Source organism: Dasypus novemcinctus, chromosome 18 (genome assembly GCF_030445035.2).
Source record: "Dasypus novemcinctus isolate mDasNov1 chromosome 18, mDasNov1.1.hap2, whole genome shotgun sequence".
Classification (NCBI taxonomy): Eukaryota; Metazoa; Chordata; class Mammalia; order Cingulata; family Dasypodidae; genus Dasypus; species Dasypus novemcinctus.
In genome coordinates, this window is record NC_080690.1 from 56,917,971 (window position 1) to 57,052,037 (window position 134,067).

The 134,067-nt window shown below is 39.6% G+C and overlaps 1 protein-coding gene and 1 non-coding gene across 10 annotated transcripts; one reads left to right on the plus strand and one right to left on the minus strand.

The window, feature by feature from the left end:
• Nucleotides 1-29,726: 29,726 nt before the first annotated feature.
• Nucleotides 29,727-112,942, minus strand: ZNF569 (zinc finger protein 569). 9 transcript variants are annotated; one of them, XM_071209553.1, is made up of 6 exons: nt 111,963-112,476; nt 110,510-110,678; nt 55,276-55,333; nt 41,094-41,178; nt 40,742-40,837; nt 29,727-32,986 (listed from the first exon to the last, which is right to left on the minus strand). In XM_071209553.1, exons 3-6 carry the CDS (start codon nt 55,288-55,290, stop codon nt 31,170-31,172), a joined length of 2,013 nt encoding a protein of 670 aa, XP_071065654.1. In that variant the 5' UTR covers nt 55,291-55,333; nt 110,510-110,678; nt 111,963-112,476; the 3' UTR covers nt 29,727-31,169. The 9 variants fall into 9 exon arrangements, with proteins under 9 accessions (XP_071065654.1, XP_071065651.1, XP_071065652.1 ...); XM_071209550.1 differs by having other exon boundaries at nt 41,094-41,220; XM_071209551.1 differs by having other exon boundaries at nt 41,094-41,220; nt 112,068-112,208.
• A 5,608-nt stretch (nt 112,943-118,550) lies between these two features.
• On the plus strand, nt 118,551-118,685 carry LOC111764221 (small nucleolar RNA SNORA70). The gene has a single exon (XR_002796888.1). It is a non-coding gene; the product is annotated as a small nucleolar RNA SNORA70 (small nucleolar RNA).
• The last annotated feature ends 15,382 nt before the right edge of the window (nt 118,686-134,067 follow it).

The window sequence follows — 134,067 nt, forward strand, 5'->3', positions numbered from 1 at the left end:
CACGCATAGTTATTGTCACATTGTCCACCAAAAGACTTTCACCAACAGTTTTCACATTCACCAATAATGGTAAGTGTGCCATTTTATGCCCTACATATTATTGTGTCAAGTTTTAAAATCTTTTCCAATCTGTTTGATGAAAAAGGTTATCTTGTTTTGATTTATGTTCCTTTAAATTTAAGATCGAGACCACTTACATTTGTTTTTTGGTAAACTGTCTCATCATACACTGTCAATTTTGCAAGGGAAGGAGGGAATTATTGTTTCAAAATTAAGTTTTAGTAATTAAAACTTTAAAAGGATTGACAGGGAAGTGGACTTGGCCCAGTGGTTAGGACATCCGTCTACCACATGGGAGGTCCACGGTTCAAACCCCGGGCCTCCTTGACCCATGTGGAACTGGCCCACCCACAGTGCTGATGCACACAAGGAGTGCCGTGCCACGCAGGAGTGTCCCCACGTAGGGGAGCCCCACGCACAAGGAGTGCGCCCCGTAAGGAGAGCCGCCCAGCACGAAAGAAAGTGCAGCCTGCCCAAGAATGGCGCCGCACACACACTGAGAGCTGACGCAGCAAGATGACGCAACAAAAAGAAACATGGCTTCCTGTACCGGCTTCCTGTACCACTGACAACAACAGAAGTGGACAAAGAAGAACATGCAGCAAATAGACACAGAGAACAGACAACTGGGGTGGGAGGGGGGAAAGGGGAAATAAATAAATAAATAAATCTTTAAAAAAAATAAAAGGATTAACAATTTCGGGATGTAATATTAATTGGAGATCAGAAGCAGGTAAACAGCTTCACATTCTGTTACATAGTTACATACATAAAATGATTATGGTTCATATTATTTTTTCTACTTCCTTATCTTTATAATATAATTCCCTTTGTAGTCATTTTGATTTCCTTCATTTAATTCATTTCCTTATATCCTGTACCTCTGTATAAACTTACTCATTCTCTTGTTCTTGATTTTTCTTTTTAGATTTCAGTCATATTTGATAACTTTCTAGGACATATACTTATCATGGATTTTAGTTTCTGCTTAACTTATTTCCATAATAGAAATTCCTTTCTTCCACATTAGAAAGAAAAATATGTGCTTTCTTTTCTTTTCAGATTATGTGTTCAAATACAGGATCAAGGAGTTATCCTCAAAACAGAGCATGTATAAAGAAGAATCATCCAATGAAAAACAAAAGATTTGAAAGCCATAGTCTTGAGTGCTTACATTTCAGAGAACTTTGGGAAAGCAGAGATCATTTTGAGAGACAACAGGAAAATCAGGAGGTGAACAATTTAAGAAAGCTAAATATAAACCAAATATAAACCAAAAAGAAATCCCCACCACAGAAAGAGGCCATGAATATGACAAAAATGTGGAGAACTTTCACTTGAAATTAAAAAAACAAACATTATGCAATCACGAATTCTCTCAGAAGAGAAAGCACATGAAAATTACACAAATGGTAGTGTAGTAGTCTGATGATGTTCTTTCATAATCTGTAATAAATATTCCACAACAATGGAAGGTGTTGGTGGAGGGGTGATGTATGGGAATTCTGCACATCATGCATGATTGTTTGGTAAGCTCACAACTTCTTTAATAAAAATATATATTAAAATTTTAAGAAAATTATACAGATGAGAAAAGTATGAAAAATTCAGTTGTAATAAAATTCAAGAAGGTATAGGAAAAATGGAAACCTTTGAAATGTAACACCTGTGGAAAAGCTTTTCATCAGCCCTTATTCTGTTTTTCATCAGAAATTTTACACAGGGAAGAAAACTTTATGAGTGTAATTATTGTGGATTAATCTGTAATTATCACTCATCAAAGCATCAAAGAATTCATACTGGAGTAAAGTTCCATAAATGAAATGAATGTGGGAAGGCCTTTAGACATGTCTCATTCCATAGTGTTAAAGAATTCACACAGAAGAAAGTCTTATAAATGTAACGAGTGAGAAAACCTTTACATACCCTGCAAACCTTGTTTGTCATTACCTAGTTCATATAGGAGAGAAACCTTATGAACATAATGAATAGAGTAAAGCTTTCAGCAAAGGGAAATCCTTATTGAACACCAGATCACTCAGACTGAAAAGAAACCCCATGAATATAATAAATGCAGGAAAGTCTTCAGCCAGAGGGGAAACCTTATGAAACATCAGATAATTCATACTGGAGTTAAATCTCATAAATGTAATGAATGTGAAAGGGACTTTTTCCACCATTTATTGCTTGTTAAACATCAGAGAACCCATGCTGAAGAAAAGCCCTATGAACGTAAGGAATGTAATAAGGCTTTCATCCAGAGTACACAACTTTCTGGCCATCAGGGAATTCATTATGAAGAGAAACCCTATGAATGTAGAAAACCTTTCAGCTACCACTCATCCTATATTAAATATCAGAAATTCATTAAGGAGAAAACCCATATAAATGCAAGGAATGTAGCAAAGCCTTTACTCTGAGTAAACATCTTGCTAGACATAAAAAAATTCATACTGGAGAGAGAAACCCTGTGAATGTAATGAAAGTAGAAAAGCCTTTCTTCATCATTCATCTCATTAAGCATCAGAAAATTAATCCTGGAGAGAGTAGCTAAGAATGTAATGAAGGTAAAGTATTCAGTCATCATTCATGTTTTATTGAATATTGGGGAGTTCATATGATAAAAAGACCATATGAATATCAACTATGTAGCAAAGTCTTCCTTCAGCACAGATATCTTATTAGACATCAGAAAAATTCATGGTGGAGATAAAAATATCGATCATATTGAATGTGGAAAGTCAGGCATCATCAACAGAAAACTCAATGAAAAACTCAATGAATGTTTGTTGTTCACCACTATATACCCAATGTTTTGGAACACTGCCTGTCACACATAGCAATCACTTAAAATATTCGTTGAAGAATGAATTCATTAGCCTTGAAACCATGAGCCAATAAATTATTGGTATTAAGCTAAAACCAGCTATGGTATTTGTGATAGCAGCTCTGGCAAACTAAGATAACTTAAAGCCACTGGACTGTACTCCTTTAAAAAAGCTCAATTTTCCTAGCCCACATGCAGTGCTGATACACAAAAGGAGTGCTGTACCACGCAGGGGTGTCCCCTACGTAGGGGAGCCCCACGCACAAGGAGCGCACCCCATAAGGAGAGCCACCCAGCATGAGAAAGTGCAGCCTGCCCAGGAGTGGTGCCGCACACATGGAGAGCTGATGCAGCAAGATGATGCAACAAAAAGAGACACAGATTCCTGGTGTCGCTGACAAGAATACGAGCAATTTTTTCAAGTCAACATTCTTTATCTAAGTTCTTTATCTAACTTTATCCAAGTTCTTTATCTATCCTTTAAACTCATCGCTATATGCCATTCCCTAGTAAGGGACCATGACATTATATTGGGCTTCAAATTTCGGGGAGTTCTGGATCACAGAGTGTTTCAACAATGGCAATGGAGGGATACTGGTATGGGATACCAATGACAGGTGATATATGACTGACAGGGAGCTGTACAGAACATATGTCCATGGTGCATGGTAATGTTTGGATATACTCATAGTGGCAACAATTAAAAACCACAGTAGGGGGGGTACTGGGTTCCTGGCCAGTGGTGCTCTGTCGTGGTCCCTAGGGGAGCAGCGACAGTCTCCCAGGTACAGTGGTGGGGACCGGGAGGGAGTGAGGGTTCAACAGTGAGCCCCAGATGCTAATGACTATGCTTGTAAGCTGATAAACCCAAAATAAGAACAAGGCCTAGAGCAACTTTGTGCCTGGGAATTTCCTTCTGTCAGCCTTCATGTTACTCAAATGTGGCCAGTCTCGAAGCCAAACTCAGCATGTAAATGCAATGCCTTCCCCCCAGCGTGGGACATGACACCCGGGGATGAGCCTCCCTGGCAACGAGGGACCACTATCAACTACCAACTGATGATGCAACTGGAAAATGACCTTATATGGAAGGTTCAATGCGGATCAGCAGAATATCCATGTCTACATAAAATACCATGACTTTAAAATGCTGTTTGACCTAAAGTAAGGGGGAAATGGAAAGGAGAAATGAGTTTATATGGCTACGAGTTTCTAAAAAAGAGTCTGGAGGCTGGCAGAAGGTTTGCCCTCATGCACAACTGAGCAGAGTCAGAGAGACAGATAAAGCAGATACAACCCCCAGATATTGGTTCCTTTGAGGGCTAAAGAGACCCATGGGAGTTATGGTCATGGCCGATGGGGTTAACTACCAGGGCAGATGGCCCCTCTTTGGAAATGGTGTTTATGTGTGATGAATCTGGACTCAGATGGGATCTCCCTTCATAAGACTTTCATGCTAATGTGCTGGAGGTGCAGTTAATGTTGGGGTTTAAGATATATTTAGGGGATTTGAATCTCTGGACTGACAATGTGATAGCCAGATCCTGAGCCTCAACAGACTCCAGCAACTACAATCTGATTTATTGGACTTACCACACTCAGCTAAGATGGAGTTGAAGAAGGACAACCACCACAGCATGGAGCCTAGAGTGATTACAACTGAAAATGGGAGGATTGCATCCAGCATCCAGGTGGAATCTGAGCCTCCTCTTGACATAGAGGTGCAATGGACACAACCAATCCAATGTCCACATAGAAGAGGTGGCATTGGATTGGGAAAAGTGGACATAATGGACAAAGGGTATGGGGAAAGGCAGGAAGAGATGAGAGGTGGAGGCGTCTTCGGGACATGGAGCTGCCCTGGATGGTGCTTCAGAGGTAATCACCGGACATTGTAAATCCTCACAGGGCCCACTTGATGGAATAGAGGAGAGTATGGGCCATGATGTGAACCAATGTATATGAGGTGCAGAGGTGCCCAAAGATGTACTTACCAAATCCAATGGATGTGTCATGATGATGGGAACGAGTGTTGTTGGGGGGGGGGAGAGGGGGGGTGGGGGGGTGGGGTTGAATGGGACCTCACATATATATTTTTAATGTAATATTATTACAAAGTCAATAAAAAATAAAAAAATTAAAAAAAAAAAAAGAATACGAGCAGACACAGAAGAGCACACAGTGAATGGACACAGAGCAGACAACTGGAGGGGGGGTAGGGAATGGAAATAAATAAATAAATAAATATTTTAAAAAAGTATTAAACTCAATTTTATGCTATATGATTATGTCAATAAATCTGTTTTTTTTTTTAATGAATGAATTAACTTAAAGAATGTGAGAATGCTTTACATCAGAGACTTGTCGGGGAGATAAACCCTAAATGTGAGTAGGCCTTCATTTGGTGTTCATTCCTTTCACCACATGAAAGAATTCATATTAGAGAGAAACCCCATGATATAAGGTATTTAATATAGGTTTGAGAGTACAATTGTTGAAAAGCTGATATGAGGGAAAGAAAACTTTTTATAAAAACATTTTTATTAAATAGATTGCTTTGTTCATAATAGAAGTTGCTCTTTGAAGATCTAACATATGTCACTTATTTATAAGCTTAAGCTAGAAGACTTAATTATATTAGGGAATACCCAGACCCAGGTCTTTTTTATAAAAGTAACAGATTTAGAGGTGATTAGATGAGTCAGTGTTATAAGAACACTTTTGATTGGGATTATTCACATGCTACTTTGATGTTTAAAATATTGTAAAAAGATAAAAGAAAAACAATCAGTGTCATTTACAAGTTGCAACAAATCAAAATTCAAATGACAGTGACTTCACCAAGCAAGGGATTTACTTTTCTTTTGTAACAAATTTGGGAATAAATTAATAAAATAAATCTTTAAAAAAACAAATAAACATTTTCAAAACAAATGTTGTAGCAGAACTGTTGAAATCTTTTATCCACTATTTTCGCCTTTGTCCATGTGAGTTGATTCCTTTATTTCATTTTTATGTGATTTAAGGAGAAAGGAAATAGAACAGTGGTGGGTCCACTATTTTTAACCAGAAGTCCTGAAAATACCATTCTTAAAATCCTAACTCTATTGTAAACCAAAAGACTACACCCACAACAAAAAAACTGGAGCTATCAGCACTGGCGAGAAGGGGGGAGGCATGGAAATGAAATGAGAAGAAAATCTCTGAATACTGTATAGTCAAGAAGAATAAAAAGTGGGAGATAACTAAAAACAAAGCAGAGACTAAAACTGAGGGAAAGAATTATCCTTCATTAGACTTCAGTTCTTTATTTGTAAAAGGAATAATTCTAACCTCAGAGTGTATTTTTGAGAAGATTAAAATGCAGATGTGATGCAAAACCCCAGGAAGAACTGAAAGTAGTTGTTGTTACAGATACTATTATAATTGCCAAATTTTCTTTATTGAGAATGTAGCACTTAGAGTGAAAAGAAAACAGTATTAAAAGCATGTTTATATACCCATTTATACAAACAATTGTAGATAAGGAATTCCTGGTAAAAAAGTGAGTCACTCTTCAGAGTAAACTCATTTAGCTAAATTAGAAGGTTAGCAGATTACTTACATTTATATGTGTATTCAGGATAACATGCAGATGGAGCGGACTTGGCCCAGGGATAAGACATCCGTCTACCACATGGGAGGTCTGTGGTTCAAACCCCAGGCCTCCTTGACCCATGTGGAGCTGGCCCACACACAGTGCTGATGCATGCAAGGAGTGCCCTGCCATGCAGGGGTGTCCCCCGTGTTGGGGAGACCCACACACAAGGAGTGCACCCAGTAAGGAGAGCCGCCCAGCGTGAAAGAAAGTGCAGCCTGCCCAGAAATGGCACCACACACATGGAGAGCTGACACAAGATGATGCAACAAAAAGAGACACAGATTCCCATGCCACTAACAACAACAGAAGCAGACAAAAGAACATGCAGCAAATGGACACAGAGAACAGACAACTGGGGGAGGAAGGGGAGAGAAAAAATAAATATTTTTTAAAAAAGATAACATGCAGAGGGAGGAGTTTCATCATCACATGGGGATAATAATGATAACTCTAAGGGCTAGAGTGAAGATTTAATCAGAAGGAGCTTTATAAAATCTAAAGCATCAATTCAAAGTATTCATGAATATGAAAGAAGCTGAAAGCATTTGTAGTCTGATTAAGAATGAGTTTTTCTTGTTCAGAAGTCAAATAAGGGCAGTGGACTTGGCCCAGTGGTTAGGGCATCCGTCTACCACATGGGAGGTCCGCAGTTCAAACCCAGGGCCTCCCTGACCCATGTGGAGCTGGCCCATGCGCAGTGCTGATGTGTGCAAGGAGTGCCCTGCCACGCAGGGGTGTCTCCCGCATAGGGGAGCCCCACACACAAGGAGTGCACTCCGTAAGGAGAGCTGCCCGGCATGAAAGAAAGCACAGCCTGCCCAGGAATGGTGCCGCACACATGGAGAGCTGACACAGCAAGATGATGCAACAAAAAGAACCACAGATTCCCGTGTCGCTGACAACAACAGAAGCGGACAAAGAAGATGCAACAAATAGACACAGAGAACAGACAACGGGGGGGGGGGGGGGGGGGAAGGGGAGAGGAGAGAAATAAATAAATAAATAAATAAATAAATCTTTATTTAAAAAAAAAAGTCAAATAAACGAAAATTATTTTACAAATAACTTTTAAGGGAAATGAGGGTCTACCCAAGCAATAGAACATGCCTCCTGCTTCCTTCTTGTCTACACAGCTAACATTGTTTTATCAGTCCACCTAAGTGTGAGAAAATAAGACTTGCCCGGAAATAATCCTCAGGGTCATTCCCAGGTGACTCTTCTATGTTTTCAGTGCACATCATCCATTTACATCATCCACTCCAAGCTGATCTCAGCAGCTTTGTCATTACTGCCCTTCTGAATATATGTTAAGTCCCTAGGCTTAGCTCAGTCACTTAGAAGTCTGATTTACTAAGTACATGTGTTCATGGTGGGTGGAGAGAAGGGCAGAAGACTGACCTGTCCCTGAAGGTCTGTGAAATGAGAGATCTACAAACTAGCTCCCTGGAAGGACAGAGCAGGTAGTTTCAGAAACAAAACACACACACACACACACACACACACACACACACATGCTTTCAAGTCCTCAAAACAAAACAGAATTTCAGGAGGAGAGAGTCTCTTGGACTGTGACTGTTAGCAACACATGAGCCATTCTTAATTCCTGGCTCCTTTTCTAGAGAAGTATATGCTTAATGAAAGGAGAGCTAGAGCAAGAGAAATCCAGCCTGGCCTTGTACCAAAAATCCCCATCTTAGAAACCTCCGTGGAAACCCCATTCACTTTACATATAAAGAGGGAGACCAACAAATCTTGGGGAAGATACACTCTCTCATAGGATCACAGAAAATGCCAGAGTCACCACAGACTGTGGTTTACCTCCATTACAATGTCCTAGGTTATGTCAAGAGACATGAACCACTTGGTCTACAGGTCATCTCAGTTACAATATTTAACAATATTTAGTTATGGCAATAGTTGTTGTGGCCATTTTGTTCTTAATACATTACTTACCCTCACAATTCTGCGAGGTTTCTTTAGTTATTCTCACTTTACAAATGAGGAAACTGAGGCTGAGAGGTGAAATTATCTGTGGAAGCTGACACATTTAATACTAATGGATTTGGTATTTGAACTCATGTCTATCTGCCTCTAAAACCCTTATTTTTTCCAGTAGAGCAAGATGTATCTTTGAGAATAAAGACATTGTCTTAGTCTCCAAATGTGCTTTTCCAAGGTACACATGAATGTGATGGGAAAGGCCTCCACGGTGAGCATGGACATGTATACTTTTTGCCCCCTTGCCTGCAATGGTCTTTCCCAGATATTTGCCTGGCAGGTTTTCTCACTATCTTCAGGTGTCCCAAAATGTCACCTCAGAGGCTTTCCCTGACCACTCTCTCTAAATACCAGGCCCCATCAGTTTCCCCTATGCACTCCCCCCACCACACACACAGTTAAGTAGTTGTTTGTTGACAGTGGGCTGGAAAGGGTGGTGGAGTTAGTATATACAGACATCACCACACACCAATGTCATGAAGGAGGCAAGAGTGTTAGGAAAGAGCAGCCAGAAGCCCCAGATGAGGCCCCTCCTCAAGAGTGAATGTGGGAGGAACTGGGGCTTTGGAGTGTTAAGAGGGCAGCCTTAGAACACCTCCTCTTAGTAGGAATGGTTAGAGATGAAGAAGGACTCAGTGGCTGTGGCCCCAGCCTGACTGCTTGGGGTGTACTTTCCTTCGCAAGCAAGGCTGTCTGACCAGGGCTTATTTGACCTATTCTTCCTGGGCAACTTTCAGGTTCTCCTTCTTTCCACCCAGGCCTTTCTGGCAGAGTTCTGCAGAATTCAGCCATAGGAGGTCAGAGCTCATGACTTCAGCAGGGGGAATGTTAATGGAAATGAGGTTGATGGATGCCTCCTCCTCACTCAAGTTTCCAGAAAGAAGGTGAGTCCAGGGACAGCAGATAGCACTGTGTGGTATAGCACTGTGACTGTTGCCATGGCTTAACTTTCAGTTCAATGGAATCATTGTGTTCCCTGGTGGAAGCACTCCTCCTATTGGAACTAAGATCCGTAGACCAACAGAGCTTAATGTTGCAGGGACAGGAAGCAAAAATATTACTAGTGGATCACTAGAGGAAATAGTGAGTGGTGCCTCTCCCATTTCCACCCCTTGCTTCTGGATCCAGGAATGTTGGCTATGGGAAAACAGCACCATAGATTGGATGCTGATTTAGAGCATACACAGCCTCCTGGAGAACACTGCCCCAGCCCTGCAATGTATTGCTATGGGAAAAAGTTTAACTTTGTCCTTACTATAAATGTTGCACCTGTTCTATTGTTGTGGATGTGTGATGTGATGTTGTAGTTCTTCCCTATTATCGTAGATGATGGTGCAGTTCAGATAGCCAACAGCTGCTCAGTAGTTTCTAATAAATACGATGTGGAAACTAGGGTTGAGGCTCTCAGTTCCAGAATCTGTGAGTCTCCTGGTCCCAGCTTTATCTCCTCTCTTGTGTCATTCTCTCTGTCCTTTATTTTGTAAAGTTCTGTGTTGCCTTCCCTTTGAGCAAACCTATTGTGAACTGATCTCAGCAACTAGTGCCCAATGTGGGACATGAAGGAAGAAGGCTCACAGCAACTGGCAGCCCAGACAGGGACCCGCAGGCAAGAAGGATCACCTCAAGCAAAACTAACATTGGTGTAATGGCCCAGAGCGCTGAGTGGTTCGGAAAGCCTTCAAAGTCCTCGAGGGTTTGCTTGTATTTCCCCAGGAGACAGAGAACATCCTGTGTGGGTACCAGCTCATCAGATAAAGCCACACCATGAGTGCCAATAGAAGAAAAAAGTTCCTGTGGAACCCAGAACCTCCAGTCATGCAGATGGAGAGACAAACACTGAAAACTGCATAGCTGGATCTCATTCTGAAGACTAGAATGGCTTTACATCAAAGTATTTAAACTACAGAACTTGTTCAAGCATGGCGTCATAAAGCAAGTATGACTGGGGGACAGAAAGAGATTAAGAAGGAAATTGAGAGGAGGAAAACTGGAAGAGAAATGTTAATTATAAAAAGAAGCAATGAAGAAATTCTAGATTAATAGATTTTGAACTGCTTTTGTGTTTGTTCAATGTCAGCATGTGTGTTGTATTTGTTTCAGCGTGTGTGATTGTTCAAAAACAGAAAAATAGAAAAATGAAGAAAAATGAGAAAAAGGAAGGAAAAAGAGAAAGAAAGAGAAAAAGGAAGGAAAAAAAGAGCTAGAAAGGAAAAAGAAAGAAAACAGAAGGAAAAAGAAAAAGAAAGGGGAAAAAGAAAAAAGAAAGAAAGGAAAAGAGAAGTGAAAAAGAGAAAGAAAAAAGGGAGAAAGGGAAAAGATAGATGGAAAGGGGAAGAAAAAAGAAAGAAAAAAGAAAAAGGAAGAAAAAGATAAAGGAAGGATAAAATGAAAGATGTAAAAGTTAAGCAAATATTGAAAAAGGTAAAAAGTTTGTGGGAATGCTAACTGAAATTTAATAAGGTGTATTTTGCCCTAAAATCAAATGATTAGTTTTATAAAATCAGAAATGGAGATAGGTGGGACAGATCTAGTATGCATATAGCGAGTTGTAAAAATATTGTGGTAGCATTCAGTGAGATAATGTGTTTTGTAGAAGTAAAAAAAGCCTGAATGAATACAAAAAGAGCAAAAACTATGTGAAAAGGTCAGCAGTGGACTTTTGCAGTTTTTCTTCAAGGCTTTCTGCCCTGACCTGATGGCAATGAATCTGGCTGCATAAAAGAAACCTGTGGCAGTGACCCTACTAAAAAATATCAGAGACAATGGTATTTTAAGGGCCTGGAAAAGGCAAACAATTAGGACAAGCTGTAAGGTTCCTGTTGCTCAATCAAATTCTTAAATGTTTGGGTAAGACAAAACTATATTCTCTCTTGTACTTGATAAATACAATGTTTTCTCATGTTAATGGAGTTTGAATTGGATGTGGCCAGCATTAATATCGAGTAGTGGCCTATATAGCCTTGTTGGTTGGAAATATTAAGCCCATGAGAAATGAAAGTCTATTTATTAAATGTCTGCTAGTTGGAAGTCTTATTGTTTGTTGTTGCAGTTATGGATTATGTATAAAATGCTTGAATACTAATCAGAACATTAATAATGAAACATATTGCATACTTAAGTGATTTGATGAACTGTAAGTGACATATAAATGTACCTTGTTGAATGTATATATAAATCTCGTTTTAAGTTTGAACAACGCTAGGACCAAATGTATTGAGAAAAAATTTAATGAGTATTGTTCAAACCTAAAAGTGAAAATATAATGTAAAACGTCATTGCGTAGACTTAGCAAAAACAAAAAGGGGGAACTGTGGGAAAAAGAGTTTAACTTTGTCCTTATTAGTAAATGATGCACCTGTTCTATTGTTGTGGCTGTTGCAGTTGTTCCCTATTATTGTAGATGATGTTGCTGTTCAGATAGCCAACAGCTGCTCGGTAGTTTCTAATAAATATGATGTGGAAACTAGGGTCGAGGCTCTCAGTTCCAGAAGCTGTGAGTCCCCTGGTCCCAGCTTTATCTCCTCTCATGTCTTTCTCTCTGTCCTTTATTTTGTAAAGTTCTGTGTCGCCTTCCCTTTGAGCAAACCTATTGTAAGCTGATTGCAGCATACTGCCACCTAGTTGGTGCCATAAATTAGTCTTCAAAAGGCCTTTCTGGGAAGCAGATTTGGCTCAAGTGATATAGAATCCACCTACCATATGGGAGGTCCAGGGTTCAAACCCAGAACCTCCTGTCCCATGTGGTAACCTGGTCCATGCACAGTGCTGATGCAGACAAGGAATGCTGTGCCATGCAGGGCGTCACCTGTGCAAGAAGTGCTACCCATAAGGAGAGCTGCCCCATGCAAAAAAAACACAGCCTGCCCAGGAGTGGCACTGCACACACAGAAAGCTGATGCAGCAAAATGATGCAACAAAAAGAGACACAGATTCACGGTGCCACTGACAAGAATGCAAGTGGACACAGAAGAACACACAGTGAATGGACACAGGAAGCAGACAATGGCGGGGGGTAGAGAAGAGAAATAAATAAATAAATCTTTAAAAAAAAAGAACAGGATTTTCTGGGGTCAGGTCTGCAAAAGCTTTACGCTGTCAGATTAAAAAAAAAAAAAAAGGGCATTCAATCATACTATCAATCCAGCTGCTTCAGAATGATGGGGAACATGGTAAGATCAGTAAATTCCATGGGCATGTGCCCATTTCTGTACATCTCATGCTGTGAAATGTGTTCCTTGTTCAGAAATAATGCTGTGTGGAATGCCATGGTGGTAGATAAGACATTCAATAACTCCACAGATGGTAGTTTTGGAAGAAGTATTGTGTGCAGGAAATGCAAACCCATATCCTGAGTATGTGTCTATTCCAGTTAAAACAAATTGCTGCCCCTTCCATGGTCGAAGTGGTCAAATGTAATCAATCTGCCACCAGATAGCAGGCTGATCACCTCAAGGAATGGTGCCATATCAGGGGCTGAGTGTGGGTCTCAGCTGCTGGCAGATTGAGAATTCAGCAGTGGCTGTAGCCATGCCAGCCTTGGTAAGAGGAAGTCCATGTTGCTGAGCCTATGCATAACCTCCGCCCCCTACTTCAATGGCCACTTTATTCATGAGCCCATTGGACAATGAGAGCAGTGGCTGGGGAAAGAGGCTGAGCATTAGCTACAGAGTTGGTCATCCTATCCTCTTGATGATTAAAATCTTCCTCTGCTGAAGTCACCCTCTGGTGAGCATTCACATGGGACACAGATATTTTCATGCTTTTGGCCCACTCTGAAAGGTCTATCCAAATACCTCTTCCCCAGATTTCTTTGACACCAATTTTCCAATCACGTTCCTTCCAAGTCCCTGATCATCCAGCTAAACTATTGGCAACAGCACCTCTGACCATTTCTTCTTCCAAGCAAAGTGAACAACCAGGTAAAATGCTTGAAGTTCTGCCCACTGGGAGGATTTGCCCTCACTACTGTCCTTCATGGATGTCCCAGAAAAGGGCTGCAGTGCTGCAGCTGTCCACTTTTGGGTGGTACCTGCATATTGTACAGAACCATCTGTAAACCAGGCCTGAGTTTTTTCTTCCTCAGCCAACTGATTATAAGAGACTCACCAAGAGGACAAAGCTGTGAGCTGGGAAAGAGAAGGTAACATGGCAGAGGTGGTGACCATGGGAATTTGGGCTACTTCCTCACGTAACTTACTTGTGCCTTCAGGACCTGCTCGAGCCCTATCTCATATATACCACTACCACTTTATTATGGAGTGCTGCTGTGCATGCCCAACTTTATGGTTTGGTGGGTCAGCAATACCCAGCTCATCATAGGCAGCTCAGGTCTCATGGTAACTTGATGGCCCATGGTTAAGCATTTGGTTTCTACTAAGGCCCAGTAGCAGGCCAAAAGTTATTTCTCAAAAGAAGAGTAGTTATCTGCAGAGGATGGCAGGGCTTTGCTCCAAAATCCTAAGAGTCTGCATTGTGATTCCCCTATAGGGGCCTGCCAAAGGCTCCAGCCAGCATCTCTATTTGCCACTGAAACTTCCAGCACCATTGGATCTGCTGTATCATATATTTGACTTTTACTGGACTGAGATCTGATGAACCCCATAATGGTTAAGGATTCTAATTCCATTACAGCCCTCCCTACAATAATATCTGTACTACAGAGAAGAGCAATCACAGAGCTCTTCAGGGGAGATGGAGTTAGTCTTACAAATTTATTCCTCACAGTCCTGGTTAAAGGTGTGTCCTCTGGATATTACTGGGGTTGGTGGGCAGGTCTCAAATGGTAAATCCATTCTAGCATTCCAGTCTCTCTAAGCCTTGGAATTCCCTCTTCTACTGTATACCAGGGCAAATCAGGCATCTCAATCTCATACATACTAGGCCATCTTTTGGTCCATGTTTCAGCCAGCCACCCAAACAAACTGTTAGAGCCCTTTCTAACCCCTCAAGATACAGTATTGAATCCAGAATTTCTGCTTATTGGGTCCATATCAATAAATTCATCCTGATCCAATTATATATTCCTTCCATCGTTACCTCATACCCTTAGTATCCATTCCCAAACATTATTCCCCTGATTTCCATCTGTATAAGTTGGAACACTCCTGTAGTTCTTTCAGAGTATATTGTACTTCCTCTCAAGTCACACTTTGCATTTCACCTTCAGGGGCTTGTGATTTTAGTCTAGTAATAGGTCTCAAAGATGAGAGGGTTGGTGGGAGTGGGTAAGGAGAAGGATTAGAAATGCCCTGCAAGCTACAGACCTCAGGGCATTCCCTTGTATTTGCTTCAGCTGAGATGGATTAATCTCTTCAGGCAGGGGTTGGAAGGCAGATTCCTCAAAGTAGATTGGAGGCTTAGCAGTGCATGCTTGAGTTTGGCTGGTACCTGCCTCCAGGCTGGAAGGTGGTTGGGACTCCCTGGGGAAGGCTGGAGGTTGGGTGATACAAAATTGACAAGGTGTGGTCTCCACCGGGCAGGCCATTGTTGGCTTATCTGGTAAAGTCTCAGCACAGTTTAGGGCTCCAGTGTCCCCACCAATATTATCATCATCCCACTTGTCTCCATCCCAAACCTCTGGCTTCCACTCCTTTCCAATCAATGCCTTCACTTTAACTGCAGGAACCCTGTGGAGTTGAGATTTTAGCTTCCTTTGTAACTCCACTATGTACAATGAGAGTCTGAGTTTTCTTTCAAATTTTAAGATTTTAACCCATCTCTTCCTTTTGTAACTGTATCCAGTATCTAGGAAGAGCCAGCCAACATCATTATGTTACCTGATTTCATTTAGATTCTTTGACTATGTTGCAGAAATGAATTTCAAGAGCACATCAGATGGGTTAGGCCAATAATTTATTCAGGTAGGGAGGGAAGAGGAATGGGAGAAAATAACAGAGAAGGGGTCCCTGGTAGAGAGGAAGGGGCTGAAAATTGATAAAAAGGGTTTTGATTTACAGGCTACAATTTCCTATCATAGGTTATAAATGCCCAGGTTTTACTTGCATGGTGATCCAAGTGGGGGGAAAGGCAGATGAAGTCTGGGTTCAGAGTCAAGAGAGAGAAGGCAAAAGAGGCCTGGTGCCACTTTTTGAACTGTTAATTATCCCATCCCTTTGATAATGGCAGGGGAGGAGTTCTAGCTGTTCACCATTTTGATTGCTTATTTCTCCCATTAATCTCCCAGGAGGGCCTATGATAAAGTCCTTAGGGAATATCTGGGACTTCTCCTGGCTTCTGGAGGAAGTCTTCTTCTGAGTGGCAGAATCTTGGGGAGGGCCTTCCAGCAGCCATCTTCAGGTTATTAATGTCCACATGGACTTCTTGCCAGGTTTCAGATCCATCTATTGATTCCATATCTTACTAGCCTGCTTCAATTATACCCTTTGATTTCATAAACTCTGTAATCTCATTCAGGTCCTTGTTTCTTATAAGCATGGAAGTGGAGGAATCCAGTGATGATATTTTGTGTATCTCTATTGCCAACTCACACCATGGACTGTTAGTAGCCTTTTCATTATTCAAAGGGAGTCTAATTGAGTCCAATTAGAGAGCCAATTGCAAAACTCTCTGAACCATTTCAGACATCCCATGTTTAAGATTCTGTTCCTCAAGAACCACCCCTGGTACCAAGCTGTATTAGGGTTCTCTAGGGAAACAGAATCAACAGGAAATGTCTATAAATAGTATGATATTTTATAAACTTCTCTCACATGACTATGGGGATGTACTGTATGTTGTGGAATTTAAGAGAAGTTCTGTCTGCCCATTTTAGTACAAGTCCAGATTCTGCAGGCAGGCTCCAAACCAGGGCCTCTAATGAAAGTCCAGTGAAGGTCCTTGATGGTTCCCAGGAGATGATGGCTGTCCAAAGATGAGCTGGGAAATTCTCTTTGAATGCTGAAATCACTTCCCCTTTTAAGGCATTCAAATGATTGGATAAAATGTCACTCATTGCTGATGGCAATCTACCTGGTTAATTGTAGATGTAATCAGCCATCTATGCAGTAAACTCACTGGTGACTGAAGTCCATAAATGTCCTTGTATTATAATTATAGTGGTTGCTTGACCAAACAACTGGGCACAATTACCTGGCCAAGTTGACACATTAGCCTAGCCATCACACAGGGTTTCACTCGATCATCAGCAGTCAGCAGTAACTTGGGGTAGAAAAGTCAGGTCCTCCTCAGTCAGCAGTAACTTGTAGAAGAATAATTTCCTTCTCAGTGTTCTCAGTGCCAATGGACAGCAGCCACTTGGCAATGCTTCCTGTGGACTCATCTGCAGCCAAGATGCCCTTGCCCAGAGCCACAATGTGGTAAACAATGTCAGGTAGCTTCTGCTTCTGCTTGGGGGTCACTGCTGGGTATGGGTAGTGACAAGTTCCTGGCACAGGAGAGGAGTGGGTTTGTGGGGTGCAGTAGTGGCAAGCAGCAGGCTGGCAGGCAGACTGAGTGAGTCAACATGGAAGGCACCTGGTTCTGCAATGCATTCCAATAGAAATGCAGCCTCTTCAGTTCCCAAAGGAACTGCATGCAGGGTAGGCCTCCCTTATGCACTTTTATTGTGCATATTTTTCATAGCTATCACTAGCAATCATAATATGTGTTTATCAATTTAGTGTCACCTGTGTCTCAGTACTAGACTATGAAGGCTGAGGGTTGGTTTTGCTCCCAGGACTTAGAATTGCATCTGGCACGTGGTAGGCAGGCAATATTTATTTATTCAATATTTATTGAAGAATTATTTGTCCATGGGCAATTAACTTGATCTCTTAATGCCTCAGCTTTTTCACAGGTAAAGTGGGGCTAAAAACAATATCACTTGGCACTAGTGTAAATTAAATGAAAGTGAAGTAGCTGCCTGTAATACTCCCCCTCCACCCCACCCCCCCACAGTCCTTTCTCTCAATCTCACAACTACTCATGTGTCCAGAGAAGAACAGAAATCTTTTTTCTTTTTACATCTTTGGCTAGAGTAGACACAAAAGAGGCTGCTATCCTTTAGCTCAGTGGTGCTGTGATCTGTACTGCATCTCAGGCATGATGATGATAATGATAATATTTATTAAGCTCCTGAAGGAACTTTTAACAGTAACTAGGTGTCAAATCTGGATATCTAATTGATTTCCAACCTATGTTCTTAACCTCATTAATATGTAGATGAGGAAGGGCTTTAAGGGGGATGAAACTAAATTCTCAGACCCATTGACCAAAAGGGTGGCAGGCAATAGATAATGCTCTCCTCTGGAGCATTTGACATGACAGATGATTGCTCTCAGGGGAACTGGAAGGGAAAGCCAAGCCTGGATGATGGAGATTTTGGCCCAGGCCAGGAACTCAAGGAGTTTTTCCAACCCCAACTCCAAAGACTTCAAGATGCATCAGTGAAGTAGCACTTTTCTATGTTATCCTGGTGAGACAGAGTCTTCATTCCTTTTTACTTCTGAGCTGTCTGTCTTTAATACAGGGCTTTTCCTCTCACTGAATCCAGGGTACAGGATGCCTCCTAAGTCCTTCCCTCCCCAAGCAGAAGACTATCCTTGATGGCTCTTCTCTGTCATTTTCTTGCTTTGGAAATTTGATGGTTTGGAACCAAAAGGATTCCTATGGTAGACTAAAGATGGTCACAGATTTTTTGGCATTCATCCTATTGGGAGCAGATGTCTAATTTCTCTCCTCTTGAATCTCAGATGATCCTAGTGATTTGTTTGACCAATAGAATGTGGCAGAAGAAATTTTCCTTTTTTGTTTTTGTTTTTTTTCCCCTTCTGCCTGTTCTTGGAACACTCACTCTTGAGATGCTCCATCTTGGATCTCAACCACCACACCAAAGACAGGGGCTCCTGTCAACAGTGTCAGCTGAGCTCCTAGCCAACATCAGCTGCTAGCCATATGAGTAAGACATCTTGGATATTCCAGTCTAGTGAGCCTTGAGAAAACTGTAGCCCCAGCTAATAGCTGACTATAACCTTATAAGATATCCAAGTAAGAATATCCAGTCAAGCAGCTGAACCAGTGATAAAAATAAATTGTTTTTAAGTCACTAAGATTCATATAACTTTTTAAAACTTTTAATTTTGAAATATGTTCAAACTTACAGAACAGTTACAAAATAATGCAAACCCCATGTAAAGAACTCCAAATACTCCTATCCCCCCAGATACAAAGATACACCAATTTTAACATTTTGCCGCATTTGCCATATTATTCTTTCTATTTACCTATCTATCTGTCTATCCACAAAGTAGAATTATATACACCTTGAATACTTAAAACTACCATGTACATTTCCTAAGAACAAGGATATTCACTTATGTAACCATCTTAAGTGTATATCAAGTTCAAGAAATTTAACATTAATATAAAGCTTATAAAGTTTATATTCCAATTTTTTCATATGCCCCAATAATATCCCAATAGAGCTTTTTCTTCTCCCTTGATAGATCCTATCCAGGATAATGTAATACATTTAATTGTCATTGTCTCCTTAGTTGCTCTTCCTTATCTTTTTATTTAATTGTTTGATCATGTATACAACATAAACTTTCCCATCTCAACCACTTCCAAGCATACCATTCAATGAGATTAATCACATTCATAATATTGTAGTACACTCACCACCTTCCCTTAATAAAACTTACCCATCTACCCAAACAGAAAACCTTCATCCGTTATGCATTAAATCCCCACTGCCCCTGTCCCCTGCCCCTGTCAACCAGTACTCTAATTTTTGTCTTTTTGTACTTGCATATTCTTTGATATTTTCTTTGTAGTTTCTATGGGCTTAAACTTAGCATCCTAAACCTCATTTACTTTGATATCAACTTAAATTCAATAGTATGCAGAAATTATATTCCTATATCCCTCCATCCCCCCACCTTTATGTAGTACTTAGTCACAAATTACGTTTATACATTATGAGTCCCAAACCACTGATTTACCATTACATTTCATGCATTTGCCTTTAAGATCCTATAGGAAAAAAAAAGTGGAGTTTCAAACCAATAATTCGATAGTACAGGCATTTTTTAAAACTCATGTCATTATCCTCACCAGAGATCTTTATTTTTTCATGTGACTTCAGTCTACTATTTTCCTTTCCTTTCAACCATCAGAACTCTCTTTAGCCTCTCTTATAAGACCAGTCTGGTGGTGATCGTCTCCAGCTTTTGTTTATGGTGACAGTACACTTCAGCTTTTGTTTATCTGGGAATATAGAGAGATTGAGAGGTGATGAGTTTTATTATTATTATTATTGAAATAATGAAAGTGCTCTAAGAATGAAGTGATGAATGCACAAAGAGATGATTACACTGAATACCACTGATTGTACACTTTGGATGGATTTATGCTTTATTAATATATATCAATAAAAATGATTTGTTAAAAAAATTATTTAGATGCACAATTGAGAGGGATTAGTCACCAAATGGAAATGGAGAGGACAGTAAAACAATTATTTCCAGAAAGTCTTGTTCCCCAAAAATTCATTCTTAGATCCTTTCTTGCTAAAATCCACTGCCTTAACTTCAACTATTTTCAGTATCTTAATAATCTCCAAATTTTCAAGCCAGATCTCCTGGAGAAGAAACTTAATTTGGTTTGAGGCAAATTGAGTTTGAGATGCCTGAAGGAAAATTCAGGTAGAGATGTTTATTGACATTACTTTCTCCCCTGAAAGTAAGGGAGAGGTGGTAGTGGAAGCCATATACATGAAAGAGATCATTCAAGGAAAATGTGATGAATAAGAAGGCTGACACAAAACCCTGAGACATACCAAAAGAAAAAACTGAGAGGGGGAGGTTAAACATGTAAGAGAAGTACCAAGAAAGCCCAAAGAGAAATTTCATATTAAGCAGCATCAAATGCTCAGAGGACTTGAGCAGACTGAAGATTGAAAAATGAAATTGAATATGGCCATGAGTACACTTGGTATACTTCGCCAGAAAAGATCCAGTGGAATGGAGTGAGAGAGGGAACTGAAGACAGATTGCAGTGGCAGAAGAGGAAGCCAGGAAAGTGGCTATTCTTTCATTATTATTAATAGAAGATGGTTGACAAGTGTTGAAATTGAGAGGAAGAGGTGAAAGATACAGGAAAGAAAGGGAAAATTCAGAATTACTTTACAAGGAAACAGAAGGGATAAAAATAGGAGTACAGGTGATAAATATTACCTGGAGGCAAGTGGGAAAGCAAGATATAAAATGTTATTTTTGTAATTCTAATTTGGTATGTTGATCTACACTTATCAGATAGAGTAAATCTCCGTAATACTACATCTCATGACATTGTGAATTCAGATTAATACTATTGGTGATTGGCTTCTGTCCTTCGTTCAGACCCTGTTCAAAAATGACAGTGGGCTAATCTTATCTTGGGGTGAAGCTGGATTTAGAGGGGAAGGAAATCGAGGCCTGGCAGAGAAATGGAACAGCGCCATAAAGAATAGATTCTAGCATCCCTAGGTCTAGTCTCTGGAAATGCCAGTCAGCCACAAAACCTAGAATCATCTTCATTAATATTTAAGCCAGGGAGGTAAACTTCACCACAGGTGGCACCAATCCAAGAGGGCCAGATTTGAGTACTACATACAGACTGCCCTCTGGCTATCTGTTTAGGCAGACACCAGCATTTATTTAAACATCCCTGTAGTGCCACCCTTCATTTTATGCAACTTGTCTTTGAGCCCCACGTACTGTGTTATGAAGGAGGTATACTGTATGCATTCATTCAGGATTGTAAAGACATTAAGTCAAAGTAATTGGTGCATCATGTGTTTCATTTTCTTTAAACTACTCTATTTTACATATTTTAAAACAATTATTGGTGCTTTACTAATTAGAAAGAAAACAATAATATGGGCATAATTTGTAAGATGTAGAAGGGGGAGTCTTCCTTTCTGAGTTGGGGAGAAGTTGCAAGTTGGCAGATATAGAACATAAGGGCAAAAGTGACTGAGTCTGAGGTAATGGTAATGCTGTCCAGTTAGAAATCTTTTGTAGTCTGCTGGAGATGAGACTGCAGATCATGGAAAAAATTACATAAAAAGAAAGTTCAGAGTTACCAGATCTAAGTGACAGAGAAAAAAAGGACTTAGACCTGATAAAATTCACATTTATATGTTAAGAACAAAGGAGGATTCAGAAAGAACAGAGGGAAAAGGTAAGATGAAAGGTAGAAAGAGAACTACAATGTTTATACCAATGGAAACCATGGTGGTTTGAAGCTGTATGTACCCCAGAAAAAAACCTGTTCTTAAATCAAACCCATTCCTGTGGGTGTAAACTCATTGTAAGTAGGATCTTTTGATGAGGCTACTTCAGTTAAGATTTGACTCACCTCATACAGGGTGGAATTTAATCCTCTTAGTGGAATCCTTTATAATGGAATGAATACAAAGAAAAAAAGTCACAGAAGCAAGAAGCTGAAAGCAGTGAAACCTGGATAAGAAGGGAGAGGCTAGCAGACACTGTCATATGCCTTGCCATGTGACAGAGGAACCAAGGATCACCAGATGGTCTTTTTTTTTTTTAAAGATTTATTTTTTATTTATTTCTCTCCCCTCCCCCCCCCCCCCCCCCCCGAGTTGTCTTTTCTCTGTCTCCATTCACTGTGTGTTCTTTTGTGACTGCTTCTATCCTTATCAGAGGCACTGGGAATCTGTGTTTCTTTTTGCTGCATCATCTTGCTGTGTCAGCTCTCCATGTGTGTGGCACCATTCTTGGGCAGGCTGCCCTTTCTTTTGCTCTGGGCAGCTCTCCTTATGGGGCACACTCCTTGTGTGTGTGGCTCCCCTACATGGGGGACACCCCTGCGTGGAACAGCACTCCTTGCATGTATCAGCACTGCACATGGGCCAGTTCCATGTGGGAGGCCTGGGGTTTGAACCATGGACCTCCCATGTGGTAGGCAGACACCCTATCCAATAGGCCAAGTCCGCTTCCCCAGATCATCTTTAAGAAGAAAGTATTGCCTTAATTTGGATATTTTCATGACCTCAAAACTACAAGCTAATAAATTCCCACTGGTTAAGCCAACCCATTTCATGGTATCTGCTTTGAGCAGCCTAGGAAACTGAAACAGAAATCAAGAAAGAGAAAATGTAAATGAAAGGGGAGTATTAACAGAATCAAATAATGGAATGAAGATGGAAAAAGAGTCCCTAGTTGGTCAAGGAGCAAAAGAAATCTCTGAAGTAGATTCTGTAGAAAAGGTAAGAAGTCATATTACAAGGGATTCAGAAGTCAAAAGGATGATAGCAAGCAGAGCAAGAAGAAGAAAAAGTGAGCAGGATGAGTGAAAACTAGAGTAGACATGGAAAAAGCAGAAGGAAGGTATATGTGGTAGAGATTGTGATGGATGGTAAGTGTGAAATTCCTTAGCAGTCAGAAAAGTATTAACTGAGAATATGACTTAAGGAAACAGGTAGAAATGAAATTCAGAGAACTTGTAATATTTAAGGTTGGTGTAGCATTTATGTATGGCTTTGTGATTTTTCCCACAACCCTTTCAGTTCTTTCTCCTCTTAGTTAGCACTTCATTTCTTAATAGTTACACAGCAAGCCTTGAGCTATAACTGTTTGTAAGCCTGGGCATTTTCAAGTATGCTTAGACTTCTCCCCCAAGAAATGGAATAATCTGATCTGTGAACTGCTTGACTACTTTTCTATCAATAGATCCCTTGTGTAATTACTGTGACAGTGTAACATCTGCCCTGCTGGGAAACACTGAGTGTCTGGTCCTTGATTATGTCCTGAGCACTGTACTTTTTAATCATGACCCTCCCTCTCCCCCACCTCCCCATCTGCACATAGACATGTAGTATAAAAGACCCCTCTTGCTTTGTGCCAAGCAAGGACTAGAAAGCACCACACTCTCTGCCCACCACCAAAGAGAGGATTTAGGTCATGCCAGGCTTGGATCTACCACTGTGTGAAGAACTTCCCCACATAAGCCCCCTATTAAACACTCTTTTGCTCACCAAGCTGGACTTGGCTGAGTCTTTCTTTGGTCCGACACATCCCCTCAGTTTGGTGGGAAGTTATCATTTTACATGGTTCCCTGCTATGCTCAAAATAGTTAAGGATGGCCAGAAGAGAAAATTCAGAGGCCAAGAGAATCTAGAGTGCTATTAAGACATTTAAGTAGGCGTTAAAAAGAACTTTAATAATATTTTAGAACTTGAGAGTTGATTGTAAATTCACGTGAAATAAACATACTAGCAATAAAAGCTAGAATGTTTGGAGGGGGAAAAAGGGTAATGAAGTAGTACTAGCCCTAACAAATCCTAAAAAAAAAAAACAAAACAAACAAAAAAACCATTCACTGGAATCATTTAATGTGTGCTATTAGTCACTCAATAAGCCAATGCATGCAGGAATTTAATTTTTTTTAATGTATCATTTTCACTCAGTAGGAAAGAATGGAAAATTTGGTAAATGGTATTGGGACAACACTAAGTTAAATTCTTACCTTACATCTTATACCTAAATGAATTCTGATTGGATAAAAGATTTATTTTTTATAATAAAATCGTAATATTGATATTATTGTAACAAAAAGGATAAAAATCCATGAACCCATTCAGACAAAAATAAATAAATGAATAAACAACTGGGGGAGAAGGACAATTCTTCAATTTGCTTTTTCAGTATATCCTTTTGTTCCTTTTGAATTTTGCATCATATAGATGTTTTAACCATTTAAAAATGTAATTAAAATAATAAAAAGCAAATGTTTTAAAATCAAGGCTGAGAAAGGAAGTATCACCTTTCACTGACTTAGAAACAGCCCAGTCCAAATAAGTGAGTCTCCCCTCTCTGATGATTTTTCCCTTGTATTTCCCCCTCTTATTACACTTAGAGTGTTGTTTTGTTTGTAAATTTTTAAGAAAAATTATAAGTATACAAAGTATTTCATAATCATCAGGGATTTCTTTTTTTACTCCATTTTTTACTCCAGAAATGAATGATAAAATGAGTCAAAATTTCAACTTTGTTAGTTGTTATAAGGTTTCCACTCTTGCCTTTAAAAAGTCTGAATTTTTAGTGCCTACATTTCAAGTTTTATACCTAGACTTGAAGTTATAAAGAACTGGGTAGGAAAGTCTCAAGCAACAAGTAACATATTAGAATTCAGGAGTACATCTGAGCACTCCACAGATTCTTTATCATTGTGGCACTCGCAGAAGTTTCTGGGAAAGCAAAGGAAGAGAACAGAAAAAAACACCAGGGTTTCACTACTGTCTGTGGGCAATGGCCACTCGAAGATGGGTCTAGTTAAAAAGTGCCTTTCCTCCTTGGCTGTCCCAAGGCTGAGCTGCTACTAAGCAATAAGACAGCATTCCTATTAAAGTCTAAAAGATAAGGATAATTATGATATAAAACAAAGATAAATATCTACAAGAAAAAGCGAAGTAATGAAAATTTATTATGAAATTAAAAGGATCAGTTCTAGATCAAGGAAAACCCAAATACCTGGGCGGCGGACTTGGCCCAGTGGTTAGGGCGTCAGCACTGCACGTGGGCCAGCTCCACACAGGTCAAGGAGGCCCGGGGTTTGAACCACGGACCTCCCATGTGGTAGATGGATGCCCTAAACACTGGGCCAAGTCCGCATCCCTCAACATACAATTTTCAACACTGCATAGAACATCTCAAAGAGGAAATGGAAGACATAAACAACACTATAAACCAATGACTCTAACATACATATAGAGAACATTTCACCCGATAATAGTAGAGTACATTCTTTTTTCTGTGCACATGTATCATTCTCCAGGATAGACCATATGTTTGGGCATATGAGAAGATGTCAATCAAGTTCAAATATTGAAATCTTATCAAGTAATGTCTCTAACCACAATGGAATGAAGCTAGAAATTAATAACAGAATGAAAACTGGAAAATTTACAAATCTGTGGAAATTAAACAGCAGACTATTAAGCAACCAATGTATTAAAGAAGATAATACCAGGAAGTGGATGTGGCTCAAGCAATTGGGCTCCTGTCTACCATATGGAAATCCAGGGTTCAATTCCCAGGGCTTCCTGGTAAAGGCAAGCTGGTCCGTGCTGCAAGCTGGCCTGAGCAGAGAGCTGGTCCATGCAGAGTGCCGGCCTGTGTCAGCAAGCTGGCCTGAGCAGGAGTGCTGGCCCACACAGGAGTGCTGGGCTGTGTGGCAAGCTAGCCTGAGTGGAGAGCTGGCAGAGCAAGATGATGCAACAAAAAGAGACACAATAAGAGATGCAGTAGACCAGGGAGCTGAAGTGGCACATGAGATTGAGCACCTCTCTCCCATTCTGGATGGTCCCAGGATCAGTTGCCAGTGCTGCCTAAAGAGAAGACAAGCAGACACAGAAGAATGCACAGTGAATGGACACAGAGAGCAGATGAGAGGGGCAGGAATAAATAAATAAATCTTTTTTTAAAGACGGAAAATTAGAAAATATGTAGAGATGGATGAAAATAAACATGCAAACCAAAACTTACAGGAGGCTGTGAAGGTAGTGCTCAGAGAGAAATATATAGTTATGAATATTTATGTTAAAAAATAAGAAATATCTCAAATAAACAGAAGAGAATTATAAGAGAATATTATGAATAATTGTATGACATCAAATTAGATAATTAGATGAAATAGAAAAATTCTTAGAAACAAATGTTACCTAAATTGGCTCAAGAGGAAATAAAAGAGGGAAGTGGATATAGTTCAAGAGGTTGAGTGCCTGCTTCCCATGTAGGAGGTCCTGGGTTCAATTCCTGGTACCTCCAAAATGAAAACAAAAACAAATGAAAAAAACAACTCTCACTGGGGAGTGGATGTAGCTCAGTTGCTAAGTGCCTGCTTCCCATGTTTATGAGGTCCTGGGTTTAATCCCCAGTACCTCCTAAAAAATAAAAAAAAAAAAGAAGAAATAGAAGATCTCAATAGGTCAATAATAAATAGAGTTGAATCAATATAAAAAAACTAAACAAAAGTCCAGGACCAGAAGGGCTTCACTGCTAAATTCTATCAAATATTTAAAAAAGAATATCAATCCTTCTCAAGTTCATCCAAAGAATTTAAGAGGAGGGAACACTTCCAAATTTATTCTATGAGGCCAGTATTACTCTGATACCAAAGTCAGACAAAGACATAACAAGAAAGTTACAGACCAATTTCCCTTATGATTATATATGCAATAATCCTTAACAAAATATTAGCAAACTGAATCCAACAACATATTAAAAAGTTTGTTCAAGTCATCATGTGGGATTTACTCCAGGAATTCAAGTGTAGTTCTTTTTAAATTTTTTTTATTTTTTAATTAATTAATTAATTAATTTCTCTCCCCTTCCCCTACCCCCTGCTCCAGTTGTCTGTTCTCTGTGTCCATTTGCTGCATGTTCTTCTTTGTCCGCTTCTGTTGTTGTCAGCGGCACAGGAATCTGTTTCTTTTTGTTGCGTCGTCTTGTTGTGTTAGCTCTCTATGTGTGCGGCACCATTCCTGGGCAGGCTGAACTTTCTTTCACGCTGGGTGGCTCTCCTTACAGGGTGCACTTCTTGCACGTGGGGCTCCCCTATGCGGGACACCCCTGTGTGGCACAGCACTCCTTGCACGCATCAGCACTGCGCGTGGGCCAGCTCCACACGGGTCAAGGAGGCCCAGGTTTGAACCACAGACCTCCCATGTGGTAGATGGATGCCCTAACCACTGGGCTAAGTCTGCTTCCCTCGAGTGTAGTTCAATATAAGAAAATCATTAATATAATGCACCATATAATTAGAACAAAGGAAAAAAAACTACTTTCTCATTTCAGTAGATGTAGAAAAGGCATTTGACTAAAACCCAGCATCCTTTCCTGATAAAAAAATACTCAGGAAACTATGAATAGAATCTCAACATGCAAAGTCATTTATGAAAAACACTCAACTAACATCATACTCAGTAGTGAAAACTTAAAGCCTTCCCCTTAACATCAGGGACAGACAAGGACGGTTTCACTACTATTATTCAATGTTGTACTAGAAGTTCTAGCCAGAGCATTTAAGGAAGAAAAAAATAAAACATATCCAACTTGGAAAGGAAGAAGTAAAGTTAACTCTATTTGCAGATAGTACCATCTTATATGTAGAAAATCCAAGGGAATTCACAAGAAAACTACCAGGGCTATTGAAGGATTTCAGCAAAATGTCAGTGTATGAGATCAACATACAAAAATTAATTGTGATCAGTAGCAATGAACAATCTTAAAAGGAAATTAAGAAAACAATTCCATTTGCAATAGCATCTCAACATCTATTTTCCATTAAAAACTCTTCATAAACTAGGGATAGATACTCATTTAACTTGGGAAAAAGCATAGTACAACCCAAACAACAGCATTATGCTTCATAGGAAAAGCCTACACAAGCATTCACATTAAAGTCAGGAATAAACCACTATTACTGCAGTCTGTTTTCTCTCTGCTCATATTGGATAATTTCTCTTGTTCTATCTTCAAGTTCACTGTTACTTTTTCCTCTCCATTCTTCTTGAGCACATGTTGTCTTTTAATTTGATTATATTTTTTTCTGTTAAAAAATTCCATTTTGTTCTTTATATCTTCTATTTCATTTGCTTCAGGTGTGTTTATGATTGTTCATGAATACATTTTTTTTTAAAGGAGGTTCTGGGGATTGAATCTGGGATGTTGTACATGCAAAGCAGGCATTCAACCACTGAGCTACACATGCTCTGCATCAGTGATACATTTTTATGATGACTATTTTAAATTCCTTGTCAGATAATTCCAACATTTGTGTCACTCAGTATTGATGTCTCATATTTTCTCATTCATTATGAGAGTTCTTGGTTCTTAGTATGAAGAAAGATTTTTTATTCTATTCTGGATACACACATGTCTTGTAAAAGTGGAGAAATGTGGTAAGGTCTGTAGAATGCACCAATGTCAAATTTTATATTGTACTATTTTAAAGATGTTAGTTACTATAGGGGAAAAATAAGTGCAGGGAATACAGATCTCTGTGTCCTATTTCTGCAACGTCCTATGAACCTATAATTATTTCTAAAGAAAGATTTTTGAATTGTCAGTAAGAAAAAAAGGACAAAATATATGAATGGACTATTACAGGAAAGGCTATTTGAGTTAACATAAACATTTTAAAAAAATATTTTATTTATTTATCTCCCCCATTGTCTGCTCTGTGTCCATTCGCTGTGTTCTCCTGCATCCACTTGCATTATCAGGTGGCACTGGGAAACTGTCTTTTTGTGTGTGTGTCATCTTGCTACATCAGCTCTCCGTGTGTGTAGTGCCTCTCCTGGGTGGACTGCGCTTTTTTCACACAGAGTAGATTTCCTTGCAGAGCACACACCTTGTGTGTGGGGTGTCCCTGTGTGGCACGGCACTCCTTGCACACGGCAGCACTGGGCATGAGCCAGCTTACCACAAGGGTGAGGAGGCCCTGGGGATTGAACCCTGGACCTTCCATATGGTAGACAGATGCTCTATCAGTTGAGCCAACTCCGCTTCCCACCATAAACATTTGAAAGCCCTGTATATAAAATAATTTTAGTGTAGGAAGAAGTGAACTTTTCACATTCATAGGGCACAAATAAAATTGCCATCGTCTGCAAACCCACTAAAGGATGCAAAAGCCAAATAAAGATGTGTTTAGATATACTGAACTGCCCCTGCTCTGAGGCTGGTAATTATACTTGGGTTGATATATTAGAATATTGATCAAATTTTAGAGTAGGTCTGCATGGTCTCAATTTGAAACCAACTCAAAATGCTGCAGGTTCGATGCTTTTATTCTTTTCCAAATGGAGATTTAATTTTCCCACCATAAAATAACTCTTTTGTTTCCTCATTGCTTTCAATTAGGGGAAGTACTTAAGTTTGAAACAAAATTATTAAATATTTAAAACTGACCTCAAACAATGCTATATTCAGCTGATTTTCATTATTCCAATTAACATTATGAGGCAAGAGTATACAAAATATTATCTTAAATCAGGCTTGGTTTGGGTATTATTAAAGACAGTTTTCTATAAGTGTTAGTATCTGACCAAGAATACATTTTAAAATTATTTCTATAAGCCTAGATTTCCCCCACCCACTTGTATGTTATTTTAAAGAAATTCAAAAAATACAGAGGCAAGAAAGAATATAAAAAACCCAAAATTTTGGCAACAGAATAGTTACCACTGTTATATTTGCTTCATTCTTTTATTAAAGAAATATTACAGATAAATATAACAATTCTCTCCAAACCTTTTCCACTAAAAAGCAAACAATGTTATATTTGGATCCATAATCAATACATGGTAAAGTTCTTTCCACTGCTTAAAATTATTAAATTTATACAAATGTTACAGCATGCTTCATTGTGCATTTTGATTTTTTCTCTATATAATATATATTGTGATTTATCCCCATAACTGTGTGAATTTTGTACCATCTTACTAAATACCATAGTCTATAACACAGATAATCACATTGTACTGACTTATCCCTCTGTTGATAAGAGATTTATGTTATATCCAATTTGTGCAAATACAAACCATGATGCAGTGAATATAGTGATATATATCTCATTGTGTACATATATGGGTTCCTCTGACGCAATACACAAATATAATTGATTTTTCCATGTTTGCATTTTTAAAGAAATTCTGTTACTCTAAGGTAATAAATATGTTTCATTTTATGTTCATCAAAGTTTTAGAATTTTGCCTTTTATATTCTGGTCTTCAATCCATTTGGATTTTATTTTTGGATATATAGACCTAAATCTTTTTGCTTATATGAATTTCCTATCATTGAATGATTTTGATAGCACTATCATACATAAAATTCTCATATCTCCTTGGACTTTTGTATGGCTCCTCTATTTGCTTCCACTGATATATTTATTAATGCATCATTGGCACATCATTTAAATGACTCCAGCTTTAAAGAATGTGATATCTAGTAGAGTGGGTTTTCTATATATGTTTTATTTTTTCAATTTTTTTCAAATTTGTTTCAACTGTTTGTGCTCCTTTACCTATATTTCAATTAAAATTTTGAATCAACTTTTGAAGTTCCTTAAAAAATACTAACTAGTGAAAACTTTAAGTGGAAGTACACTAAACCTGGATATTTGGGGGAGAATTCATATTTTTATACCACACCTTTTCAGATGTCTTTTGTGCCATTCAATATGTTTTATGACTTTATAATTAATAATCAACTTGTAATGAGTTGTATTTATTTAGGTATTTTATATCAACATATTTTCTATTGAATATCCCTCATATATTAATAAAGGGTTATTGTTTTCCAATTATCTTTTTTTTTTAATATATTGGCTAAGAAGTTGAGTATTATGTTGATAAGTAATGCTGATAACAGATAACCTGTCCCAGATTTTAATGAGAATGCTGATTGAATATTATAAGTAAGATGTATGAAACAGGCTTTAATGACCAACTTTTTCATTCCACTAACATTGTGTCAGGCTTGGTATGAATTCTCTAATTTTGCATAAATTTGTGGCTTCTCCAGAAGACTTTCTTGCATTCATAATTTTCTATTCTAAAACCAATTAGATTATGTACTATAAGGTGTTAATTCCTTCTGAATGTTTCCCACATTCACAATATTCATCGGCTTTCTAATACATATGAATTCTCTGGTGTCTAACAAGATGTGACTTTTGGCTGAAAGCCTTGCCACATTCACTACAATGATAAGGCTTCTCACCTGTATGTTTTCTCATGTGTAGAGTAAGAGATGAAATTTGAGAGAAGGCTTTTCCACATTTACTACAGTCAAATGGTTTCTCACCTGTATGACCTCGTATATGTATAGTAAGAGATGAACTTTGGGAGAAGGCCTTTCCACACTTATTACATTCATAGGGTTTTTCACCTGTATGACCTCTCATATGGACAATAAGGGAAGTTCTTTGAGAGAATGCTTTCCCACATTCATTACATACATAGGGTTTTTCACCTGTATGACTTCTCATATGTAAATTAAGCAATGAGCACTGAGAGAAGGCTTTCCCACATTTATCACATTCATAAGGTTTTTCCCCTGTGTGACTTCTCAGATGAAGAGTAAGGGAAGCAATTTGAGAGAAGGCTTTTCCACATTCATTACAATCATATGGTTTCTCTCCAGTGTGAACTTTCTGATGTGTAATAAAGTTTTGCTTTTGGCTGAAGGCTTTACCACATTCATTACATTCATAGGGTTTCTCTCCAGAATGAATTTTCTCATGAGCAATGAGATTTGATTTCTGGCTAAAGGCTTTACCACATTCCTTACATATATAGGGTTTTTCTCCAGTATGAATTCTCTGGTGTCTAACAAGATTTGACATCTGAATGAAAGCTTTCCCACATTCATTACATTCATAAGGTTTTTCTCTAGTATGAATTTTCTGGTGTGTAATGAAGTTTTTCTTGTGGCTGAAGGCTTTCCTACATTCCTTACATTCATAGGGTTTCTCACCAGTATGACTTCTCATATGTACAGTAAGGGCTGAGCTTTGAGAGAAGGCTTTTCCACATTCATTACATTCATAAGGTTTCTCACCTGTATGAATTCTCACATGTATAATAAGCATTGAAAACTGAGAGAAGGCTTTTCCACATTTATCACATTTATAAGGTTTTTCTCCTGTATGGCTTCTCATATGAAGAGCAAGGGATGCAATTCGAGGGAAAGCTTTACCACATTCATTACATGCATAAGGTTTCTCCCCAGTATGAACTTTCTGATGTGCAATGAGGCTTTGCTTCTGACTGAATGCTTTCCCACAATCATTACATTCGTAAGGTTTCTCTCCAGTATGAATTTTCTCATGATCAATAAGATTTGATTTCTGGCTGAAGGATTTCTCACATTCCTTACATGCATAGGGTTTCTCCCCAGTATGAATTCTCTGATGTCTAATGAGATTTGACATTTTAATGAAAACTTTCCCACACTCATTACATTCATAAGACTGCTCCCTACTATGAATTTTATGATGTTTAATGAGTTTTTCCTTGTGGCTAAAAGCTATTCTACATTTATTACATTCATAGGATTTCTCTCCAGTATGAATTTGTAGGTGTCTGATAAGGTCCAGTGTCTGACTGAAGCCTTTCCCACAATGATTACACTTAAATGGAGTTAGTACAAGATGGGATGAACTACTGCAAAATGATTTCCCAGGATCATTATATTCACAATGTTGCTTTCTTATATAGCTTCTTTCATTATAATAACAGTCTAAATTATATTCTGGACACTTTCCAAATAAGTCATATTCACAGAGATTGTGTCTGGAAGGAACAGAGTTCAGAGGAAATGTATTTACAAATTTCTTACGACATTCTTTGACTTTTTCCTCAGTGAGTGTTTTCTTGAATTTATCTTCAATTTGCCTCAAAAGTCTTTTCTGGTTTTTCTGGTGCTCATCATTTCCCCATACTTCTCCTAAAACAGATTGCAAATAAATAACACTTGTGAATTTTTCCAATATAATAATATCAAGAAAAAAATTTTAAATATACTATGGGATGGATTCTTGATTTTTGGTCCTACTTTCCCATCATTTAACAAATTCCACATGCATATAATTCTTATCTCCTAGGCTTTGAGAACAACATTCCAGGAAAGGAAATATGCATACAGGCAGATATTTATGAATACAAAAAGCATTCATAGCATTTAAATGGGGTCTGAAAGAAAGCAAATAAATGTTAATCAAATAAAATAGAGACTGAAGAAAGCATAAAAAGAGTAAGAAGAACTAGTAATAGAAAACAAAAACAAAAACAGAGTTTTTAAAAGATTTAAAAGAGACCATTTTGCAAGATTTTCTTGAAATATGTCTTTATAAACAGACATGCATAATTTTCTGGAAAACATAAATACCAAGACTGAGTCTACAAAATGTAGCAATTCTATACAGATCAATTTCCATGAAAGAGAAAAATATGAAAGCAACACCCTAAAAACAAAATGAAAAGAAAACCACTAGGCCAAGAGAGATTCATAAGGAATTATAACATTTAAGAGACAACTCCAGGCTCTGCAAAATGTTACAAAGGGAAATAAGAGAATTTCCATTTTTTTCCCCTGTGAAACAAACATAATATTAATACCAAAATCTGACCAAGATGACAGACTATATACCAATTTCATTTAGGAATACCAATGAAAAATTCTATATAAATATCAAAATAACCAAGAAGCATATTAAATATAAAACATATCATATCTGAGTAGACATTTTCCAGGAATACAAGTATGCCGATTCAATATTAGAATATCTATTACTGTTAGTAAATATATTAAGTCAAAAGTGAAAAATCAAGTTATCATTTCCTTAGATATTGAAAAGGTGTCCGATAAAATTCAACATCTACTTTCCATTAATTTTTTTTCCTATAAAATAGAATTAGATGGCTGCTTATTTAATTTGAGAAAAAGTTCAGTACAACCAAAATATCAGTATTACACTTAATGGGAAAAAGCTAGCATTCACATTAAAGTCAGGAATAAGAAAAAGATGAATACTGTAGCAGTTTGGCATTATTTATGAATTCCAAAAATAGATATTGGATTATGTTTGTAATCTGACCTGTTCACATATTAGATTGTATAGGAGTCAAAGATTTTACTTTTACTTGACTGAGTTATGATTAGGGCTTTTATTGATCCATGTCAGTGGGACTTTTAGTCTCCATGGAGACTCATGGAGAAAAGACATAGCAGAGGACAGAGTTTTGAGTTTTGAACTGGAGCCCAGGAAGCGAACACACAGGAAAAGAAAACAGAGGAACAGAGACAGCTCCTTAGACAGCAGAAACCCTGGAGAGAGAGAAAGAACCATTTGCCTGATAGTCTACAATTGGCCTTGTGGAGAGAGCGCAGCAGTTGAGCCTGGAAAGAAATGGAGCCCTGGGAACACAGGAATCCAAGAAGCCTGAACTCTTGGCAGATATTGCCAGCCATCTTGCCCCAACACGTGGCAATAGACTTTGTTGAGGGAAGTAACTTATGCTGTATGGCAGATAACTGTAAGCTTCTATCTCAAATAAATACCCTTTATAAAAGCCAACAGATTTCTGGTATTTGCATCAACACTCCTTTGGCTAACTAATGCAAATACTATTGCCATTATTATTGGAGTACTGGGTAGTGTAAGCATATAAGAGAAGAAAACCAAAGGTATAAAAATTTTGAAAGGAAAGTTAAAATTAATGTTATCTGTCAACAATAAAATTGTTTACCTGCAAAATCAAGAGTAACCTGAAAAATTCAGTAGATCCACCACATGCAAATTAATACACAGCTTTGATAACCTTCCTTTATACAAATGACAACTATGTAGAAAATATAATAGAAGACTATATTTACAATGGCAACACAAATATGAAAAATCTGGGAATAAATTTAATAAGAAATAACTAAAAGTGTAAAAAGAAAACTCTAAAATACTCAGGCATACCTATGCAGATTTTAGCAGGGGAAAGGCATATCACATTCTTGGAAAGGAAAATTCAACAACATAAAGGTGACAGTTATCCACAAGCTAATCTATCAATTTAAAGTTGTTGCAAGAAAAATGTTTGAAAGTGCAAGTAATAACTCAAAGGAAAATGATAATAGAGATTGCTGCCAGAGATGGGAAATGGGTAAGGGAAGAATTACTTTCCAACATATACCCTCTTTTGTACTTAAAAAAAATTGTATTATGAGCATGACTTATGTATTTTAAAAAGCAAGTAACATTTACAATAAATAAAATTGTTCTGAATACTGCAGGAATCAATAAAATGAGCAAAAACAGCGGGGAAGTAAAACTGGATGAAAGGATGGAACATAAAACTGGAAAAGCCTGCCTAGGATGACTGTAAAGTTAGTAAGGAAAAAAAGACAGTGAGGATTTGAGGCTGAATATGGTATGATAAACACATATTTATATCTTATCCCACCCCAAAACTACCCTAATATGAGATAAAGTAATAAAAAAGTATAATTGAACAAAGAATACAAGAGAAAAAAATGATTATAAAGTTATTTTTATCAGTGGGAAAGTAAATGGAAGAACTATAACCTGACAGCAGAATTGAGAAAGCTGAAACTTAAGTGCCTGCAGAGGATGCCAAAGAGCAACAACTTAAATTATACTACATAACAAAAGAAAGGCTCAGGAATGAGAGAAATCATGTCTCATGAAAAGTGGGAATGACTGAAGGGGCTAAAAACAAGAGGTTTGATGGAATGTCTATATCACAAGGAGTTAGATATCTGCATGGTGCAATGAGGTACCTACTCCTTCATTACCCTATAAGAGATGGGAAATTATTCTCTGGACAAATGGAACAAGAGAGGCTCTAAGGTCAGAATCACCAGACAGAGGAATACAGGGGAAAGGAACTGGCTCAAACATAGGAAAAATCAATGAAAGTCTACATATTGAAGGGAAGACATTCAGTCCCCTGTTGCTGCTTGGCTCCAAAATGGGAAAAGAGATTTTTTTCTCTCTGCCAGACTGAGAATGAAGCAAGGAAAAAATTCCTGTGAAGCTTTCCTGTATGCAGATAAAATTAGAGACTTAGTTGCAGGTTATAAATGTAGAAAAGAAAGTATAATGTTAAGCTCTTGGGTCACCTCAGTTACAGAAACAGGGAAAAAGAGAAATGCAATGAAAGAAAAGATGCTGAGGAGGAAGGTAAGATCACATATCAAGGTATTATACAAGAAGAAATGAAAAAATTACAAAGGCAAGATCAAAATATCAAATGTAACAGGAAAGATTTCATGTTTTAAGATAGTGGAATAAAAAGTGTCTTTTCTTCTCTACGAACTAAAAAAATAAAGTCATTCTTTATTCAGTGATCATAGGAGGTAACTGTAATCCTAATTATAATAAATAAATCAGTGTTTACAAACATGGTGAAGAATGGAACAGGAGACGAAGGATTCCAAGAGAAATGCTGATCTAGGGTAGAGCAAGCAGTTGATAGTGTCAAGATAGATATCACACTTTAAGGAGTTAACTCATTGTTACAACAAAAAAATTGGGGAGTATAGACAGGAGATTTGACAGGTACCAATATGTCAGAGAAGCCAAGACTGAGCAAGGAAAAACTCTAATACCTTATCTTTTTAGGAAAAAGTCTGCTGGGGCAAGGGCGAGAGATTCTGAGTTATAAGAAGACTTGCAGTTGCAATTTTTTTTTTGGATAGGAAGAAATAAATCCTAAACATAGTCATATCTAAACAAATGTGTAAAATAAATGGCTTCAATATGAACTAGAGAGCTTTTTCCACAGGTTGTCAAACTTCTTCTCAAAGGACCAGGTAATAAATATCTTAGGCTTTGCAGACTATACAGACTCTGCTGGAACTACTCAACTATGCCACTTTAATATGAAAGTGGCCATAGCCAATAAGTAAATGAATGGGCATGCCTGCATTCCATGATTTGCTAACCCCTATTTTAGATCACAGCACTTCTTTTTCCTCCCAAACAGTATCCTTCTATAAACAGTAAGCCAAAGAATAACATTAAAAAATGAGTAATAAAGAAGGCACTGGAATCAGATCTACAAAAAATTATCATAAAAAAATGAAAAAAGAAATATGACATAAGGAAAGCAGACCAAAAATTACAAGCTAGAAAAATGGACACAGTAGATGAAAATCTTGACCAAACGAATTGCCATCAATTCAAAGCACTTAATAAAAAAAAAATCTATAAATCAGGAGCTCAAAAGAGAAAATTAATGTGTGAGGAAGAAACAATGATAAAACAAAAAGCAATTTAAAAAATGAACTGGCAGAACCAAGGAAGAGAAAACCACTCAGATAAAGAACACTATGAAAGTAGCAATAAATGAGTCCAGAAAGGAAGTCACTTTAAAAATTATAGTAAGGTAATTTCACATTGAAAAGCAATGATATAATGGATAAAATAGAAGCTTTGATGTACCACAGGGCTCTCAGGAATTTGGAGAAATCTCCAAGAATACCCAAGTATTTTCTATCCATCTACCTCCCAACCTCTCCATTTCCCCCAAATGAACAGATAAAAGGCAAACAACTGATAGCTAAAACCAGACCTTGGAGAGAGAATTAGTAAGCAAGATAGAGGAGTGCCCATGTAAACAAAAACCCTGCTAACTGAAGTACAAGCCCCAGCCAGCATTAAGGAACAGGAGCTCAATGAGGCTCCTACAAAAAGTCAGACCTTTGCTTGGTAGTGCACCTCCAGAATCACATGCAAATCATCTTCAGAAGAAAGCAACCCTAATTTAGGACAACAAGATTATCACAAATTAGGGAAAAAAATGAATTCACACTCAGCAATCACCAAGCATATGAGGAAGCAAGTATGATAAGTGAGCGCCAGCAAAAACAGAAATAATAAATTTACACCTAAGGACTTAAAATATTGGAACTGTCAGATACAGAATACGGAAGAATGATATATAGTATATTTTAGAAACAAAGGACTGAAACAAAAAGCGGAAAAAGCCACAAAAAATTATTGAGAATGACCAGAAAGATTTGAAAACAAAAAACAAATACAGAAAAAGAAATTTCTAGAAATACAACTACTGATTTTTTTTTAAGTGAGATAAACATGAATAAACACAATTCCAGAGAGAACTAGTACACTGGAAGGTGTATCTAAAGTAACTACTCAGAAGGAAGCACAGAGATACAGGTTAAAAATAGCTAAAGAAATGAAAGCAATATAGAGGGGGGAAATGAGAAGGTTTTGCTATCTAATAGGAATCCCAGAAGGAGAATGTAGATAGGGTGGAAAAGAGGCAATATTTGATGAGATACTGGTTGAGAATTTTACAGGACTAATGGTAGATATAAACAAGAAGAGAATACTATGAACAATTTTATACCAACAGATCTGAAAACACAAATGAAACAAACTGTTAAATATTTCAGAGGACTGTGGAACATCAATATGTGGTAAATTTTTACAGACACAGAGAAAATTTAAATATTTATGGAAATAATTTTGTTCAAATTAATTTGAAAAGCTTGATTAAATGGGATAATTTTCTGAAAAATACAACCTATTATTGAAAATGAATGACAAAAGAGACAAAAGCATCTGAATAAAACAATTATAAAAGGAACAATGAGAAATGGATATGGCTCAAGCAGTTGGGTGCCTGCTTCCCACAAGAGAGGTCCCAGGTTCAGTCCTGGGTGCCTTCTAAAAACAAAAAACAAACAACAAACTAATGAAAAAAAACAAGTCAGGGGAGCCAATGTGGCTCAGTGATTGAGTGCTGGCTTCCCACATAGGAGGTCCTTGGTTCAATCCCCAGCCCCAGTACCTAAGAAAAAAAAAAAAAAAAGGGACAATGAAAATAGTTGTCAAAGAAGCTTCCCTCAAAAATACTACCAAATCATCACGGCTATGAAAATGTTCTTGAATATGAAGAAAAGCTTCCGAATGTCTGCTTTTGACATCAAAGGCAGAAAAAGTTGAAACACTCATTTAGGTTCATAGTAGAAATGTGAGGATGAGTCATTGTTGTTGTTATCTTTAAAGATTTATTTTATTTATTTCTCTCCCCTTCCCCCATGTTGTCTGCTCTCTGCACATTCACTGTGTGTTCGTCTGTGTCCGCTTGCATTATCTGGCAGCACTGGGAAACTGTGTCTCTTTTTTGTTATGTCATCTTGCTATGTCAGCTCTCTGTGTGAGCGGTGCCATTCCTGGGTAGGCTGTGCTTTTTTCACACAGGGTGGCTCTCCTTAGGGGGTGCACTCCTTGCACATGGGGCACCCCTACACAGGGGCACCCCTGTGTGGCATGGCACTCCTTGTGTGTGGCAGCACTGTGTGTGGGCCAGCTTACCACACGGGTCAGGAGGTCCTGGGATCAAACCCTGGACCCTCCATATGGTAGGCATGGTAGGCGGATGCTCTATCAGTTGAGCCAATGTCCGCTTCCCTGAGTCATTGTTAAGGAATATATAAACATAATTTCACTCATATACATAAAAGGAAAAAAACCATATAATCTCCATATAAGTACATATTGTTATTCTCAGTACATGAACATTAAGGAAAGTCAAGGTGGCAAAAAGTACTTCAAAGAGGAATGACTAATTGGGAAAGAAAAAATAATGGAAAAACATATGACAGATAAAGGGCTAATCACCTCCATATGAATTAAAAACTCAACAAAATAAAAGGGCAAAAAAAGAATTCAACAACCAAAAAGAAATATAGATTTTAAAGATATGAAAAGATACTTGTCCTCAATCCCAATGAAGGAAATGTAAATTCAAACTACAATTACCAATATTCACTTATTGACTTGGCAAAAAAAAATTAAATAGTAATAGTCTATGTAAGCAGAAATTGTTAATAGAAATATAAATTCTTACAATCACCTTAGAAGGCAAAAACGACTTGATAATATCTATCAAATTAGAACTATACCATGATGTGGGAGGAGTGGGGAGGTGTGGTGTGGGGTATGTGGGAACTTTTTATATTTTTTTAACGTAACATTTTTTGTGATCTATGTATCTTCAAAAAAAATACAATAAAAAAATTAAAAATTAAAACTATACCTATCCTTTGATTTGAATTGAAATGGGAGCCATTCCAATTCTATATCTACTAACTACATATGAAATATATGTATATATGTAACATGTGTTTTTATGCATGTATGTGTGTATATGTATGTGTCTATACATGTCTCACATACAAACATATACATGAAAAATGCAGAAGAAAATGGGAGCTAACAGAAAAGCAGCACTGACATTCAAACTTTTATTGAAGTAGAGTGGTGACCATTACTGAAGCATGAGAGTAAAACCTAAAAATACAGTGGGAAGTGTTACTAAGGGTATAACATACAATACTAAGGTATTTACAAGGAAGGAAGAAGAGAAAATAAAAAGTAAAGGTCTACAAATGTTAGCAGGCTTATTTGAACAATTAAAATTCATGAATGTCTGAATGCAAAATGAAATGATCTTTGTAAGCAAAGAGACTGAAAATGCTAATAATAGTTAGAATGAATATCAAAGTCAGGATGGAAATGAACTAAGTAAAGTTGGTACCTAGCATACAGGTAAGAATCTCAACCAGTGTAAGTTCTGAGGAAGGAAGTTAGCAACAGTATTTAGAAATAACATCTTAGGTTTATAAAGTTGTCACTAATGGCTCCCTCTTACTGACCTGGACAGTGTCTCCTTAACGCTTTTTCTTCCACCACCCATGGTTCTTCTTCTTGCTCCAACTTGAAAATTACATCAGGTTTGGTGAATGGACAGCCTGTCAAAGGGAAGTGACTTAAAATTTGGGGATAAATACTGGGAACAAAGAACCACCTGACAATTGAGTCTGGCCCTGGGAAATCAGGCTTTCAGGAGGATGAGAAAAGTGTGGCTTCTGGGGATGCTGCCCTCTGAAACATAACAAGGATGGCCCTCTGTGCGCAAAGGCATCTTAAGGCTAACCTTACTCTAATATTTACAGGTTCCACACATTTCAGAAATAATGGAAAAGTTACCTGAGAAAGTGTACTTACCCACTATGATTAAGTTGTTATAGTTTTCTAGCATCACATTCCGGTACAGGTTCCTTTGAGCAGGATCCAATCGCTGCCACTCCTCCTGAGTGAAGTCAATAGCCACATCTTTGAATGTCACTGTTCCCTGTAACAACATACTACTACTCAATCTGAAGCCATCCATCTCATGTAATATGGACAAAACATACTGAACCTTCTTCTGAAATACTCAGAAGTAAAAAACTACCTAGTTTTATTTTCTGAGAAAAAACATAGTAGCAGTAGTTTAAGTTCATTCATTTACTTAGTAGTCATATATCATTAATCACTACCTTGATTAAAAAGGAGATCTTGGGCACAATTTATACTGAATGAAAAAAATAAAAAAATTAAATTTATTCAAGTCAAGTGGTTAGAGATGTAACTAGATGCCTGTGATAGAGGCAAGGAAAAATGAAAGCAGGATTTGGATGGAAGCAAAAGCAAGGAGAGAATATGTAAAATTTGAATTAGAGTAGGCTATCCAGCTAGAGATACCCATTGATTTTGAATTTGGACATAATGTTCACAAGGACAGGAGAAACCTAGAATGGCAGTGAGGATTTCTTGATCACCAGCCTATAGTTGGTATCTGCAACCAAGAAAACAGAATCCAACTGCTGAAAGAACTTGTATATATTGAAAAGAGGACCACAAACAGAATTCTATAGCCACAAACAAAGAAGCAAATATTCCCTGATAAATATTTTTTAATAGTGAGAACCAGAAGTAGAACCAGAACTATGAGAAAACATAGCAAGATGGAGATGGCTGAGTAAGATGTTCCTGGGATCTGAACCCCTACCAAATTTTTAACAAGCAAACACTGGTCAACTATCCTTGCCAAGAGCTCAGGAAAAGAGTCTAAGGGTTGCAGTAAAGAGTGAATACTGAATCAAGAGAAAAGCAATATTAACACAGTAGGAAAAGCTTCTGGTGCCTTTGCTGGCCCTTCCCCTACCCTTTTCCCAGTTTGGTGCAGAGCCAACCCATACTTCCAGTGAGGGTCCTTGATCCTGGTTCTGAAGGGAGCAGAATAACACTTATGTGCATATCTGGGTACATGCATGTCTATCATTCTATCTGGTGGCAACCTGAAGAACTCACCCTGGATACTTATGCTGTCTTGCAGGTCCTAAAACATCCTCTGGACATAAAAGCAGCTTGCAGAGCAGTTAAAATGCTGTAAGAAAACAAACTGTAGCTGCCTGGAGCAGTTTACTGACTTTAAGGCAGGGGTTCTCAACTAGGAGTCCATAAGCTTGAATTGAAATTCAAAAAACATTATTCTTTTGGGGCACATTGATGCAGGTAATATATTTATTAAATAATACACAGAATAGTGTGAATTTAGTAAGGGGTCTGTGATTTTCACCTGACTGGCAAAGGGGTCAATGGAACAAAAAAGGTTAAAAACCCCTGCTTTAAGGCATATAATATAGTACCTGGGACCAGGAGTAAAGACTGAATTTCCTGTGGAAATGATGTTTGGAGGGTTCATGTAAATAGGGGAATTCACGAGGCCATACGTAAATGCCCAGGAGAAGACACATGCTCAGAAAAGACCAGAAAGGGCCTGAAGCTTTCTCCTCAGGTCATTCTTTAGGTCCACTGTAAAGTTAAGTGCTATAGGAATGTACATGCAAATGGCTAATCTGCAAAGACTGGAAAAAGTGAGTTTTTGGTTAGCACCTGTCATCCAAGGACATCTCTGTCATATTACTAGCTGGATACAGCTTAAGAACAGGCACTTCAATGAGTAAATCCCAGTGTAACATATTAAAATATTAAAATGTCCACATTGCAGCAAAATATCATGAGGCAAACAAACAGGAAACAATGACCTATATTCAAGGGAACAAAACAAAATAAGACATTATCAATAAGGAAGTCCCAAATTTCAACATACTAGAGAAACTTAAAAAAAAAAAACCATCATAAACTTGCTGAAGGAGCTAACAGAAAACACAAAGAACTCAAGGAAATTAAGAAAAAGATACAGAAACAAAATGAGAATTTCAATAAAGAGATAATATAAAAGGAATACTAGAGTGAAAACCACAATAATTAAAATTAAAACATGCTTAAAGGTGTTCAATAACAGATTAGATTTGACAGAAGCATCAACGGCTTGAAGATAGAACAAATAAAATTGTCCAGTCTGAGGCACAGAAAGAAAAAAGAATAAAGAAAAGTGAGCAGAGCTTAACACACCTGTAGGATACCATTAAGAATACCATTATATAAATTACAGGAGTACAGAAGGAAAAGAAAGACAGAAATGAGTATAAAGAATATTTGAAGAAATAATGGAGGAAAATTTCCCAAATTTAATGAAAGACATGACTATAAATATGAAAGAAGCTCAACAAAGTCCAAACAGGTAAACTCAAAGAGATCCACACTGAGACATGTTATAATCTACTGTCAAATGGAAAAGACAATGAAAGAACCCTGGAAATAGCAAGAGAGAAGCAAATAATCACATAAAAGGGAGCCTCAATAAGATTAATTGCTGATTTCTCAACAGAAACAATGGAGGAGAGAATGCAGTGAGATGACATGTCTAAAGAGCTGACAGAAAAAAAATTTCCAACCAAGAATTCTATATCTGGCAAAACTGTCCTTCAAAAATGAGTAAGAGGGGAAGCAGCTGTGGCTCAATCAGTTGGGCTCCTGTCTACCATATGGGAGGCTCTGGGTTTGTGTCCTGGGGCCTCCTTGTAAAAGCAGGCTTGCCCGCACACTGTGGAGAGCCACTGGCCCGAGCACCATGGAGTGCCACCCAACCTACAAGCACCACCTGGCCCACAAGCATCGTGGAGTGCCACCCGGCCCACAAGCACCATGGAGAGCCAACTCACCAAGGTGACACAACAAATGTGGAGACAAGCCAAAACACAAAAGAAAAAACCACTAAAGTGCAAGCAGCGAATGGACACAGAGCAGATGGCAAACAAACCGTGGGCGGGGGGAAATAAATAAAAAAATAAATACAGACACAGAAGAATGCACAGCAAATGGACACAGAGAGCAGACAGCATGCAAAAAGTCACAAGGAGGGGGGATTAAAAAAATGAGAAAGCAGATGTGGCTCAAGCAATTGAGCTCCTGCCTACCACACAGGAGGTCCCAGGTTCAGTTCCTGGTGCCTCCTAGAGAAGATATGCATGACAGCCAGCTGGCAAAACAAGCTGGCATGATGGGCTGATGCAACAAGATGATGCGGCAAGGAGACATAATAAGGAAACACAATGAGAGACACAATGAAGGAGGGCGTGGAGGTGATTCAAGTGATTGAGTGCCTCTCTCCCACATGGGAGGTCCCAAGTTCGGGTCCCAGTGTCTCCTAAAGAGAAGATGAGCAGACGCAGAGAGCACACAGTGAATGGACACAGAGAGCACACAGTGAGCACCAACAAGGGGGGGGGGGCATAAGTAAATAAAAATAAATCTTTAAAAAATGAGAGATTAAGATATTCCTAGATAAACAAAAACTGAAGGAGTTAATTACCACTAATCTGCCATATAAGATATGTTAAAGGGAGTTCTTCAGGTTGAAAGGAAAGGACACTACACAAGGAGATCAGTCATAAGAAGAAATTAAAATCTCTAGTAAAGATGACTACATGGGTAAATATAAATCTCAGTACTACTGTATTTTTGGTTTGTGACTCCACTTTTTACTTTGTAAAGGGTATAAAATGTAAATGCATAAAAGTGATAATAAATCTACGGTTTTGAACATACAATGTATAAAGGTGAAACCTGTTCAAGTACAACATGAAGGAAAGGGGATGGAGGGATATAAAATTATAGTGTGTATTGTATTGAAGTTAAGTTGTTATCAAATGAAATGAGACTTAGGATGTTAAATTTAAATCCCATGGTAACACAAAGAAAATATCTGAAAAATATGCATAGAATTAAATGAGAAGGGAATGTAAACAGTTCAGTACAAAAGCAAATAAATACAAAATAAGGCCAGAATGTGGTTAAAAATCCAAACAGCATAATGGCAGTAGTTCTGTATTATCAGTAGTTACTTTTTAAAAAGTAAGCAATATGATTTTTCAATTACTTTGGAAATAACACTCCCCAAATAAAGTCTGAACCCAAAAGGTAAATAAAAATGGCCAAAAAAATATTTTAAAATAATATTTTTTAAAGCTCAGTTGTAGTTTTCCCCCTCATACCAACCGTGCTTTCTGTTGGAATTTAGTTGAAATCCATACTGAATCATGTTAAGGCAGATCATCAATTTGTGGCTGCATTTGTAACTACTCCTAGGAAAATAATCTTGTTGGAGTTGAGTGTTCCTCTCAGTTGTTTGGTCAGTTGGCCCAGAAGAGGCAGTCTTGGCATTGGTGGGCAGGGGAGTAGTTACTTTTTATATACTATTTGTAAGAGACTCACCTTAAATCCAAAGACAAATTGGTTGAAAGTAAAAGAATGGAAAAGAATATTCCATGCAGATTGAACAAAAGAGAACTGGATTAGCTATACTAACATCAGACAAAAATATACTTTAAGTCAAAACCATAGCAAGAGACAATATGACAAAATTCTGGAAAATAAGATGAACATAGGAGTATTATATGCAATGACTGGTAAGTTTGCTTAAAGGGATGCCGTATATCCTTTCTCTCCTGCTCCTCTTTTCTGTAGACTGGAAAGTAAATGTGATGGTTAGGAAATATTTGGGACAATGAGGTAGAAGCCAACTTTTGAGAATGATAGAGTGATGAAATAGAAGGTGCCTAGCTCCCAGCCTCTTGGAGCTACAGCTCACTTGAACTTCTATATAAGGGAGAAATAACTTTATGTCCTATTTAAGTAACTGTTATCTGGAATTTCTATCACAGGTGGTCAATTATAATCTTAGATAAAAATGTTTATGTCAGAAAGAAAGCATTTTAAATTACTAATTTTGTGGAAGCAATGGAAGTGGGTTGCTCAGATCCCCTTCAAGAGATCCTCCTATGGGAAGCATAGTTATTGAAGAGCCTACAGGTGCTCCAACTTTTCTCTAGTATTGTGTACCTGCTGAGGTCATGCTATCCTCTGGTTGCTCCCAGCTGAAGACTGAGCACAGTGAATGTATTAAAGTCTGTACCATTTCTAACTGATGTAGGACTCACAAGCTTTGCTCAGCAACTCCATATTGACCTGGTTGTGACTTTTCTCAGAGCTGCATGATAGTTTGAGTTGGCAGAAGAAAGAATCAGCAAATAAAGATAGATTAATAGAATTTATAAAGTCTGAAGAAGAGAAAGAAAAAAGAATGAAGAAAAATGAACATAGCATCAGAGAAATGTGGGACAGCAATAAGTGCACTAATATATGTATAATGTGAGTGCCAAAAGGAGAGGAGAGAAAAGGATGGAAAAAACATACAAAGAAATAATGGCTGAAAATTTCATAAATTTTATGAAAATCACCAATATACTTAACCAAGAAGCTCAAAAAATTTCACAAGGATAAATGCAAAGAGATCCACACCTAGATACATCATACTCAAAATGTTGAAAGTCAAATAAACAGAGAAAACCTTGAAAACAACAAGAGAAAACAATTATTATCTACAAGAAAGTGCATAAAAATTAACAGCTGATAACAATAGAGGACAAACAGTAATGGGACAGCATATTCAAAGTGCTGAAAGAAAAACTGTCAACCAAGAATATTATACCTAGCAAAGCTATCTTTCAAAAATGAAGGTGGGGAGAGGATGTGGCTCAAGCATTTGAGTACCCACCTCCCACATGGAAGGTCCTGGGTTCAGTTCCTGGTGCCTCCTAAAGAAGACAAACAGCAAGCAGACAATGAACAGACATCAAGCAAAAATAACGAGCAGACAATGAGCAAAAACTAAGAGCAAACAATGAGCAAAAAAACCAAATGAGCAGGAAGCAAGTGTGGATCAAGCAGTTGAGTGCCTGCCTCCCACAAGGGCAGTCCCAGATTTGGTACCCAGTGCCTCCTAAAGAAAAAACAAACAGAAAAAGAGCAGACAATGAGCAAAAAACAAGCAAAAACAACAAGCAGACAGATGAGAGAGCCATTAGGGCGGGGGTGGTGGTGGTTAAGGTGAATATGTTAAGTGAAAAAAGTTGAACAGAAAAAGTCACATATTGGATGATTCCATATTTATGAATTACCTAGAATAGGTAAATTCATAGAGACAGAGTGCAGATTGGTAGTTGCCAGAGGCTGGAAGGAGGGGGGAATGGGAGAAATTGCTTAAGGGGTTTTATTTTGGGGGTGGTGAAAATGTTTTGGAATCACTAGTGGTGGTTGTACAATGTTGTGATTGTCCCACGTCACTGAATTGCTCAATTTAAAATAGTAAATTTAGTTATATTAATTTCACCTCCAACAAACAAATAAAAGATGAAATTTACTTCCAGAAAAAATAAAACACATTTCCAGATAAATAAAAACCAAGAATTCATTGCTAGCAGACTGGCCTCAGAAGAATTAATAAAGGAAGTTCTTCATACTAAAAGGAAGCGACATTAAATACTAAATCAAATCCACAAGAAAAAAAATAATTCCAAGAAAGCATTAAGCAGAATGCAGAACATATAGAAGGGTCCATTTGAATTAATTTCATGTTCTTAGGTACTCTGTTCTGTTTTTGGTGAAGAAAGCCTTTTATGTGCAGATGAAGACTAAGTATGTCAACAAAAGAACAAATGGACGTGACAGTCTTCCTCCAGGAGTTAATTTTCTTACTTCTGGATGGATGCACTTTGTCATCAAGAATATCTCAAGACCTTCCATGGCTTTATTTTACACAACTTCAGTTTTCTCACTGGCATTCACAGATACCAAACACATGTAACCAGTATACTAGTTTGGTATCCAATGTTTGTTTAGATTTACAAAAAGTTCCAAGGTTTGTTTCTTTATGCCCTTTACACTTTCTCCATGTCAGCTTTACTGTAATAGGAAAGGCAGAGGAAAAGACAGCAAGGAAAACTCTCTCCTTCCCCTTGGAGGTCTGGGAAAGAGAAGAAAGAGCATGAAGATAGGGAAGTAGGCAGTTAAAATGTGTGCTCAGAACTCCCTGCAATCTAGGATGTTAATGTGGAGTTATGGAGGCAGTGAGTTAAGAGGGAAGACTATCATGTTCAAGTTGAACTTCTAGGGAGCATTCAGTTCCCATGTAGCAAAAACCCTGAGTAGGGAGCAATAGGACCATTTCAGGAGTAAGATGACCCCACAGGCTGAGAGTACATGGAAACCAGGAGCCATTTGGAGGATTTGACAGACTCAGACTCAGCAAGAGCCACGAGGTGGCCAGTTGATAAGGAGAGGTCCTTGGACTACAAGTGAGCTATAAAGTATACACCAAATTCATCAGCCACAGAATGCCCAGAAAAAAAGAGCCAGCTTTGGCAGACACCAGCCAGCATATAACCAAGGAGAATCACAGGGCACCCTTTCCTCCCAAAGCTTTATAGATCTTCCTCCATATATTAGACACCATCTTAACTGTGTACAGGGTTATAGGAGGAATCTGAATAATTTACTCAAAGGAACAACTGACTGGACTAAGGTTTGAACCAGATTGCATTAAAACTAGCATTTTTTCATTCCATCAATCAAATAGAACTCACAAAGGATATCAGAATAAATTTATAAAATAAAGAAACTATATTTTTATATACATTTCAATATAGTATTTGTTACCCTGATGTATATGAAATCATTGAATAAAGTATGATATGCATATGATATAACTGTGAGGAAGTAAATGACTTTCAGACAATGTTGAAATTCTCTATAGAAGTTATAATCACAACATTTACTTTAAGGAAAAGTACTGGCCTTGTACAAAATTCATCTTCAAGGTTTTGGACATCCTGAGCAGAGCCCCAGAGACAGATAAAGTAGATACAACCCCAGGTATTGGTTCTTCTGAGGGCTACAGAGACCCACAGGTTTTATGGTCATGGCAGATGGAGTTCTGTGCCATGTCAGTTGCCCCTTCTTTGGAGTTGGTGTTTCTGTGAGATGGAGCTGGACTCAGATGTGACCTCTTTTCACAAGCCTTTCCTGTTACTTTACCAGAATTGTAGTTGGTGCTGAGGTTTAATATATACCCAGGGGATCTGAATCTCTGGACTGACCATATGATAGCCAGGCCCTGAGCCTCAACAGACTTCAGCTCCTATACTCTGGTTTATTGGACTTACCCCACTAAGCTAACATGGAGTTGAAGAATGTCAACCACCACACCATGGAGCCAAGAGTGCCTACAACTGAAAGCAGGAGGATTGCATCCAGCATCCATGTGGAATCTAAGCTCCCTCTTGACATAGATGTGGAATGGACACAACCAATCCAAGGTCCACAGGATGGAGGAATAGAATATGGATTAGAGTGGACTTACTGATATTCTATTCATGAACTACTGTGATTAGTAATCAAAGAAAATGTGGCATTGGTGTGGAGAAAGTGGCCATGGTGGCTGCTGGGTGTGGGGAATGGGAGGAAGAGATGAGATGTGGAGGCATTTTCAGGACTTGGAGTTGTCCTGGGTGGTGCTGCAAGGACAATTACTGGATAATGTAGGTCCTCCCATGGCCCACTGGATGGAGCATGGGAGAGTGTGGGATATGATGTGGACCACTGACTATGAGGTGCAGCAATGCTCAGAGATGTATTCACCAAATGCAATGAATGTCTCATGATGATGGAGGAGAATGTTGCTATGGGGGGAGTAGTGGGATGAGGGGGGTATATGGGGACCTCATATTTTTTTAATGTAATATTAAAAAAATGAAGACAAAAAAATTAACAAAACAAAACAAAAAAAGGTTTTGGATGTCCTGTCAAAAACATCATTCAATGAGTACTTGTACTAGGCACTGTAGATACTCTACTAAATAAAACATGCTTGCAAGGCACTTACATCTTGGTCTTACCTTACCTTGCAATGCTAGAAGTCTACTCTGGTGGTTTGGAGCTGTGTGTACCCCCAGAAAAATATGTTCTTAAATTTAATCCATTCCTGTGATTGTGAAACCATTGTTAAATAGGACCTTTTGATGAGGTTACTTTAGTTAAGGTGTGGCCCACTTCAATTAGGATGGGCCTTAATCCTATTACTAGAGTCCTTTATAAGCAGAAACTTTTTTTTTTTTAAAGATTTATTTATTTATTTAATTTCCTCCCCTCCCCTGATTGTCTGTTCTTGGTGTCTATTTGTTGCGTCTTGTTTCTTTGTCCACTTCTGTTGTCGTCAGCGGCACGGGAAGTGTGGGCGGCTCCATTCCTGGGCAGGCTGCACTTTCTTTTCACGCTGGGCGGCTTTCCTCAGGGGTGTACTCCTTGCGTGTGGGGCTCCCCCACGCGGGGGACACCCTTGCGTGGCACGGCACTCCTTGCGCGCATCAGCACTGCGCATAGCCAGCTCCACACGGGTCAAGGAGGCCCGGGGTTTGAACCGCGGACCTCCCATATGGTAGACGGACGCCCTAACCACTGGGCCAAAGTCCGTTTCCCGTATAAGCAGAAACTTATAAAAACTCAAACAAGGATAGAGAAAGCCACAAGGAGCAGCCAGAAACTGAAATTCAACAGAACCCAGAAAATAATGGAGAGGCTGCCATATGCATTGCCATATGACAGAGGAGCCCAGGACCATGGATCACTGGCAGCCAGCCCCAGAACACCAGTCTTTGGGAAGAAAGCATTACCTTGATGACTCTTTGATTTGGACTTTCTTTTAGCTGTGAGTTAATACATTTCCATTGTTTAACCCAACCCATTTTGTGGTACTTGCTTGAGCAGCCAAGGAAACTTAAAACATCTACCTACGAAAATCTTCTTTCAAGAAGGTTCTAGTATCTGTCATACATACCTTAATGTATATTAAATCAATATGTTAACTATCCAGAGGGAAAAAAGTACCCAAGTAAGTTCCTCACAACTCAGGATTATCCAGCAATTCCTGCTACTAACTTTACGATTTTGGTTAAAGGAAACACTAGCTACTTTTTTTCCCCAAAAAAATGGGACTGTGGCAATAAGTTTTGATTCCTACCTCTTTCTCAACACCTAGGTATGATATATCAATAAGTTCTTTTGATTCAGTCTCAGCAAAACCTCCTAAATCTCATCTTTTCTACTTCTGCAACATGTTCTACTAGTGAAACAGTAGATTTACAGCGTAGAGGCTACTTTAGTGTCTTGTGACTATTATGACTATTAATTGCCACTGAAGAATGTGAGAATATAATTTTTATTTAAGCTCTGGGGTTATGTTTTCCTAAATAAATTTATTTTGAAAGAATTTCAAACTTATAGGATAGCTGCAAAAATAATAATAAAAATCCTATACAGAGAATTCCTACATACCTCCCCACCCAGATAACTGGATCTACCAAATTTTAACATTTTGCCCCATCTGCCATATCATTCTGTATTTGTCTATTTATTCATTTATATTCTAAACATTTTGACAGTAGGTTGTATACATTATGCTCCTTGAAAACTTAATACTTCCATGTACTTTTCCTAAGTACTTTTCCTAAGAATGCAACCACCTTAAGTAGAGTTATTAAGTTCAGGGAATTTATCATTTTATAAAGTTAACAGTCTACATTTGAATTTTTCTATATAATTCAATAATGTCCTTTTGGGCATTTTCTCCTCCATTATTATTAGATCTAGTCCAGGATCATATATTGTTTCATTGTTATTCTCTTTAGATTCACTCTCTCTCTCTCTCTTAAATTGCGGAAACATAATACAACATGAACTTTCCATCTCAACCATTCCCAAGCACATAATTCAGAGGGATTAATTGCATTAACAATGCTGTGCCACACTCACCACCATTTGTAGTTATGTTTCTTTATTCACTAATAAGTTACTGGGTACTAGATATGCCCAGCACTGATTTTTATCCTAAGAATATAGTCGTTAGTAAGATAAAGTTCTGGTTCTCTTGGAGCTTACATTCTACTTCAGGGAAACAGAAATGAAAATGAACAAGTGAATAAGCAAGATAAAATAGAATAATGATAAATGCTATTAAGAAAATACAGTAAGGGAATGGCTCAGAGTGACCAAGAAGATCCACTTTGAATTTGGTAATCAAAGAAGACTTTGAAGAAGGTGACATTTCATCTGAGACCTGAATGAGAAGGAGCCAGTCTTATCAATATCTAGGGTAAGAGCATTTAATAGCACATTCAAAGTTCCTGAGACAGGGATAAACTTGATCTGTTCACAAAGAGGGGGAAAGCTAGTGTGGCTAAAACATAGTGAATCAGAGAGTGTAGCACAAGACAATGGCAAAGATGTAGGCAGAAAGTCTGTCATGAAGGGTTTTGGAAAGGATAGTAAGGAAGGTGAATTTTACTCCATTAGATGGTTTTAACAGGGAATTTAATGCCTTCAATTTTAAATTATCAATTTGGCTACTGTATGGAGAATAGATTATAGATGGTCAAGAATTGATGCAGGTAGATTAGTAGGCAGTTAGTAAGAGATGATGTGTCCTGGGTGAAAATAAGATCCATGGAAATGTTGACAAGTATCAGATTCAAGATTTGGTTAATTGTTTTTAAAGTAGACCAATGTGATGGCAAAAGAACATAATAATTTATTTCATTTACATCTCATCAATCCTAAGTAGACTGAGGTCATATAGGACAATAGATAAGATCACAGGATCCAGAGCCATACTGCCTGGATTGAATCCTGGCTCTACTACATCCTTTATGTGTGAGATTGAGCAGATTTCTTAATATTTCTCAATTTTCTCAAGCAGTATTAAAAAAAAAAGAGAGGAATAATAAAAGTATCTACTTCTTAGACTCCTTATAAGGTAATATATGTAAATCTCTAATCAATATTAGATATTAATTTTATTTTTTATTTTCATTGGCCATTTGTTCTTTTTAAAAATTTTTCAATTGTAAATTGCTGCCAGGTTTTGAACATTTATTTATGGTGACTGTATCAAAAAGAAAGACTTAATTTTTATGTACTCAAATTAAGTACATCTTCTCTTTTATCATCCATGAGTTTAATATTATTCTAAAAAAGCAAGTGAGTATATAAAATACCCTCAAGAAGGCCATCTGGAGCCACTGGGAATTCTCATATACTCTTTTTTTTTGTCTTTATTTATTTTTTTAATGTTAAATTCAAAAAATGAGGTCCCCATATACCCCCCACCACCCTCACCCCACTCCTCCCCCCATAACAACAACCTCTCTCATATACTCTTAAGAGTATAATTTTAGACAATCATGTTAGAAAACTCTTTGGTAGTAACATTAAAAGTTAAACTTAGGCATAAGTTTTCACACAGCAATTTTACTTTTGGTATATATCTAGAAAGAATGTGAAAACATTTGCAACAAAAGACATCTGCTAGAAAGTTAATAGCAGCAATATTTATAATTGCCCCAATATAAAACTACCTGCCAGCCCATTAACAGCATAACAGTGTGATCTGAACTACAATTATATCCAACAATTCAACATGGATGAATTGTACAAGTATAATGTTAAGAGAACCTAGACACAGAGTACATGGATAATATAAGGTTTAAAAATAGGCAGAAATAATCTGTAGAGATAGAAGTGAACAGCAGTTACCCATGCAGTGGGAATAGTGACTTGAAAAGTTTCAGAAGGGACTTCTGGGGTACTAGGTTAATAATCAATTTTTTTTTTTAATCTGTTTTTTATGCTGGTTTACCAAGTGTGTTTACCTTGAAATTTACTAAGTTTGTCTGAGGAAGAAGCCAGAGAAGTTGCTAGATAGGGACACGTGGTCAAAGCTCAGTATGATAAAGCTTTGATCTGGGAGCAAAAAGGTAGTAAAGCAAGATATGTTTAATAACTAAGAGTGTAGGATAAACCTGAATGAGGAAGATTTCAAAGGACTTGTGAAAAGCATTATGTTCTGTGGAAAAGGAATTACCATTGAAGAAGAAGCAGAACATCACTTTTCCTAAGACTAGAAGTAAAAATAAGGAACTGTGGAATTAGTTAATTAAAACCAAAAATATCCACAAAACACCACGTATATCAGCCATTGGTCCAGGGACTGGAGATAAAGCAGTAAACAAAATAAAACATACTTATTCCTTCACATTCTAGTGAGCTAGAACTCTATGATTTTACTAGTAATTATTACTTTAGATTGTGACTCAATCTGTAACCATACACTGAAAGACAGCATCATCTGAAAGACACACATTCTATCCATTTCTTCAGATATTCCAGTTTTTCTTTTAACTTAAGGTATGACATGCATAGTAATGTGCTAAAATGCACTAATCTTAAGAGTACAACTTCATTAATGTTCTACATTTATATACCTGTGTAACTGCCATTCAGATACAACTACAGAACATTTTCAGTACTCTAGACTCTTTCCTTATACCCCTTCCCAATTAATAACCCCCTTGCTTAGAGGTAACCACTATTCTTTTTTTTTTTAACAATAGATTAGTTTTGCTAGTTCTTGAACTTCATACTTATGGACCCATATAATATACACCCGTTTCTGGCTTCTTTCTCTCCCCATGTATGTGAGATTTATCCATGTTGTTGCAGCAGTAATCTGTTTATCTGTTTTTGTTTTGTGTGTGTGTGTTTTGTTTTGTTTTTACTGTTTTCCTTATTCCATTACATGAAATACTATAATTTATTCTGTTTTCTGTTGATGTTCATTTGTTTTCTTTGCAATGTTGAGCTATTTTGACAGATATTCTTCATTTTATCCTTGATTAAAACAGACCATCAAAAAAATTGGGTTTATACACTGTAAGAAGTCACAATATAACATTTTTATTGAAATAGGTACCCAGAAAAGCTTATTCTTACTAGGAAATGTTTATTTTCATCCTTACATCAAATACAGATTATGTTATGAATTTCTTTCTGCTTTGCTGTACCTACAATGAGATTCAAATTTGAAGCCCAATTTTAATCACTCCAAATGAACCCATTCTATATAACCATGTTTTAACTCTTCCCTGGTTTTACTCTTACAACTCTATTTTCTCTGAAAATTATATATATATAATTCTATATATATGATGGTCCAATTTACTGTATGGATTACTGCAATCCCCTTAAAGTGCATTGTAAAATAAGGAAGGGAACAAATACACTAATTTACCTGGGAATCAGTCATTTCCTCTTCTTTCTGGGAAGCAGAAGTACCTGAGAAGGCAGAGCTGGGGAAATGAATAAAAGCTATTAAACCAGACTTGCTCTGTGGTTTCAGAAACCTCCACCCACAAGGTATATTAAAGGCCACTTTAGGAGAATAATACTTGGATTCATCAGAAAGGGCAAGAATGTTCATACCAAAGAGGTGTTATTTTATAAGGATGACTAGTATGATCATATGAAGCTCAGGCTTAAGGTGACTAGGGTGCATATGTGGGAGGTGTCCCATGAAATTATCATCTGCTCTAAATCAGAGAATAAACAGGTCACAGTGGAGCAGAAAGACATATAGCTTCATGAAAGCATATATCCAAAAAAATTATGAAGCTGACAAAAACACCTGAAGTATTTTAATGAATTAAGCAATTTAAAAAAGAAATAATTGAATAGCAATTAAGTGGGAATTTAACAAAAATCATGCTATAATTATATTTTGACAAAAGAGTGAGGGGTAGAGGTGTGTGTGTGTGTGTGTGTGTGTTAGACAACTTGGTGGTAATAAGAGAATTAAATCCTTACTTTCCACAGTAAAAAAAAAAAAAATCAAAACTGAAAATGTTAACAGTGGGACAGGCATGTGATTTAGAAAAATGGAGTACATACAAGTCAAAGTTAAGAACTGAAAGTGGCCCCCCCTCTGTGAACAGGAATTAGGAATGGGGAGAAATGGTCTAAAATTTCCTAGATACCACACATAAGTAAGACACAGATGTCCTCCCCCCATGGACAGTCAATTCTCCAGATTTAATTTGGTTCAGAATATACTAGTTACTGGTCTGCTCTTCTTATTGGTATCAATTGATTCTTATCATTTATTTACTCAAAGTTTTTTCCTAAAGGATCTTTTAAAAGAAAGAGGCCAGGTGAATTATAGTGGAAAAGAGCTGTGACCTGGGAGCAAAGAGATTTGCTTTTTTTTAAAAATTTTTTATTTTTTATTGAAGATATCATTCATACATGAACACACATAAACAATAAGTATATAGTAAAGATTATGAACTTACAAAATAAACACACATAACACCACACAGGGGTCTCATACATCACCCCTCCACCAACTCTTTGCATTGTTGTGAAACATTTGTTACAAACTATGCAAGAGCATCATCAAAATATTACTACCAACTACAGTTCTTATCTTACATTTGGTGTATTTTTCCCCCAACCCATACTATTTTTTAAAAATATATTTTTGTTACAGATATTGTGAACTTGCAAAACAATCGTTTTGAGATGTGTAGATTTCCCATACAGCTCCACACCCTAGTGGAATATTTGTTAGATTATGAGACAATATCATCAGACTATTACCACCAATTATGGTCCATAGCATACATTTGGCACACTTTTCCCATACACCTCCATTATCAGCACAGTACAGCTTTGGCATTGATGCAAGAATATTATAGTATTGCTGTTAACCACAATCTATAGGTCAAACACAAATTGTAGTTTTCCCATGCTTCTCCATATTCCCGTCACCCTGCAATAGTGATGTACATTTGCTCTAGCTCATAGAAGGACTCTCTTGCATTTGTACCCTTAACTACAATTCTCAACTGCCTCTGGGTTCACTGTGTTATTCAACTCCTAGATTATTCTTTAGCTTTCTATCAACATTTACTTTCCCAGACTACCTTTTTCAGCCACAATCCCATTTATAAACCAGTTGCTACTCACTATAATTTGTTATTATCAACTCTATCCATCACCACACTTTTACAGTCAAGTTAATGAAAATTTAAACATCCACAGTTCTTCTCAACCCTCCTCTTATCTCCTAATAACCTATACTCTAGGTTTTAATTCCATGTGTTTATTATTTGAATTTAATTCATATTAATGAGACCATGTAATATTTGTCCTTTTGAGTCTGGCTTACTTCACTTAGTATAATGTCTTCAAGACTCATCCATGTTATCGCATATGTCTCAATTTCATTTTTTCTTACTGCAGCATAGTATTCCATCATATGTATATATTACATTTTGTTTATCCATTTATTGGTGGATACACTTCGGTTGTTTCCATCTTTGGTAATTGTAAACAATGCCACTATGAACATGGGTGTGCAGATGTCTGTTCGTGTCATAGTTTTTAGTTCTGTATATATTCCTAGTAGAGGAATTGCTGGATCATATGGCAGTTCTATATTTAGCTTCCTGAAGAACTGCCAAACTGTCTTCCACAGAGGTTGCACCATTTTACACTCCTACCAACAGTGAAGGAGCGTTCCTATTTCTCCATATACTCTCCAGCACTTATTGTTGTTTGTTTTTTAAAAATGGCCATTCTATGTGGTGTTAGATGATATCTCATTGTTGTTTTAATTTGTTTTTCCATAATAGGTAGTGATATGGAGCACTTTTTCATGTGCTTTTTGGCCATTTGTATTTCTTTTTTTGTATTTGGAGAAATGTCTATTTAAATCTTTTGCTTATTTTTAAATTGGATTGTTTGCTCTCTTATTGTTGAGTTGTATGATCTCTTTATAAGAAATGGGAATCAAACACTTATCACATAAGTGGTTTCCAAATATTTTCTCCCATCAACTGGGCTGCCTTTTCACCTTCTAGATGAAGTCCTTTGAATCACAGAAATGTTTAAGTTTGAGGAGGTCCCATTTATTCATGTTTTCTTTTGTTGCTCATGCCTTTGGTGTAAGGTTTAAGAACCCACCACCTACCACCAGGTCTTGAAGATGTTTCCCTACATTTTCTTCTAGGAGCTTTATTGTACTTCCTTTTATATTTAGGTATTTGATTCATTTTGAGTTAATTTTTGTATAAGGTATGAGATAGGGGTCTTTTTTCTTTCTTTTGGCTATGGATATCCAGTTCTCCCAACACCATTTGTTGAATAAACTGTTCTGCCCCAATCGGGAGGGCTTGACAGGCTTGTAAAAAGTCAGTGGGTCACAGATGTGAGGGTCTGTTTCTGAACCATCAATTCAGTTCCATTGGTCTATGTGTCTATCTTTATGCCAATAAGGTGCTGTTTTTACCACTGTAGCTAGGTAATATGATTTAAAGTCTGGAAGTGAGAGTCCTTCAACTTCACTTTTCCTTTTTAAGATGTTTCTGGCTATACAGGGCCTCTTACCCTTCCAGATAAATTTGATAACTGTGTTTTCCATTTCCTTAAAAAATGCTGGTGGAATTTTTATTGGGATTGCATTGAATCTGTATATCAATTTGGGTAGAATTTATATCTTAATGATATTTAATCTTCCAATTCCATGAGCATGGAATGTTCTTCCAATTCTTTAGGTCTTTTAAAAATTTCTTTTAACAATGCATTATAGTTTTCTGAATACAAATGTTTTGCATCCTTGGTTAAGTTTGTTTCTAAATATTTGATTCTTTTAGTTGCTATTATAAATGGAATTTTTTCCCCTGACTTTTCTCCTCAGATTGTGCATTAGTGTATAGAAACACCACTGATTTTTGCATATTGATCTTGTATCCTGACACTCTGCTGAAATCATTTATTAGGTCTAGAAGCTTTGTTGTAGATTTTTTGGGACTTTCTACATATAAAATCATATCATCTGTGAACAGTGAAAATTTTAATTCTTCCTTTCCAATTTGGATGCCTTTTATGTCTTTTTCTTGCCTGATTTCTCTAGCTAGGACCTCTCGCACTATATTGAACAACAGTGATGACAGTGGGCATCCTTGTCTTGTCCCTGATCTCAATGGGAAAGCTTTTAGTCTTTCACCATTGAGAACAATGTTAGCTGTGGGTTTTCATATATGGCCTTTATGACGTTGAGAAATTTTCCTTCAATTCCTATTTTTTGTAGTATTTTTATCAAGAAAGGATACTGTATTTTGTCAAATGCCTTTTTTGCATCAATTGATAAGATCATGTGATTTTTCTTCTCTGATTTATTAATGTGGTGTATTTTGCTGATTGATTTTCTTTTGTTGAACCAGCCTTGCATGCCTGGTATAAAATCCACTAGATCATGATGAATAATTCTTTTAATGTGCTGTTGGATTCGATTAGCAAGTATTTTATTGAGGATTTTTGCACCTGTATTCATTAGAGAAATGGATTTGTAATTTTCTTTTTTGGTAATAGCTTTATCTGGCTTTGGTATTAGGGTGATATTGGCTCCATAGAATGAGTTTGGTATGTTCCTTTTTGCTTAGTTTTTTTGGAAGAGCTTGAGTAAGATTGGTATTAAATCTTCCTTGAATGTTTGGTAGAACTCACCTGTGAAACCATCTGGTCCTGGGCTATTCATTTTGGGGAGCTGTTTGATGACTGTTTCAATCTCTTCACTTGTGATTGGTTTGCTGAGGTCTATTTCTTCTAGTGTCAGTGTAGATTGTTTGTACATTTCTAGGAATTTTTCCATTTCATCTACATTGTCTAGATTTTTAGCATGAAGTTGTTCATAGTATCCTCTTATGACCTCTCATTTCTGTGGGGTCAGTAGTAAGGTTCCCCTTTTCATTTTTTATTTCATTTATTTGCATCTTCTCTCTTTTTTCTTAAGTCAGTCTAGCTAAGGATTTGTCAATTTTGTTAATCTTCTTAAAGAACCAACTTTTGGTTTTGTTAATTTTTTCTATTTTTTTTTTTGTTGTTGTTGTACTCAATTTCATTTATTTCTGCTCTGATCTTTGTTATTTCATACCTTCTATTTACTTTGGGCTTAGCTTGCCATTCTCTTTCTTGTTCTTCCAGCTAGAGGTCATTGATTTTAGCTCTTTCTTCTTTTTTTAATGTAAGCATAGAGGGCTATAGATTTTCCTCTCAACACTGCCTCTGCAGCATCCCATAGGTTCTGATATGTTGTATTCTCATTGTCATTCACCTCGAGATATTTATTGATTTCTCTTGAAATTTTTCTTTGACCCACTGATAATTTAAGAGTGTGTTGTTTAATCTTCATATATATGTGAATTTTCCTTTTATTTGCTGCTTGTTGATTTCCAACTTTATTCCATTATGATCTAAGAAAGTGCTTTATATAATTTCAATTTTGTGAAATTTATTGAGATCTGCTTTGTGATCCAACATGTGGTCTATCCTGGAGAAAGATCCATGAGCAGTTGAAAAGAATGTATATCCTGCTGTTTTGGGATGTAATGTTCTATATATGTCTGTTAGGTTTAGTCTATTCATCATATTATTCCAGCTGTTTCTTTATTGATCTTCTGCCCAGATGTTCTATTCACTGCGACAGTGGTGAATTTAAGTCTCCAACTATTATTGTAGAGATGTCTATTTCTCCCTTCAGTTTTGCCAGTGTTTGCCTCATGTATCTTGGGGCATCCTGATTAGGTGCATATATATTTATGATTGCTATTTCTTTCTGGTGAATCATCCCTTTTATTACTATGTAATGTTCTTCCTTGTCTCCAATAACAGTTTTGATTTTAAAGTCTGTATCATCCGATATAAGTACAGCTACCCCAGGTTTTGTTTTTTTTGTTTTTCTTTTTTTTGTTACTGCATGCATGGAATATCTTTTTCCAACCTTTCACTTTCAATTTATTGGTATCCTTGTGTCTAAGGTGAGTCTCTTGCAGACAACATATAGGTGGCTTATATTTTCTTATTCATTCTGCCAGTCTGTGTCTTTTGATTGGGGAGTTTAATCCATTAACATTCAATGTTGTTACTGTAAAGGTAGTTCTTATTTCATCCATTTTGATCTTTGCATTTTATGTGTCATTTAATATTTGGCACTTTTAGTTACTGTTACTGATACAGTTGCCATTTCTAGACTCTCTTCTAGGCCTCTCTCTCCTGTCTTTTCTTTTCATGCTGTAACACTCCCTTTAGTATTTCCTGCAAAGCTGGTCTTTTTGTTATAAATTCTCTCACATAGTTTCTGTTTATCTCACCCTCATTTTTAAAAGATAATCTTGCTGCGTATAAAATTCTTGGCTGACAGTTTTTCTCCTGTAGTATCTTAAATATATCATACCACTGCCTTCTTGCCTCCATGATTTCTGATGAGAAATTGGCACTTAATCTTATTGGGTATCCCTTATATGTTATGCCTTGCTTTTCTCTTGCTGCTCTCAGAATTCTCTTTGTCTCTCACATTTGACATTCTGATTAGTATGTGTTTCAGAGTTGGGTCTATTTGGATTCATTTGGATGGGAGTATATTGTGCTTCTTGGACACAGATATCCATATCCTTCAATAGGGTGGGGAAATTTTCCACCATTATTTCTTCAGATATTCCTTCTGCCCCTTTTCCCTTTTCTTCTCCTTCTGGACACCCATGACATGTACGTTTGCACATCTCTTGCTGTCATTTAATTCCATGAGACCCTGTTCAATTTTTTCCATTCTTTTCTTCATCTGTTCTTTCGTTTGTTCACTTTCAGAGGTCATGTCTTCGAGCTCGCTGATCCTTTTTTCTGTTTCCTCAAATCTGCTGATATAGGCTTCCAGTGTATTTTTAATTTCATTTATTGCACCTTTCATTCCCATAAGTTCTGCTATTTTTCTATGTATGATTTCAAATTCTTCTTTGTGCTCATCCAATGTCTTCTTAATATCCTTAATCTCTTTAGCTGTCTCATTGAACTTATTCAGGAGATTTGTTTGAACATCTAAGATTAGTTGTCTCAACTCCTTTATGTCATCTGCAGGCTTATCTTGTTCCTTTAATTGGGCATCTCTTCCTGTTTCTTGGTATGGTTTGTAATTTTTTGGTTGGCGTTTCCGCATCTGGCTTGCTAGATGTATTCATTCTAGGTGCAGAGTTTCTCTCTTTAGTTCAGGGATTTCTTATCTTTTCTCCCTTGCTGGAGCAAAGGATGTAGTTGGTGCTGTAAGCAATGCAGGCTGAAGCTGCCCACATTGCCCCAGGAAGTGATGAAGCTTCTCCCACCTTTCTCCTCCATCAGAAGTAGGGATAGAGCTGCAGCCATGTATAATAATCCAAGTTGGGCACAAGACTGTCTGTTGTCACCCAGAGACACTGATGAAGTTTCACACCCCTTCTTTCCCTACCTTAGGCAAGGATGGAGCTATAGTTTTGGTCAGCAATCTATGCTGTGTGGGTCCAAAATGACCACAGTTGCCCAGATAAACTGATGTAGCACCAGATCCTCTCCCTGTCAGGGGTGGGAATGGACCTTCTGGAGTGCCCAACAATCTAATCTATGTGGGCCAACTATGCCTGCAGTTGCCCTGAGAGGCTGAGGGAGTACTGTCCCTTCTGTCCTTTAGGGGGTGGGAACAGAACCACAAATGCTCAACAGTTCATTCCTGTAGGCTGAAAGTACCCACCATTGCCCAGAGAAGCTGAGGAAGCACCAGCCCCCTCCTATCATATTGGGTGGTAGGGCTGGTTCTATGGGTGCTCAACTGTTCAGTCCTTTTAGGCCAAGAATACCTGCCATTGCCTGGAGAGGCTGCGGAAACACAAGCCCCCTTCTATCCTCTTAAGGCATGGGGTTGGATCCACAAACACCCAACAGTTCAGTCTCTGTGGGCTGAAAGTACCTACTATTGTCCAAAGAGGCTGTGGAGATACCAGACCCCTCCTATCCTATTGGGGGTGGGGGTGGATTCATAGGCAACCCAATAGTCCAGTCCATGTAGGCTTGAAGGTCTGCCATTGCCCAAAAAGGCTGTGGAAAGACCAGCCCCCTTCTTTCCTATTGGGGGTGAGAATGAGTCCACAAAGACCCACCAGACCAGGTTGTGTGGGCCAAAAGCACTTACAGTTCCCCAGAGAGGCTGGGCAAACCCAGTCTGTCTCTTGTCCTATTGGAGATGGAGGTGGAGCCACAGGTGCCCAACAGTCAGGCTTGTGCAGCCCAAACTGTCTGAAATTGCCCTGAGGGGTTGAGGTGCAGGGATGCAGTCCCATGTGTCCAACTATTCAGCCTGCACCAGGGGAGAGCACTTGCAGTTGCCTGGAAAGCCTGGTGCAGGTCCTGCCAACTACCTCTGTGCTGGAGGTGGGGCTGGAGCTTAGGCTAGGGCTGCAGTCCGATCTTGGCGGAAAGAAGCCAGTCCCTAACTTCACTGGATTTCAGTTAGCCAGGCCTCCCCTCATGCCAGGGGGCAAAGTCAAAATGGCAGCTACTGGACTCTTTCCCGCTTGGACGCACTCAGACCCTAGCTGTCTCTAAGGTTATACTTTAGCCAGCCAAGTCCACTAATTAGTACCGAGGTCAGTGGACAACTGTCTCTTCCTCCTCTGATTATGGGAAATGGAGCTTCCAACTCCAGCCATGGGATAGCTCCTGAGGCAGCTTATGCCCCTAAAGTAGGATGGGCACCAGCCTCTGTGGTATGACTTGCAGCTTCCCAGAGAGGTGATGCAGGTCCCCCCCAGCTTCCTCCCTGCTGGAGATGGGACTGGGGTTTAGGCTAGACCTGCAATCTAACCTGGATGGAAAGAAGCTGGTCCTTACAAGCACTATGATTTTCAATCAGCGCCACTTCCCCTTGTGCCTGGAGCAGAGCCAAAATGGTGGCCACCAGCTTCCCTCTGACCTGGACAGGCTCAAAGTTTAGTTGTTCCTAGGATTCTACTTCAGCCCGCCAGATCCACTAATCAGTAGCTGAAGTTGGTGCCACACCATGTTTTCCTCTCATTTTTTAAATTATCTTTTTTAAAGTTAATAGATCATATAAAACATTACATTAAAAAACATGAGGTTCCCATATACCCCACCCCCACCCCATCAATTTAATTGTAATTTTTGAAGATACATAGATCACCAAAAATGTTACATTCAAAAAGTATAAGAGGTTCCCATGTACCCCCCACTCCCTCCTCACCCCACTCCTCCCACATCAACAACCTCCTTCATCATTGTGGCACATTCACCGCATTTGGAAATACATTTTGGAGCTCTGCTGCACCACATGGATCATAGTTTACATTGTAGTTTACACTCTCCCCCAGTACATTCAGTGAGTTATGGTAGGATATATAATGTCCAGCATCTGTCCCTCCAATATCATTTAGGACAACTCCAAGTCCCAAAAATGCCCCCACATCTCATCTCTTTTTCCCTCTCCCTGCCCTCAGCAACTACCATGTCCACTTTCTCCATATCAATGTTACAATTTCTTCCATTACTAGTCACAATAGTACCATAGTAGAATATTAGTAAGTCCACTCTAATCCATATTTTAATGGAAATTCCAACTCCAAGCATGGAATAGTTCCCAAGGCAACTTGCACACCATGGGCACCAACCTCTGCAGTATGGAGTGCTCTACTCATGATTCCTCTGTGCAGATGGGTAGTCTCTTCCTTCCACACTCTCAAGGATGTTACAGGATACTCATCTTGTCTCCTGGGTCCTCCAAACAGGTGCTTTAGGTAGCTCTAGGTGATCATCAACTGCCCTGTGTCATGAGCTGACTCCTGGAGCTCCTTACTCTGCCACCATCTTGGCCTCCACTGAGATTTGCTTTTTAGTCCTTTCTCTGCCACTACTAAGCATTGTGAGCCTAGGAATCCCACTTTCTTAGAACCATTATAATCAACCTTTAAAAGGAGAGAATAAGATGGCCCCCAACATCAGCATTGTGAAATTCTATAAGGGGAATTTGTCACTTTGCTAAGGATGGAGAATCAGCATATTACTAGAAGCTGGATATGGCAGACACTGTTACTGCCTAAAAGAAGTCACCATCCCCACCTTATTCTTTGAAAATTGACCCCCAGTATTATCACAGTGACAGTGAGCCTTATCCCAGGGAATAAATCATGATTGATCTATGTCAATGAGGGTAATTCCATTCCTCTTTGTCAGCATCCTTTGCACCTAAAAGTTACCATGAGACATAGTATTGGCTATTATGACTTAAGATGTCTACTGGAGGATAAGGGTGTTATGGGAAAACGTCTGTTTTCTGGTTAAAAAAAAGGGGGGGGACATACATTAGAATAAAGACCAACCCCATCTTTCAGACTTGGACATGGATTTAGATGCCTGGAAATGTGGCAACTGATTGTAACCCTCAGGTGACAAGCATGAGAACAAAAAGTGATCAGTTGAAGATGATGGAACCAAAGACTGAAAGACCCTAGGGGTGATAACATAAGTGAGACACTGAAATGATCTGGAATCTACCTATAGTCCTCCTGATGAATGAAATAATAAATGATTCCATTGATTAAGCCACTATTAGATTCAGCCAAATAATAATTTCTAAGCAAAACAACAAGATGGTGGTAAAAATGATATAGGACTCAAAATAGGGAGAAATAAAAAAGTGGGATGATGTGTGCATGTTTGAGACTCCATAAATGGATATTCTCAGGTGTAGCTATTGATTCTTTACTACCTTCTAGTGCTATGTCCTTTCAGCTCCCTCCCCTCATCATTTCTCTCCCTCTACCTCACTCATCTCTGGGCAAACTCACTTCTCTTCCCTAAAACTGGGGTCACATCCTCTGTGACCATGTGAGATTATTTTTGTGAATCCCAAAAAGAGAAAGATTACGTTTGTAAACTAATCTACTCCCCTGGGTGTGACACCCTTTGATTGCATTAGATTCAGCTAAGATATCTTTGATTAAATTACCTGTTAAGATTAGGGCTTTGATTAGACCACATCAGTAAGGTGTGGCTCAGGTTGAGTCCCTGCCCCCTTGGTGGGTGGATATAAATGGACATTCACTCCAAAAGACAGAGGGAAGAGAAAGAGCACTGTCATTTTTCATCCTGGGGTCTTGGGGAGAGGTGAGATATTTCCTGATAGTTTGCAGGTGACTTTGGGAAGAGAACAGGACAGCTGAGACTGATAAAGCCCAGAAAGAGAAAAGGCCTATGCCAGGAGGGAGAGGAAACCATGAGAGACAAGCCCTATGCCAGCCTACAGCTGAGAGAGAGGGAGCCCAGAGGGAAAGGCTGAACTCTCACAGAGCTCAGCAACCATCTTGCTTCAACATGTGGCAACAGACTTGGTGAGAAAGCAACGTTGGATATGACTCTTCAGGGACTTGTAACTCTTAAGTTTTTACACCAAATAAATACCTTTATAAAAGCCAAAAGATTTCTGGTACTTTGCATTGGCGGTAAAAACATATATATATATTTCTGAATCTACCTATCTGTATACAAATTAAAATTAAAATGAATTCAAACTATTATCTCCAACTCCAATCCAGCACAAGAGGGTTCATTCTAGCATTCTTCCTTTGCTTATTTGTAACTTCTTTCTTCAACAGCAAGAAACCTGGTTCTCAACATTTATATTTACTTGTTCAACCTAGTACACAAATGAAGTAGGTTCAAAATTCCTAACCATCCTCCCTGTGAGAAAAATTAAAGTACAGTTTATATAGTTATTTTTGTTTTTAGCTTTATAGTATCTAGTTAAAACACTGTTTTACAAAATTACTTAGGTCAGCTCCTTTCCTTCCCACCACCTTCATTGAAGTTATGCCATATATTCTCAACCCAGCTAGATTCAAGTGTCACATTCTGCATTCTATTTTGGGTTCTACCACTATCCTTGTTGAATGTTTAAAAAACTACCTATACGAGAATAGATGTACCTCAACTGGTTGAGCACCTGCTTCCCATGTATGAGGTCCTGGGTTCAATCCCTGCTATCTCCTAAAAATAAACCAAAAAACCAACTCTCACTGGGGAGCTGATATAGCTCTGTGGTTGAACACCTGCTTCCCATGTACAAAGTCCTGAGTTCAATCCCCAGTACTTCCTTAAGAAAAATTTACCTACAGTAAAATTCATTCTTTGTTCTGCACAGAATGGTTTTGACAAATACAATGTTATACAGCCACCACCACAATACCATACAGAATAGTTTCATCATCCCAAAATTTCAAGGGTCCTTTGTAGTCAATTACAGTTGTACCCAATCACTGGCAATCACTGATTTGTTTTCTGTCCTTTCAGTTTTACATTTTCCAGGATGTCATTTAAATGGAACCATACAATATGTAGGCTTTTACGGTTGGTTTCTTTCACTTAGTAAAATATTGTATGAATCAATAGTTCATACATTTTTACTGCTGAGTAGTACTCCATTCTATGAATGTACAAGAGTTTATCTATTCACCCACTGAATGACAATTGGTTGTTCTTTTAAAATAAAGATATCTTTGTGTGTGAACATATGTTCTCAATTCACTTGAGTAAATATGCAGAATTAGGATTGCTGGGTCATATATAATTAATATACAATATACATAAAAGTAAGTAATTTTCACTCTATGAGAAACTACTAAACTGTTTTCCAAAGTGGTTGTACCATTTTTCATTCTTACTAGAAAAGTATAGCCCCACCACTACTTAGTATTTTCAGTTTATTAAGCAGAATTCTCAAGATATCCTCCCAATATTCCCATCTCCTGACTATTAAATCAAACACTTACATAGATACTGCTGTGAAAGAACTCTGCAGGTGTAATTTATGTAAAGAGCCTTAAAAGAGGGAGTGTCCTGGATTATCCAGGTGGGCCCAATTTAATCACAGGAGTCCTTAAAAGCAGAGAACCTTTCCTAGCTGAAGTCAGAAGAGTCAGGGGAGATGCAGCAGAAGGAAAAATGAAAGTTTTAAAAATTGACAGGGACTCAACTTGACATTGTCAGTTTTGAAGATTAAAATGTCCATGAGCCAGAGAATGTAGGCAGCTTCCAAATACTGAAAATGATGCCTGGCTGACAGTCATCGAGGAAAGAGAGACCTCAGTTTTACAGCCACTTGGAAATTAAATCAAATAACCTAAATAAGTATGGAAATAGATTATACCCCAGAGCTTCCAGAATGAAATGCAGCCCTGTTGACACCTTGATTTGGGGCTTTTGAGACTCTCAGCAGAGAACCAACAAAGCCACACTGTGCCCAGACTTCTGATCCAGGGAAATTGTGAGATAATAAATGATGTTTTTAAGTCACTGTAGGGGGAGCTAGAGCATAATAGTAAAATGGCCTAAGCATCCTGGCTACTCCTTGGCCTTGTCTGGGAAAGAATGATCGAGCATAACTGCATTCAGCTTCCAGGGGATGGGCCTGGTCCCAACTGGCACACATCCCATCTAATCAGTATCTGTAACATGATAGGTATGCCACTGAAAGAACCAGTCATGTATTCTGATAGTAGTGACATAAAAGCAGCTCCCATGTAAACAGAAAGGGAGAGAGAAAAAAAAGGAAGGGGAAAAGAGCATGGGATAAACTCAGTATGCATAAATTTCCTACGACTCCATATACCTTTTTCTTTGCTAACAGCTCTGATTCCCCCACTCTGGCTGAGGATGTTGGGCCTGACATTTGGTGTAGTTGGCAGGATCCTCTGAGTGCCGGGGAGTGGACCTTCAGTCCTGGAGGACCTGACAGTGCATGACAGGGTTGGGCTGTGGCCCCCTTCGGGTCTTTGGTATCCGGCAGTGGCAATTTTCCTGCAATGGGCACCTCGGGAGAGCTGGGATACGGTTCATCCCACTCTGGAGTCTATTGCAAAGTATCTTTGGGAGCCGCATTACACCTTTCCCAGAAGGAATGGGCTGGGAAAGTGCCCTGGTTGTTCCTGACTATGTTGCAGGAGCAGCACAAAGAAATTTGTGGGCTGTGCAAGCCCACATTCAGAAACTTAAAGGCACCCACCTGAGTGCATTGAGGGAGGAGATGGCCCTTGGCCGAAAGTACTGTGAATACTTGCAATAAGCCCCACGCGGGGTCCCCACACCAGCCCCAGGACTCTGTGTCAGATGATATGGCACAAGGCAGGTAGCTCCTGGAGACTTAGTAAATGGGCCACTTAAATGGACCTGGATCGGATTGTGTGTGAGAAGGGGATGTGCCAAATGATGTTCCAGGCAAATTATATGGGCCCGGACAGTGAACTCTTTTCCACCCGTATGAAGGTCATGATTCTGGCTACAGCTCCACCAGGTACTTTTGGTTCCTTAGTGGCCCTTTTGGCTGTATATGTGGATCGTAACATCCACGGCCTTAGACCAATTAGAGAATGCGGAGATCCAAAAGCGGAACTGTGAAGTGAGGTTAATATGTCAAAAGACCCCTCCCCCTTCCAACGCAGCATGAGGAGGGGACAGGCCAGGGGGCAAGGGACTGGCCCAATGTGGGCCTGGGGGAGCCAAGTCCCTGAGGCCACTGAAAATGTCTAAATTGCAAATGTGGGCAGACCTCATTGTTGCCGGTGTGAACCCAGATAAGATATAACAGCAACCTAATGAAGTGCTACTAGATCTCTGGAAGGAGCTGATGCTGTAACAGCAGTACACAAAGTTTTGGAGGGAAGAGCCTGCACTAATGGGACATCCTCTCCACTTACAAGATGTTTTACAGGTGGAACCATAAGACAATGTCTATGAAAATTGACAAATGGGCTGAGGAACCCCATTAGGGAGGTGGGGGAACTGGAGGCCACACATAGTCCTTTCAACTCCCCCATGTGGCCTGCCCAGAAGCCCAACAGAACATGGTGCATGATGGTAGAGTACTGTAAACTGAATAAGGTGACTCCATCTTTACATGCAGCAGCCCTATCAGTGACTGAGGTTATGGTTCAGCTATCTCATGCGTTGGGACAATATCATTATGTGGTGGATTTGGCTAATACTTTTTTCTCTGTAGATACTGTACCAGAGAGTCAAGAACAATTTGCCTTTACATGGGAAGGATGCCAGTGGATCTTTCTGGTGCCTCCGCAAGGGTATATTCATAGCCCAACCATCTGTCATGGTTTGATTGCATAGGATTACTCTACTCAGATGCATAAATCCTCTGTTCGTCTATTTCATTATATTGATGATGTCATGCTAACCTCTGATTTTCTTTCAGATTTAGAAGAAGCAGCCAAGGACCTATGAGATAGGCTGACAACATGGGATTGGGCAGTCAGTGAAGCAAAGGTCCAAAGGCCTGGAGTATCTGTCAAATTCTTGGGAGTTATTTGGTTGAGTAAGACAAAAGTTATCCCTGAGGCAGTAATGGATAAAGTATAATTATACACCAGACCTACTACTGTAAAATAGCCACAGACCTTTACTGGCCTATTAGGATATTGTAGGGAGTTTATACTTCATTTGGCGTAGATACTCTGCCCCTTGTATGCCCTCCAGAAGAAGGGAAGTGTTTGGGACTGGACTAACACCCATGAACATGTTTTTCAAGTTGTCAACCAGGCAGCTGGTCAGGCTCAGGCCTTGCAAGTTACTGATCATTCCCTGCCTTTCCAACTTGATGTCACTTGCCATGATGCTGGGTATGGCTGGGGCCTTTGGCAGACCCATGGGAAATGCAGGGAACCCATAGGATTCTGGTCTCAACTATGGAAAGGGGCAGAACCCCACTATTCTCTCACTGAAAGCCAGTTAGCAGCAGTGTATGCCACCCTTCAAGTCTGTGAAGTGCTCACAGGATCACGAGTCCTAGTAGGAACCTCCCCTCCTTGTGGAAGGATGGATATGTTTGTGGTTGAATGCCCCCCAGACTGGGGTAGCTCAGACACCCACATTGGCCAAATGGGGCATGTATCTGGAACAGTGGACAATATTAAGTATTAGCCCTCTGTCTTTACAGTTGCAGGAAGTGTTAGGACCAATAGAATGTCAAGGTGACCCCTTGGCCAGAGGGCTTCCTGGTCCCCAGGCTTTAAATCCTAGCCCATACAAAGATGGAATGGGCACTATACCAGCTGATGCCTGGTATACAGATGGGCCCAGTAAAGGCACAGTGGTGTTTTAGACCACTGTAGATATCTGAGTGGATATAGAAGGTATCTGGTTTGAAACAGAATTTGGTCAAAGCAGCCAGTGGGCTGAACTGAGAGCTGTTTGGCTAGTTATAATGCATGAACCTAGCCCCCTTACCATGTGTTCACATAGTTGGGCCACATACAAAGGACTAACTTTATTGCTGCCCCAGTGGGAGCAGCAAGAATAGATGACTGGCAAAAGACCTCTCTGGGGACAAAATTTGTAGAAGGACTTATGTCCAAAGGACAAGAATGCAGCAAAACTTGGTGAGTGGATGTAGCTCAGTGGCTAAGCACATGCGTCTCATGTTTGAGGTCTTGTGTTCAATCCCTGGTACCTCAAAAAAAAAAAAAAATCTAGCAGCAGCATAATCGTTTATCATGTTGCAGGGCATAAACCTCTCATAATCCCAGGAAATAATGCTGTAGACAGTCTGGCATGAGTAAGAGCTTTACACTGTCCAACAGATGGACAGGCCACCTGGTTACATAGGCACATGGGACACATGGGGGCTTGAACTCTCCAGATAGTGAGGCAATATGGCATCCCATTAACTGCAGATGCAATGAACATGGTAATATCCTGTGAGTTATGTGCTAAACAATACTCCGGTAGACGTCGGGTGCCCATGAAAAAAGGGGTTGTAAAGCAAGGAGATAGACCCCCATAGGTATGGCAGGTAGATTATAGTGGACCCCTACCCTCTGATAAAGGATGTAACTTCCTATTCACAGCAGTGGATACTAATACAGGTTTAGTTTTTGCCCTTCCATTCCAAATAGCCACCCAAGAGAGTACCATTGTGGCACTCACTGAATATTTCAAGTGCCTGGTATGGGCATCCCCTTGAAGTGTGGAGTGACAGAGGCACACATTTCACAGTTCCAAAGTGCAAACCTAGGCAAAAAATGAAGATATTGATTGGCATTTACAATTTCCATATCGACCACAGGCTGTAGCCATGATTAAACAGTATAATGGTTTATTAAAAGACAAATTATGCATGATGTCTCCAAAGGAGCTAACCTCTCAGGGGTGGGCTACCCGCCTGCCACGGGCAATATGCACAGTGGGGCACATGTGCTCTCATACATATTTAATGCTGTGTATATATACCTGATAATTAAAAATCTGTGTATCCAGCCTTGTAAAAAATGGACCACGAGGTCCTAAACATACAACACATGGCAGATGACCCTGTAAAAGTGTGGTGGGAACATCTGCGATCCACTTGGAAAAGGGTTGTGTTAACCGGCATTGGTTTTGTAACTTTCTCAGTTATGTTTTGTTGTGCTTTATATTGTTGCTGTGGCCTTTGGGCCCAGGGTGTAGTCCTGTGGCAGTGAGCCTTTAAGATGATGGCTGTTTAAGGGGTGGAATGTAGGGGGAGCTAGAGCCTAATAGTAAAATGGCCTAAGCATCCTGGCTACTACTTAGATGTATCCTGGAAACAATGATACAGCATAACTGCACTCAGCTTCCAGGGGATGGGCTTGGTCCTGACCAGCACACATGCCAGCTAATCAGTATATGTAAAATGATAGGTATGTCACTGTAAGAACCAATCATGTATTCAGATAGTACTGACATAAAAGCAGCTCCCATGTAAATAGAAAGACAGAAAGAGATCAAAGGAAAGGGAAAGAGCATGAAATAAATTCAGTATGCATAAACTTCCCACAGCTCCATGTACCTCTTTCTTCACCAACAGCCCTGACTCTCCCACACTGGCTGAGGAGCTTGGATCTAAAGTCACTAAGTTTGTGGTAACTATATTTTTACAGCAATAAGAGAAAACTAACATGCATGTTTAGCCATTCTAGTTTATGTAGTAGTATCTCATTGTGGTTTTAAATTGCATTTCCCATATGACTAATATTGTTGAGCACCTTTTCATATGCTTTTTTGGTGAAGTGTCTGTTGAAATAATTTGCCCATTTTTTAAAAATTCAGTTATTTGTCTTCGTGCTGTTGAATCTTGAGAGTACAGTCAATTCCCATTATCTGTGGTAGATACATTCTATAAAGTTGCAGTTTAATGAATTAGAGTACTGACCCATTTCCCTAGGGGAAACACAAGATTAGGTTCCTGAAGGCCTCTAGCCACATTTCCTCAACCCATCACTATGGAACCTTGTTTTATGTGTGTTTCTGTTTAAAGACACCTTTTTTAAAAAAAAAAAAAAATCTTTTGCTTCCTCCTTTAGTTTGTATTCAGTCGTTCACTAGGAAATTCTTTGTTTCAACAGTCTTCTACAGACAGCTCTCACTTAGCTCCATTTAGAAACAGTACCATTACCTTCAGAATATTTTAGGTAAGTTAAAGCCTCTGAACATGAATTTCAGCAAATCACATTGAAGATGCAGGTAATTGGAGCTCATTAAATAAGGTGTTGATTCAACAATATTGAACTCATAGCCAACAATACTGTAACTTCAGCCTGAATTCAGCTTGTCTAATACACATTTTCTCCATAAGTCACATCACAGCCTTCTTGTGCTTAGGAACACTAGAGAGCACTTCAGCACTATGCTAGGAGCCAAATCACCACCACCAACAACAAAAAAATGCAGAAAATGTGGCACTAAATATACTCTGAAGAGAACACCTGGGAGGGAGGGGCAAAATGGCATAGGATTAAATGCACCCGCATCATCTCTTACGGAAAATGGTTGAGTGGGGGCAAAATCCTGCCTGAGTGTGCTGTTTTGGGAACCCACAAACCAGGCTTCAGGGCATCGATCTGGAGAGACCACGACAAAAAGATTGATTGCTCAAGGTAAAACCACGAGTTTCTGGCACTTGAGGCTGGAGCTGTGGGACGACTAAACCCCACACTCACCGTAGGAAGCCACGGCGATCCCCGACTCTTGCTGGTCGGTCACCCAGTCGGAGAAGGCATACTCCGCGAGTGGGAGGGTTCTGGTGAAGGGTGGAGAGGGGTCTCCCGTGTGTGGGTTTGATTGTCTAGACCCCCTTTTCTGAGTTGTGAGGAGCATACCAGCTAGGTCCAGGAGAAATCAGGAAGAGAGGAGAGGCAAATCTGCTGAGGCAGATAGGGAAAATTGGCCTGAGAGAAGGTGGAGTCAGGCAATTAACCAGTCCTGTGCAACTCCCCTAAGGGAGAGGGACAGCAGGAAGTGCTTAATGTTTCCAAGGGCATATTTAGGATTCCCTGTGAGGAGTGGGTGCTCTCAAAGAGACTGAGAGTCATCTTTTTCTGTGGTGAGTTAAATCAGCAGGATTACATTTGAATTTCAAAAGGTAACTCTCACAACTGGCAGTTGCTGCTCTGGGACAGTTAGAATAAAAAGGGGGAAGGACAGATTCCTAATCAGCATTTATTCAATTGCAAAGAGTCAACCCTGCCTGAGGGAAAAGGACAAGAAGAGATAATCAACCCAACCTCAGTGGAGGAGTTTCCACCTTGAATATACAAGGTCTCTAGTTTGTTTCCTGGCTCTTCTTAAAGTAGTGACCCACCGGGATATTAAACATTGTTTTATTTATTTATTTTTTTAAAGATTTATTTATTTAATTCCCGCCCCCCGTCCCCCGGTTGTCTGTTCTTTGTGTCTATTTGCTGCGTCTTGTTTTTTTTTGTCCGCTTCTGTTGTCACCAGCGGCACGGGAAGTGTGGGCAGCGCCATTCCTGGGCAGGCGGCACTTTCTTTCACGCCGGGCGGCTCTCCTTACGGGGCGCACTCTTTGCGCGTGGGGCTCCCCTATGCGGGGGACACCCCTGCGTGGCACGACACTCCTTGCGTGCATCAGTACTGCACATGGGCCAGCTCCACACGGGTCAAGGAGGCCCGGGGTTTGAACCGCGGACCTCCCATGTGGTAGACGGATGCCCTAACCACTGGGCCAAGTCAGTTTCCCTAAACATTGTTTTAAATTTAACTTAGTTTACTCACTAAAACCTACTTCAAAATCTGCAGTGAAAAAGCTGCAGAGTAATTGATTGATAAACACCACCAGCATGAGAAGCTCCATAGGAGCTTAAGAGGGAAGGCTGTTTTTCCTTAGTATGAGTTTGTCTATTTTTTTGTTGTTGTTTTCTTGTCTTTCTTTACACTTTATACCCTGCCCTCCTTTTTTAAAAAATTTTGGCTAAAAATGCTATCTCTTTTTCTTCCTATATCTTTCTATCTTCCACTTTCTGTTCTTGCTCTTATATTCTACCTCTCTGTTTAGCCCCCCGTTTTTCTGGCTTTTTATTTCTAACTCTTCTATTCTGTTTCCTATCTTTTATTAACTCTTTCTCTTTTTGTCATTTCTTTTCTCTTTCCCTCTCTCCTCATCACTCTGATCTTTTAATTCATACCATATATTTCTCTATATTTGGTTTCCCATTTCATTGTACACACTCCACTTTTTTATTCCTATAAGTCTATATTGCTTACATGAGTTAAATATTCATTTTCCTAGGTCTTATATGGTTCTTCTGCTAACTCTTCCTTTCAATATTACTATTATCCTTCTTCTTTTCTTAACTCTCTTGCTTTCCCTGGCCGTAACCTTTTTATTCAAGGGAATTTAGACAACACTAAATAACACCCAAGACTAGAGGGAGAAGCTAATCAAATGAACAAACTGATCAAGATAAAAAAAATGACCAGACAGCAACAAAAAATTGCAAACGCTATCAAGAAACAGGAAGACAAGGCCCAGTCCAATGAACAAACAAAAACCAGGAAGAGAAGCAGAATATTGAACAACTAATCAAAGCTGTCCAAACAAATATCATGGACCAACTTAATGAAGTAAAGGAAGAAATTAAAGATATTATGAAAACACTGGGGGAAGCGGATGTGGCTCAACTGATAAAGCATAATAAAGGGTTCGATCCCCAGGGTCTCCTGACCCATGTGGTAAGCTGGCCCATGCACAGTGCTGCCATGCGCAAGGAATGCAGTGCCATGCAGGGGCTCCCCCGCATAGAGGCACCCCACACGCAAAGTGTGCACCCCAAAAGGAAGCCACTCTGTGTGAAAAAAGCACAGCCAACCCAGGAGTGGCACCACACACATGGAGAGCTGATGAAGCAAGATGACACAACAACAAAAGAGAGACACAGATTCCCAGTGCTGCCTGATAATGCAAGCAGATGCAGAAGAACACACAGTGAATGAACACAGAGAACAGACAATGGGGGGGAGGGGAGAGAAATAAATAAATTAAAAATCTTAAAAAAAAAAACCACAGGACAGCATACTGAAGAAATTGTTACCATATATAAAAAGATAATGGAGGGAAACGGACTTGGCTCAGTGGTTAGGGCATCCGTCTACCACATGGGAGGTCCGCGGTTCAAACCCTGGGCCTCCTTGACCCGTGTGGAGCTGGCCCATGCGCAGTGCTGATGCACGTAAGGAGTGCCATGCCACGCAAGGGTGTCCCCCGCGTAGGGGAGCCCCACGCGCAAGGAGTGCGCCGGTGAGGAAAGCTGCCCAGTGTGAAAAGAAAGTGCAGCCTGCCCAGGAATGGCACCACCCACACTTCCTGTGCCACTGACGACAACAGAAGCGGACAAAGAAACAAGACGCAGCAAATAGACACCGAGAACAGACAACCGGGGGAGGGGGAAAATTAAATAAATAAATCTTTAAAAAAAAAAAAAGATAATGGATATGATGGTGATGAATGGCACAATCCAAGAAATCAAAAATACACTCTCAGAAAATAACAGATTTGAATAGGCAGAGGAAAGAATCAGTGATGTGGAGGACAGTACATCTGAAATCAAACAGAACTGATTGATAGAAAGATAGAAAAAATCCAGCAGGGACTTAGGGATTTTAATGACAATACAAAATGCACAACCCTATGCATTATAAGCATCCCAGATTGAGAAGAGAAGGAAAAGGGGACAGAGGAATGTTGGAGGATATTGGCTGAAAACTTCCCAACCCTATTTAGGGATATGGTTGTAAATATCCAGGGAGTGCATTGCACCCCAAACAGCATAAATCCCAAAAGACCTACTCCAAAAATATATACTTGTCAAATTATCCAATTCTCAAAACAAAGCTAAAATACTGAAAGCGGCAAGAGAAAGGAAAACCATCACAAACAAGGGAAGCTCAATGAGATTAAGTGCTGATTTCTCATGTGAAACCATGAAGGCAAGAAGGCAGTGGCATGATATAGTCAAGGTACTAAAATTTAAAAATTTGCAGCCAAGAATTCTCTATCCAGCAAAGCTGGCTTTAAAAAATGTCGATTTTGAAATATTCACAGATGAACAGAAACTAAGAGAGTATGCTAATAAGAAACCTGCCCTTCAAAAAATACTAAAAGGAGTTCTACAGGTTGAAAGGAAAAAAATGGGAGAGAGTTGGAGGAGAGTGTAAGTACAACTAAAAAGATAAAAAGAGAAATAAAAACAAATATGACACATATAAACCCAAAGAAAATATGGCTAGCGTAAGCAGTTCCTTGAGAGTAATAACATGAATGTTAATGGATTAAAGTCACCAGTCAAGGCGGTGGACTTGGCCCAGTGGTTACGGCGTCCGTCTACCACATGGGAGGTCCACAGTTCAAACCCCAGGCCTCCTTGACTTGTGTGGAGCTGGCCCATATGCAGTGCTGATGCACGCAAGGAGTGCCGTGCCACGCAGGGGTGTCCCCTGTGTAGGGAGCCCCAAGGACAAGGAGTGCGCCCTGTAAGGAGAGCCACCCAGCGTGAAAGAAAGTGCAGCCTGCCCAGGAATGGTTCCACACACACAGAGAGCTGACACAGCAAGATGATGCAACAAAAAAGAAACACAGATTCCTGTGCCACTGACAATAGAAGTGGACAAAGAAGACGCAGCAAATAGACACAGAGAAGAGACAATGGGGTGGGGGGGGAAGGTGAGAGAAATAAATAAAATAAATAAATCTTTTAAAAAAATAAATAAAGTCACCAGTCAAGAGACACAGATTGGCAGAATGGATAAGGAAATATGACCCACCTATACACCATCTACAAGAAACCCAACTTAGACCCAGGGATTCAGGGAGGTTAAAAGTGAATGGCTGGAAAACAATCTTACAAGCAAACAATAACCAAAAAATGGCAGGAGTGGCTACACTAATATAGGACAAAATAGACTTTAAATGCAAAACTATTGTGAGGGGTAATCTTTCAAGAAGAAAGAACAATCAAACTTTTATGCACCTAACCAAGGTGCCTCAAAATACATGAGGCAAACACTGGAAAAACTAAGTGGAGAAATAGATGCCTCTATAATTATAGTGGGGGATATTAAATTACCATTAGACAGAACATCTAGACAGAGAATCAATAAAAAAACAAAGACTTTGAATGATATATTAGAGGATCTGGACCTAACAGATATATACAGAACACTACACCCAAACACAGAAGGATATACATTCTTCTCAAGTGCACATGGATCATTCTCCAAGATAGACCACATGCTCGGCCACAGAGAAAGTCTCAATGAATACAGAAAGATTGAAGTTATAAAAAGTAATTTCTCTGACTACAACGGAAGCTGGAAATCTGCAAGGGCCAGAGAACCAGATTAGGCATAAAGACATGGAAGTTAAGGAACACACTGTTACACAAACAGTGGGTCAAGAAGGAAATCTCAAAAGAAATCAGTAACTACCTTGAAATGAATGAAAATGACAACACAACATATCAAAACTTATGTGATGCAGCAAAAGCTGTAATGAGAGGGAAATTCATAGCCATAAATTCATACCCCCCAAAAAGAAGGGGTAAAATCACAGACCTAACAGTACACTTGGAGGGATTAGTAAAAAAACACCAAACTAATCCCAAAGGAAGTACAAAGAGATAAACAAGATCAGAGCAGAACCAAATGAAAAAGAAAATAAGGAAGCATTAGAAAAAATAAAACCAAGAGCTAGTTCTTTGAGAAAAATCAATAAAATTGACAAACATTTAGCTAGATTAACAAAGAGAAAAGAAGAGAAGATGCAGATACACAAACTAAGAAATGAGGAAGGGAATATCAAACTGACCCCAGAGAAATGAAGAGTATCATAAAAGGATACTTTGAAAAACTATATGCTGGGAAGCAGACTTGGCCCAGTGGTTAAGGTGTCCATCTACCACATGGGAGGTCCGCGGTTCAAACCCCGGGCCTCCTTGACCTGTGTGGAGCTGGCCCATGTGCAGTGCTGATGCATGCAAGGAGTGCTGTGCCACACAGGGGTGTCCCCTGCGTAGGGATGCCCCACACGCAAGGAGTGTGCCCCGTAAGGAGAGCCGCCTAGCATGAAAGGAAGTGCAGCCTGCCTAAGAATGGCACCACCCACACAGAGAGCTGACATAACAAGATGACGCAACAAAAAGAAACACAGGTTCCTGTGCTGCTTACAACAACAGAAGTGGACAAAGAAGAAGATGCAGCAAATAGACACAGAGAACAGACAACTGGGGCGGGGGGTGGGGGGGGAGTGGAGAGAAATAAATAAATAAATAAATCTTTGGAAAAAAAGAAAAGAAAAACTATATGCCAACAAGAAAGACAATTTAGAGGAAATGGATAAATTCCTAGAAATACATAAGCAACCTATATTGATGAAAGGAGAAATGGATGATCTCAACAGACAAATCACAACTAAAGAAATAGAATCAGTCATTAAAAACCTCCCAACTAAGAAGAGTCCAAGACCAGACAGCTTCACAGTTGAATTCTACCAAACATTCTGGAAAGAACACACACCAATTTTGCTTAAACTCTTCCAAAAAATTGAAATAGAAGGAACACTGCCTAACTCATTCTATGATGCCATTACCCTAATACCAAAGCCAAACAAAGACACCACAAGAAAGGAAAATTACAGACCAATCTCTCCAATGAACCTAGATGATAAAATCCTCAAAAAAAAACTTGCTAATCATATTCAACAACACATCAAATGAATTATATACCATGACCAAGTGGGTTTCATCCCTGGTATGCAAGGATGTTTCAACATAAGAAAATCAATCAGTGTAATACACCACATAAACAAATTGAAAGAAAAAAAAATCACATGATCATATCTACAGATGCAGAAAAAGCATTTGGCAAAATATAGCACCCTTTCCTGATAAAAACACTGTAAAAGATAGGAATAGAAGGAAACTTTCTGAACATGATAAAGGGTATATATGAAAAACCCACAGCATACATCACATACAATGGTGAAATCCTAAAATCTTTCCCTCTAAGATTGAAAGCAATACAAGGATGCTCACTATCATCCCTCCTATTTAACACTGTGTTAGAAGTACTTGCTTGAGAACTGAGGCAAGAAAAAGAAATAAAGGCATCCAAATTGGAAAGGAAGAAGCCAAAATTGCACTATTTACAGGCAACATAATCCTGTATATAGAAAGCCTGAGAAATATATAACAAATCTTCTAGAACTTATAAATGAGTTCAGTAAAGTCATAGTTATAAGATCAATGCACAAAAATCTGTAGCATTTCTGTACACAATAATGAGCAACCCAAGGAGGAAATAAAGGAAAAAATACCGTTTAGAATAGTAAATAAAAAAATCAAATACCTAGGAATAAATTTAACTAAAGATGTAAAAGACTTACACACAGAAAACGACACAACACTGTTAAAAGAAGTCAAAGAAGGCTTAAATAATAGGAAGAATATTCTTGTTCACGGATAGGAAGACTAAATATCATTAAGAGGTCTGTCCTACCCAAGCTAATCTACAGATTTTATACAGTCCCAGTAAAAACCAACACAGCATTTTTTACTGAACTGGAAAAACAAAGTGTGAAATTTATTTGGAAGGGAAAGAGGCCCCTAATAGCCAAAGACATATTGAAAAAGAAAAATGAAATTGGAGGAATCACACTACTGACTTTAAAACTTATTACAAAGCTATAGTGGTCAAAAAATTGTGTTTTTTTTAGCACATGGATAGACATACTGACCAGTGGAACCAAATTGAGAGTTCTGACACAGATCCTCACATACACACTCATCTGATATTCAACAAGTCCACCAAGCCCACTCAACTGGGAGAGAATGGCCTCTTCAACAAATGGTGCTTGGAGAACTGGATATCCATATGCAAAAGAATGAGAGAAGAACACCATCTCACACCTTATACAAAAATCAACTCAAGATGGATCAAAGATCTAAATATAAGAACCAAGACCTTGGAAGACAATGTAGGGAAAAATCTACAGGACCTTGTTGAGGTCACCCCTCAGGCTGAAGTGTGGTTTGCTGGCCTGGCGGGGGAGTAGCCGCGGCAGGCCAAGCCGCTGCCCCCATAATAGGGTGGCTGGTCGGACTCACCGCCACCCCTGAAGGGAGCTCGGCATGGGCACAGAGTGCCCTCGGGTCTCCCCTTCTCGGCAGCCATGCTTCCACGGCTACCCCTCCTCCCGGATGGCGCCACACGATGCCTGTGGGGCGGCACCCTTCTTCTTCTTTCTCCCTGCGCAGGCGCAGGGCAGAAAATTCCAGTCTGCCCTTTTCCCCTCCCCCGACAGCAGCAACAGCCAGGCGTGGGCGGAAAAATCCAGTCTGCCCTTTTCCCTCCCCCCGACAGCAGCAACAGCCAGGCGTGGGCGGGAAAACTCAAGTCTGCCCTCCACCCCAGCAACAGCAGCCACCAATCCCTAAACCCTGCCCCTTCCCCCAGCAACAGCGACAGCCAATCCCTAATCACCACCCCTCCCCCGTCCAGTACCGCCCACTGACCTTTCACTGGCAACCAATCAGAACAGGGCGTGGCTTCGACCAATCAGCCTTCCCCAGCCCCTATAAAACTGTTGCCTCTCCCTCAATAAAGTGGACTTGTGTGTTTACTTTGTCTCCGCGGTAGTTCTTCTGCCGTGCGCCCTCCAGTCCTGAGAGCCCCCGACAAGGGCCTGGCCTCCCTTGTCCCCAGTTCGTCACCTGCTTCTCCGGGCGACCCCTTCGTCGCCTGCTTCTCCGGGCGACCCCTTCGTCGCCGGCTTCTCCGGGCGACCCCTTCGTCGCCGGCTTCGCCGGGCGACCCCTTCGTCGCCGGCTTCGCCGGGCGACCCCGTCAGCCAAACCACGCAACCCCTTGTGAGACCGATCCCTCGTCTGCTGCCGGACTGACCCCTCGTCCCAAGTGGGACCGACCCCTCGTCCCAAGCGGGACCGACCCCTCATCCGCAGCCAGACCCCACCTCTACCGACCGAGCAAGCCGCCGCAGCTGGCGCCCAACGTGGGGCAAGGCAACCCCACCACAGCCTCACTCCATAACCTGGCGGGCCCCCCCTCCTTTCTTCTCACCGTGGGGCTTCTCTTGTGCAACATTGCTGCTACCTGAGCCTTGGCTACCTCATATGATCCACAGCGGTCTGGGAGAATCGCTGGATGGCTTTCTCCTTCCATGTCGGGGGCTTATACCGACCCGCTATGATTAAGAGGAGCCTTGGATTTCTGGGGAGCGCGCGCTTGCACGTCTGAAGTAATCCTACCACAGCCCTACGCCCTCCTCTCTTCTCACCTTGGGACTTCTCTCGTGCAACATTGCTGCTACCTGAGCCTTGGCTACCTCATACGATCCACGGTGGTCTGGGAGAATCGCTGGATGGCTTTCTCCTTCCATGTCGGGGGCTTATACCGACCCGCTATGATTAAGAGGAGCCTTGGATTTCTCGGGAGCACGCGCTTGCACGTCTGAAGTAACCCTACCATAGCCCTACGCTCTACTCTCTTCTCACCCCTATCTTTTCGCTCTGCATTGCTGCTCCTGAACCTTGGTGACCTCATATGATCCACGGCGGTCTGGGAGAATCGCTGGATGGCTTTCTCCTTCCATGTCGGGGGCTTATACCGACCCGCTATGATTAAGAGGCGCCAATAAAACTCTCAGGAGCGCATGCCTGAGCACCTCCACCCCTGCCTTCACCTCTGCCTCCTCCCCTCCGCGCTTGCTCCCATTTGCCTTGCTCCACTGCTCGTCGTTCCACCCTCCCCTCGTCGGGGCCTTCTTTTGGCCCGCGACCACCGTCGGAGCCCCACCGGTTCCGACCCCTCGTCTCACCGCGCACCTCGGCTCCTATCGCTGCGCTCTCAAGGTAAGGGCCCCTTTTCTTATCGGCTCCAAAAGGCCATTAGCAATGGGTAACATCCTATCTGCTAAGCAAGCCCCACAAGTTCGGGCCCTCGCCGGTCTCCTAGACACTCACCGGTGTAAGATCTCTTTCAAACAGTTTCAAGTATATTGGGACCTTCTTCTCCCCTTTAATCCATGGCTTACCATGTGTCAGCTTTGGGACCTGGACACCTATATTCGCCTTATAGATAGGGTCACTTTTGCTGTGGAGCAGGAAGGTAAAAGATTCCCTCCTGGCTTATTACAGGCAACATGAAGTCCAGAAGAAATCTTGAAGGGTATAATCTATGATATGCTATATAAAAAAGGATTTAAAAGCAGCTATACCAAGAAAGTAAGAATTATGAGTCAACTGTAAATAAATTATATATTTCTGTTAATGTGTTGTAATTGTTCTGTGTTTGTCTGTCTGTTCGTTCAATGTCAACATATATTGTGATACCTCCGGATGGTAAATATAAATTACTAGAAATCTTTAAAAGAGCTCTATTCAAATGGCCAAAAATTAAATAAGCGCTTATATTAATACTTAAGTTTATTATATTAATACATAAGTTTAAATGTTAATAAGATATCTACAATTAAAAAAAAATTGTAAGTCTTAACAAAATTAACTGTACGTCTTCATAAAAAGTTATTCTTGCCTAGATTAAAATGAATAACTCATTTTTCTTCACAGGATAATATAAAGAATGTAAAACTTATATGAATATTAAAAAGGTTAAAAGTTTGTAAAAATGCTAATGGAAATGTAATAAGTTTTGCAAAAAGACGTATTTTGTCCTAAAGTAGGATGGCTAATTTTTCATAAACTCTTGAAACTTAATTTGCATGCGGCAAGTGTAAAAGGTATTGTGATAACTTTACGTAAGGGAATGTGTTCTGTAGAGATAAAATTTATCTTCAATAGTTTACATTAAGGTATTAAATGGCTAATTCCAAAAGGTCATTCTTAAATATATATATATAAAACTGAATTGATGATAATAATAATAAAAGGTAATTTTATAACAGGAAAGATTAACAGCAGCCAAGCTCCCCTACCAACTTGCTTTTAGGAAACGGTTTCTAATATTGCATGCTACTAAGTATTTAAAGAAAAGTTATTCTTAAGGAAACAGAAGATGATTTTGTCTTTGCAGCCATTGTCTATTTAGCAACACCCCTCGCTATCGGCCTAGCCACTGTTGTGCCGGACGATTGGAACCTTAAACAAAGACTCCTCCTCACTGTCATCTTCCTATCTATCGTTACTATATTTACTGCCCTCATTCTCCTTCGTTTATAAAGCAGTCTCCTACAAACCACAAAGCTTCTGTCTTAAACATACCATTCTCAACCCTATCCTCTAAATGATCTTCTCACTTCCCCCACAGCCTTTAATACTTTATTTCTTCCTCATAACCTTTGCTTTCTTGATAATATTTTCCGCTATCTGTCTAGCCGCTACCACCCCAGAAGATTGGAACCTCGGCCAATGAATTCTACTCTCCATCGCCTTTCTGTTTATTATCCTCTTTTATGCTTTACTCCTTATCTTCCTCCCATAATGACTTCACCAAGCCTCCTCTTGTCCAAAACCGTCACCCTTCTTTTCCTCACACTCCCCATTGCACTCACCAACCCCAGCCATCAGCCTTTTAATTGGACAGTAAGCCTCTGGCAGGAAAAAGTAATCCTCTCCTACAATGTCTTCACTGCCAAGGAGAGATCAACTACCTGCAACGCGCTGTCATCCTGGACTTTTAACAACAGATGGATCTTATAGCCGCCAAGATCAACAAGAATTGGACATTGGCCACCCTTGCTTGCAACGGCAAGATACCACCCCCTAAATTGTACATTTATATCCCCGTCATACTCACCTCCCTCTTCAGCCCCGCTTCCCTCATTGCTTACTGCCTCTTGGGCCTCGGCTACTTGTTGCTGCTGCCATCCTGGCCCTTATTTGAAAAGAAGGGGGAAATGCGGTCACCCCTCGGGCTGAAGTGTGGTTTGCTGGCCTGGCGGGGGAGCAGCTGCGGCAGGCCAAGCCGCTGCCCCCATAATAGGGTGGCTGGTCGGACTCACCGCCACCCCTGAAGGGAGCTCGGCATGGGCGCAGAGTGCCCTCGGGTCTCCCCTTCTCGGCAGCCATGCTTCCGTGGCCGCCCCTCCTCCCGGATGGCGCCACACAATGCCTGTGGGGCGGCACCCGTCTTCTTCTTTCTCCCTGCGCAGGCGCAGGGCGGAAAATTCCAGTCTGCCCTTTTCCCCTCCCCCGACAGCAGCAACAGCCAGGCGTGGGCGGAAAAATCCAGTCTGCCCTTTTCCCTCCCCCCGACAGCAGCAACAGCCAGGTGTGGGCGGGAAAACTCAAGTCTGCCCTCCACCCCAGCAACAGCAGCCACCAATCCCTAAACCCTGCCCCTTCCCCCAGCAACAGTGACAGCCAATCCCTAATCACCACCCCTCCCCCGTCCAGTACCGCCCACTGACCTTTCACTGGCAACCAATCAGAACAGGGCGTGGCTTCGACCAATCAGCCTTCCCCAGCCCCTATAAAACTGTTGCCTCTCCCTCAATAAAGTGGACTTGCGTGTTTACCTTGTCTCCGCGGTAGTTCTTCTGCCGTGCGCCCTCCAGTCCTGAGAGCCCCCGACAAGGGCCTGGCCTCCCTTGTCCCCAGTTCGTCGCCTGCTTCTCCGGGCGACCCCTTCGTCGCCGGCTTCTCCGGGCGACCCCTTCATCGCCGGCTTCGCCGGGCAACCCCGTCAGCTGAACCGTGCAACCCCTTGTGAGACCGATCCCTCGTCTGCTGCCGGACTGACCCCTCGTCCCAAGTGGGACCGACCCCTCGTCCCAAGCGGGACCGACCCCTCGTCCGCAGCCAGACCCCACCTCTACCAACCGAGCAAGCCGCCGCACCTTGTAATAGGAAATGGCTTCATGAACTTCATACCCAAAGTATGAGCTTTTTAGATAAATGAGACATCCTCAAATTTAAAACCTTTTGTGCCTCAAAGGAGTTTGTCAAGAAAGTGAAAAGACAGCCTACCAAATGGGAGAATATATTTGGTAACCACATATCTGATAGGAGCCTAATATCCAGCATATATAAAGAAATACTGTATCTCAAAAATAAAAAGACAACCCTTTTAAAAATGGGCAAGACTTCTCCAAAGAAGAAATACAAATGGCTAAAAAGCACATGAAAAGATGCTCAATATCACTAGCTATTAGGGAAATGCAAATCAAAACTACAAAGAGATGCGATCTTACACCCATTTGCCTGGTGGCTATTCAAAAAACAGAGGACTAGAAGTGTTGGAAAGGATGTGGAGGAATGGGAACCCTCATCCACTGCTGGTGCGAATGTAGAAGGATCCAACCATTGTGGAGGACAGTTTGGTGCTTCCTCAAAAAACTGACTAATAGATTTGCCATATGACCTAGCAATTCCACTGCTGGGTATATGCCCAGAAGAACTGAAAACAAGTACATGAAAGAATATGTGCACACCAATGTTCATAGCAGCATTATTCACCATTGCCAAAAGTTGGAATCAATGCAAATGACCATCAATAGATGAATATTTTAAAAATATGATATATACATACAATAGAATACTACTCAGCTGTAAGAAGGAATACAATACTAACACATAGGATAACATGGATGAATCTTGAGGGCCTTATGTTGAGTGAAGCAAGCCAGGCATTGAAGGACAAATACTACATGACCTCTCTGATATGAATTAAGCAAATTGGGCCATCTTAGAAAGCTAGAGTCTGGAAGATAGGCTTATAGGAAATAGGAGGGGATAGGAAGGTTGTGAGCCAACACCCACATAGGTGAAATCTATGATAAACTAAAGTTAAGTTGTTGTGCAGTAAAGGGATGTGATGGGGGTATAGGGATACTACTGGGTTGGGCTGTACAAGCTTGACGGGGGCTAGGATTGGGAGAATGGATTGGATGGTCTATGGACTTGGGGGGAGGGTTGAGGGGGAGAAGGTGAACACAAGAGATCAGCGGGTATGTGGTTGAAACTAAAATGTTGAGAAAACTCTTTAGACAATATAATAAGGAAAGGTTACTGGTTTAGAGTGTTGGATGGGGGGCATTTGGCAGAGGGTGCACATGGAGCAGGCTTCTAGGGAGTGTGAGTGCTTATCTTATCATAGTGTGTTTTATCAGTGGGTAGAGACCTATATAATGAATGGGAAGGTGTTGTACCCCCATCCTGGGGAGGCCCAATGTTCTCAAAGAGAGGGAGGGTCTCTCTCATGAGCCTGGGTGGCTCCTAATGGGGGAGGGCAGACTAGTATATCAAGCCCTCAGCACTGTTGCAAGAATCTATGACTCTTATCCTTCAAACAGTGAAACTTGGTTGTCACTGAGGTTCCTGAGGGAAGGGGGAGAGAAGAATAGATGGAAGAGGGGTAATTGGGGGGCAACAGAAGTGTTCTGCATGATCATGCAATGATGGATAGAAGCCATGTTAAATTTCACCAAAAATTTATAAAAGTGTACAGTCTAAAATGTAAACCATAATGTAAACTACTGACAATGGTTAGTACCTATGTTTCAATATTTGTACATCAGTTGTATCAAATATAACATCCACATGTAAAAAGATCATTGTTGGGGAAGGGGGGAAAGGGGGAGGATGTTGGGTATATGGGAGTCCCCTATAGTCTGTATGTGACTTTACTGTGACCTAAAACTTCTTTGAAGACATAAGAGGTAAAACACTGAGGAAGAAATGGAAGAAACTGCCTTGTCACTATACACACAGGACAAGACCTATTACAGTGATGAAAGGCAAAATATTAAAAAAAAATTTTTAAGAATATTTTTCATTTTTTAATACCCCATTTTTTTTAACTTTTTCTACATAATTATGTATTTTATTTCTAATGTTTGAACTTATCATTACTATTTCTTTTCCTATTAATTAAATCTGGCAATATAATAGGCTTCATTTGTGAAGAAGTTTTGTGTCACAGAGGGGTTCAACCATGGCAAGGGAGGAGCATTGGTGTCGGGTGTCATTGATGGTGATGCATAGGATGGAGATCACCTGGGAATGCATATAGGGTATATAGATATGTTCGGATGTTTGTTGGGTTTTGACACAGTGGGTAGAAGCTCACATGACAACTGAGGAAGTTCTGGGTTCCCATCCTGGGGAGCTCTGTTGTATTCCCCAATGGAACAGCAACAATCCCCCAAGTGCAAGGGCAATGACCAGTGAAGAAGGTTGGTCCAATGATGGGCCCTTGATACTGATGACTATGCTTATGGGCCTGTTGTGCTTGAAATTTCAACTTGGCCTAGTGCTGCAGGGTGCCTAAAAGTTACCTCCCAAGAGCCTCCATGTTGCTCAAATGTGGACACTCTCTAAGCCAAACTCAGCATATAAATACATTACCTTCCCTCCAGCATGGGACATGACTCCTGGGGATGAGCCTCCCTGGTGCTGAGGGATTACTGCCAAGCCTGGTTGGTGATGCAACTAGAAAAAAACCTTGAGTAAAAGGGGGAAATGGTAAAGACAAATGAGTTTATTTGGCTAAGTGATTTCAAAATGAGTCAGGAATTCATCAGATGAGTCACACTTATCACATCTCAGCAGGATCTCAGAAAGCAAAAGTAGATACAACCCCAGAGTGGTGCTCCTAAGGGCTATAGAGACACCCAGGTTCTATGGTCATGGCAGAGGGCTCTGGAGTTTGGTGCCTTGCCAGTGGACCCTACTTTGGAATTTGTGCTCCTGAGTGTGATGGAGTTGGCCTCAGATGTGACTTCGGTACACATGCCTCTTCTGTTCCTTTTATTGAACCAGAGGTTGGCACTGGGGTTGGTGTATGCCCAGAAGACTTGAATCTCTGGACTGGCCATGTGCCAGCTGGGCCCTGATCCACAGCAGTGTTGCAGCACCTACTCTCCAGTTCATTGAACTTACCCAGGTCAGCTGCAAGGGAGGTGAGGGTGGACAACCACCACACCAAAGAACTGAGAGAGTCTACAGCTGCAGGCATCAGAGTCCTATCCACCAGCCTTGTGGGATCAAAGCCCCTTCTCAATTGAGAAGTGGAGTGGGCATCACCATCCCAGGGTCCTCAGGATGAAGGAATAAAATATGGATTATAGTGGATTTACTGGGATTCTGCTATAAAATTGTGACTCTAGCAATGGAAGAAATCATATCATTGATGTGGAGACAGTGACCACGGGAGTTGCTGAAGGCAGGGAGAGGGAAAAGGAGGTGTGATATGGGGGCATTTTCAGGACTTGGAGTTGTCCTGAATGATATTGCAGGAACAGATGCAGGACATTATATAACCTGCCATAACCCACTGAATGGACAGGGAGAGAGTATAAACTACAATGTAAACTATAATCCATGCTGTGTAGCAGTGTTCCAAAATGTATTCATCAAATGCAATGAATGTATCACACTAATGAAAGAAGTTGTTGATGTGGGAAAAGTGGGGGGTGTTGGGAGTAGGGTATATGGGAAGCTCCTATATTTTTTAATGTAACATTTTATATGATCTATGTATCTTTTAAAAATAAAGAAAAAACATTTTTTTTAAAAAAGAGAACACCTATTTATAATGTGAGAGCTGAAACATGAAAGGAGAGTTTGACCTCAGCTCGGAAATTGTGTATCAGGCAACTCAAATTTTTTCCACTCTACATGTCTGCCAATAACAATGAAAGTACCATAAGTACTGATTTTCTGGGTTTCAAATAAACTTTAAGTAGCCAAACCTGCAAATACAGAATCCATAAATAATGAGGATAGACTGTACTTAACATATTTAAGATACAAGATTTTTTATCAAATATACAAATATCCATTTATTTAGGCTTTAAAAAAATATTTCATCAGTGATTCTTTAGTTTTTAGAATACAGGGCATACATATACTTTGTTACATTTATATCTAAGACTTCCATGTTTGAAGCAGCTAATAAAATGGTATTTATAATTTTATTTCAAATTCCAATTGTTTATTGTTGGAATATAAAAACAATTGACTTTGGTATACTGACCTTGTATCCTGTAACCATGATAAACTGACTAGTTATAGTAGCTTGTTTTACTCATATTGTTTGTAAATAGACTTTTATTTCTTCCATTCTAATTTGTTATTGTGTGGGTCTCCACACACCAAGACAATACCCCATGACCACATGAACACCTTCATATTCCACAAAGACATGCCCCAGGTGCACTCCCCTCCACATATCCCCCCACCACTGACACACCATACCAGTGATCCTCCCCTGCCACAGCTGCAACCTTTCTGCAATACAAAACCTTCCCCAAAACAAAGCCAAAATAATAATAGTAATAATAATAAAATAAAAATAGAAAAAAATTTTTGCATTTGCCTTTCATCACTTTAAGATCTGTAATCTTTTATGTATATTGGCAATTTCTTCTGTTTGTTCCCCCCAGTGTCTTATTTTTTCACTTTCTATTCCAAGAAGCTTTAGGCTACAGAAAAGTCACAGAAAATATAGGGAATCCCCATTATTCGTCCACCACACACACACACACATCCTCCCCTACCAATAACATCCTACACGAATATGGCACATTTGTTACAACTGAAGAATAAATATGAAAGAATTGCTACTAAACATGGTCATTCATTTATGTTATGGTATACATTTTACACCCTACACTTTCATAGGTTCTGACAAAATATATAATGGTGTATATCCATCATTGTAAGATCATGCAGAATAATTCCAATGCCCCTCAAATGCCCTGTGTTCCACTCATTCTTCCCTCCCCTCCCCCTCAGAACCCCATTGCAACCACTAAGTTTCAATTTTTGAAGAATAAGGTTGAGAGTTACATGCATTAAATATTAAGGGCTTAACCTAATGGTCTGTTTTCTTTTATTAGGCACTGCCTATGTACTTGGGAGATTCTTGACCCTCTATTTAGGAATATAGTAAGAGTCCCCAGAATGGGACTTTAATATTTTCTTGTTTATTGTGTCCACACACTGAGATAACACCCTATGACAAGGTGAACACATTCTTATTCCATAGAAGCATGCCCCAGGTGCACCCTTTCCCACAAATCCCCCTACACCAATGCCCTGCATCAGTGACCTCCCCTGCCATATTTGCCAAAAAAATATTCCCACCATTGTAGTTTCAACCACAGACCTACAAATCCTCAAAGTTCACCTGTTCCTTCCTCTACCTCTCCCCCCAGTTCCTTAGAAAATCCAACCCAATCCCCCACACTGCTCACCCTCATATTCCAGCACCGTGGACACCACTTGCATAAATGCATGAACCCTGTCCGCTGCCAAACCAACACCTTCCACCTTATCATGGGTTTTGCCATATTTAGTATTGGTTTGCCACACCCTACTCTCTTTCTGTTAACCTACCTTCCAGACTTTAGCTCTGTGAGTCTGTTCAGTATGCTTAGATCATTATCAGTGAGGTCATGCAATATTTGTCCTTTAGTGACTGGTTTACTTCACTCAACATAAGGTCTTCAAGATTCTTCCATGTTGTCACGTGTGTCAATACTTCATTCCTTCTTAGAGTTGAGTAATATTCCTCTATATGTATATACCACATTTTGTTTATTCATTCATCTGTTGATGGGTACTTGAGTTGCTTCCAGCTTTTGGCGATAGTGAATAATACTGCGATGAACACTGTTGTGCACATATCTGTATCCCTGATATCAATTCTTCTGGGTTATACTCAATAGTGAGATTTCTGGATCATATGGCAGTTCTATATTTAGCTTCCTGAGGAATTGCCATATGATCCTCCACAAAGGCTGCACCGTACTACATTTCCACCAACAGTGGGTGAGGGTTCCCTTTCCTCCACATCCTCTCAAACACTTGTAGTTCTGTTTTTTTTTTTAAATAGCCACCAGTCTAATAGGTGTAAGATGGTATCTCATTGTAGTTTTGATTTGCATTTCCCTAATAGTTAGTGATGTTGAGCATCTTTTCATGTGCATTTTAGCCATTTGTATTTCCTCTTTGGAAAAATGTCTATTCAAATCTCTTGCCCATTTTTAAGTGGGTTGTTTTTCTATTTCTTTTCAAGATGCAGGATGTCTTTATATATGCTAAATAGACTGCCTTTTTACTTTCCTCACAAACTCCTTTGAAGCTCAAAAGTTTTTAATTTTGAGGAGGTCCCATTTCTTAATTTTTCTTTCATTGCTAGCAGGTTTGGATATAAAGTTTATGAAACCATTTCCTACTACAGTATCTCTAGGGCATTAAAATTGTTTAGCATAATCTTGCAATAATGGATACAGGCCACTTCAAGTTTTGTCAAAACCTATAAAAGTGGATTTGTACATCAACTGTAACACATGTACAATCCACATGTAAAATGTTATTAATAGGAGAGAAGGGAAAAGAAGGAGGGCATTGTGTATATGTAAATCCCTACAGTCTCTATGTAACTTTTCTGTATCTTAAATCTTCTTTGAAGAGAAAATGAAAATATAAGACATAGGGGGAATATAAGGAAGAAAATGTCACTGTACTTACAGGACAACAGATCTTACAGTGGTGAAAAATACAAAGTTTTAAAAATTTTTAATTTTTAAATTTCAAATTAAAATTTTTTTGTATTTTATTGATTATTTGTTAAATTATTATTTCATTTTCTTATTAATTTTAGTTGGTTATTTTGTTTGCTTCGTTTTTGGAGAGGTTTTGGATCACAGAAAGGTCACAACAGTGGCAGGGGAAGATCATTGGTGCAAGGTGTCAGTGATGGGGGATGCATGGGAAGGATTTCACCTGGGACATGCCTCTAAGGGATACGAATATGTTCAGGTGTTCATGGGGCATTATCTCCGTGGGTTGAGATCCATACAATAACCAAAAGAATATTGAATCCCCATCCTGAGGAGTGCTGCTATAGTCTCTGATAGGACAGCAAGAACTCCCTGAGTATAAGGGCAGTGCCTAGTGAAGGAAGACAGACCGTTATGCCAGGCACTTGATATTGATGATTGTACTTATGAACCTTTTCTCATGAAATTGAAATTTAGTATAGTATTAGACACTGCCAGGAGTTACCTCCTGAAATCCTCCTTGTTGCTCAAATGTGGCCTCTCTCTAAGCCAAACTCAGCATATATAATAAGCACTACCTTCCCCCCAGCATGGGACATGACTCCTGGGTATGATGTGCCTCCCTGGCACCAAGGGATTATTACCAAGTGCCAACTAGCATTGCATCTGGAATAAGACCTTGACCAAAAGGGGATAAATGATAAATAAAATGAGTTTTTATGGCTAAGAAACTTCAAAGTGAGTCAGGAGGTCATTCCAGAGGTTACACTTAAGCAAGTCTCAGCAGGATCTCACTGACTGCCACAGCAAACAGTGCCTCAAATAGTGGGGTTCCTGAGGGCTCTAGAGACATCCAGAAACTATAAGCAGGGCAGACAGCTCAGGAATTCAGCACCCTATCAGTGGGCCTTACTTTGGAATTTATGCTCCCCAGTGTAACAGAGTTAGACTCATTTATAGGTTCTCTACATCTGGCTCTTTTGCCCCTTTTACTTGAATCTGTAATTAGCACTATACTTGTTAAATATGTTCCAGAGACTTAGATCTTTGATCTCTCCATGTGCCAGATGAGCCCTGATTCTCAGCATAACTGCAACACTTACTCTCCAGTTCACTGGACTCACCCAGGACAAGATGATGGACAATGCCAATCCCAAAAAACAGAGTGTCTGCAACTGCAAGCAAGATAGTTCATTCCACCTGCCCCCCAGAATCTAAGCTCCCTCTCAATTAGAAGCAGAGTGGGCCCCACCATCCCAAAAGCCAAAAGATTGTGGAATGAACAATAGACTAAATTAGACTTACTATTATTCTAGCAATGGAAGAACTCTTAACATTGATATAAAGGCATTGGCCACTAGAGGTTCTGAGGGATGGGAGAGGGAAGAATAGGTGTAATATGGGGGCATTTTCAGGACATTGGAGCTGTCCTGCATGACACTGCAGTGACAGATACAGGCCATTGTATACTTTGTTATAACCTACAAAATTGTGTGGGACAGAGTATAAACTATAATGTAAACTGTAATCCATAGTTAGTAGCAATGCTTCAATATGTGTTCACCAATTATAACAAATGTACCACACTAATGAGGGATGTTTTGATGTGGGAATGTGTGGGAGGCGTAAGGAGTGGTGCATATGGGAATCCCTTATATTTTTAATATAACATTTATGTAACCTAAACTTTCTTTAAAAATAAAAAATAATAATAATAATAATAAAAAAGATCTCATAGATGTTTTCCTACATTATCTTCTAGGAGTTTTAAGGTCTTGGCTCTTATATTTAGGTCTTCGATCCATCTTGAGTTAAAATTTTTATATGGTGTGAGATGGTGATCCTTTCTCATTCTTTTGAATATGGATATCCAGTTCTCCAAGCACCATTTCTTGGAGAAGTCATCCATTCTCTCCCAGTTGAGTGGGCTTGTTGTACTTGTCAAATATAAATTGGCCATATATGCCAGGATCTATATCAGGACTCTCAAATAGGTTCCATTGGTCATTATGTCTATCTTGTGACAATACCATGCAGTTTTGACTACTGTAGCTTTATAGTATGCCTTAAAGTCAGGCAGCATGATTCCTCTAATTTTGTTTTTCTTTTTCAATGTTTTTGGCTATTCAGGGCCTGTATTAGTCAGCCAAAGGGGTGTGGATGCAAAATACCAGAAATTGGTTGGTTTTTATAAAGGGTATTTATTTGGGGTAGGAGCTTACAGACACCAGGCCATAAGGTATAAATTCCTTCCCTCACCAAAGTCTATTTTCATGTGTTGGAGCAAGATGGCTGTCAATGGCTGTGAGGGTTCAGGCTTCCTGGATTTCTCCCTTCCAGGGGTCTTGCTTCTCTGTGGGTTCAAGGTGCCTTCCTTCCCAGGGCTTGCTTCTTCCTGGGCTCAGGGTTCCTCTCTTCCTGGGGCGGGCTTCTCTTTCCTCTATGAGCTTACTTCCCAGGGCTCCAGCTTAAGGCTTCAGGATCAAACTCCAACATCAAAACTCCAACATCAAAAATCCTCAACTCTGACCTTTGCCATACCTTTTATCTAAGGAGTGGGGACTCACTAAGGGGTGGGGACTCAACGCCCTAATGACATGGCCCAATCAAAGCCCTAATCATAACTTAATTACGCCCAGGTACACACCAGATTACAAACATAATCCAATGTCTATTTTTGGAATTCATAATCATATCAAACTGCTACAGGGCCCCTTGTCCTTCCAAATAAATTTCAAAATTGGCTTTTCCAATTCAGCAAAAAATGCTGTTGTAACTTTTATTGGGATTGCATTAAATCTGTAAGTCAACTTAGGTAGGACAAACATCTTAATGATATTTAGTCTTCCAATTCATGATCATGGAAATTTTTTCCATTTATTTAGGTCTTCTTTGATTTCCTTAATTGTGAAGTTTTCTGTGTACAAGTCCTTTACTTCTTTAGTTAAGTTTATTCCTAGATATTTCTTTTAGTTACTATTGTAAATAGAATTTTTTTCTTGATTTCCTTCTCAGATTGCTCATTATTAGTGTACAGAATTGCTACTGATTTTTGCATGTTGATCTTATATCCTGCCACTTTACTGAACTCATTTATCAGCTCTAGGAGCTTTGCTGTAGATATTTGAGGGCTTTCTGCATACAAGATCATGTCATCTGCACATAGTGGAATTTTTACTTCTTCCTTCCCAATTCGGATGACTTTATATCTTTTTCTTGCCTAAGTGCTCAAGCAAGTGCTTTTATCACAATATTAAATAAGAAGAGTGACAGTGGGCATCCTTGTCTTGTTTCTTTAGCATTTCACCATTGAGTATAAAGTTAGCTGTGGGATTTTCATATATACCCTTTACCACGTTGAGGAAGTTTCCTTCTATTACCATCTTTAAAGTGTTTTTTACCAAAAAAGGATGCTGGCAAGAAGCAGATGTGGCTCACATATTTGTGTGCCTGCATATCACATGCAAGGTCCCAGTTCAGTTTCCAGTGCCTCCTAAAGAAGATGAGCAAGACAGTGAGCTGACGTGATGGGCTGGCACAGTGAGCTGACACAAAATGACGCAAGATGATGCAATGAAGAGAAACAATGAGAAAGCACAATGAGAGATGCCACAAGCAGGGAGCAGAGGTAGCGCAAGCAATAGGGCACCTCCCTCCCACATGGGGAGGCCCCAGGTTCTGTTCCCAATGCCTCCTAAAAAGATGAGGACACAATCAACAGATAGCAAACTAAGTGCAAACAACAGGGGAAGGAGAAATAAATAAATCTTTTTTAAAAACCGATGCTGTATTTTGTCCAGTGCTCTTTCTGAATCAATAGACTTACAGGGATCTAAGCCCCTCCTCGATTTAGAGGTGGAGTGGGCATCGCCATCCCAGGGTCCTCAGGATGGAGGAATAAAATATGGATTAGAGTGGACTTACTGGTATTCTACTATAGAATTATTGTGACTCTAGAAATGGAATAAATTTTATCATTGAGGAGGAGACAGTGGCCATGGGAGTTGCTGAAGGCAGGGAAAAGGAAAAAGAGGTGTGATATGGTGGAATTTTTGGGACTTGGAGTTTGTTCTGAATGATATTGCAGGAACAGACATTATATATCCTGCCATAATCCACTGAATGGATTGGGAGAAACTGTAAACTACAATGTAAACTATAATCTATGCTGTGTAGCAGTGTTCCAAAATGTATTCATCAAATGCAATGAATGAAAGAAGTTGTTGATTTGGGAGGAGTGAGGGATGTAGGGAGTGGGGTATATGGGAACCTCATTTTTTAATATAAAAAAAGTTTACAGTGCAAAATGTAAACCATAATATAAACCATTAAAAAAATAGAGATATAGAGGTGATCATGTGATTTTTTTTCTTTCCATTTGTTAATGTGGTATATTACATTGATTGATTTTATGTTGAACCATCCTTCCACACTGGGGTTGAAATCCACTTCATCACTGTATATAATTCGTTTGATGTGTTGTTGAATATGATTGCCAAATACTTTGTTGAGGATTTCAGCATCCAGGGTCATTAGAGAGATTGGTCTGTAGTTTTCTTGTGGTGTCTTTATGTGACTTTGGAATTATGGTGGTGTTGGCATCATAGAATGAGCTGGGGAATGTTCCCTCCACTTCTGTTTTTTGGAAGAGTTTAACCAGAATTGGTGTATTCACCAATTGGTAGAATTTACCTGTGAAGCCATCTGGTCCTAAGCTTTTATTAGTTGGGAGGTTTTTGATGACTAACTCAATCTCATTACCTATGATTTTAGTCTGTTCACCAATTTTTCTTTTGTCAATGTAGGTTTCTTGTGTGTTTCTAGAATCTTGTCCATTTCATCTAAGTTATCCATCTTGATATACAATTTTTCAAAATATCCTCTTATGATACTCTATTTCTGTGGGATCAGTGGTAATATACCCTCTCTCACTTTTAATTTTATTTGTATCATCTCTTTGTTAGTCTAGCTAAGGGTCTGTCAATTTTATTAATCTTCTCAAAGAAACAGCTTTTAGTTTTGTTAAATTTTTGTGTTTTTTACTCTGAATTTTAGTTCTGCTCAAGTCTTTGTTATTTCCTTCTTTCTGCTTGCTTTGGGATTAGGTTGTTATTCTTTTTCAAGTCCTCCAGGTGTGCAGTTAGATCTTTGATTTTAGCTTTTTCTTCTTTTTGAATATAAGCATTTATGGCTTTAAATTTCCCTCTCAGGGCTACTTTTGCTGGATCCCATAGGTTTGGATATGATGTGTCTCATTTTCATTCATTTCAAGGTACTACCTGAATTCTTTTGCAATTTCATCCTTAACCTACCAATCATCTAAGAGTGTGTTGTTTAACTTCTATATCTTTGTGCCTATTTTGGTACACTGCCCCTTATTAATTTCCAGCTTCATTCCACTGTGGTCAGAGATATTACTTTGTATAATTCCAATCTTTCTAAATCTTTTAGGACTTTTTCTGTGACTTAGCATGTGGTCTGCCCTGGAGAATGATCCAGGTGTTCTTGAGAAAAATTTATATCCTGCTGTATGTGGGTATATGTTCTGTATATTCCTCTTAAGTCTAGATCCTCTAATGTATTATTCAAGGTCTATGTTTCTTTATTAACCCTCTGTCAAGTTGTTCTATCCAATGGTTATGATGGTGTGTTAAATCCCCTAGTATAATTGTAGAGGCATCTACTTCTCCCCTTAGTTTTTCCAATATTTGCCTCAAATATTTTGGGGCACTCTGGTTAAGTGCATAAGTGTTTGCGATTGTTATTTCTTCTTGATAGGTTACCCCTTTTATTAATACATAATGTCCTTCTGTCTTTTACAATAGTTTTGCATTTAAAGTCTATTTTCCAATATTAGTAGAGCTACCTCTGTTTTTTTGGTTATTGCTTGCATGTAAAATAGTTTCCCAACCATTCACTTGCAACCTCCTTGTGTCCCTGAGTTTAAGGTGAGTTTCTTTTAGACAGCATAGAGATGGGTCATATTCCGTTATCCATTCTGCCAATCTGTGTCTTTTGATTAGAGTTAATTAATTAACTTTCAGTGTTATTACTGTCAAGGCATTACTTACATTAGCCATATTTTCTTTAGGTTTATATATGTCATACTGTTTTTCTTTCTTTATCTTTTAGTTATTCTTACTAATAATCTTCCTTTCTACACTCTTCCCCAGCCCTCTCTGTTTCTTCCTTTCAACTTGCAGAACTCCCTTTAGTATTTCTTGAAGGGCAGGTTTCTTGTGGACAAACTCTCTTAATTTCTGTTCATTTATGAATATTTTGAACTCTTCCTCATTTTTCAATGCCAGTTTTGTTGGATACAGAATTCTTGGCTGGCAGTTGGTTTTTTTTTTTTTTTTCTTTTAGCATATTAACTATGTCATACTACTGTCTTCTTGCCCCCATGGTTTCAGATGAGAAATCAGTGCTTAATCTTATCACACTTCCTGTGTATGTGATGGATCTCTTCTCTTGCTGCTTTCAGCATTCTCTTTGTCTTGTGCATTTCACAATCTGATAAGTATATGTCTCAGGGTAGGCCTGCTAGAATTTATACTGTTTGGAGCGCTTCCTGGACAGTACATCCATGTCCCCCAAAACAGTTGGGAAATTTTCAGCCATTAATTCCTCCAACACTCCTTCTGCCCCCTTTCCCTTTTCTTCTCTCACTGGGATGTCTGTAATGCATATGTTTGTGCATTTCTTGTTGTCATTCAATTCCCTGACTCCCAACTGATTTTTTTCTATCTTTTTATCTATCTGTTCTACTATCTGTGCAATTTCAGATGTACTATCTTTGACGTCACTAATTCTTTCCTCTGCCTGTTCAAATCTGCTGTTATGTGCTTCCAGCATATTTTTTATTTCTTGCATTGTGCCATTCATCACCATCAGATGTTATTCCTTTATGTATGTTTATGATTTCTTCTGTATGTTCCCCATGTTGTCTTAATATCCTTTATCTCTTCCTTCACTTCATTATTGCTTCCTGATATTTGTTTGGATATCCCTGATTAGTTGTTCCACAGAAATACATCTTCTTGTCTTATAGTTTGTTCATTAGACTGGGCTATGTCCTCCTGTTTCTTAGTATGACTTGTAAATTTTTGTTGGTGTCTAGGCATCCGTTTATCTTGATGGGTTTATTCAGATAGTTAGCTTCTCTTTTTAACTCTAGGGTTTTAATTTTTTGTTGTTTTGTGTTAAATTTCATCTGGGACACTTGGTTCCACTTATTCTATATCCTTGTAGGCCACAGAAAAGAAAAGGAGAAAAAGAAAAAAATTAAAGAAGATGGAAAAGGAACCTTAAAAGAACCAGTAAGAAAAGAAAAAAGTAAGTAATAAAAGTGAAAAATTAAAAAATAAAAAGGATTAAGAATACGAAATGTGGAATTTAAAAAAATAGAATAAAATAAAAGACCATAAAGATGAGAAGAGGAAGAGAAGAGAGAAAATGAGGATCAAACAAGAGAAGAAGGAACTAAAGAAAAGCAATGGAAGAGGGGAAAATAAAGGAGAAAAAAGAGAAAGAAGGGAAAAAAGGCAGCATCAACAACAATTAAAAAAAAAAAAGTAGGATTCTCTTTCAAGCCACTAGCAATTGTCTCAGGCTGCCTTGCAGCCTTCCCTCCCCAGGTAAGTACCTGGGTATAGAGAAAAGAATAATAAAAAATATTTTAAAATAAATCAAATAACATTAAAAAAATAAATAAACCTCAGTCTAAGTTTCCTGTCCTGAGGCTATTTGTCTCAAGTTCTACTCCTTGCAGTTCCTGGGGTACCTCTCCCCAATCCCTTATCACTTGGGCTTATTATTAGACTTTACATACGTGAAGCAGGAGTTTAACCACCAGCTACACCCTCTCTACCAGTTGGGTTAGACTTCTGAAAGCTTCTGAAGGCTTGTTGTCTGCCTCTGCCCACTCTCTTTTCTCTCAGGCCTGTTAGGTTTCTGATGTTTGGCTGGTTGCCTCTCCAGGCTTCTCACTATCCTGAGCTGTTAGGCACCTGTCAGACCACCCCTCGCTGACCCAGTTCCTCTCTCTCCCAGTGCAGGTGGGTGTCATGGCCTGCCTGATCAGTTCCCCTTTCCCCTCTCCTCTCTCCATGAGGCTGCTTCAGCACCCACCTGATGTTGTTTTTTTCAGGTTTTTTTGGTCTATCTGCCCTATCTCCCCTCCACCCTCTATCACTCTCCCCCAGAGTTGGCTTGGTGCCAGTCCCCCATACCTGTTTGCCCTGCAGCTCCCCCACTTCAAAAGTCTGCTAGGTACTAGGACACTCCCCTAGTCACCCAGGGGGCAGGGGAGTTAACTCACTCTGGAGCTGGTTGAGCACTAGTCTTCCCTCACCCTCTGAGCTGATTTGAGTGTCCTATCTCCTGTGGATTCCCTTTCCCCCTGACCAACTGGGTTCCCCTCGCTAGCTGCTCTCTCCAATTGCCCCCACAGTCCTGTGGCTTCCCTTCTGCCAGGTAAACCTGCCTACTTTCCCACAGTTTCTGGAGGAGGATTGTAGCCTGCTCTTCCCTATGCAGCCATCTTGGAGCTCTCTCTTCTGTTCTAATTTGTATGCCACTTATGTCTTTTTCTTGCCTTACTGTACTGTTTAGGACTTCCAGAACAATTATGACCAACAGTGGTGAGAGGACATCCTTGCTTTGTTCACAATCTTGGAGGTAAACTATTCAGTCTCTCACCATTAAATATAATGTTACCTCTAGCCTTTTTGTAGATGTTATATTACACTCTGAGATTGCTGAGAATAAATTTCAAGAATGGATGCTGAATTTTTTCAAATACTTCTTCTGCATCTGTTAAGATGATCATGTTTCTTCTTACGTCTTAATGAATTAAAGTGACTGATTTTCAAATGATTAGTCTTAAATTCACCTTGTATTCTCAGATGAATCCCATTGGGTAATGATATATTATCTCTTTCACATATTGCTAGATTCAATTTGCCAATATATTGCAGAGCAATTTGGTTTATAAGTTCATCAGAAATACCATTTGATAGTTTTGTTTTCTTTTCTGTCTTTGTTTGGTCTTTGCTTTAGGGAAAGCCTGACCCCCTAAAATGAGTTAAAAGTTCCTTCTCTTCTATTATATTTTCTGGAAGAGTTTGTATAGAATTGGTATAATTTCTTCCTCAAATGTTTGATATGTTATCAGAGAAAATAACTGGGTTTTCTTTTTTGGAAGTTTTTTTTTTTTAAGATTTATTTATTTATTTATTTCTCTCCCCTCCCCTCCCCACCCCCCAGTCCCAGTTGTCTGTTTTCTGTGTCTATTTGCTGCGTCTTCTTCTTTGTCTGCTTCTGTTGTTGTCAGCAGCACAGGAATCTGTGTTTCTTTTTGTTGCGTCATCTTGTTGTGTCAGCTCTCCGTGTGGGGGGCGCCCTTCTTGGGCAGGCTGCACTTTCTTTCACGCTGGGTGGCTCTCCTTATGGGGCACACTCCTTGCGCGTGGGTCTCCCCTACGTGGGGACACCCCTGCATGGCATGGCACTCCTTGCGCGCATCAGCACTGCGCATGGGTCAGCTCCGGGGTTTGACCTCCCATGTGGTAGACGGATGCCTTAACCACTGGGCCAAGTCCACTTCCTTTTTGGAAGATATTTAACCACAAAATCAGTTTCATTAATGAAATTAGTCAAACTGTTTCCTATTCAAGTATGATGTCCCATCATTCATTCCTGCTATTAGCAGTTTGTTTTGTCTCTTTTATTCTCAGTCACTCTGTCTAGAAGCTTATTTTATTTAGCATTTAGTTGGATCTCACTCTTTTATCCAATCTGATAAGCTTTGTATTTTATCTTGTGTATTTAGATCAAAGACATTTAAAGTGATTATTAATATAGTTGGTTTTAAAATCTACCATCTTGCTAGCCATTTTACTTTTTTTCCATTTGTTCTGTTTCTTTCTTCTCCCTTTATGACTACTCTTGGTTTAATTTAGCATTTTATATTCTCCATTTTATCTCCCCTATATACCTTTTGAAAAAAAAATTTAGGGGCTGCCTTTGGATTTACAACATACATTTTTAAAATTCATCTGGGTCTACTTTGTAGCAGTTTGATATGGTTTATGAATTCCAAAAATAGATATTGGATTATGTTTGTCAACTAGTCTGTCTGAGATTTCACTTTTACTTGATTAAATTATGATTAGAGCTTTGATTGGGCCAGAGGGAGCGCAGGAAGTGAACACACAGGAGAAGAACACAGAGGAATACAGACGGCGCCATAGACATAGCAGAAGCCCTTGGGGAGAGAGACAGAGTCGTGCCTGACAGTTTACAGCTGGCCTTGTGGAGAGAGCACAGCAGCTGAGCCCAGAAAGAAACAGAGCCCTGGGAAGAGAGGAACCCAAGAAGCCTGAACTTCACAGACATCAGCAGCCATCTTGCCCCAACACTTGGAAACAGACTTTGGTGAGTGAAGTAACTTATGCTTTATGGTCTGCTAACTGTAAACTTCTACTCCAAATAAATATCTTTATAAAAGTCAACAAATTTCTGGTATTTTGCATCAGCACCTCTTTGGCTGACTAATACAACCTTCGAATAATACTACATTGCTTCACTTGTGCAAGGACCTGACAAATGTATAGACCCAATTCCTTCCTCCCATCCTTTGTGCAGGAGTTCTCATATATTTTACTATTACATATGCCATAAATATACAATATATTACAAGTCTTGCTTTTTAGACAGTCACCTTTTAGCACAATTAAAAATAAGAACATGAATTTTATTTTACCTTAACTTATTCCATTTAAAATGCTCTTCATTCCTTTGTGCAGATCCAAGATTTTGACTCATAACATTCCTTCTGCCTATAGAACTATCTTGAGCATTTCTTACAGAGATAGTCTGCTTGCATGAGTTCTCTTAGATTTTGCTTGTTGGAGAAAGTATTTCTCCTTATTTTTTGAAGGATATTGTTTGGTGTAGAATCTTGGAATGAGCTTTTTTCTTTCAGCATTTCAAAAATGGTACTCTGTTGTCTTCTTGCTTGTATGTGACCTAATGAAAAGTCTGCTTTCTTATTCTTGTTCCTCAGCCCGTAATGTTCTTCTTTTCTCTTGTTGCCTTCATGATTTTTCTCTTTATCTCTGTTTTATTTTTCACCAGTTTAAATATAGTATGCATAGATGTGGGTTTCTGGGTCTAGTGTTTTTTTTTGTGGGGTAGGGGTAATTTACCTTGCTTGGTGTTCTTTAAGCTTCTTGGATCTGTGGTTTGATGTCTGCAATTAATTTAGAAAGTTTTCAGCTATTACTTCCCCCCAATTTTTTTTCCTTTCTCTTCTCCTACTGGGATTCCAATTATGTGTATGTTATACTGTTTGATATTGTTTTGGATTTCTTGGATTCTCTGTTCTGGGTTTCCCCACCCCACCCCCCACTCTTTTTCTCATTCATTTTCAGTTTGGGTGATTTCTATTGACTATCTTCAAGTTTGCCAATTCTTTCCTTGGCTGAGTCCAGTCTACTGATGAGCCTGTCATAGGCATATTTCATCTCTGTTACCGTGTTTCTAAGTTTAAACATTTCTATTTGATTCTTTCTAATAGTTTTCACCTCTCTGCTGAAATTATCCATCTGATCCATTACATATTTGTCAGTTATTTTAAATTCCTGTTAGATTGTCCAAACATCTATGTCATGTCTACATTTTGTTCTGATGATTGCTTTGTCTAATGTGGTTTTTTCCCTCACATTTTCACATGACTCATAATTTTTGTTGAAAGCTGGGCATTTTAAGTAGTATATCAGATACCAAGGTAAATATTTTTTATGCTTAAAGATGAGCTTGCCTTTTCCTTCTGGTAGGTGTTTAGCATAAAGTAGTGCTAATCTAGTCGGCAGTTGGGTATTGCTGAGGTTTGTTGTATGCTCCTGGGCAGGCAATTTAAATTGTAGGTTCTGGTACTTAGCTAAGTATTTTGCTCTGCCCATTTTCTGTCATTTAGAAAGGCGTTGTCAACTCTCAATTTTCTGTTACTTTTTTCCTTATGGGTTAATGCCTTTTAAATTCTTTTATTGTTATTTTAATGGAGCTTTTGGAGGGAGAACAAATAAATGTGGCTATTCTGTCATTTCTATATGATTTCTGCTTTGAAAATCTTCTAGAGTGGTGGCTTTCAAACTTTGTTTATCAGGACCATATTAACCAGGGACTGAACTCAGGATTTTGTACATGAGAAAAAGGCACTCAACCACTGAGCTACATCCACTCCCCAATGAGAGTTCGTTTTTCATTGTTTTGTTTTGTTTGTAGGAGGTACCAGGGATCAAACCCAGGACTTCATACTGGGGTAAGAGGCACTCAACAACTTGAGCTACATCTGCTCCCCTGTAGGAATCTTAAGAGCTAAATTTCATGAAGCAAATATCTGAATATGAAGTGCTATGATATTTCCTACTCTAGTGTATTATTTATAATGTTTTAGAATTTCTGGTCAAGAACCAATCAGTTGACACCTTTATCCATTATTTGGTTTGACCATATACAAATGAAACCCAAAGGAGGAAAAGTATAGAAAATAAGTTAGGAAATACTTGTGGACCTACCTTGCATTCTGTCCACACTATGAATTTATTATAAAGTGACTGTGGAGGGGGAAGGGTTAGTTTCATAAAAAGAAGTCCAGGTATACACTTAAATGAATTCTTAACTTTTAAAGGTTATTACTGAAAAGCTTTTCTTTCATGTGAAAAAGATCCTTTCTTTTTTACTGGAAAATGGATCGTAATTCCTAAATTGTATAAATTAAGAAGCAGAGAAAAGTTCCCATTTTACTGATAAACAAGAGTTGGAGGGCCTGGGAAAGGTAAAAGAAAGGGATCAACCACTCATATCAAGACTTGGGGCTGAAATGATAAGGAGGGTGGCAAAATAGGGTTATAGGATCAAAGGAAAATATTGCTAAAGACAAAAGCTCCTCTGGGGAAACCACTGATCTAACCCTCTTGTCTATTATTCACAAAATAGAGTCAGAATTCATCGAGTCTATATGAAAAAAGAGACAGTTAACAGTATTTGCTTCTCTGAAGGGGTAACAGGTGTCTGAAGCAGAACAAGGCTTACTTTTCATTTTATACCCTTTGGCATATCTTTGAATATCTATATGCATGCACATATGTGTGTGCATGTGAGCATGTGTCTGCATGTCGTTGTTTCAAATAAAAAGAGCACTTTTAGTTTGGGATAAATAAATAGACCTAGGATTTCCAGAACAATGTCAATGATGAAAGAGCCAGAGTGTGTTTATAAGCTTTTCCTTGTTTCTAGGAATACTTTTAAGAGCTCTTATATATAAGAAAAAAACTCCAGCCTTATCTTTTCTACTCATTCAGTCACAGAGCTCTCCATTAATGAAAAAATTTTCTCCAAAGTAGGAGCTGAAAATGAGTGGTAAGCTTCTTAAAAGAGATTCACTGCCTCTGGCCTTCCCCCAAAAAAACTGAAATAAAAAAAGGAAAAAAGGATGAAAACCAAAAACAGGACTGAACATTCAAACTAGAAGACAATATCAAAAGGTATAACATGCATAATGGGAACAACAAAGGAGAACAGAAAACAGGAAATATTTGAAGTAATAATGGCTAAGAATGTTCCAAATTAATGACGTATCAAATAAATCACAGATATAAGCTCAGAGAATACCAAGAAGGGTAAATACCAAAACAAACAAACAAACAAAAACAACCACATGTAGGGATATCACATTCAAACTGGAAAAAATAAATAAAGAGAATATCTTGAAGGAAGACAGAGACAAATGACACTTTAACTATACAGGACCAAGGATAAGAATGATAGCAGATTTCTTGTCAGAAACTATACTAGCAGGAAGAGTATAAAATGAAATATTTAAAGTATTGAAAGGAAAAAAACACTAGTACCCACTTCTCAAATAAACAAACTGAGGAAATTCATTGCCAATAGACCTTCCCTTTAAAAAAGGTTAAAAGGAGTTTTTCAGGCAGAAGAAATATTTTATAGGTAAGAAACGTGTGTCTACATAAAGAAAGGAAGAGCATCAGAGAAGGGATAAATGAAGCTAAAATAAAATCTATTTTTAGGGAAGCGGACTTGGCCCAGTGGTTAGTGTCCATCTACCACATGGGAGGTCCGTGGTTCAAAGCCCGGGCTTCCCTGACCCGTGTGGAGCTGGCCCATGTGCAGTGCTGATGCGCACAAGGAGTGCCCTGCCACGCAGGGGTGTCCCCGTGTAGGGGAGCCCCACACGCAAGGAGTGTGCCCCATAAGGAGAGCCGCCCATCACAAAAAAAAGTGCAGCCTGCCCAAGAAGGGTGCCACCCACACAGAAAGCTGACACAACAAGATGACGCAACAAAAAGAAACACATTCCTGTGCTGCTGACAACAACAGAAGTGGATGAAGAAGACGCAACAAATAGACACAGAGAACAGACAACTGGGGTGAGGGGGAAGGGGAGAGAAAGAAATAAAATAAATCTTTTAAAAAAAAAACAAAACTTTTAAAAAATTTTTAATTAATTTAAAAGATGTTTATTTAAAGTAATAATAGTAACAATATACTGGGCGATTATAGCATATGGGTAAGTGAAGTGAATGACAGCAATGTCATGAAGTACAGAGAGAGGAATTTGGAATACTCCATTATAATGTCCCTGACAATAAATCGTTATTTGAAAGTGAACTCAGATTAGTTTAAAATATATATTATAAACTCTAGGGAAACCAATAAAAAATATTTAAAAGTTTAAATAATACAGTAAAATAGGAGATAAAATGAGCTCAATTAAACCAAAGAAGGTAGAGAAAGGGAGTTTTTTTTTTTTTTAAAGTGAAATGAATAAAAGACAAGAATACTACAATTTGGGGGGATGGTAGGTATAGGTGCAGAAATTGTGTATACTATTAAAGTTAAGTTTGCATCAATTCATTCTGATTGCTACAGATTTACAACATTAAATGTAAACCCCGTGGTAATCACAAAGGATTAAAAATAAAACAGAAAAAGAAATGAGAAAGGAATTGAAAAGGTTGAATGAAAAAGATGAACTAAACACAAAAGAAGGCAGCAATGGAGGAAATTAGGGTCAAAATGGTATAAGACATACAAAAAAACAAATGGCAAAATGGCTGAAGTAAATCCTGCCTTTTAAATAATTAATTTAAATATAAATAGGTTAAATTCTCCAATCAGAAGGCCTAAAACAGCATGACCAATTATATGCTGTTTACCTGAGATTCACCTTAGATTCAAAGACATAAATAGGCTGAAAATGAAAGGATGGAAAAAAATATTCCACACATATAGTAATCAAAAGAGAGCGGGGATAGCTATGCCAATATCAGACAAAATAGACTTTAAGTCAAAAAAACTGTTAACAAGAGACAAAGAAGATCATTCTATATTACTAAAAGGGTCAATTCATCAAGAATATATAATATAAACATGTACACACCTAAAAACAGAGCCCCAAAATATATGAAGTAAACACTGACAGACTTGAAAGGAGAAATAGACAGTTTTACAATAATAGTTGGAGACTTTAATGCATCACTCTCAATAATGAATAGTACACCTGGACAGTAATAGAAGACTTGAACAATCCTATAAATCAGAGGTTCTTAACCAGGGGTCCAAGGACCAAGGGGTCTGTGGAAAGATTTCAGGGGGTCTGTGAGCTTGAATTTTTAAAAATCCACTCAATAAGATGTCCAACATGATAGGCATTTTGTCTTGTCAAATACCACACCACACTTTAATGTTCTTATTTAAGACAAACAACAGTCTGCACACTGACATGTCTTTAAAAAATGAAATTAGACTTTAACTTTCCTATATTTTTATGTATTGATTATTTAATGTGTTAAGAAGCACATATGTATAGTATTATATAATACACTTTTTATTTTAGTAGCTGTATTTCAAAATATTTAACTGATTTCCTTTGTAATTTTATTTTATGCATTTAAGAATATTATTCTTTGGACATGTTGGTGCAGGTGTGACATATTTATTAAATAATACACAGTATAGTATGGACTTAGATTTTTATTTTGATGTAGTATGTTCTGAGTGCAGTGCATAAGTGCCTACAAAAAGGTGGGAATGGTTTTTTTAACACCGTGGGAAAACTCTAATTTCTAAATGTTTGCCAAAAATGACTGTTTGAACAGATGTTGAACCATGTTAGGTTTTCAGGTACTAAAATTATGGGAAAGTTTTAAAACGTAATTTTGAATAATCCTAAAATTTAATTTAAAGACATGCTGATGTTGAGTCAAAACAATCTGCCCCTATATTCTGTGCAGGGGTCCGTGGTTTTACCTGACTGGCAAAGGGGTCTGTGGAACAAAAAAGGTTAAGAATCCCTCCTATAGGAAAGCAGATTTGGCCCAACGGATAGGGTGTCCGCCTACTACATGGGAGGTCCAGGGTTCAAATTCAGGGCCTCCTGACCCATGTGGTGAGCTGGCCCACTAGCAGAGCTGATGCACGCAAGGAGTGCCGTGCCACACAGGTGTGTCCCCCGTATAGGGGAGCCCCACACGTAAAGAGTGTGCCCCGTAAGGAGAGCCACCCAGAGTGAAAAAAGTAAAGCTTGCCCAAGAATGGCGCTGCACACACAGAGAGCTGACATAGCAAGATGACGCAACAAAAAGAGACACAAATTCCAGGTGCTGCTGACAAGAATACAAGTGGACAGAAAAGAACACACAGCAAATGGACACAGAGAACAGACAACTGGGGAGGTGGGCAGGGAAAGGGAGAGAAATAAATAATAAATAAGTCTTTACAAAAAAAAAAAAGAATCCCTCCTATAAATTAACAAGACTTAGGACTTTGGGATTTAAAAGGACATGATCAAGAAAATGAAAAGACAACGTACAGAATGGGAGAAAATATTTGGAAATCATATATGATAAGGGTTTAATATCCAGAATACACAAAGAACTCCTACAACTGAACAACAAACACACAAACAATCCAAATAAAAAGGGAGCAAAGAACCAGATTTTCCTACATTCTTTTCCTTCTCATATAATGACAACTGTATTCTTCAAGGTGCTCAGACAAAAAGAAAAATATTGCCTCATCTTCTCACACTCACACTCCACAACTGTTCTGTTAGCAAACCATGTCAGCTGTACTTTCAGGTTATATTCAATATATGACTACTTCTCACCATTGTTACTATTCTGGTTTATATCACCAACATCCTTTCCCTAGATTACTGCAATAGTTTTCTAATTTCTCTGCTTCTGCCCTTGTGCACCTCCACCACCTCCTTGCCCCATTTCTCTTCCCTTAGTCCATTCTCATCAAAGCAGCCAAAGCAATCCTATTAAAATGTAAACAGATGATACTATCACTTAAAACTCTCCAGTTTCCACTTCACTTACAGTAAAAGCCAAAATCATATTATTATAGTCTGTAAGTCCCATCCTGATCTGCCCTCAATTCATGCTTCCCACCGACCCAACTACCTCTTTTAGCTAATCTGCCATTATCCCTGCCTCGTTTACTCTATTTCAGCCACACCAATCTTCCCTCCCTTAGGGCCTTTATAACAGTTGTTCCTTTTGTTTGAAATAACCGTCCTCAGCTGTACGCAAAGCTGGCTCCCTTACTTCCTTCATATCTTTGTTGATACCATTTCAAGATGCCATTTCCTGGCTATCCCACCTTAAATTCTCTCATTCCCAATCCTATATATCCTCCTGCTTTACTTTTTCTCCTTAGCATCTTCCACTATTTTAATGTGCATTATATTTTATTTGCTTACCTTGATTATTATCTGGCCCACAATAATGTAAATGTTATGACAGAAGGGAGTTAATAGTCTCTTTTGTTCATTGCTCTATCCCAAGCATTTAGAATTGTGCCTGTTCAACAGACAGCGTTCAATAAATGATGAGTGGATCAATGAATGAATCCTTAATACATGAAGAACTCTGAAAAATAAATTTGAAAATAGACTACTACTATAGAAAAATAGGGAAATTATTTCAATAGATAATTCACAAAATATAAAAATGTTTAACCTCAGTTGTAATCAAAACGACTATAAATTAAAATGAACTTACAGTTCTGAAGATAACAAAGATTACTAATATTTTGACTTCCATTGTTGGGAAGTGTTATCATGGGTTTAAGGATACAGGCAGTCTTATCCTATGTCAAAAACACTGTAACCTGATGACTTACAGAACAATTGGACGGATTTGGGGAACCTTTAATAAGGGCATACACTGTGAACCATCAGTTCCACTTCCTAGGAGCCTGCACCCCCCCCAAAAAAAAAAACAAAAGCAGCAAAGTGCATTATAGCATGTGTCAAATTGTCATTGAAAAACATTGTTTATAATAGCAAGTAGATGGAAAGAGTCAAATCACCCCTCAACAGGGATAAATGCATTACACAGATCCCACGAAAAACTTTAAAATAATGACACAATTGTAAATATCTAAGTGTAAAGATATTAACAGCATGTTGTTAAGTGTGAAAGGTGACAGAACTGTATGCATAGGACTGCAATTTCTCTAGCCACTAAGTGCATATATAAGAATAGATAAATGATGCATATGTATTCACAGAGAAAGTGTTGAAAAGATGGGAAGTAAATTTTTTTTCTTTTTTTAAAATTCCTTTTTATTTTTATCATTGTCTTTCTCTTTGTTATTCTATTTTTTTTTTCTGGGAAGTAAAGTTTTGATAGTGGTTACATGGCTGGTAGAATTATGAATGATTTTTGTTTTCTTTGAGCTTTTCTACATTTTGTGATGCAAGGAGCATGAATTAATTCAGTATGCACGCAAAACATAATCCCCGAAAACAAAAATTAAAAATAAACAATAAAATAACGTATTGGGACTATTGATGTCTCATAAAAGTAAATATTTTCAATGACCATATCTGAAGAAACGCAACACTGATACAGTCTCGCATATCGATACTCACAACCATCCTCCACCTTCCATCGACGGAGTTTATCATTCACTCAACGCTCCCAAAGTCACGCACAATGACCCACGTTCACACTGAAACTTAAAAGTAAAAGCACATCCACAAAATGCGCTTCCACACACGCTCTCACGTCACGTAAGTCACAGAAACATGTTTGACAAACACAGTCACATCACGCCACACCTCGCCACACGATCACTGTCCCTCACACACCATTCCCACTGCTTCAGGGAACCACAGACATGGTACAGCCCCCCGAGTGCTGCCCCACCTGGCGTCCTCCTCCAACAACACTGGCACCGGCTTCGCAGGCCCCCTACTCCTACCCAGCACAAGAAGTCCGGGATTCAAAGCTCGCGGCCTCTCAAGCACTCACCACAGAGCCCACGGACACAAGTCCCGATTCCACACAACGCCGCCCAAGTGGAACCGCGGGGTCAGGGCTGAGAAAGGGGCGCCACTAAAGTCAATGCAGATTCTGGCTGAGAGCAATCCCAGCCCGGGTCCGTTAGACACTGGACAACACTTCCCAGAGAGCCTCGCGGCTCGCCCGGGTGGGGCTGGCCCTCCTGTATGCAAGAAGGGAAAATAACCAACTACGGTGTTTTAGTGCGTCCAGATACGCCAAGGAGCTCATCGTAGGATCTTGTGTAAGCGGACTCTCCTGAGCCCGCACTCTGACCCTAGGAGTGCGACTTGGTGCTAAGAATTCGAATAGGTCCTTTGCTTTCCTGCTCTGGACCACATTTCCCAGAGGCCTCCGCGGCCCAAGATTATTTCCTACCAAAAGGTTCTTCCTCCGAGCGGTAGGCTGGATCTTCGCGGTCCTTAGGGCAACTGTTCCGTGAAGAAAGCACCAATTAGTAGCGTTAGTTCCTAGTGGGTCGGGGTACGTCGGTGACGGGGCTTCAGTGGCGTGAAGGTGAGGAAAGATCAGTGTCCCGAGGCGGAATGAACAGTGCCAGCCCGATCCTCAGGCTCCAGACAGCGTCAGAAGAAGATGGGGCGCCGGACTTGGCCCAGTGTTTAGGACATCCGTCTACCATATGGGAGGTCCGGGAGATCCGGTTCAAACCCTGGGCCTCCTTGATCCGTGTGGAGCTGGCCCATGCCGCAGTGCTGATGAGGGCAAGGAGTGCCAGCCCGGAGTAGGGGAGCCCCACGCCCAAGGAGTGCGTCCAGTAAGGGGAGCCGTCCAGCGGGAAAGAAAGTTCAGCCAGCCCAGAAACGGCGCAACAAACACGGAGAGCTGACGCAACAAGATGACGCATGGAAAAGAAACACAAATTCCCCTGCCGCTGACAATAATAGAAACTGACAAAGAAGAAAACGCAGCGAATAGACAACCGGGATGGGGTGGGGGGTGAAGGGGAGAGAAATGAATAAATAAATAGATCTTTTTTTTTTTTTTTTTTAAAAAAAAAAAAGAGGATGGAACAGCGTTGTGGGACTGTGTGGTAGATTTCAGCAGTGGAATTTGGCGTGGGACTGTGGAGTGGAGAGACTCTGAAGACCAGTGACTTGAGGTCGTAAGAAAATTTGGTACCGTTTGTGCGGCCAGTCGTCGCGTTGGGTGTTCTTGTGACGACTGTGACCCTGCGGCTTTGTTAGAGGCAGTGTCCTTGGGTCTTTTCTTCTGGACTCCTCGTTTATGACTGTGAAACTGTTGTTAGACTTCGTATGTCCTAGGACTACTTGCCTAATTTTTCTTTGTCTTGATGTTGGGAAGTCACTGGCGCGATTAAAGCTTCAGTGGCCCTCTCCCAGCCCGCACCGAACCCCTCCTTTCTATTGGGTGCAGAAGTTTCAATGTTTCCATTTCCCAGCCTGGGAAATTAGGTCTAATGGAATGGTCTGATCTTGGACCCAAAACCAGGAAGAAGCAGACCTAACTGCTTATTAGGGTAGCAGCTCTGCACAAGGGTTTCTTGATACATGCTTTTTGCCCAGTAGCAGGCCCCCCCACTGCCTGGGGTATAAATACTTGCTAAAATTAAATTTAAGCGAACTTTGGTTGGATGTCAGAGAGTTTGAGTCAATTCATGAATTAGAGAGACACCAATCACCAAGAGATAGAGAAGAGTTCTGCTGAGCAAAGAGAGCAATGGATTGTTATTGGCAGAATAAACAAATACACCAGGAGATCATTTCTATTGATTTGTGCAGCTGGTTGCTTAGGAATAAGTAAGTTGGCTAACAATGACTGGTGGGGTCTATTTAAATTTGGTTTTCTGGGCCAGCCAGGCATTTACAGGAAATAGAAACTTGCTTAGGTTTTGGGTTTTGCTGACATGGGGTGCCTCCATGTTGGGCCTACTAGAGTTTATTTACCAATTCCCCTCTGTCCTTCCCCTTTTGATCCAGTGCTCAGCCAAGCTGAGAGCTGAGATAAAATTTTATTAGTGCCTTTCTCAGTTACCATGTAATGTCTCTAGGTGGCACTCTTCTGTTGGTGTAGATGGACACTTTGGCAAGATAGCTGGGTGCAACCATTTAAAACTTTAGAGAGACTGCAGATCACCAAGTAAACTATTATTACTATGAGTAGTAAAATGCCCAATGTTTGGATTATGCTTCTGAAAGGATCCCAGGACCTAAACCAACTAAAATCAGAGAGATGGAAGAGGGATCCCAAGGAAGGACTTACTTGCTTGAGCCATGTGACTTGTTTGACTATTTCATGTAACTTCATTTTGACTTTCCCAGAAGTGTTTAACTAGATAACAGCAGGTGATATTGATAACAGCACAAACTCTTCCTTGCTCAGCCAGCAGTCAAGCTCAACTCTATTATCTAAAACAATTCTATCTAAAGAATCTAAAGATTTTTGTCATGCAGCAATAGCTTTTGCAGTGAACTCAGCAATTTTTCCTACTATAATAGATAAGTTTCTAATCATATTTCTATTTATATTAACTCTAATCAAGGAAATAAGAATCCAGCAAAAGAGGTCCATCCAGCATCAGGGTCAGGAATGTAAATTAAGTGAGATATTTCAGTGTGAAGCTTTGGATTTATTATAAATTTCTAAGGGAACTACTAAAATGCCCAATCCACATTGTTGAACATACACCAACCTTCCTACATTGAAATGCCTGGCATATGGAGAATGTAGGTCATAGTCTTGGACCCTTCCACAAATAAAAATATAACCCAAAGGTGTGCATAGAACGCCAATGGGGGGTTGATTATCACTTTGGGGATACTCAACTTGGCTGTTTCTAACCATGCATTGCTTATGGAATAGTCACAATATCCAATATCTAAAAGGGGCCAAACATCAATTTCAAATGGATCATTACACATAGTAGGATGTATGAGGCGAGTGGTATTGTAGTGAGAGTAATTTCTAGGCCAATCATGTATTAACACAAAAAGAATTTGGCCATTAAGTCACAGGCCTAATCTTTTTACGTTTGTGAGGTTAAAACAAGGAATGTGTGACAATGGCTGGAATAGCCTGACCCTATATGTATGGGCAATTTTGCCAGCTTAATTGTTGATTGTACGAAATTGTAGCATTTGGAATCCCTAAAAAATTGGTCACCGGCAGAATGAGAGGATCCCCTGGATCATGAATAGATTGGCATTTATGCTGGCAGATCCAGCAGTCAGTTAGATCCTCCCTTTTCCAATGCCCTGGGCAATGTCAATGATAGTACTGTCTTTCCAGGCCATGGCAAGGAGGAAGGAAGAGGCAAACAAGAACAGCTTAAATATCTTTGGCGGTAGCATGTTCTTAGCAAGATGGGAAAGGTGTACAAAAGGGATGTGAAAACAATGAAAATGTGAAAATGCAACAATAATTGCAAGAAATAATATGATTTAAAAATGACAGGAGTGTAGGGCCTCTGGAGTCTCATTCCATGATGTTGGGCAGAATCTGTCTACTTCATGAAGCTGTCTACTTCTCATCCTGGTGAATTTTAGTTGTAAGTACCTGGTTTGGTCACAGGTCCAGTCATTGGAGGGGGAGTCTTTTTCAGTTGTGAGATGTGAACCCACAGTTCACTCCCTTCTGGTATGACTGCCATATCAGAAGTTAAGAGTACCTGGTAAGGTCCCTTCCAGTGTGGTTCAAGGGCAGTTTTGCATTGACGTCACTTCCAGTATACACAAATGCCAGAAGTTAGGATGTAAGGAGTCTGAAGGAGATTTGGATCTGGAAATGCATCCCTTACCTGTTGGAAATAATCTTTTGCAAAAGTCATTAGAGATTTACAATACTGAGTTATTTCCTGTTGGGGAAACAGGGAATCAACGTTAAGATGAAGGGCAATTGACATAGATTCTCCAGTGATAGCTTAATAGGGAGAAAGTTTATGGTTCCCAAAAGATGTGCTTTGAAGGGACTGTAAGCATCAATGGAAAAACTGTAGGTTGTAGTAATCCAGTTTTCTGGGTTAATTTAGACCATTTAAAATTTAAATTTATTCTTTCTACCTTTCCAGATGATTGAGGGTGGTAGGGACAATGATAATGACAACTTGTTTATAGAATCTTAGAGTTTTAACGACCTGCCCAGTAAAATAAGTGCCTCAGTCACTAGAAATAATTGAAAGCCTTCCCCAGGTGGGGAATACATTTTCTGAAAATTTTTTATCCTTACACCAGGAAAGTCCTCTATCCACCCTAAGAAGAAACAGACAGTGAACATAATTAATGGTTCATGATAGGTGGCATATTTGAGTGAAGTCAAGGTGTAAATGCTCAAAGGGGTCAGAGGAAGGTGGCATATAACCTGTAGCAATTGGGATGGTTTTTTCCCCTGGGTTGTGCTGTTGACAAATTATGCATTTATTGTAAATGCAGGTAGCAACCTGTAGCAGTTTAATATCATTTATGAATTCCAAAAAGAGAGATTATGTTTGTAAATTGGTCTGTTCCTCTAGATGTGATACCCTTTGATTGTATTAGATTCTGCTGAGATGTCTTTGATTAATTTATGTTAAGATTAAGGCTTTGATTCAACCACATCAGTAGGGTGTAACTCAGTTTAAGTCCCCATCCCCTCGGTGGGGCTGTATAAACGGACACTCACTCAAGAAGACACACAGAAGAAGATACACGAGAAGCGAAAGAGCTCCATAGATGCCAGAGGAGAGAACTTTGTCATGACACAGAAGAAAAGAGAATTTCGGTCCTGCCATGTGACGGAAAGGAGAGGGCTCAAACAGCTAAAGTCCCAGAGGAGAGCTGAGTCATTTGCCTGATAGTTTGCTGCTGAAGAGATCAGAGCCTTGAGAAGCCGAGAAGACCCAGACAGAAATGAGCCCTCCAGCCTACAGCTGAGATAGGAAGAAGCTGGGCCCACGCAGCCTTAAGAGGAAGAGGAAGAAGAAGGCTGAATCCTTGCAGAGATCAGCAAACATCTGGCTTCAACACGTGGCAACAGACTTTGGTGAGAAAATACCTCTGGTGGTACCTTGAGTTGGACTCTTTAGGGTCTGGTAACTATAAGATTTTACCCCAAATAAATACCCGTTATAAAAGCCAACAGATTTCTGGTACTTTGCATCAGCACCCCTTTGGCTAATACATAGCCTTATGAAAAATTCCTCACCAATCTTTATTTAGTATTTGAGTCATTTTGTTAGCACTATGGTGAAAGACGGTGTATAAAGTTTAAGGACTGGTTCCTTTAAGGATTCAGGAACTACCAAGAAACCATCCTTGCTGTAAGGGCCTTGTCTGGTTTTAACCTCAAGTCCTCTGAACATGTTTGATTAAAGTTAAGAATTGACATGTCTAAGAAAGAAAATCTGAAGATGGCTTGGTTGCAGCTGCCTCAGTATGGAAATTTGCTGAGCGTTGCCTTGATATTTTAGTATGGTTTTTTGGTATTAGCCTCAATTTTAATAATAATGAAAGACTGAGGAAGTAAGGTAGCAGTTAGTAAAGTAACTGACTTGCTTTCTGTTCTTTATAGAGGATCCAGTTGAAGTAAGGAAACCCCTCTGTTTCCATAGTATTCCAAAATCACAGATAACTTCAAAAAGCCTATCGGCTGTCAGTATAAATGTTAACTGTTTTTTGAGATGATAGTATGCAAGCTCTGGTAAAAGCATATAGTTCTGCTTGTTGGGCCAAAGTAAACTGGGTAAGTTTCTTCATTCATTTAGTTCAGATTGGGTTGTGACTGAATATTCAGATTGAAATTTCCCATTAATTCCTCAGATATAAGAGCCATCATCAAAGAGAATAATGTCAGGGTTATGCAATGATATTTCTTGTAAGTTAGGATGGAGAGTCATTAAGTGAGAAGTAATCAGCTCCCAATTATGAAGGTCTCCTTGAACCGGAAGAGTAATAGGGTGGCAGGGTTATGGGAATAGCATCTTTTTATAATTAAATTAGACAACGAGAGCCTGCTTTTTCTAGTGCATGTCTAAGATGAGTTTTATTCAGCTGAGAAGTTCTCCATAAAGGCTGTTATAATTCTAGGTTATCCTTAGTGATCTGCCATTTAGTTAAGCAGGCACAATGCTGTGCCCCATAAATCTTAAACATAAAAGATGCTGAGGGTGCTGGCCTGTGGAGTGCCCTTAGAATGTGAATATTAGCAAATCAGCAGCAAAAATGCTGTGATCAAAATCCTTCTAAGGGAACTTCCTACTGAGAATAGACTGTTAACCCATGGACAGAACCTCAATAAATTTGGAAAGCTCAAACACAAAAAGAGTGGAGTTTGAATCTAAAAGTAATTCACTGACGACTATGACAACACGGTGAGATGGACAGAGAACACAAAGGGTTCACCTGGGCACCATGTCTGCAGTTCGTGTTGTTTGCTTAGTCATCAGCAGTTTCCTTTCATCCTTTGTAGTCGCCAAAATAACTGTTAAAATAAAAACTTGCTCTGCAGCCAATTAAGCTGACCAGCCCTCTCTCCCTGTGGGGTTCCAGTGTGCAGTGACTGCAGACAGCAGCTTCTTTGGTAGTGTACGTGGCCTGTTGCCTGTACGGGTTGCCGTAAGGGACCTTGGAGACAGCCCTTCCTTGCCTGTTACTGGTCCTGTCTGACCTTGTGCTATCCCCAATCTAGGCTCCAGATGGGTATGCGAGGTGCTGGAAAGCCTCAGGGGACAGTGGCCCAGGTCCACATCAGCCAAGTCATCTTGTCCATCCACACCAAGCTTCTGAATAAGGAGCCTGTGATTGACGTGCTGCACAGGGCCAAGTTCAAGTTCCCTGGCCGCCAGAAAATCCAAATCTCCAAAAAGTGGGATGTCACCAAGTTCAATGCTGACGAATTTGAAGACATGGTGGCTGAGAAACACCTCATCCCCGATGGCTGTGGGGTGAAATACATCCCCAATCATGGCCCCCTGGACATGTGACGGGCTCTGCACTCGTGAGAGCTTTGCCAGCATGCCCTCACCCGACCTGTGTCCCCCAATAAATGACTTCCTGGCCATCTTAAAAAAAAAACAACAACTGGAACAAATTTTGTTTAGATCTCAGAGAATTTAATTGTATCAATTCATGAATTGGAGAGACTCCAGTCATCACAAGTTAGAGAGTTCGACTGAACAAAGAGAGCAATGGATTTTTATAGGCAGAATAAGAAAGTATATTGAGAGATCATTTTTATTGGTTTAGTGCAGACTATGTTTCCTAAAATGGTTTATGCAGGTAGTTGTTTAGGAATGAGGAAGTTAGCTGGCATAAGAATGAAGATGTTAGCTGGCAATAACTGACTATTTAAATCTGTTTTTCTGGGTGAGTTGGGCATTTTCAGAAGATAGAAACTTGCTTAGGTTTTTTTAAAATATTTTTTTCTCTCCCAATCCCCCCCAGTTGTCTGCTCTGTGTCCACTCACTGTGTGTTCTTCTATGTCCACTTGTATTCTTGTCAGTGGCACCAGGAATCTGTGTCTCTTTTTGTTGCGTCATCTTGCTGTGTCAGCTCTCCATGTGTGTAGCTCTACTCCTGGGCAGGCTGTGCTTTTTTTGCGCAGGGTGGCTCTCCTTATGGGCTACATAGGGAACATCGCTGCGTGGCATGGCACTCCTTGCACGCATCAGCTCTGCGTGTGGGCCAGCTCACCACAAGGGTCAGGAGGCCCAGGGTTTGAACCCTGGACCTCCCAGGTGGTAGGTGGATGCTCTATCCGTTGAGCCAAATCCACTTCTCTGCTTAGGTTTTGATTTTACTGATGTGGGGCTTAGCATGGTCACATTGATTTTGGGCCTACTAGATTTTATCATACTCAACACTCAAACAGCATAGGGTCTCTATTGTCCAACAAGAAGTGAGGCATGCAGAGCCACCATCCACCAAACCTTATCCAAGCAGTTGGCCTCCCTGGAAGACTGGCCACAGAGGAATCTCTTCCCCTGCTCTTCTGGACTCTTTGTGCAATGTAAGTAATTGAAGTGGTCATATACTAAAAGTTCCTTTTGTTCCTGAGTCTGTGTTCCCCTGACATACCACATAGCCACTCACTCCACAGATTTTAGTGCAGCAAGCAGAGTGCACAGGGAAGTGTGGAATGCGTTGATTTTTTTGGTCTTTCTTTTCATTGCTCTTACATTCTTTTTATACAATAGGGTCTTGTGCAACATAGGACTCATGGTTTTATGGGCAAAACTGAGGGGTCACTCCTGCCTACCAGCCCAGGTAGAGGTACTGACCCACAACTGGGAGACCTAGAGCACGCTGTCTCTTTCCTCTGGGGGAAGGGCAGCAATAAATGTGACTTTGAGAATTACCGCATGAATGCCAGGTAGTTGGCTAGCTGGTTCCATACTGAGATCAGTGAGGTTGGAGCTTCCACCACCTCAGTGTGGCTCTTGGCTACTTTTTTTTTTCCCATTCTGGAATTAGGCATACCTGCATTCAAACCATCCAGACTGATCTTGGTGTGAGGCAGAGGCTGGTCATTATTCAGGAAACTATTATAACTGAAGATGGGCAAGACTTTATGGAACAGGAGATATGGGATATGAAAGATATGGATAGAAGCATGGGGAGAGTTCTTTTCATGGCTGTCCCAACTTTATGATGAGAACACCCCTACCACCCTTATCATCCAGGCTGTTTGGAGAAAACTTAGTTACCTAACTTCCAACTCCATCCTCTAACAAATCCTTGGTCAGTTGGAATTAAGGGAGGAGAGTAGGGGTCCAGAGAGAACAGCTGATGGTGTAGCTGTAGGTGCTCTGTGGCCACTGCCTCTGTTTGGATCCTTCAGGTACTCAAATGAGAAAATCCCACTCTGGGTGACCTCCCCTGAATTCCAAATATGCCTTGGGGTATCAAGGAGGAAGCCATGGTGACTGCTGTGACAACTGGGTGTTGGTGCATGAATATTCCACCTCCATCAGAGGGATTTAGCCCATCGCCAAATTCCCATTTTATGGCAGGACATTGTTGATTTTGTTGGAAAGCGGCTGCCTGAATAGGGCAACAAGCTGGTGTTCCTCCTCACTCCAGGCTACCCCTGAGAGATGCAATTGAGTGTGATTATCGTACCTTCCATGTTTGGGGCAAGGATTCCCATTTTAGGCCTTCCATTTTAGGGTCCCACTTGCCAAGCTAAGTTCTTGTGGCTACTAGATCAAGGAAGAGTCCCAAATGACCCCGTAGATGGGATTTTCAAGGGAAAACTTTGAGAAAAATATAAACTAGGAGGGCCATGGGCTAAACTGGGACAGTATGCCCCTCTCAGCCCCCTTCCCACAATTCCCAGATAGGGACAGTGGAAGAGGAAGGGGATCCTGAAATTCTCCTACCTCTCTCTTGGTCCCTGAGTGAGGAATCTGGGCCCTGGTAGGGACCTCTTTACCCAGACTTGACTAAATTAAAAATGGCCTAGGAGTGGGGCCAAGGACCCCAACCAATCCCCAGTGACCAAAAACCTTATGCCCCACTGTGTGTACAATTTGGGGGCAGTGAACAAGTCTTTATAGCACTTTTGGATACAAACACCCAGACCATCGTCATTCCAGGAGACATAGAGAAGAGGGAGCCATGAATAGCTTTGGGAGGCATTCCACATAGGTTTGGGGATGGGAGGTTACTGCTACCCTTTGGATTTGGTACCTTAGATGCCCCTGTGATTATGTTTGCTGCCAGGGACTGCATTACAGGACTTGATATCCCATACCACTGCACATCCCAGTAGCAACTATGGAAATATGCCTCCACATCCGAGCTAATTTTGGCCATCACAGTTGGGCAAGTGACAGGCCACAAACCCCCAGTGCTCCCATCTCCTCTCTGCATTGCCCAACAGCAACAATACCACCTTACTGTGGAGAAAGGACATTATGAACTCATAAAGGATCTTCTATATATGGGTGTCCTCTGATCAGCTATCCCTACCTATAATAGCCTGGTGCATCCAGTAAAAAAAGTGAGTGGAAGGAATGTGGCACATAACTATAGACTACTGGGGCTTAAATGTATAAGTGCCCTCTTTGGTGCCTGTGATCCCAGACATTCTGCTATTTGCATATTGGCACCAGCATATTCCTCATCTTGTTATCCTCCTGGCATCTCTAAATTGGGTGACATGGAAAACAAGTCCTCTGCACTGGGGAACAGAGGAAGAGCAGGCCCTGCAGGAAGTAAAGTACCACTTCAGCCTCCCTACCTCTAGAACTTTTAGAGCTAGGATCTCCATTTAAGTTACAGGTTTCTGCTACCCAAACCCACACCAACTTGTCCCTCTGGCAGAAGAAGGGAGCAACAGGAATTTGCATACCCCTGGGCTTTTGGACAAAGAAGTTCCCAGGCACAGCCCAGCACTACCTCTTTGAGAGGCATCTTCTGGCATGCTATTGGGACTTGGTGGAAATAGAAAGGATCACTGAGAGCTCTTAAGTCCTCCTGAGGCCAGAAATTCTCATCATGCCCTGGGTCCTGGGTAATCAGAACACCCACCTATGCAGTGCCCAACAGTAGAGTATCATCAAATAAAAGTGGTACCTTCAGGATCATGCTCACCAGGGACCCCCAGGGAGTGACACACTCACATGAGCTAGTGGTAGAGGCCCTCCTCAGTGATGGTCCTATTGCAACAACAGATAAGGGCCCTCCCTCCTGGTATTGGCATCTTGGGGCCCTGACTTAAGGATGCCTTACCAGTTACTCAACACTGGTTCACCAAGAGATTGGCCAAGCTGAGCCATCTGGTGTCCATTGGACAGCAACCGCTGTTTCCCTTGCCTCAGGCAGACTTTATACCACCTTTGGCACTGGAAAAAGTGCCCAGTGAGCTGAACTGCAAGTGGTCTTCTTGGCTCTGGAAAACTTGGACCGAAGCACATCTGTGAACCTGTTTACTGACTCATGGGCCATCACCAATGACTTAGCAGTCTGGTCAGTTTCATGGAAGATGCGATTGAAGAATCAAAGGTTCCCCAGTATGGGAAAGTGACCTTTAAAAATGATTGCCTGTGTAAAAAGGCACCATATATGTTACCCATATTGATGTGCATGGCAAGGGCCCATATCATTGGAAAGACTAGCAGATAAAGGATGCACCAAGCTGCTTTTCTCACCTGATGAAGCTGGAGATGTTCCTTGTGGGGAGACCAAGGATGATCCCTCTCTGGAGGATGAGGAAAATAAACTTATGCTAAATGACATTTGTAAAATAGCTAAGTTCCCCATGGCTACTTCTGCTGGGTGGAACCACCAATGAACTAGACGTGGAAATTCCAGCACCATAAAATTATGGATCTAGGAACATGGAATACCTCTCTTGTTAAAAGAGACCAAATCTGCCATTTACCAATGTGAGGCATGTCAATTAGTAGCCAGAACCTGAAAAGATCATTAAGGGGCTAGTCCCAGAGGAGCTGCACTGGGCCACTTGTGGCACGTTGACTACATTGGCCCTTTCCCACCATCCCAAGATATGCCCTATGCCTTGGTTGTGGTAGACATCTATTCAGGAGATGGCCTTGCCTTTCCAGTTTGTCATGTGGATATAGTACATACATAGGATACCCTGGAAAAATGGCTCTGCCCTCCCTTCGGGTATCCAGACTACATCTTCTCTGACCGAGGATCTCATTTGCTTGCATAGTACATTTCAACAGTGGACCCAGACTCATGGAATTAGATGGAACTTCCACATCACCCACCACCCACAGGCAGCTGGCACTGTGAAGAACTTTAATGGCTGCCCAAAAAAGGATCTTTGGTGTTTACACTCTGACAACTCTCTTACTGAATAGACTGTTGTCTTACTTGGGCCCTCTGGAAGCTAAACTCAACAGTACACTGGAAGGGAAACTGCTTCCTAGCACAGGGAGGGGATGAGGGCAGTGAAAAACTCAGGCTTTGCTGTGTGCCTGCCCTTATACCCATCAACATAAGGATTGACCTACCTTTCAGGCCCACCACTTGGGACTCTCCTTTTCAGCCAGTCAGTGGATCATCCCACTTTTTACCCCATTACACCCTCCACACTATTCGCAGGATGGTGGGCAATTAGGGCCACCAGGTAGAGGGGATGACAAAACTGGTCTAAATGTGCTTAACACACATGGGGTGACAATCCAGTGGGCTAGACCTGAGAGGCCTGACATATACATACTAAAGTTTAGTGCTCAACACCTATCTCTGGTTGGGTAACCACTCCTCTTGGGAATGGTCATGGGATGCCTTCAAGGAATCCTGACAATTCCCATCTATAAGGAAGGGGTGGAAGTGGGCCAGAAAATTGAGTAAGGCACTCAGATCAATAGGAAAGAAGTGAGGTTATATCTTAGGGTAAGGGGCAGACAGACTGGTTGGCCTTAGAGGGAAAAGATTAGTTATTGCAAATAGGCAGAGAAAAGTGTCTCCCATAGGAGGTGGTTGCATGATCACTCTATCAGGACTAGTTACTGCTCTCTCCTCCTGTTCTTTATAGATTTGGCCAGGAGAAACCTGGAAGAAAAATGCCTTTATCTGGTTGACACAGGCAATCGTGGTGGCAGGAAACCTCACCAACTGCTGGATCTTCCATCTGACCCCTTGCTCCCTCTCCCTGCTGTTTGATAATCACATTGCCTTAGACTTCCCCTTAGCACAATAAGGAGGTATATGTGCCACCTCCTGCTGTAGATGGGTTAATACCTCAAGGGAGGTGGAACAAGAGGTGACTTAAATCCAACAGCAAGCCTGCTTTCATACACGAGGTGAGATTAGACTTGTCAGTTCATAAACTTCAGGAATCATGTAGTATGTGCTCTATTTGCGCCTGCCTTATTCTACTCAGTGTGTTGTGAGATTCATACACACTGTTGTAATGTCTCAGAAATTCATTCCTTTTTATTGATGAGCAAGATTTTGTTGTATGTATATAACCCGATTATATTTATCCGTTATCTTGTTGACAGGTGTTTGAGTTGTTTCCAGTTTGGGACTATTTTAAATAAAGCTGGTTTGTGCATTCTTATACATGTATTACCTTGGTGCTCATCATTAATTGGTTCCAGGAGGCACAACAAATACCAAAAATGATGAGTATCAAACAAATTTTTCCCATAAGGAATAATGTAAATAAATTTAATGCATTCTCAAACCAAACCAATGCACATTTTTAAGGCAATATGTAAAAAGATAGTGTTGTGTATCATTATTTTACATGAGAAATAAACCTAAAAATTAATAAACACTTAGATTAAGTAAAGTAAAAATTTTGTTTTACCTGTACTGAGAAGAGTCCATGGCTTAATGGGACGGTGGGAGGAGAGTGGTGAGAAGGAGAGATTACATGGGGTGTTGCATGGAAGGAGAGTCCCCCTCCAATAGAACATCGGGCACTTGCACTTCAGGTGTTCTTTCTCTTTTCTGCCTTTTTTCAACTTGCACCCCAGGCTCTGACACACTCTTTTTCACCTTCACTAAAAACTTGTCCAATGAGGACTCCATCTGTTTTCTTTTCAGAATTCCTGAAAAGTGTGAAATTGCTTGGTCATTCAATAAATTCACGTTTCTGCTTGTGAGAGCTTTGTCCACATTGTACTTCTCCACAAAGTTTTGAACTTCTGCTCATTTTGCACACATTTCTTTTATCAAGGAAATAGGGATATCCTCCCTTATCTCATCCTCATCTGAGAAATTTCTTCAGCCACCTCTTGTTACTGCTCCTTCTGTAGTTTCTGCAGCTCCTCAGTGCTGAGCTCTTAATGATGTTCCTTCACTAACTCCTCAACATCAGCAGCATCAATTGACAGACCCACAGATTGGCCCAAAGATACAATATCCTGCACAACTGTACCCTCTGTACCTGCAGGCTTGGGGTCAACCTCAAACCTTTCGAAGTCTCTCTGAGTCAAATTCTGGCCTGGTCCACTCTCACAGCCAAACTCAGCGTGTAGATGCGATGCATTCCCCCCAGCGTGGGACACGACACCCGGGGATGAGCCTCCCTGGCACCGAGGGATCACTACCACATACCAGCTGTAGAAGCAACTAGAAAATGACCTTGATTTAAAGATTCAATGCGGAACAGCAGAATATACCTGTCTACATATAATAACATGACTTCGGGAAGCGGTTTGACCTAATGTAAGGGGGAAATGGAAAGGAGAAATGAGATTATAAGGCTGTGAGTCTCTAAAAAAGAGTCTGGAGGTTGTCAGAAGAATACCCCTATGTACAACTGAACAGAGTCTAAGAGACAGATAAGGTAGATACAACCCCAGGTATTGGTTCTTTTGAGGGATAAAGAGACCCACGGGTTCTATGGTCATGGCAGAAGGGGTTCACTGCCATGACAGATGGCCCTTCTTTGGAGCTGGTGTTTCTGCGTGATGGAATTGGACTCAGAGGGGATCTCTTTTCACAAGACTTGCATGCTACTTTATTGGAATTGTAGTTGGTGCTGGGTTTAAGATATATGTAGGGGATTTGAATCTCTGGACTGATAATATGACACCCAGGCCCAGAGCCTCAACAGACTTCAGCTCCTACACTTTGATTTATTGGACTTACTCCACTCAGCTAACATGGAGTTGAAGAAGGCCAACCACCACAACATGGAGCCTAGAGTGTCTACAACTAGAAGCAGGAGGAGTGCATCCAGTACCCATGTGGAATCTAAGCCCTCACTTGACATAGGTGTGCAATGGACACAACCAATCCAATGTCCACAGAGAAAATGTGGAATGGGTGTGGGAACGGTAGCCATGGTGGCTGCTGGGTGTGGGGAACGGGAGGAAGAGATGAGATGTGGAGGCGTTTTCGGGACGTGGAGTTGTCCTGGATAGTGCTTCACGGACAATTACGGGACACTGTAGATCCCCTCAGGGCCCACTGGATGGAACGTGAGAGAGTCTGGGCTATGATGTGGACCATTGACTATGGGGTGCAGTGATGCTCAGAGATGAACTTACCAGGTGCAATGGATGTGTCATGATGATGGGAGAGAGTGTTGCTGTGGGGGGAGTGGGGGGCGGGGGCGGTGGGGTTGAATGGGACCTCATATTTTTTTTTAATGTAATAATGTAATAAATAATTTTTTTAAAAAAATTCTGGCCTGGTAATGCCTTTTCCTCTCTTATGATTTAGGTTCTACTTGGCATTTTTTTCCAAAAAACTCTGGTCTCATCACAGTTAAAAACTTGGTGGGGAATAAAACCATCAGCCTCTATGTAGTCTTGAAACTCACTGAAAAATTTGTCAGCAGCCTTTTTATTAGCACTCGCTGCCTTGCCATGCGTCAAGACACCATGAATGCTGGTCCTCTTCAAAATCATCAAATGAACTGTGGCTGGCCTTAAAAACTTCCAACACTGGGAGCAGTTGTAGCTCAGTGGTTTGAGTGCCTGCTTCCCATATATGAGGTTCCAGGTTCAATCCCCGATACCTCCTAAAAACAAAACAAAACTCAACACTATCATTGCTTGGTTCCAGTTTGTTTTTCAAAAGATTGGCATGCAACACTTGCTTTTTCACATATCATGGCTTCTGATACACTGTCACCCACTAACTGCTTCTGTTTACCCAAATTAACAGCTTTTCAACTTCCTAGAGTATTTGAGAACACTGTTTTGTTACCACTTTAACTCCTTTTGCAACACCAGCCTTTTTTATCCATTCTTTATTCTTGACGGTGGAGACCATTGTTCTAGGCATACCATATTCTCTAACAAGATCAGTAACACAAATACCCTTCCCATATTTACCTATTATTTCTTTTTATTGCTCAATATTGGTGTAACATAATTTTCTTTTCTGCTCAGCATTGTCACTGCTCATTTTTCTTAGGACCCATGATGAGAAAAAAAAACACAAAAATACACAAAATGACCACAGACGCTTAGATAAGACTGCAATGGAATGTGCACAGGGCAAAAGCTACACATGACCCTTTGTTTTGGCTGGAAAGGGTAGCAAGCCATGAGGCAGCCAATACCAACAAGTTCTAGCTTGTGCATCAAGTACCAAACAAACTACGAATACCAGGAGAAAATTTTCACATAAAAATGCATTGAGTACCAAATTCAATGAGTTTCAAAGCAGTTGACTACCAAGGTATGACTATATATCTTACCAAGGTATGTATATATTTTTTGGCTCATATATACCTATTTTGCTGGATATATACTCAGGTACGGCTCTGCTGTATCACACTCCATTATATTTTAGAGTGCCATTATTTGCAAAGATCCAACTTACCATTATGACTACTTCCTACATGTTGCTTATAGCAACTTTTGTTCTTCACTCAATCCCTTTACAAATTTTATTATCATTCCAGTCTACTAGCTATACTCTATTAGGACAGTTCATTCGAAAGATACCTTGATGTCCTTTCAGATAAATCCTAATGTCTTTTCTTAATTCTTTATGATATTGACCCTTTTTTTTGTAATTCCATCCTGGACATCCTGCTTATTGGTAGTTTGTTTCTTCTCTTATATTTATTTCTTTTATCTGACTTTCATTAGGTTCATTGTCATCTTTATCCCATGATGCTTTCCCTAAATCTCTCCCATTACCCTTCTGATGCTAAATAGCCATTCATCATTCATTGACTCATCAGTATGAACAAAGCCCTTTTACATGCCAGAGTCAGTGATATGTTCAGGGTGCTCTGACATAAATAATACTAAGTTCTACCCTTCAAGGACCTCTTTTTGGAAACAGAGAGATGGCTAAATAGCTAACAATGAAATGGAATGATAAATACGATGATATTTGTGGCCATTTGGGCAGGGTCTAAACTAGATTCAAGCTATGAAGTTAGGTACAGTTGTAATAATAAAAGTCAGAAATATTGAGGACTAAAATAAGACACATTTCATCTTTTGTGAAGGAGAAGGCCTAGGAAAAGGAATGGGAAGACAAATATCTATCAGAAAGAAGAATGATATAAACCCAAGTGAAGGTAGGCAATGACATCTTAGAACTGGAATTGAGATGAGGGACAAAAGAAAGCCTGCTATGAATTGAGGCAAGTACTGCTAGAAATGTAGTACTTCTATATTCCAGTGGTTTTTCCTGTCCCGTCTTTGAACTTTTGAATTACTTACAAACTGTACCATTTGTGATCACTCCTTATTTTGTATTTTATTGTTGCGTCAGTTAATTTTTACCTCTGTGTTGATTTTTTCTTCTTATTTAGTGAACACTTAATGAATGCCTACTATATACCGAGCTCTATCTTAGACTCTGAGAACACAATTCTTGGTCCTTAATTCCTTCAGAACTTGTTTGTTGCATTCTAGTGGGAAAGACATAATTGCAAGGTAACAATAATTACATATTATAATTAGTAATATTACCGATAATGACAGACAGTGATTAAGAGCTCAAATTTTCCCCTACTGCTTTTACCCAACACCCCCATTCCTCCTAGCCAACTGAAAATTCACTGGGGAACAAGGGTAAGTTTATGACTATAAATACTCTCATTTGAAAAAAATAAGAATGGTAAGCACAAAGAAGTCACTGGTCCTGGGAAATTCTCTAATCCTCTATGCGGATTTCTACTTAGAGGGCAGTTAATGTCATCTTCCTTGAGTGGCAGAAAATATAATGATGAAATATCTTTACATTGCTTCCAGACAATCCACAGACCATTGAAAGGTTTGACTTCATTTTCACACTCTCTCCTGAATTAATTCCTACATTCATTATTTATTTGAACCCTACATATTTTCAAAATTCCACTGAACATGATACTTTTCATTTTAGCAGTAATTATTCATTTGGTTTTATGCACATATTTATCATTTGCTTTGATCTTCATTTCTCCTCACAACTTTGTCTTTCCAACCAATACAATTTTTTATTTCTGCATTAAATTTGTCTTTTAGAATTTTCTTCATTGTGTCTGCTATTGATGAAAACTCTCTCAGTTTTTATTCAACTGATTTTTCCTTTTGGTCTTAAAGTATATTTTCATTGGGAATAGAATTCTAGGTTGCAAATTATTATCTTTCAACCCATCCAAAATATCATTCTTCTAATAAATAGCTCTCATTTTTGCCATTAAAATATCACCTGTCTGTGCTCCTTTAAATGTAATATGTCTTTTTTTCTGGATACTTTAAGAATTTTCTCTTTGGTTTCACTGTACTGAATCTAGTTACAGATTTCTTTTTATTTTTCTCTTTATATGTATGCATGCCTGTGTGTGTATATTTGATTCTTGAAGCTATGATTTGGAAGTATTTTATTAGTTCTGTAATCCTCAGCCATTATTTGTATAAATGTTGCCCCTGGTCCTTTTTCTTGCTTTCTTTTGCTTTCTCCCTCCCCTAAACACACACATCTTTCTGGGATTCTGACTTTTCCTCCACACTTCAAGTATCTTACATTCTTTTATAGTTAACAAAACCACACGTACATTTTGCAGTTGTTTCTTCTATATTAGAAAATTCCCTTAAAACAATCCTGGAAAATTAGAATTACTGCCCTGGATTTTCACTTTCTCCTGGACTGAACAATTCCTAAGCATCTTGTTATCATTTTAATACTTTAAAGAGTATTTTAAAAGTATATATGTAGGAGCAAATAAAGTTCTGATCTTTGTTCTTATGTCCCTGCCTAAATTTTCCTCTTTTAAAACCCTTTTCATGAAAAATAGTATACCTCAGAACTGAGGCATATGAACAAACTTCCTTTGTTCAAATTTTGTTGCTGCCACATCCTTTTGAATCAAATTAATGTGAAGGTTGAAATAAACATCAAAAATAAGAAACAAAATTGTGCAAATTCAATATTTAACAAAATGGTATCTGATTTAGGCAAGTATTCGGGGATATGTGCATTCTCATTCACTCAGAATGGGTACATGATAGGCATGCAGCCTATTTGGGGGGAGTGTTTTGAACTTCTAGGAATTTATCCAAAATATATTTTCATATATATCTCAAGATACATGTGCAAGGAAGTTCCATGCAGTCTCTCATTTGTTTTTGTTTTTTTAAAGATTTATTTATTTATTATTTATTTTATTTCTCTCCCCCGCCTTCCCGCCCCCACCCCCACCCCCACCCCGTTGTCTGTTCTCTGTGTCTATTTGCTGCGTGTTCTTCTTTGTCTGCTTCTGTTGTCAGCAGCACGGGAATCTGTTTCTTTTTGGTGTGTCATCTTGTTGTGTCAGCTCTCTGTGTGTGCGGCGCTGTTCCTGGTCAGGCTGCACTCTCTTTCATGCTGGGAGCTCTTCTTACGGGGCGCACTCCTTGCTTGCGCGTGGGGCTCCCCTACATGGGGGACACCCCTGCATGGCAGGGCACTCCTTGCGTGCATCAGCACTGTGCATGAGCCAGCTCCACACAGGTCAAGGAGGCCCAGGGTTTGAACTGTGGACCTCCCATGTGGTAGACGGACGCTCTAAGCACTGGGCCAAGTCCGTTTCCCGTCATGTTTGTTTTAAACATTGCCAAAATTTGAATGGACATCAGGAGTATCATTTAATAAAATTTGATGAATTTATATGAAGAATGATATTTAGCCATTAGAAGCAAAGAGACCAAATTCTATAGAAATGTAAAGATTCCAAGGCATAGCATTGCATGAAAAAAAAAAATTTATCCCATTTAATATCTTAATGACTCTGGAAATTTTTTAAAAACTTGAAAACAATTATCTCCTAGTTGTTTACATTTGGCTTTTCTATAGGTGTCATGCTTGAAAAGACCTAATCAAGCCTAAGGTTTTATTAATAATTATAGGCATACCTCAGAGATATTGCAGGAATATCACAATAAAGCAAGTCACATGAATTTTTTTTCTCAGTGCATATAAAAGATATGTTTACACTACATTGTAGTCTGTTAAGTGTGCAATAGTATTATGTGTAAAAAACAATGTACATACCTTAATTAAAAATACTTTATTGCTTAAAAAAATGGTACCCAAAAGCTGAGCCTTCAGAGAATGGTAATCTTTTGCTAGTGGAGGATATTACATTGATGTTGATGGCTGCTGACTGATCAGGATGGTGGTTGCAGTGACAATTTCTTAAAATAAGACAATAAAGAAGTTTGTCTCATGGAGTGACTCTAGCTTCCATGAAAAATTTTTCTGTAGCATGCAATGCTATTGATAGCATTTTACCCACAGCAGAACATCTTTTCAAAATTGGAGCCAATCCTCTCAAACCCTGCTGTTACTTTATCATCTAAGTTTATATAATATTCTAAATCATTTTTGTCATTTTAACAATGTTAACAGCATCTTCACCAAGAATAGATTCCACCTCAACAAACCACTTTCTCTGCTCATCCATAAGAAGCAACTCCTCATCCATTAAATTTTTATAATGAGATTGCAGCAATTCAGTCATATCTTCAGATTTACATCTAATTCTAGTTCTCTTATTTCCACTATATCTGCAATTATTTCCTCCACTAAAGTCTTGAACCCCTCAAAGTCATCCATGAGCATTGGAATCAACTTCTTCCAAACTCCTGTTCATGTTGATATTTTGACCTCCTATTTATATTTATTATATTCCTATCTGTTATATTCCTATTTGACCTCCTATTTATATTTAATATATTTATTATATTCATAATAAATCATGAATATTATTAATGGCATTTAGAATGGTAATTCTTTTCTAGAATGTTTTCAATTTGCTTTTCCCACATCCATCAGAGGAATCACTATCTATAGAGCTATAGCCTTATGAAATGTATTTCTTAAATAGTAAGACTTGAAACTTGAAATGATTTTAAATGGACTGCAGAATGGAAGCTGTGTTAGCAGGTATAAAATAACATTCCTCTCATTGTCCATCTCCATTAGAGCTTTTGGGTGCCCAGGTGCATTGTCAATGAGCACTGGTATTTTGAAAGAAATCTTTTTTTCTGAGCAGTAGTTCTCAACAGTCAACTTAAAATATTCAGTAAACCATGTTGTAAACAGATGTGCTGTCCTCCAGATTTTGTTCCATGTATAGAGCACAGGCAGAATAATTGTAGCCTAATTCTTAAAGGCCCTAGGATTTTTGGAATGGTAAATGAGCATTGGCTTCAACTTAAGTCACCAGCTGCATTAGTCCCCAAAAAAGAGTCAGCCTGCCCTTTGACGCTTTGAAGCTGGGCATTGACTTCTCTTTTCCATCTATGAAAATCCTAGATGACCTCTTCTTCCAATATAAGAATGTTGCATCTACATTGAAAATCTGTTGTTTAGTGTATCCACCTTCATCAATTATCTTAGCTAGATCTTAGCTTGATCTTCTTGATAACTTGCAGCTACATCAGCACTTGCTGTTTCACTTTATACTTATAAGTTATAGAGATGGCTTCTTTCCATAAGCCTCGTGAACCAATCTCTTTTAGTTTCAAACCTTTCTTCTGCCACTACTCTGCTCTCTCAGCCTTGGTAGAATTGAAAAGAGTTAGGGCCTTGCTGTGGATTAAGCTTTGCCGTAAGGGAATATTTTGACTGGTTTGATCTTCTATACAGACCACTAAAACTTTTTCCATATCAGCAATAAGGCTGTTTCACTTTCTTATCATTCATGTGTTCACTGGAGTAGTACTTTTAATTTTCTTTAAGAACTTTTACTTTGCATTCACAATTTGGCTAACTTTTTGCTGCAAGAGGCCTAGTTTTCAGCCTATCTTGGCTTTCAACATGCCTTCCTCACTAAGCTTAATCATTTCTAGTTTTTTATTTAAAATGAGAGGCCTGCGACTCTTTCTTTTGCTTGAACACTTAGAGGCTATTTTGGGGTTATTAATTGGCCTAATTTAAATATTATGTCTCAGGGAATAGGGAGGTATGAGGAGAGAGAACAAGATAGGGCAACAGCCAGTTGATGGAGCAGTCAGAACACATACAACATTTATAGATTGTTTGCTGTCTTCTATAGGTACAGTTGTAGCCCCAAAACAATTATAGTAGTAACATCAAAGATCACTGATCACAGATCACTGTAACAGATGTAATAATAATGAAAAAG

What these genes read in the sequence shown, in the direction of transcription:
- ZNF569 (XM_058279294.2), bottom strand. An exon ending in TAACAACTTAATCATAGTGG is followed by an intron (nt 40,838 to 41,093) that starts GTAAGTACACTT and finishes TCCCTTTGACAG; the next exon opens with GCTGTCCATTCACCAAACCT. An exon ending in GTTAAGGAGACACTGTCCAG is followed by an intron (nt 32,987 to 40,741) that starts GTCAGTAAGAGG and finishes AATCTGTTTTAG; the next exon opens with GAGAAGTATGGGGAAATGAT.